The following is a 123,197-nucleotide window of genomic DNA, read 5'->3' on the forward strand; positions in this document are numbered from 1 at the left end:
CTTCCAGCTGAATTTATGCCCAGTCAGAGTGCAAGGTAGGAAACACGTAGTTCCAGTCCAGTGTACAAGGAGCCCGGGGCCAGGCGACCTCGACTCAACCCTTCCCGGCGCCCAGACAATCAACATGTTGCGGCCCAGTAATGCTCTGGGGCAAGTGGCCGGCACGTAATTGCAATTTAACCCGTTTTGAGCTACACTTAGCCAGCGTTTTATGGCACCGAGATACCATGACCTCGTCCGCGCCCTCGTCCTCCGCCCGCCAGCTACCCCGGCTCTGGCCAAGCTTATGAAATTTATACGCGCCAAGCTGGAACTGAAGCTGATGCTCCTAAGGCCCGAAAATTCATAAGCCCTGAGTTGTGGACTCCGGCGTATGGAGTGCGAACTTCAGCCGGCGGCGTGCAAATACGCAAGGACGAATCGGGAACAATGGCAGGACGCCACAATGCCGGTGAATATTTTAGCCAGTTGACAACGCCATGAATTCACTCTTGATGCAAAGTCGCAAAGTAGTGCGGTAAATATTTAAGAGTGTTTTCATGGGGAATGCGCTGGCCAAAGATGAATACTTCCGGCTGAGTTTACAGACTCGAAAAGCTCTCAAATAAGTTAATACATCATGAAATATTTACGACTGCGATATAGTCTTAGAAAATTAATTTTAAGTTCTGTAAATATTCAGTAGAAACATATAGTTTTAGGAAATTTTGGAAAGAAATATGCTGTTTGATTTTTCCTTATTGATTTAAGATAGTAATGTAAATAATTGCTCCAAATATTTTTAATAAAAAATTCATGTAAATGTTCTTTTTTATAGAGCTTAAACATTTGCCATGGAACTTGGCAAAGTGCTTTTTACTCTTTGATCGATGATTGCCAAAGATTTCAGTTGATTACCCAGAAACTAACCAAGAATCAATTTATCCATGTATGTAGTTTATTGTGTTTGGAATTTTCGTGTGCCCGACGAACCGAGTTCAATAAATAATTTATTTTTCCCCAGTTCACAGGCTCACGCAAGGCAAACGAGAGATATAGCATAGAGCATAGAGCATCAACCTGCTAACCGCAAACTGGATGGACGGAAAAGTCGAGGAAAAACTAGGAGACCACACACGCATGCAGTGCTACAAATGAGACAACACCTGTCCAGGAGATCCTGGATATGGAACGGGATGGTATGGGATTGGCAATGGAAACGGGAATGGAGGCGATGGCAAAGGTAAAGGCAAAGACAAGGCAACCAGAGACTCGGTTGGCAAGGCTCAAGTGGTTGGAGGAGCTTGGCAGGAACTTTGGCCCACATTGACGTGCCGACTGAGCCAACGAAGAACCGACTGGCTGACTGACTGACTGACATTTGAATTACAAGCGGTGAAAGCTGTGGAAATGGGTGGGGCTGAGGGGAAATGGGGATATACTTGCACAGCGGGTAGGGGTATGGGTATCTCAACGAACTCTCAACACAAACTCAACAAAATGACACGACTTGAATTGGCTGCCAAGCATGAACGCATACAAGTTAGTCGAGCATCCAGGACTCGTCCAAGAAATGGCAAAAATTACCGGCTCAGAAAAAGAAAAGAAACCGAAGATAGAGGCAGGTTGGGAAATGAGGGGTGGAAGTGTCCTAAAAGAAAACCATGCCGAAATAAAGACAGCAAAAGAACCCGAGAGGGCTGGCAAACTAGTCGTCAACTTCAAGTTTTCTTTTCAACTGTTTTGTTTATTTATTTTTCGGGCCGGCAAACTAACTGGGTAACTTTCCCGGAGGGGACCTCCAATCAAATTGCAGGCAAACAGACTCTAAGCATAATTTAGATGTCACATCGGTGCCGCTTTAAGTTGCGGATTTAATTCGAAAGCCATCGCGATGGCCACAGCCAACCGAACCGATTTTGCGATTCTGCGAGTTTTCGAATTTTCATATTTTCCAACTTGCCCGGCAAGTTGGCGGCGTCGTCCAGCGAAATGCAGGACAATGCTGGATGGGCATGACTGGTAATTGCAGATTTATGACCCCCAAAACATGTGGACAGCTCTAGTCTGCCTCTGCCCCAAAGAAATGATAGACAAACCCAAAAAAATAAAAAAAAAAACAAAAAAAAGCAAAAATCTAAACCGAAAGAGATGATTGCGTCCTTTTTGTTCTGGGGTGCAAAGTTTGGCGCGAAAATGTTTGAACGTTTCTGCATAATAAATTTTGAAAAGTGGATTAAAATGGCTGGGCTAAAAAGTATTTTTCAACATTTTCCTTCTCTCGCTTTTGTTGGCATACGAGCATATGTGTGCGCGTTTGGGGCACTTTTCCTTTTTGGCCAACAACAGGCGTTTATGGGATGGCATATTTTTGGCCGTTCAACCGAATCAGTCGTATGGGAATGTGTGAAATGCAAATAAAACAAATTGTTTGCCTACAATTTTTTGCCCACATATTTTTTTTTTTTTTACACATGTGAGTTTGTATATGCCCAGTGATTTGGCATTCTGACATTTGTCGCTGTCAGACATAACAATCGACCCGATCCCAATGCCAATAGCAACAGAATTGGCCCACATTCGAGTGTGACAATGAAATTAGCTTGCAAATTGTGGAGAATTTAAATAAATGACAAATGAATCAAATTCCCCAATTTGGCACTTGATTTTGTGTCTACAAATATGGCAACTTGTCACATTTATGGCCCCCAAATTGCCGGTTAAGACTGCTGCAGACAATTCCCCAGCGAATTGTGTAATTGGGCCAATCTCGCTCCAATCAAATTTCTTGCAGGTTAAGTCCTTGCCGAAGTTCGGCATCCTGCAAAAGGATCAAATTTCATCGAGCTTAAAGTCGTAACAAAAATAAAAACCATGTTACTTCCCCATGGGACACAAAACCAATTTCGTGAGTAAATATTCTATTAATTAAAGAGCTAGCAAACTATAAAATGGCCAAAAGCTGTAAAATGGTTTGTCATCTTAATCAGTCCGTAAGTTCACAGCTTATGTGGTTAGCAAATCTGCATTCAACTTTTTATTCACTTAGCAGCATCCTTTCAGCTCCAAACGCATTAATCTCAGTCCATATTTTGGGACTGGGTGTACATAGTTATCTTTCATTTCGCTTCCTATTGCGTATAACAAATTGCATTAATTTAGTTAATTTGCTGTACGTGTCGACCGGCCCAAAGGTTTGGGCCAACTTTGGTGCCACATTGTGGGAATATGCTGAACTTGGCCCGGGAGCCCAACTAATGTCCCATCTACAGCCAGTTATACCGTCTATTGATATACTATCTCCATTTGTCTTTGCATTAATTTAATCTGACAGCAATTAAAGGCGGGCGTGTCATGTCTGGGTTGCCTTTGACTTTGGGGATTCGTGTACAAATATATCAGCGGGCATATATCTGGCATAAATGTTGTTACAATTTGTGTGAGCCTAATTAGTTGAATTCCACTGTTAGCCGACCCGATCCAATTAGTTAGATTATTTAATTCAAATAATAGAACGCCAAACAAAGATTGAATGCCCGGGTCAAGTTTTATTTGTATTTTTTTTTCAACGCATTCGAGGCGCGGTTAACAAAAATGAAAGCTGCTTTTCACTAAAAAATACTCTTTAAATACTGTTACTTAACTATATATGCTTAATTCTGTTAATTAGAGGGTTTAAGGGTTTAGTGAGTATTTAAACTATCTATTTAAGTGTTAGAAAAACTGTTTATTTCCCTTACTTATTGTTTTACTCCCAGCATCTTCTAACTGACTTACAATTACCAGTTTATCAGTTTATCCGCCTTGGGGTACTGTAGGGTATCCAAGTTTCGCACAGCCGGAGGGCAGCATTTCCTTTGGCTTTTATTGCATTTTGTTTTTATTTTGGGCATTCGGGTTTTGTGCTTGTTAGCCAGATCTCCCTCATTTCTTTGGCTGCACCCTCTAGCCAAAAGCCAGGACCAACTAATTTACTGAACCACCAGCTTCACCAGCATCGCCAGCTCCACCAACTGCTCCGCCAGCCCCCTAACCCTCAGGGGCAGTGGGGTGGCGAGGAACCCTAGATTCCCAGCCGGATGCAGATGCAGCTGGAAAAGGCGATGGTGATGGGCGAGAACGGCACAAGTAACAAATCAAACGAGTGCTTTTGTAAATTACATTTGAATTATCCGCTCTCTGTGTGACCCCTTTGTAATCCCCATTTCAGTTCCAGCCCCCTCCCCCCGAATCCTGATCCTTCTCATGCATTCATTCATTTACTCGCTGGCTCTTTCATTTGGTGCGTTCGGTGCCGGACCATTTGGATGGCTGGGTCCTTTTTGTGTATGGCTGCCACCGCCACATGGACACCCTGGCATCCTTGGAGCAGACAACGGCCAACAGACGGCAGCGGCAACAGCAATAGCAACTGGCAGGCAAAGTGGATCAAACAGCCAAAGTTAATAAACACTTTGCCCCTTGATGGCCCCGAACTCTTTGTCCCTTTTTCAGTGTCCATGGCAATTTGGAGTGTGTGTTTGTTGCTAACTGAAATTGAATGCAAATAGAAAAACAAACACTGTTGCGAATGCGGCACGAGCACATAAGCATTTCACTTAAATTTACGCGTTTTCCATTTCAATTAAAACAATTCGCATACCGCAAACGGCGAACCATTTAACGAACATTTGGCGCCATTAAGTAGGCTACGTGTTTGCTCCTATATCCTGAGTGCCTGTGTGTGTGTGTGTGTGTGTTTCCCCCTTTTTTTTCGGTGCATGCAAATGGCCTGTTAAGTGTGCCACAGAGCCAAATGACTAATTATTTATGGCCAAAAGGTACATACGAGCCGCCAAATTAAGGGCGTCGCTGCCAGCGCCGTTGTCTCTCAGTCATTTGTCTGATTAACAACAAATTCCTCCCTTTTCCGATTCGGGTCGCTGAATTTGTTGAAATTTATTTCTGGTATCGTCACAGCAAAGTCATCATCACCGTCATCATCATTGTCTCGACTTGCATAACTAAGCAGCAATGCCTTATCACGACGAAATGTCTTTGGGCCAAAAGCACCACTGCAAGTGGTGCATCAGCTGAATGACTTGTGACCCAGTTTATGGCCAAACATATTTTAAGATTTTTTCTTTTTAGCTGCCCAAGGATATTCATGCATTTTACATTTTCATTGCATTATGCTGCTCATGTGTGGGTGTCACGAGGTTCATAGACCTAAAAATATTAAAGAAACTTTCGCGCGAACAAACAGTAGCATGGTTACAATATTAGGAATGTACAAAAAAATATTTTAAAATTTCAATTAAACATTATTGCTTTTTAGTAGTTTTAAAAGTTGAAAAATTCAATACTTTTCTACAGACATGTCTATATCAACTAGCCAGTCAAGCTGCTTTTGTACTTTATGAGGTCGTAAAAGTGACTGCATTATATATTTGTAACCATTTTCCTGCCAAATATATTCAAATAAAGCACTTTTTATGCCTAACTCGGCCACTAGGCATTTAATAATAAATTTAATATTTATTACAATCACTCAAACTCTGGCTCTTCGTACACAACTAAGCAAATATGCAGCACTATATGACTATTTTGCAGCTCTTGTGTGTCCTTTTTAAAAGCACACAAAAATCCCCACTAGGCTTTCAACAGAGTAATTTCATGAATCTGATTCAAATCCCAAAAAAAATATACAAATATTTACCTACTGCCATGGAAGGGGAAGTCATAACTAACTTTAAATCATAGTGCTGCTGCTGCTGCAGAAAAACAAACTTGTCACATGTCAATGGCGAAAGGAAATCACTCGACCGAGCCCAGAGTCGAAAACTTGACCCGGAAAGAGTCTTCAACCGAGAGTCGAATAAAATGTCGCACTCTAACCGGAAATATTGAACTTCACAGCACTGCGAGCGATGGGCGGGTGGACGGGGGGCGTGGCCGTGTGCTGTTATGCTTATAATGAAGTTGTGTTAAAAATCAGAGAACCAAAGAAAACCATACAGGATCGGCTTCAGGTCGTGTGACAAGTGAGCGACGTGAAAATGTGGCGGAAATGAATTTTATGCTCAGTCGGGAGCCAGAAAAACCAATAAAACCTATAGATATATATGTATATATATATGTATATAAACAAAAATGTAGCTTGGGAATACGGATGCAATCAAATGTGGGGGACAGCCCGAGGCTAGCGAAATGCTAGCTAAATGTTACGAAAACAACAAAATGTTTGTGCATTATTTACGCGTTGCTGGCATTTTATGCTAATAAATTACCAATATGCAGGGCAAAACTTTTGTTGCCACGCAGGTGGGATAAGGGACCCCTTGCACATGCACATATAAGGCAAAGAAGTTCCAGTAAAACTGACAAACTGCACACCACACACACAGACACGCTCACACACATATGGGGCAACGCATTTATTATTTTTGGATATTTTTTACCATCCCATAACACACTCACACACACACACACAAGGAACCTGAAAAATCGAACTATGAAAAAAAGTTAGAGACACAACGCGAAAAGTCAGAGCCACCAACTAAACCAACAATTTTCGGTTTTTTTTCGGAATCCTGCCTGCTATCAGTGTGTGGGTGTGGAAGGTCCTGTGCACTGGTTGACGCCAAAGAAATTTGGCGTCAGTTTTATGCGAAGAGCGGAGCAAAAAAGAAGGTGAACGCTGAGGTCGGTTTGGGTTAGATCGTTGAGGAAGGCAGGAAGGGGATCGGGGGGTCAGCAACAATGGCAAACAAAAGTCCGGAAAAAATAGCAAATCGTATAAAAATAGCTGAAACAGACACGCAGACAAACACTCAAAACTCCGAATGCTTTGGAAAAGTGCAGAGGGGGGCAAAAGTCAGGAAAAGTACACCACAAAATAAAAAGTTATTTAAACCAACATGGTTAAAACTCAAGAGATATGATACGTGGAAGTCTTACAACAATATCATTCTAAAAATATATAAATAGCTCAAGGCTGTTTGCTAATTTAAGGATCATCAACAGAAATCTCTAATATTTCTAACTAAATAAGTTATTAAAAGCGGTTTTCCCATGTTACTTAGTTCTATTCTATTTTAAATATATATTCCAAGGATCGCCAAATCTTTTCCCACAGTGCAGCCAAAATGGAGCAGCATCAGAGCAAGGATGCGAATCGCAACAACGAAGGAATCAGCTAATGTGGCATCTCGGCAGGAAGCGGCAAATGCAGCCAAACAGCCAACAGGCTCAACTAATGGACCACCAAGGAAAATGGGTAGCTATACGGAAAAAGGTGTCGCCTGTGGGTGGTTAAACAACACCAATCTGTAAGCAAAAGCCGATAATTGGAAGACCATTCAATTTGGCTTACAGACCAACAACAAAATGCAGAGAGAGATCAAAGATGGGTTAGTTACACTAGGTAAACTGATTTGAAAAGAAGTCCAGTTGTGGTGTTGTGGTCAAAGTCAATTAAAGCACTGTTTTTTTTTTCTTTGAAAGCATACAAGCTTGCTCGCCCAATTTTATTTAACTTTCTCCAGATGCCTTGCTTTGAATCTTTTGGCACATTAGGCATTAAGTTTCCTGCCAAAACGGTATAAATTGTTTTGGCACTTGAAATAGAGCTTGTCATACAAAATATTCTTTGTGGCTGGCTATGTGAAGTGCTTTGTGGTGTTTATTTAAATCGAAGATTTTATTTGAAAATTAAATTTTGGGCTTAATATCTTTATTAAAGCCAAACATGCATGGGGTATCTCTATTTACTCGAGCTCTAAGCCAGCATTTTCTTCAATTTTCTAACATATTAGAGCGTATTCCGTACGCTACCCTTTTTTCGATTACCCCGCACTTTTGAAGTGGCATACAGGTGAATTTCTGGCTGGAAAGCCCGCACACACGAGCACTCTAAACACAGACAAAATAAATGCAAGAAATTTTGCCGTTGAACTCAAGTAGCTATCATACCCACATATATACATATATAATTTTTTTTTTAGGTTGGCAGGTAAATATGGCTGTCGCTGCACAGATAACGCTAACACCGCTGAACTTTCACATCCGTGCCCCTCGAAGCCGCCCGCTTTTCCGCAGGGCCTCGCTTTTCTTTTCGTTTCTCTGGCTTGCCTTTTCCCTTTTCCGCTGCGTAACCACATTTATGCATTTGCTATTTTTGCAAAAGACATGTAGACTAGCAAACACACACACACACACTGCACACACACACACGAAAGCCGAAGCCAAATATTATTGAAAACCAAAATTTCAAGGTAAACACAGCTGCAGTTTGGCAACAGGAAAGAGGAATGCCCGGGGCGATTGAAGAGCTCCTTCTAAACAATGTATACCTGCGTTGCGAAAAAAAAGTTATCTACTTAAATTCGATTCAAATCGAGTTTTGTGGCTTAAAAAAATATGCCATAGTTTGTGATTAAAATAAAAATATTGATCAAATCAATCAATCGAAATGATTTGTGCTGCAGCGCAAAGGGTTTTCCTAACATGATGATTGATTCTTCAGCAGGAAATCAAATCACCTTAGTTTCTCTTCCTTTGGGAATAAGGTAAGTTTTGTAAATAGTGACCTGAAAGGCCATGCTCTTAGCCAACTTACTTGGCATCGATTTCTTCCGGGCAGCGTTTTTCCGGTCATTTTTGTGGCTTATCGGTATAATGGCATCGGCACGGCACGGCAATTAAGCGGCCATTGCATCTTGTGCCGCTTGCAGGATAATTTACAGAGTGTCGCAGAGTCCGTCTGTCGTCGCAACATAACTCAGGGCAGGAGCAACAATTGCCAGGAGTCGACTGCCTAAGCCATGGCGAAATTATTGCATACTTATGGGCGCTGGCAATGGGGTGCGATGCGTGCAAGCCCTTTAAAATGCATTCACAGCGGAAATGCCAGGGAAACTGTATAAAAACTGGGTGAAAAGACGATTCTCAGTGTGGGAAAATGAATTTATATGGCACTTAAATGGCAAGACGAGTCCACACGGCGGTGTGCTGTTGGTTTTGGTGACAGTTGAGCAAGGAGAAAAGTGTAAACAAGCCAGGTAACATGAATAAGAACAAACACATTGAGCGTTGGGTAAAGTAAGATAAATACTTCATAAAGTGTCAGTTGCTGCACAAATCGGCTGAATGAAGATACATAGTAAGCGGAATTAGAATTTCTTGGGAAATTCCATCTACTTTAAACTATGTCTTAAGCTAAGAATCAGGAAATTAAAGTCCTTGCCCCAAAATCATTGGGCATATTTGCTACTAATTTATATGGACTAGTGGCCGTTGTATTTTAAAAGACGGATTACAACACTATTGCCGTGGAAGAACACTTCGGGAGACATCGGAAGAGAGTCGTCGTGAATCAAATGCCGAAGCCAAGTTAAAAGGCTTACGAAGAAGCACTTCGTGCAGCGGTTAGTAGAAATTGAAGTTAATTAAATAAGTTAAGCAAATGCGTTCAAGGACGATAAATACTTCAATGAACAATACTTCCGAAAATGCAAATGCATACGTTCTTATAGACTTTCAAAATGCCAAGGCTATACATTTATTTTTCTTTTGAATTCAAACCACCTTACTCATAGCAACTGCCTTTAGTTTTGCTCGTAGGCATTGTTGGTCATATGAAAAGTTGGCCAGGACTTTTTATTGTCTAAGGCTACCTTTGCGAAACGCCTTTGGAAGCTGTGAATGGAAAATTGCTTCGTCAAGTGAATACATTTAATTGCTAACAAATGGCAAAGGGCGTAAAGGACGCATGCACCAGGCGCCACTTGGTCTCCGTTTACATGTGGGCAGAAGTGCACTCAATAATTTATTCATAAATAGTATAACCTATGATTATCCGGGGAGAAATGAGATAATACGATATATTTATAGAAAAGCAAAGTCTAGGGAACACACAAAGTGGTAAGAAGTTCTTACTAAGAACAAATAATCAGCCAATGTAAAAATGTTTGCTGTTATCCTTACTGTTCGTAACATATGTTACGCTTTAACACTAAATTCTCTTTTGCTGTTAGCTGGCGCTTAACAGAGCGGGCTAAAGCTCTGCGATTTCAAACTACTTTTGTTTGAAGGGGTAAATTTCCCGTTATTACAGCTCTATTATTTAACACTTTCATATTGGCCACTGCAAACGGTTTCAAAAGATCGGCTTACTCTCCATTAATCATAAGTGATTTATTTGCCATGGTATCTATGCAAATAATTAAAAATAATGTATGGTCAGGGCTGGTTCAACGAACCAGAAATGCTTATCAATTTATCTAGATTTTGTCTTCTTGTGATTTTATGCTATTCTTAGAGGATCTTAAAAGTGGACAAACTGCATAGATATGTGTGTACGTTCGTTCCACACATAAAAGCCTGCAGAAACTTTCATGTTAAAACAACAGAACGAATAAATGGCGAATAAAAGTATGTTAAAGGAACAGCAGATTTAACTCTCTTGTATCTATGTTAAGCTTTAACATTAACATAATATTAATTTATTACATTCAATTTAATGTGGGTCTGCAAGAAATCATATAAATTGGTATAAAATTGGAAAAAAAATTTGGAAATAAATAAAAACAAAAGTCAAAGTACCTGCGAATTGCATTTCTTAACTCGTTGAACTAAAACCGTCTCTAAATATGCAGAACTTTTGCATTAGCTTGTATCTTTTCAGCATTTATTTAAAACAAGCCACTTTCTCTACCATTTCTAATATAGTATTTCATTGGCATTTTCAAAATACACACAAGGGATTAAATTGAACAGTTATTTAATATTTTATTACGTAATGAACCACAATTACTTACAAGCATTTCCCCGAGTTCATTCAAAACAAAGTAAACTTTTGCCACGCCGCTCTTTTTAACTAATTGCGAAAACCGAACTTTTCTCAAAATGCGAGCAAGGATGGAAAGGGAGAAAGTGTTGTTGTTGTTTAGTTTTCTCATCCATGAATTATTAAGAAAAAACATTTAATAATGCACTTCAATCTCTGTGAGCATACTTTGCCGAAAGAGTTTGCCGCCCCACCCCGCACTCAGTTATAGCCCCGCCCCCTTGCCAACAACCCGCCCATTTGGTTACCGGCTTCATGCCAGCAATTTAATTAATCTGCACAAAATATGCAACACAGCAAAAGTTTGCCAGCCAACAAACGCAGACAGACACATAAACACACATAAAGCCAGACGTTCACACATGTGAAGAAATGGCCACACTTATAATGCTTGACACATAAAAAGTGTGGGCGTGTGTTAATGTTTTTGTCTGTGCACAGAAAGAAATTTATGTAAAGTGTTATCTGATTTTAATGCACAAGGCTTGCAATGAAAAACTAAAGCATGCCAAGCGTATCACATAAATCTTATACAATTTGAACTGATTTTTTAATTATTTATTTTATTTGATTAAAATTTAATTTTAATGCAATTTCCACACTTTAAAATAGCTAAATTATATACTTGCGAAATGCAATTTCTCTCGGTGCATGTTCGAGTGTTTTGTAGTGCCTAAAAGCAGGCAGCAGCGAAATGGCAAAGGGCAGAGAGCATCTTCAGCGGAGCAACACGAGAAGCTGCAGCAGTGGCAATAAGATTACTTAATTGATTTAAATTTGCTTGTCTAGTAAAGAGATAGTGGGGCTGGGGGGTGGTGGTGGGGTTGGGGGTTGATGTTGCACAGTGTCGCAAGCGATAATGAAGTTGTTGACAAGCTCGTGGGCCAAAGGCAAGAAAATGCAAGGCAACAGCAGCCGTGACAATGGGAATAGGAAATGCAAGTAATTGAAAAGCAGCCAAAAGGAAAATTGCACTGAAAGAAAAAAGTGGGTATAGTGTATAAAGGTATTCTGAAGAAATTAAAATCCTTTTCAACAATGATTAATAATACATACGTACCTTTAATCACTTTAAAAAATTCGTAAACATGTAAAAAACCATTAGCTTTGAGATTTCTTAATTTAATGCGATTAACTTGCAATCGTAACTTTTTTCCCCAGTGTAGTCACTCCCGCTCTTTTCCGCTCTTGTCTGAAGCTTTTCAGCGTGGGATGTCGTTGCGGATAATGATGAGACGGCTGACGATGATGGAGGCGAAGGAGACAACATGTCGGCTGCATTATATTCATAACGTGTATAATTAATCACATCACGCTGTAAGGGAAAGCCCAAGAATTATATTCAATTTGACCTAATGCTCTTGTAACTGTGTGTGCGAGATTTATCCCGGCCATGTCCACTGCGTCAATTTAGCCCAATGCACACGGCCAAAGTCCGTAGTCCGTAGTCCATGGTCCTTAAGCCGCCAAATCATGGCCTCAACAGCGTCAACTGACCCCCAAAGGCATCTTTTTGTTGCTTTTGTTTACTGGGCGTGTGTGTGTATGTGTTTTGTATCTGTGTGTGCCCCTTTGCGGTTGGCTGTTATTATGAGCCCAACGCGGTGCCACTTTTGCCACCCATTAAGACCCCATCCACAGAAAATAAATTTATAGATCAATTTTATTGATAATATTACTAACTTTCAGTTTGTACACCTATAAAAAGTTTGTTAAGTCGAAGCATAACAAGAGACATAAATGTCGAAATTCGGTATATAACAATCCGTAATGTTTAATTTGTTAAGTTAATGGGAAAATATAAATATTGTATAATGATTGTCAAACCACTTTGATACTAATATACTTTGATTTGATTTTACCGAAATGAAAAAAGTAGCTGAAAGCAACATTATTGCATTCCCAATGTCTAAGCAATCACTATTTCATACTGAGGCGTAAATAGCTTCGATTTCTCTCAGTGTAAGAGCTGGGCTCGTTAGCCTGACCATGGCCAACAGGAGCCGTAACAACAAGGACGCGAATATAGATGCAGACTTGGACAGGGGCTGGCAGCTTAGTCATGCCTGCCAGTGCTGCGTCGACATCATAGCTTTATCTTCACCCAAATGCCCTGCTGCAGCCCCATCCCCCAGCCACGCCCATTATCCAGCCAATCCAGACCACACCTCCCACCCCCCGCTGTTGTATGTGACTTGCATGCGGCGCTGAGCGCCAAAGTTTTGACTTCAATTTGCCCAGTTACAAATTTTGGTCTTCTCCGGCGGTTTTTCTCCGCTTTTTTCTTGTTGTTTTCCTTTTTTTTCGTGGCTTCGACCCGTCTTGCAAATAAAAACAAAAAAAAAAAAGCGAACGTAAACCACAGTCAAGACGGAAGCAGGAGCAGCAAAAATGTGGTGAAAGACTTGACCAGCATTGGACGACGACGTGTTTTGGCCACATCAGCCGCATGCCATCATCATCATCACCAGAGACAACACAGCCACAATGGATGGGGTTGGATGGTGAAAGTAGTTAAGGCCCATTCCTTGGAGCGATGACAAATCAGCCGCAACTAGAGAGTTGCAGATGGCAAATGTGACAGGAATTCGGAGGAGATTTTCCAATATTTCAGGTCAAATGATAATGCATAAGGCATCAGACTTGGCCTCAAACTCTGCAACTTAGAATTATTTATAAGTGCAGTTGTTGTTAGGTTTGTAAATGCTAAGCTGGGATTTTATAGAATTTACTTTTTTTATATAAACAAACTCAATTGCGAATGTGTAATTGCAAAAAAAGTAAATCTGTTTGAATAGTTGATGCCTAGGCTTAAGTTTACTTTTAGAATAACTAAGCACTTGCGACCTCCGACGACGAGTTCAATGTTCAACGACTCTGGGCGAGAGCGAAATAATGCGAAACGTCTTTGCACTTTTGCCTTTTCTAGGAAACGGAAATTGGAAAAATACTGGCGGCATTTTGTTGGACAGGTCGTCGTCGGCGGGCTGGGCAAATAAAAGCGGGGCAAAGTGAAGTGGAGTGCGGAAAAAAAAACACAAACTGTCAGTGACAGCATTAAAACTAACAGGAATGGAGAGCGGCATTCTCAGCATTTTGCACATTCCTGGGGCCATCGACAGGATGCAGGACGAGAACGAGGACCCCAAAGTGAGCGAACTAGCCTCCGACTCGTGTGGCATGCCACATGCAATTCAATAAGAATTTCCCACTTACCACGGCCATAAGGGGTGATTTGTGTGGGGATAGGGGGGAAAGTATTTCAAATGCATCCCAAACACTTGCTGCGGAATTCGTAATTGTGTCACATAAAGAGGCAACGAGGAGTCCTGGTCATAACTATAACCCTATGGCTACGTGATTCAAATCCGACGAAAAGCTAACAAACTCTGAAACGCCCGGACTGTCGGCACTTTTGGATGGGGAGTCTGGAAAAGATTTTTATTTACAACCGAGTCTCTATTTCCCCCCTTCCCAACAAGACACCACACAAACACCTCCTTGATCCCTCCCAGAATTGGGCCAGATCCCTTCCATTTCCTTCCCAGATCCCTTCTAGACCACTCCCAGTTGCCTCCCAATTCTATTGTAGATCATCCGTAATCCGTTAAAGTCCCCTCCGAGAATACGACCATATTTCCCTTCATATTCTTCCCAGATCTCTCAAAGACACTGCAGATTTTCATTTCTCTCTGTGTATATAGTAGTCGCCTTGGCACACACTCCTGGTGCGCTTCGTCACTACGTGGACTACAGTGCATGGTGGTGTAGTTTAAATCTGCCGCCATTTCGCTGTTACAAAAGCTGAAGACGTCAAAACTCAGTGCCACTTTGGCCGGAACCAGAACTAAAAATCTCAAATTAAATGAGTCTGTGTGAAAGGTGAAAAGCTGCAGGACATATCAAAAGCTGATGGCTGTAAAACTCAGTGACATTTTGAACGGAAACGGAAACTGAAAACGTCCAATTAAATGAGTCGGTGGATAAATTCCAGGACAAGCTTCCTTGAGCCGAAAAAAATCATTTTTGGAGTTACACAAACCCAATATAACGTTGACTGGCTTTTGTGACCAAAAAAAACAAAACAAATATGTATATATTTTTTTTAATTTTTATTAAAAATGTAAATTCTGAAAATGCGGAATACCATAGTTCTCTATACCATTGACAAACTTCTTAGGTGTTGTTTTCTTTATATGTCGTTTGCCGCGCTTCGACCAATTGCAATATTTATTGGGTATGCTGCGATGAACTTTTTCGACTGTTTTACATTTTCAATACCATCGATTTCTTCTGGGGATTACAATTACAATTATAATGCTGCATTATGCATGTGTAAGAGTTTGTGTCGTGTTTATAGGTATGTGTTATGCTTTTCTTTGGGGCCTTGGCAGCCACACAAATTGTGTCGATCACAAAAAAAAAAAAAGAAAAACCAAGCAGAAGGGCAATATACATAGATAATATATATATACGATGTCATATTTTATATATATATACTTTATTATATACTCGTACAACTAAAGTCCAAGCGTAATCGTCTGACTGACTGGCCGATCGGCGAAATGGGAGAGTGTTGGTCGAGTCTAGCACTTTTGCTCGAATTTGATTTAGTTGCCTAACACTCACTTAGTTATACATTTATATAGACGTACATATATACGCGACTGCATGTTGTATAATTTATGTTATATTGGTATATATATATATTTTCTAGGCATATCCAATATTGCGCGAAGCAAGCAATTCGTTTCACATCTAAAACTTCATCTCTCGATGGAAAGCATTTTCGTAATACAATTTCTGGATTTTCGGTTTTCTTTAGTTTTTTTGGGCTTTTATTTTGGGTTTTCTTATCTTGGGTATTTCTTTAAGGTTTGGCCACGACGCTGAGACGATCTACGATGTTTGTGGCTGATGTTGAGCTGTCCAAATGCACCATAACCAGATGAGGCCTTCATTCCCGTTTACTGCTCCTCGTCGCCCAACTCGTGCTTGATCTTGGAGAAGTCGAACGTCTCGCCAGTGCCCCGCTTGAATATGTTCAACACATCCAGGCAAGTAGTCTCAAAGTGCGTGGTCGCATCGTAAGACTCCGAAATGAAGATTTGAGACTCGGATCCATCATCGATCGGCTCCAAGTAGTCCGAAATGGTCACAAACTTTTGTGCGATCGGCTCCAGCAAGTCCAAGCCAGGCTTGATCTCCACCTCCGGGTTCTCGGTCTCAACGGTGGTCGAGACCATGCCGACGAACCAACCCTTGGCGGCCACCTGGTGAGTGGAGCTCACAAGCGACACATAGATGTCCGACTTGCGGCCGACCTGCTTTTGTGGAATGATAATCTGCGTGGAGAGACCATCCTTGGTGCTGGCCACCGGATGGTCTAGAATGCAAATGCAGCGAATCACCTTGCCACGCTTGCGCACCTGTCAGATAAAAGAAAAGTAATACATGGTTATTTCCACAAGACTAAAGGTTAGTTTACAAAAGTCTTTCGTGAATCTCACCTTCTCGGGCACGTAGCTGGGATCGCAGTAGACCTGCTTGCACTTGGCGACCTCGTCGCCGGAGCGCACTCCCACCACCTTGCCGCCCTCGCCGAGGACGATCTCGTCGATGGGCTTGTCCAGCATGTAGGTGCCGCCGTAGATGGCCGACAGGCGTGCGAATCCCTGGGGCAGCTCACCGAGGCCGTACATGGGATAAAGGTAGGGCGACTTGCCATACCGCGCCAGCGAATCGGAGTAGAGCTTGATCCGCCGGATGGTGTTCACGGCCGGCTCGTTCAGATACTCATCGTCGCGGAAAAGGGCCAGGGCGTGGCCGGTGAAGTCCTGCGTGTTCTTGTCCAGTCCGAACTTGTCGTACAGACCCTGCATGTTGGCCTTGGTGGGGTCAAAGTCCTTCCAGGTCTTGGGGTCATCCTCTCGGAAGTCCTGCACGTAGATGAGGAAGTTCCGGAAGCGACGCTTCTCGAACATACCTGCAAGTAAAGTCACATTTATATACATATATCCATAATGCCATATTGGTCAGTTTGGGGTTCAGGATCTGCATATAAGGGAGTGCACGAGCCCGAGGGTTTCAAGTTTCCCGTTTCCATTTCATTTGCATGCCACAAACACTCACATACAGACACTCACTGGAACACCAGCACGCAACTACAGTTGTAAACCTTCAATTTAGGGGGCGGAGGACACACCACCAACAATCAGAAACCACTTGGCCACCCCATGACGTCATTCCAACCATATGTGTAATGCGGACACAGTGAAGCATGGGCAAGGTGTTTAACTTTCAATTAGCAAATTGAGACATTTCATTGGTATTGTTACAAATGGAAGTAAAATCTACCTAATAGTAACATTTTCATTGAAATTATTGATAATTAAAGAAAAAAATTAAAAAATGTACTTCTCAAGTCATGATATGTTTTCTTTGATAGGCAATCTCCACTGTAAAGTGAAGGGGTTCAATGCGCCTGGCCAAAAACCTGGTTGCAAAAACTAAGTAAAATTGAAATGGAAAAATTCAAGAGCCAATCATAAATAAATAGAGCGTGTTTTAGCTAATTGCATTGCTGCCACGAAGAAGAGGGAAAAACTTAAATTTCAAACAAAGCGAAATTCAGGTGTAAAATGGAGGCGACCAATTAGCGGCAGGTCTATGAATCAGCGCAGAGCGATTAAAATTGAGACTCCAATTGGAATAGGGCGATAATAGTTGGGCAAACAAACATGGTGTGGAAATGGAAATGTGTGGGGGAAACTTTGGTAGAAATTCTTCGGCGAGCGAAGAAAACAACTGTTTTTCGGCACACACATACGTGTCACATTAAAAAAAGGGAATGACAACAACAAGAGCGTTGCCAGCGAGTGAAAAAGCAGACAAAGAAGAGAAGAGAAAGAGAGCGGTGCGGGCGAGAGAGGGGAAGCAGATAACAGTCGAGTACGAAAATACATACATATATACATACACGCACACACACAAGCACAGCTGGTAATTTGCACAATTTTTCGTGGGGGGCTCACCACCACGCAAAAAGGCAACGGTACTTAAAAGAGCATTATTAACGAACCCATGAGATCGGATGCCAGGGCCTCCTTCTGGTCCACCGGCACCTTGGCTATCTTGCCGCCCTTGTAAACGTAGCTGCCTTCGATGGACTTGAACTCCAGATAGCGGGTGACGCCCGTGTGGATCAGCAGCTTGACCAGCTGGCCATTGGCCATCAGGAACTTCGGGATCAGGTCCACGTTCCAGTCGCGGCCACGCCCAAACCGTTCGCCAGGCGGCTCCAGTCCGTAGCGCTGGAAGAGCTCCTCCAGCGGCGTTATCGAGGCGGACTCGCCGCCGTAGTACTTGTTCCGATCAATATGCAGCACCTTCTTGCCGGACACGGACAGCATCCCGCTGAGGATGCACTCCTTGAGGCCCGTTCCGAGCACAATCGCATCGTATTCCTCATTCATCTTTGATCGCACTTATTTATATATTGCAATCACAGTAATTTATATATTTTTTATCCGGTTTTCGCCCTTTTCACTTGCTGCGACGTTCGACTTGGTGGACTTTTCTCTGCGCTCAATAATTTTTCTCTACTCGTTCGCCTTTCGCTCGTCCGCTTTGCGCTGCCCGTTCGCCGTCACGCCGTTTGCTGGTCACGTTACGTTACGTTTTCGTACCTGCCCAGGGCTGCATAGCAAAGAGTTGCTATCGGCGGCTAATTGTGCATGGAAATAAGGAAATAAAACCAAACAAGCATACAAGATATTAAATTTGCTCTCAGAGTATTAATGTAAAAAAGAATGAGAGACGTTGTTTGCAAGATTTTTGAAATAATTATGATTTTGCGAACAAAAGTTTCTTTCCTAGGCTATTGGCATTTCAGGGCTGCATGTTGCGCGCGTAAGGTTATAATTGCCATTTGAATATTATAAATATATGTGTTGGTAAAATAAATAAAGCGCGACATTATTAAACAACAAAAGGGAGGATTCACATATCGATCATATAAAATATAAAAAGATTTTCCGCAAATTTTGTAAACAGTATTTGAACGATGCTTACCTATCGAGTTGTAAGTTACTCGATAGCTCCATTTATACCATATCTCACGCATTCGTGCATTACTTTTTGTTTTAAAAGAATACAATATGAGCAATTAGACTTTTAAAGGTATGTCATAATTTCAAGAATCCCAACATGTTCGTACATTTATTATCGGGAACACGATAGACATTTATTCCGAAACTAGGGGCATTCCTCTTACAGCTGTTAGCACAGTTATCGAGTCTGGCCACATCATCCCGAAGCCTCTGCAAAGTTTTACTGGTGATTTTGGTTGAAACGACGAGCCGATTCGGACGCGATTTTTGTATCGGGTTTATTTAGGTTGTTACGTTCTCTTCGCGTCGTTTCTTGTTTCTTTGTTTCGTCGGATTTTCGCGCGTGCAGCGAGCAAGGAAAACTAATCATACATAATCATACATTTTCGTGGAGCAAAAACACACGGCAATGTAAATGTTTGATTATATTTTCATTTAAAACGGATCCAAACAACTGTGTACTTGTGTGAGTGTGTGTGCGTGCGGTGGCTGCGTGCTTGTGTGGAAAAGTGAAAATGCTATTTGGGCCATAATTGTATTGAAATTCTTAGCAACAACAACAAACCAAACCTCGAGTTCGTGGCAAAAAATAAGTAAAAAAAAAAGAGGAAAAACCCAACAAAAGGTAGTGAAAAAGTAAGCGGCTCAGGGATTTTTTATGCTGTGCTCCAAGTGAAATGAAGTCTTTGGGAAATAATTATTTATTGTAATTCCTTGTCTGAGGAAACATACAAAATAGAAAACAAAAAGATAATCTCCTGTCCCGCTCACACTTTCCGCCTGACCTCGGTTATCATATGTTACCTCCCTGTTGTTCTTGTTGTTGCTTTGAATGTGCTGCAACATTTTTGTATTGTTGCCATGCTGAAAAGTTGTTTTCATCCCCGTGTAAAAATAGTTTCAAACAAAAAATATAAAACAAAACCCCCACGAAGGCAAGGATAAAATAACCGCAGGCAATTGAATTGATCGAAAAACAAGCATAAATCCACGTCTACGATTTTATTGGGTAAGTTTTTCGTTTAAATCAAGTTGCCATATTAAAAATTGCACAGGCATAAAATCGGAGGAAAAAAACATAATAAAGCACAGACGGCGGCAATCTACAGAAAAAACAAGTTGGTTGCCAAGAACCAGTTAAGCGTTGCAGACCAACTGCCCCGCCCACCTCCCTCGGCCCCCATCGTCCCAAAAAATACGACGGGTTTTTTACCTGCTCGCATCCATCTCTCTCACTCATTCACACACAGCCTCCGATCGTTCTGGCTTCTCCCACCTCTTTCCCCTTCTATCTCTCTCTCTCTTTGTCTTACCGGCATTTGATAAAAGGCAAACAGATTCAAACAGTCGCGGTTTTAACTTTGCTTTTTGTTTTTCTGCGGGTTTGGATTCGTTTGCACTGTATGCAGTAAAGATGCTTGGCCTCACTGTGCACAGTGGGACTAGAAACTGCATGTCAACTGCGAGGTCGGGGTGAAACCGACCCCCACATTGTAAAAATCTATTTTGAGCTAAAAATTAGTTTTCCTTGGCATTCAGATGGTTAAAAATATAATACATCTAAAATCATATATTAAGTGTTTTTTTTAGAGATATAACATTTGAATACTATCTTTCTTAAGACGGTAAAATTGAATTCAAATTTAACATCACGTTTTACAACTTTGTTAAATTGCAAAATTGCAGACACAATGTCTTTTTAACATAGAACGTAGAATCAATAAGAATAAATATCTGCCGCCATTATAAAACAAATACTGATGTTTTGCATGCTGATTTAAACTGAAATTTTGAGACTAAATTGGAAACATGGTTGCCGATCAGCAATTCGGTGGATGCTAGCAGCTGTTAAAAATTTCCGTTGCTTACCTGGCGGGAAAAATAATTTCTCTTACCTGTGACATGTTTAAAATTCCACCAAGCCGTTCTTTTTATTGCTTTGCATTTTATTCGTTGTAAGGGGCAAACGAGGGGTTACTCTAATTTCGTGTTGTAAATTTAATTTGTAAGACCTTTTCTGGTTTTATTTTTACCCACTGTGCGATGTCTTTGGGTATTTCTTCATCAACCTCCCTTCCCTTTCGTCTTCTATTCAATTGAGTTCAACGGTAGTTGACGTTACTCGTTTGCTAATTGCAGTTGAGAGACGGAGAGAGAAAGACAGAGAGCAAACAACAACTTTTAACTGTTTGTTGATGCGTTGTTTGCTCGTTTGTCTCTGCTTCATGCAATCTATTAGTCGCTCTCCCTCGCACGCCCCCACTCTCCTCCCTCCCTCCCGCCAAACAATGACGCTCCATCGCTCTCGTTTGCTCCAGGTACCGTTAAGACAGAGCTTGAGGCAATTGACTCCGATTCGCAGTCCACAATCCGCAATTCGCGATGCAGTCGAAGCGAAAACAGCAAAAAGACGAATCAGAGACAGAAACAAAGCGAAACAGCGGAAGCAGTCGACTTATCTCCTGTTTTTACAGTTTAACGCCGCCGATTATGGTTGGCTTAGTGCTCATTCGATGTTTATAGCCGAAATATACCCAGTGTTTGCCATGTGTCTCATACAGTTGTCACCTAACCGCCATTAAAATAGCACAAAATTAGTACCAAATCGTAGTTAGTCTTGATTTTCCAATAAGTAAAGTTGTAAATCTGAAATTTGTAGTTTGATTTAATCGCATAACGTACTATTGCATTGTTTATATGTTTAGTCTAAATAGTAGTCACACAACATGTGTGCATGCAATCATCAAAGTTATTAAGCCAAACACTTCGCTCTTGTTTGAGATTGTTTTATGAGATTAAAATATTATTACATTTGATTTAGAAATACTTATGTTCTTATTCAAACCATTTTGAAATTCCAGGGTAAATCATAGAAGAAATCATCATCATAAATCAAAGTAGAAAACTTCCATTTAGAGGAATGGCGCGTAGAAGAACGTAATAGTCGATTGCCTCAGCTCAATGAAGCTGGGTTCGGAAAAATCGAATTTTTGAAATTTAAAAGCTGGAATCGTTTGCCCATTTTTTGCCCATGTTTGCCCACCAATTAGTTTTTTTTGCCCACGTCCAGTTTTTGAGATATGAATTTTCGAACAAGTTCGAAAATTTTCGAAGATCAAAAATTTCACTTTTTTCAAAATTTTTTTTTTTTTATCGCAATAACTTCGTTTGCCCACGTTTGCCCACCCTTTAGAATTTTGAAATTTTCGAAAATTTTCAAAGATCAAAAATTTCACTTTTTTCAATTTTTTTTTTTTAAATCGCAATAACATCGTTTGCCCACGTTTGCCCACCCTTTAGAATTTTGAAAAAATTTATACTTTAGAAAATATAAGACATTCAAGTTTACCTAGGTGTCTTTGCCCATCCTTTGAAATTAATTTTTTTCGTTTGCCCACCCTTTAATATTACATTTTAACGTTTGCCCACCCTTCAAAATTATTTTTTTTCGTTTGCCCACTCTTAAAAATAAAAAATTTCGATTGCCCACCTCTTAAAACTAAATAATTTCGTTTGCCCATCCTTTAAAATTAATTTTTTTCGTTTGCCCACCCTTCGAAATTAGTTTTTTTCGTTTGCCCACTCTTAAAAATAAAAAATTTCGATTGCCCACCTCTTAAAACTAAATAATTTCGTTTGCCCATCCTTTAAAATTAGTTTATTTCGTTTGCCCACCCTTTAAAATTAGTTTTTTTCGTTTGCCCACCTTTCGAAATTAGTTTTTTTCGTTTGCCCACTCTTAAAAATAAAAAATTTCGATTGCCCACCTCTTAAAACTAAATAATTTCGTTTGCCCATCCTTTAAAATTAATTTTTTTCGTTTGCCCACCCTTTAAAATTAGTTTTTTTCGTTTGCCCACCTTTCGAAATTAGTTTTTTTCGTTTGCCCACTCTTAAAAATAAAAAATTTCGATTGCCCACCTCTTAAAACTAAATAATTTCGTTTGCCCATCCTTTAAAATTAATTTTTTTCGTTTGCCCACCCTTCGAAATTAATTTTTTTCGTTTGCCCACCCTTCGAAATTAGTTTTTTTCGTTTGCCCACTCTTAAAAATAAAAAATTTCGATTGCCCACCTCTTAAAACTAAATAATTTCGTTTGCCCATCCTTTAAAATTAGTTTATTTCGTTTGCCCACCCTTTAAAATTAGTTTTTTTCGTTTGCCCACCTTTCGAAATTAGTTTTTTTCGTTTGCCCACTCTTAAAAATAAAAAATTTCGATTGCCCACCTCTTAAAACTAAATAATTTCGTTTGCCCATCCTTTAAAATTAGTTTATTTCGTTTGCCCACCCTTTAAAATTAGTTTTTTTCGTTTGCCCACCTTTCGAAATTAGTTTTTTTCGTTTGCCCACTCTTAAAAATAAAAAATTTCGATTGCCCACCTCTTAAAACTAAATAATTTCGTTTGCCCATCCTTTAAAATTAATTTTTTTCGTTTGCCCACCCTTCGAAATTAATTTTTTTCGTTTGCCCACCCTTCGAAATTAGTTTTTTTCGTTTGCCCACTCTTAAAAATAAAAAATTTCGATTGCCCACCTCTTAAAACTAAATAATTTCGTTTGCCCATCGTTTAAACTTAGTTTTTTCGTTAGCCCACCTCTTTAAAATAAATATTTTCAGTTAAAAAGTTTTCCCACGTCTTAAAAATGTTTTTTTTTCGATTTTCTACTTATAAAACCAAATTTGTACATATGTATGTAATAACTGTAAGTTGTGCCGCCAATTCACATATGTATCTTAGGATCGGCGGACAGAATCACTAATATTATATGATTATGATGAACACACATATATATATATATATATATACAAAAAACTATATATATACATATGTATGTTCATCAACACTTGCATGAAATTTATCAATGATTAAGAAAAATTTATAAATTGTAAGCGAATGATTAACATTATATAAATATTAAAGAAAAAACTGTGTAACGGGTTGCGATCTCCTTATGTACGTTCATCATAATCATATAATATAAGTGATTCTGTCCGCCGATCCTAAGATACATATGTGAATTGGCGGCACAACTTACAGTTATTACATACATATGTACAAATTTGGTTTTATAAGTAGAAAATCGAAAAAAAAACATTTTTAAGACGTGGGAAAACTTTTTAACTGAAAATATTTATTTTAAAGAGGTGGGCTAACGAAAAAACTAAGTTTAAACGATGGGCAAACGAAATTATTTAGTTTTAAGAGGTGGGCAATCGAAATTTTTTATTTTTAAGAGTGGGCAAACGAAAAAAACTAATTTCGAAAGGTGGGCAAACGAAAAAAACTAATTTTAAAGGGTGGGCAAACGAAATAAACTAATTTTAAAGGATGGGCAAACGAAATTATTTAGTTTTAAGAGGTGGGCAATCGAAATTTTTTATTTTTAAGAGTGGGCAAACGAAAAAAACTAATTTCGAAAGGTGGGCAAACGAAAAAAACTAATTTTAAAGGGTGGGCAAACGAAATAAACTAATTTTAAAGGATGGGCAAACGAAATTATTTAGTTTTAAGAGGTGGGCAATCGAAATTTTTTATTTTTAAGAGTGGGCAAACGAAAAAAACTAATTTCGAAGGGTGGGCAAACGAAAAAAATTAATTTCGAAGGGTGGGCAAACGAAAAAAATTAATTTTAAAGGATGGGCAAACGAAATTATTTAGTTTTAAGAGGTGGGCAATCGAAATTTTTTATTTTTAAGAGTGGGCAAACGAAAAAAACTAATTTCGAAAGGTGGGCAAACGAAAAAAACTAATTTTAAAGGGTGGGCAAACGAAATAAACTAATTTTAAAGGATGGGCAAACGAAATTATTTAGTTTTAAGAGGTGGGCAATCGAAATTTTTTATTTTTAAGAGTGGGCAAACGAAAAAAACTAATTTCGAAAGGTGGGCAAACGAAAAAAACTAATTTTAAAGGGTGGGCAAACGAAATAAACTAATTTTAAAGGATGGGCAAACGAAATTATTTAGTTTTAAGAGGTGGGCAATCGAAATTTTTTATTTTTAAGAGTGGGCAAACGAAAAAAACTAATTTCGAAAGGTGGGCAAACGAAAAAAACTAATTTTAAAGGGTGGGCAAACGAAATAAACTAATTTTAAAGGATGGGCAAACGAAATTATTTAGTTTTAAGAGGTGGGCAATCGAAATTTTTTATTTTTAAGAGTGGGCAAACGAAAAAAACTAATTTCGAAGGGTGGGCAAACGAAAAAAATTAATTTTAAAGGATGGGCAAACGAAATTATTTAGTTTTAAGAGGTGGGCAATCGAAATTTTTTATTTTTAAGAGTGGGCAAACGAAAAAAAATAATTTTGAAGGGTGGGCAAACGTTAAAATGTAATATTAAAGGGTGGGCAAACGAAAAAAATTAATTTCAAAGGATGGGCAAAGACACCTAGGTAAACTTGAATGTCTTATATTTTCTAAAGTATAAATTTTTTCAAAATTCTAAAGGGTGGGCAAACGTGGGCAAACGATGTTATTGCGATTTAAAAAAAAAAAATTGAAAAAAGTGAAATTTTTGATCTTTGAAAATTTTCGAAAATTTCAAAATTCTAAAGGGTGGGCAAACGTGGGCAAACGAAGTTATTGCGATAAAAAAAAAAAAATTTTGAAAAAAGTGAAATTTTTGATCTTCGAAAATTTTCGAACTTGTTCGAAAATTCATATCTCAAAAACTGGACGTGGGCAAAAAAAACTAATTGGTGGGCAAACATGGGCAAAAAATGGGCAAACGATTCCAGCTTTTAAATTTCAAAAATTCGATTTTTCCGAACCCAGCTTCTTTGAGCTGATTGCCTCGACTATAGGATACCCTTTTACTGATCTTCTGACATGTTTATCTTACTCATAACCTTGAATTAAATTGAAAGAAGAATTTGGAATAGAACATATAAGATACTCTTTACCACGTAACCTATCCGCCCAACGATTAGGGGGTATATACCTACATATTACAGGAAGTTATCATTCCTGCAGATCGAATACGTGTAATTCAGAATTTGTTCGTATAACGCGTGAGTTTTGATAAACCAATTCCGGCGAAAATGCCACTTGTATCTGTGTGCACGAAGTACGTGGCTTGGCCACATCGCGTGGCTTTTTAGCTACGCTACCTTATCACTACGTCAGCTGTCAGAGTACTATATACTATATGAACTATATTCACATACTGAACATTCAAGTGGTGTTTGGTTTATTTGTAGCAATCGCTGGCACTACAGGCAGCATTTTTTTTCTATTTATTCCTGGCCTAACTTAATTGATTACACATTGCGTTCTCATGGTTTGACTGCGAATTGAGTTTTCGGCTATGGAATGGATAATAAAATATGCGTTTGGGTATAGACGATTCGCATGTATAGGGCTCGTAAAACTCCCTCCTGTCATTATGATTTGTGCCTTATCGGTTATCACTTAATTTATAAGGTATTTCTTATCTTTCGCAAGTTTCTTTGTTGCTTTGTTGTGACAAATAAAGCGAGTCTCCTCCACTTCCCTTTGAAAAACTTAAGTGTACAATTTTACAAATAAGTTGCCGTACTTTGTTATGTAAACATATAATAGGTTTGTTTATTGCCAAACACCAGACGTTGACAAATTCTAAAAATATTATAAAGGGAAATCACATGTGTGTTTACCAAACCAGATCAAAGAACAAGTAATGAGAACATCTGTGTGTATCTCTATAGAACTGTGCATTTATGCTGACCACATACAATGGATCTCCTTCAACTTCAATATGATCTCATTGTTGGCTAAGATAATGATGTTTACCTTATCGCATACTGTGCAATATATTTTGGTTGTTTTTACGATGCAATTTCCGATTTTCGCTAGTCATAAGTACTTATTTCTATACACTTGATTTATTACTTTAAACAATAATAATAAAATTATTGAAATTGTTATTTTGGGAGCACTCTTGTTTTGTCTCAGATCATTTGCTGTTTTTACTGCCTTGCACTTTCTGGTTCATAGAAAACGAAGTACTTTTGCTTGTTTTCTGTTATACCCAACTTCTCTATATACCCAACTTTTTGTCATTAACTTTAATGACTTGCGATTGAGCAGGTGTAAAAGGGGGAGGCAAGTGGCAAGAGGCAGGGGCCTATTGTTTTATTACTTACTTAGTTCGTATCGAAAGCCAATCGATCTCTGGCACCGTGGTAAATTAGGAGGGAATGCGAATAATTGAATACATTAGTATGTTAATTTGGACTCGGGCGCTTTGCTTAGGTCAAAGCTCCAATCAGACGTATATTAAGTGTAGGTGCACAGTTGTTGTCTAGTTAGTGATGAGTGCGTGAGTTCTGAGACGCGTGAATTCGATAGATTATAGTTAAGATATACATATATATCTTAAGATATAAGATATATAACATTTAAGTTTATATAAAAAGGATTCTTAGAAAAGATTTACTTTACAAAATGAAAAAAGAAACTTAAATTCTAAGAAGTATAAAAGGTTTTTACTAATGAATTAGCACATAGAGGTAATATACTATTTTTTAAGTTATTTGACTCTTAAATATCTTTTTGTTTAGAGTATATACACATATTTTTAATACCCAACTGCGATTCGACGTCACGACCTCTGTTCCATCTGAAAAAATTAACCCTGTCAGTCAACTGGTGACGATGTAATTGAATAGATAGCAATAGCAAGCTGTGGAGGCGCCCCCGTCAACAGTTTCTAATTAGTTGCGAAACTTGTTGCCCCTTTGTGGAGATGGGTGTTTCGTTTTTGCTAGCCTGAAAATTGCCCAGTTGGCGCGAATATTCTCAGAGTGTTTGAAAAGATTCCCATGCCAAATGCCGAAGCATCGTAAATATTAAACTCCATTGTTCAGTCTCACAAAGATGCCTTAATTAAGCAGCCCACTGAATTAGCATACGAACGATTTTATAGAGAGTATATGCAGCTGAAGATTTGTGGGCAATTTGTCGTGCTCGTTGACTTCATAACATTTATACCACAAGCCAGTTAAAAACTTACCAAATAATTTATTGAGATCCGATGCAGTTTTAAATTTAAGTCAGAAACTTAAACAAACGATTGCGCTGCGCAATTACTATAATTTGTTACTATAGGTGTATGTGTGTTCTTATCGTTCGAAATAATTATTCATCAGTCGGATTGCTATATCAATTATACGCCCCGTTGTACGAACATTAATATCTCGACTGGAAAAATGGCACAACAGCTGCCAGCGAAGTGCTTTTGAACCCGATAAATAATTAATTTAGCTTTTAACTTAATGACGAGAACGAACAATAAATATGCAAGTAGAGCAAAACACAAAAAAATATTTTATTCATAAAAAAACTTTAAACAAATAATAGTTCAATTTGAATGTTTTTTTTATGCCTCAAGTTCTTCAATGCATTATTCATTCTGAAAATAAATACATTTTTGAGATATCTGCGCATTGTATTTGTAAACAATTGGTACGAAATTCACCTTTTCGCCAAATGGTTGAGTTCAAGTTTTGATAGATTTGTATAATTGTACAATGTGAAACAATTGGTAAACAATTCCATATTGCGCATTGAGTTTTCAATAATGGTTTACCTTTGAACTCTTTCTTCTGAACTCTCGAACTTTAATTGTTTTGAATTAATATTGCAATCTTAAAATTTGAAAGGCTTAAGCTTAGCATTGCATCCAAAAAAGATATGAGCCTCGTATTTTAATGATTACTTAACATATTGTTCGCCTGCCCACTTTATATGTATATATAATTATTTTATAATTGGCCGGGCCATAAATGAGTTTTCAATGCAAGGTCGACCATTGAATGAACTAAAGTGAGCACTAAAATGAAAATGCGAAAATTTGAAATATTATTTGCTGGACGATTCTAAAGTGAGTTTTTCACCTCGTCAATTGGTTTTTCAATCGTTTTTCCCCCGAGTTCAATAACAATGACAAATGAGCATCTTGGACATCTGGCGTCTGTTTTGTTGCTATTGAAAATCCAATGAACTTTACAACAGAGTCGCATTTATTTTTATCTGTATCGTAATGCTACCGTTTCTCCTCGCTTTTTTTTTATTTTTTTTTTTTATTTTGATACCGATTGTGGTAATCGCACCCGGTTTTGGGCTTGGCCTGATGGAATTGTTTATCTCCTCGGTTTATTTCGCATGTGCGTGGCTAAAAATAATTTCAATTTTGTTATTGCTGCTGCCGATGGAAGTATCGACAGCCGCAAAAGCTAAAAGCCAGATACGGATACGTCCACATTCAGATACAAATGCACTTTGAAGTCGGCCACTGAAGATGGGGGCTTCCACTAATTAGCCGGGGCAGGAGTGAACTTATCAGTCTGGCCGCCTTCTTGAGGTCGTTTAACCCATCGGGGGCTAGTAAATAAATCAAGTTTTGGCACTCGAAAGTCTTTTCTTGTGGCTCGTAAAACGGAAAGAAAGGAAAATTAAAAGTCGCAGACAGACATGGTAAAAGTTTCGTTCTTTTTCTCTATTACACTTGTCTTCCTTTTTGTTTTCATATTCTTGTCTGGGGCGTTTTTTTATGCTTCTCAGCCATGACAAAGTCAAAAATTCAATGAAAGCTAAATGACTAATAAAACTACACCCAGAACTAAAAAAAAAAGTGAAGCAAATTTAATCCCAAAAAATTCAACAAAGAAAGTTTTACTTCACCATGTGATTTATGATTTGCCCGAAATGATGTTACTAATTTAAATTGTATAAAGAAAACGTATAGCTAAACTCGGTCGTGTGCCAAATTCATTTTTAGCTTTCTTGTGCCCACTGAATATTCTGTGGGTATTCACAAATATAACGAACATATATAGAAACCGCAATCGGATGTACATATATGCACATGTATATATTTGGTATTTGTATTACGCCATTGCCGCAAGTTTGCCATTCGGAATGGCTTCACAAATTAGTTCTTCGCTGATTGGATATTAAATTAAATGCCAATTGGGCGTTATTCTTTTGTTTTTCATTGATGAAAAAGACCAAGTGCTGGGGTTTCGTTAAAGAAGTAATGCTCGAAATGATAAGCCTTGGGAATTTAAAGCGATTAAACATTTGAATTTATTCAAGTATTTATATTATATTTGAATGTAGATAGGCAGTCTCCTTTCAAGAAGCTGAACGTTCTCGAAATCAAACAAATATTTAGTTTCAAGAGGAAGTCGGATTTAAAATTTGCAATAGTTATAGCATATAAAATGATTGCTTTAGAATCTATTTAAGGAACAGGAAATCGCACGCGCGGATATTTAGATACCAGTCACTCTGGGTTTTCAATCACTTGCGAATATGAATATGAAAGAAGGTTCCAATTATAGTTGACCTTGTTTCAGACACATTTGACAGCTCAGAAATCAAAGTTCAAGCCCAGTGTGATAAATGTTTTTGTTTTTTTTTAGCCTCGAACACCTTGAACTTTTTTCTGTCAATGCGGCTATCGATCGAGAACTTGAAATCTTGAAAAGCAGCTAGGCCATCCAAAGAAAACAACGACGCAGGGCCACCCACCTGCAGCTTTTGGAGTAGCAACGCCTCCATTTCCATGGCACCCGCGTTACGCTTGACCTTGTGGGCCTTTGTGCTCGCCACTGCTCATTTCGTGATGCTCTCAGTTCGGATTTTTGGCTTATCGGAAGCCCCAAGTCTTGAATCAAGGCCGAGCTTAAAATGCGCGTTTTTTTATACCCGTTAGTCGTAGAGTAAATGGGTATGCTAGATTCATTGAAAAGTATGTAACAGTTAGAAGGAAGCGTTTCCGATTTTTTTTTATTTCTTTTTAATTTTTATTTATTAATTTTTGCCAATTTCAATCGATATGCCAAGCAGATCGCTGAACTTTCTTGTTTGCACTCCCACTAGTTGAGTAACGGGTATCTGATAGTCGTTTTTATTTTTATTATTTTGGCTTACGTTTTCGTATTTTTGGTGCTTGAGTGCGTCGGATGGGTTCGATAAACTTTGTGGCATTAATTAGGCAGACTTTTTATGTTTTCATAGCTCCGATAAAATTTGTATCGGATTGCTCTGTTTTTACAATTGCATTCATATATCTCGTTTATCTTAGCATTTGAAAACAATATCTTATTTATTTATTTTAATTCATTTCAGAAAATCATGGCCTCTGCAAGTAAGGGGTCACCCCCAACATACGTGACCAGGTGCTAGGATCAACTTTTCGATCGCTTGGTAGATTGCAATTGGAATCGAATTGGAACTTTAACTGAGATAAACCGCAGAGAATCCACACATATCCGGCGTAGATCGTGGCCAGGCCGAAGAATTTAATCTGATGGTTGTGGCTCGCGAAGATGCCTTCAGCGAACACGGAAGACTTGCGGCGAAAGTTTCTAGTAGTGCAGCAGCAGCGCTCCGCACCGCCCAATCTGACCGGGGACACACTGTCATCGGGAATTCCGAATGCCAGTGTCAGCTCCGCCACCACCAGCCTGATGATGACGACGTCTACGGGTCTGGGCGGGGTGGCCATGGGTGCGGGAGAGCCGGAGCGTACGTATGTCTTTCCAGGCGGCAATCCGGTCGTAGGTAGCGCACCTGGCGGAGGACAAGGCATTCCCGGAGTGGCGATGGCAGCTCCATCGCGTGGTCATGCCCGCTCAATTAGCCATGGCGGAGGAGCCATTGTTGGAGCCAATGGGCGACCCATCAAGTCGGCCATGAAGGGCCACCAGCGAGCCTTTTCGCAGGGACAAATCACAGACTCACCACCCGGAAGTGCTGCGCCCGCGGGCAGAGGTCACAGTCGCGTGGGATCCAAGACCGATTTCATCCTGCCACCGGGTCACAAGGAGGAACCGGCGAGGGAACCCTCGGCGCCCACATCAGCGACCGGTGGGCGTGGCCATTCGCGGCAAGCATCGCGATCCGAATCCATATACACACTCCGGCGGACGGAAGCACCGCCCTGGTGGAAACGCCTTACCCTGTGCAATTACAACACCGCCGACAAGTTCGAGGAGCGAAGCTATCGGACGGTGGTTCCCAATCACACAGTGCCACCGAAGACCCCAAAGAGAGATCATCCCAACGGTCAGTTTGTGGGCAACAAGATACGGACGACGAAGTACACGCTGCTCTCGTTCATACCGAAGAATCTGCTGGAGCAATTCCATCGTGTGGCCAACCTGTACTTCATCTTCATTGTCCTGCTCAACTGGGTGCCGGAAATAAGTGCGTTTGGCAAGGAGGTGGCCATGATACCGGTCCTCTTCGTCCTGGGAGTAACTGCTGTAAAGGATCTCTTCGAGGATCGGAGAAGAAGGGCATCCGACAAGAGGATAAACAACACCACATGCCGCGTTTACGATGGGTGAGTAAATCATTGTGTTTAAATATCACTTTTAGGAATGAAATTAAATTATGCCAGACTGATTCATAATTATAAACAATAGAAAGCGCGAAGTTTTAGACTATGACACAGTATGACAAATTAATCCCTAAGTCACAAAGCTAATTTAAAATTGTTCTATTACTATACTATATACTATATACTATACTAAACTATATTAAAATACGGGAGAGAGATAAATTAGATAAACAAGTTTTTGTCTCATTAATAAATTTGATATAAGAAAATTAAATTGTACATATATTTTTAAATTGATTAATACTCGTAATCAACTAGGATACCATTGGCATGATAAAAGTGAACAGGCTTAACAATGCATTTTTATTGAAGACTTCGTTCTTAGAACTAGTTTTAACCAACGAAAATTTAAATAATTCAATCATTCGACTAACCAGTTTAAACCGACAAACAATTTTTGTCAATAATGCGACACTTGTCCATTATGCTCACAATTGCGCCGGTAATTTGTCAATTTCCCGTTGGGAAAACTTTTCAGATGTGGTTTGGGTGAAAAGTAAAGCAAACCCTCCGGCGCAGACAGATTTGAACCAACCAACAAGCCCAATTCCAGCCCATCGACCACTGGTTGCTGATGGAAATGGTTTGCCCCGCGTCCCGTCTGCGATTTGTTTGCCACACACATATATGTTTTAAAACGTGATCTAGAAATCGATAAAGTGCCAGGAGAGCAGAAGCAGCAGTGCCAACTGGCTGGCTAAACTTTCCCTCGCTGTTTGAACTAAACTTTTTCACCGTCCCCCCACTTTCTTCTCTCTCTCTCTCTCTGTCTCTGTCTCTGTTTGTTGGGGTTTGGGTTTGGGTTTGGGTTCGGGCTTTTGTCCCACATTTGCGCGTGGTTGACGCATACTTTTATCTGCCACCACCTTTCTTTGGCAGACTTTCCAACCAAGTGACAATTTACTTGCAGTGCACGTGTACTTACACTTGAAGAAATTTGAATTAATTTCTATAATGATAATAAACCCCTTTAAATCATATGTATATATATAACATATAAGGTTTTTATCTTTATTACTTTTAAATTTAAATTTATTTTTTGTGCTATAAACATGGAGTGCCTTTGTGCAAAGCCTCGAGCTCAATTGTTTTCATTCATAGTTTTTTCTTTTCGCTGACTTCAACTCTACTTGGTATTCAATTGTTTAGTTGGCTTCCCGTTTGAATGAGGCAAACATAAATCCGCCAAAAGACAAAAAGACAATGGCGCCAAGAAAACTGAAAATTTCGTATCCACGTAAATCTATGTAGGCCCCTGTTTTTTTTTTGCACCGTGTGCTGACCAATGAACTTACACATTGTTGTTGCTAATTATATTTGCATTTCCCTATTTTTCATGCCGCTCTTTGCACAATTGTCATAAACCACCGCGATTTTGTTGTTTGTCACTATTGTGTTCACATAACATGTCCAGCACAGTGGTAATAAAACAATTGCAAATTGATTTGGTTGGCACATTAATTCAATTCACATTGTTGAACTTTTGAAGGTTTTAGCAACTTTAAAGAAATACGTATATAAATAAACCTATTATATATATTTTTAAATCTATTTAGTTCCCAGAAAGATTTCATTTCAAAGATTTTCATTACCCCAAACAAAATGTTTATCTTTCGGAACCGGATATAACAAAGCTAGAACTGTTGTTATATCAATTTCTTTTTTAATATTTATTGTTGGTTTGTATATATACCATATACATATATACCAACTACCCAACATCAAACTTCAAATTTTCCGCTCACAAAATCGCCACAATACATACATGCAAATGGCACGCACACGGGCTAAGCCAAATATGGCAGTTGGAGTCAACCAACCAACTGGACAACTGACTCACAACAGCCGGTTGGGCCTGGAAGCCTCGGCACAGTGGGGCAGGCAGGCAGCGTGTCTGAGGAACAGGCCTACCGGATTGCATATTTACCTCTTCGATGGGGGCAGCATTTCCAGTTTAACGGCCCTGACCATCTCACGCCTGTCCGATTTTTGTCCACGAATCGAATTCAAGACCATGTGGAGTGAACGCCGAATGATTCATGAATCATGATTGTGTGAACTGCTCGAGGTTTCTTCGCTCCATCTTGTACTATCATTGCGATTGCGAATGAACTATTTAATGGATCAAGGTGAACTGAAAATATTTCACTTTTGCAAGTATCTAGATTTAGGTATTTTTTTTTTGCAACAATTTCTCTTTAAATGTTGTGTTAATTGCAAGCGTAACAAATCGTTTTTAAAAGTGCTAACTGGGTGATTAAACCCAAATTGAAGTGAGAAAAGTCTGAGAATTTAATTAAAACGATATTAAATGCACACAAAGAAATGAAATTAGTCACTCTTAAAAACAATTTTAGTCAACTTAAAAACAAATGACAACCACTATGCCACAGATGTGAATAATGTATTGGCATAAATATAAATAAATTATGTAAGAATCTAGAGTGATTCAAAAATATATTGAACTAATCAGAGACCGTTTGTGGGATGAATCAAAAGACTCCACTTTTTATTTGTTCTTGTTGACTTCCAGGGAATTTCCGTGGTGCAGTTATTATTGATATGACCGGCAAAAAGTCATCTCTGAAGTTTTGCAATAAATGTGCAATCAAGTGCATTCGTGGCAATCGAAAGACTGACAGCACAGCAACTTTGTGAACGTTGAAGACGAGGTCGCCCCATCGCATTTTCTGCTATATGGTCAAAGGGTTTCGCTTACAGAACAAAAAAAGAATGAAAAGATCTTCATTCGTAGCACTTTTACCTTATGTAATGCATTATGCAACACACTGGCGCATCTGGCAATCTGAATCATACGAGATTTTTTCTGGATTTAAGCGGAAACTGTAAACAGCAATTGCCACTCACTGCAACTCGCCATGCATGAAAGTTTACATTTTCTTTCTTATTTCTTATTTCTGCTTGATTGTTTATTGCATTTTGTAAATGCTAAAATCCTATATTTGCGAAATTACATTTCGAGCACTGGTACTTCAATGAAAATTTCAAAATTAATAATGAGAGAGAAACACGTACCATAAAATTTGAATTTTTATGATAGTAATAAAGTAAGTGCACTAAATGCCATACTGAGAAGTTGATTTAAGCCAAATGAAATGTTATAGATCTGCGTTCAAGAAATTTAAAGCCAAATGCGAAGCAACTTTTGTTTTACGATCTTGAACTTGACTTACCTTAAAAAACATGGGAATTCAATAAATATTTAATGGTCTAATTTTCCTGTTGCTGAACTTAATACAAGTGTGCTAGCTGAAATGCCGGAATAAGCTTATTCAACTGTCAGTTTGTGATGGGCGGCAATCAGCTGGCGATTCTCTCAGGTGTCAAGTGTGCACTTTCACCGAAACTCCATGCATATATTCCATCGTAGCCGGAGCTCTATGATTCTGGTTCTGGTTTTGAGGTCTCTGCATTAAATATAAATATAAAACACGGCCATCAAGGTTGTGGGAAGAATTTGTGTGGGGCACGTTGCGGGTTCGAACAAAACAAAAAAAAAAAAGTGAGAACGCTAACCTTGAAAAGCAATCGCGATATGACCGCAGAACCGTACAACCGAATGTATCTGTCGGATGTTGTTCTAAAGCCACTTAGTAGATGATGGTGGTGTTGATGATCGAAATGCGAATATCACATCCCCCTGATGGCTGATGGTTATGCTCTACTGGGGCGCATCTGTTCTTGTGCCATTACGTTGATCCCCTCCGTGTTTTTTTTTTTTCGGTTTTGGTTTTGGGCTTTCATTGGGTTATGGCTTATTGTTTGCTCGTTTGGTAAAAGGCTTAATTTTTGCCCGCCACACACGAGCACAACACAATGTAAGGCCCGAACTCATGACATTGAAAATGCTAAAATACAGCAACAGACAAACGGGTTTTCCATTCCCCATTCAAGCAAACCGGTTGGCAATCATCGTTTACTGTCTCAAACTCACTCGGACTCAATCTTGAATCTCAGTTCCAGCCTGGGAGACTCGCGCACAGCGGTGTTTGTCTAGCAAGAACCACAGACTCTGTATCTCTAGCTCCGACGGATTCCCAATCTCGATGGCGTTGGCTAAACCTGATGCCCCTGCAAAGCCGGCTCTCCGTCTAATGGCCATGTTAACAAACCCCAGAGACCATTAACACCGTGCTGCAATTGTCAGTTGAGCTTGCTGTTTGCTGTTGGTCAAGTTTTTCTATTCGTATTTGTTGTCTTCGGTGGTTTTCTTGCAGTGTCACTGATCCGGTGGCTTGTTTCCAACTCAGTTGGGTTCAAGTGAAGCCAAAGCTCAGGCTAGAGTTTTGCTCAGGGACAAGTTAAGGTGGAAAATATGGTCAGCCAGGTGATGGCTTTGGGTTCAGACATACATATGTAGTATATAGATGCAATTGACGACTTTGCCAAATGGAAAAGAAACTATTTAGTAATGATTTAGGCAAGGTTTGGTTTGGTTTTGCAACATGCTCAAGTTTTATTTTATCAGCAACCAGACGACAAACCGCCACTCGCAAAACAACAGTTGTTATCTTTTCAGAACATGTCAAACGAAAATTGATCATTAGTTTAGTGACTTAACTTTACTTAAAAATAAAAACCAACCAGATACACAAGTTTCTTCCAGCAACTAAATAAGTTTATCTTCTAGTTATTGCGTTTGTTTGCCATAGAGGGAGCATTTCAAACTAGTTATTTGCAAAGCTATCAAAACACTTGAGATAATATTTGATCAGTTTCAATGACATATATACCTAGATATAATATCATTAATTCTTCAGACTCTCATTAAATAAGAGCACGTACAAGAACTACGAGAAAATGATTAGTATTTTCCTCTTGAACAATTTGTAACTACACATCCCTTTGAATAGTTGGCTAATATTAGCGCTCTAAATTTCCGGACACGCCCTTAGCACACATTACCCAAAACTCCAATAGATCATTTGAATGGCGTTGGTTGTTAGCCGAAAGCAAGTAAACAGGGAATGTGATTGTTTGATTCCAATTTGACTGGGCCACGCGGAAGACTTTATTTGCCTTGTATCTATCTCTGTAACACAATTTGCAAACAGCGTGGGGATTGCCCATTACAATATTTGCACTCAGAACTGACTAGATACTTCCCCCCATTTGAGTTTCATATCCCAACATTTCCATCCGTAATTCCAGTTTCGCTTTTTGCCGCCAACAAGCGATTGCCAAGTGCAAAACGCTGTTCAGATACAAGAGGAATCTCAGAGATATGACAACTGCCCAGATATCAAATGACGATTTGAGTAGTCCACATGGAGGAAAACATCAGCGGAGGCAACTCGAATAGCTTCACCGACAAATGCCGATAGCTCGATGAAATATGAGAATGAGATACTGGGCATTCATTTGCGGTCAGTTTGTTTGTTTGGTTGGTTGGTTGGCTGAATGGACGGATGGCTGGACAAATAAACTGACTTTTGTTTGGCCTTTCCCAATAATTGACCTTACTTGCAGTGCTGGCCGATAATTGTCATATGAGTTTTGCCCGCCTGCGTCCACATTCCTTTGCCAGGGGAAAAGAGCTTTATTAATAATTAATTTAGGCGGGCAATTGAGCGATGGCCGCTGAAACCAGACTATACACACATATACACATGCCAGTTTGGTTGAGGTGTACTTCTCATTTCCAAGTCCTCTGTTGCGTGCAACGAGCTAATTACATGACCGAACTGTCTTTTCATTTCTTGGCGACGGAGTGGGCCAAAGGTGGGTTAAGTACACACCCGTCTAGCGGCATTGCGGGCTCCATTGAACCGCTTGCCGTACCGCCCATCGCCCACCGCCCACCACCCACCACCCACAACTTGTGCTTTAATAATGTTTACATGATTGATTCATGCGCGATGGCTCTTAGCCAAGTTAATGAGGCACTGCCACTGTTTCTGTTTGAGTGCCAGTGCGTGTGGGCGTTTCTTTTCCACCCACCGCCCTTTCTTCGCTTGAATGGGGACCAACTTTAAAAATGTATTATAAAAATCACTTGCGTGCTCTGTTTACTTGGCTTTTATTTTTCCATGCGGTGTCGAGGAAATGGGTACGTCGCTTCGCCTTTTGGGTGCGCCTTAAATGCATTAACTCAGACCAATACAGCTCGGGAAAACCAAACTCAGCATGACGGACATTGCAAGGACGACCTTCAGCGTGTTCCGACTTGATGGCATGGGCGGTGGGTGTGGAAATTGTGGGCAAACTTTTCATTAATGAAAACAATGTAGCGCGCAGTGGGTGTCATTTAAAGAGTAGCCACAAAAGTTGCCTTAAAAATCGGAAATGGTCTTCCTCTCATTTCATTATTCCCAAACATCATTAGCAGCCAATCAAATACAAAGGAAATCAGGTATAGAATATTAACATAATGATTTATGGTGCCTTTCGAAGTAATACAATAGTCAGCTATCTTTTCCCTAGCGAACAGAGAGTAATACAAACAATATCGAAATCTATCGCTCCAATTAAACGAACCTACGGCAATACTGTGCATATCAAAAGCGAGTAAATATGTGTTAATTTACGTAGACCCAAGTTCACCGTCATCAGTGGAGTACATAGTCCATAGTCTGATGTCGGACGAAGTTTATCTGCGTGGGCTCATCTGGATGGGGATGGGATTTCCGGGGGATATGGGCTTATTAAATGCTGAATTATTTATGACAGCACAGTGAGGGGTAGGATCCCGCCGGCGGAGTCCTTCTGGTTATGTTTACACAACCTGGCTAACGCTTCGTTGGCTTTTGCCTAATTTGCTCTATGTTCGGCCTGCTGCTAGTCGGTTTTTCGCTGCCTGGGCAAGTGTAAGTTGTCTAATCGCCGGCCCACATATGTTTACTTTGGGTCTACGGAAAGTGCCTTTTAAATAACAACCTTGTCGCTACATGAACTCACATATGAGCGGATGGCAGTCTGCCCATTCCCATTCCCAGTCCCAATCCCACTCCCTGTTCCTGTTTATGTTGCAGCACTTTGTTGACTACGCTAACGGAAGGGGGCATGCGCATTTGCCCACTTCTATTGCCCGGCCATGTTATGCGAACCTTAGGAAATTACCCTACCATTCCCAGGTCCATAACTACCTCAAACGAACATGCATGACCCACTTTGGCCACATAAATTTCCATGTATACGATGGCAAGGAGGAAGGCGGTTCGGCCAGATGAGAGCATTAAATAATCGAGTGCACGGTCCAATACACTGAGAATACGATTTCCCGGTGGCCACGATCTTCTTGACTAGGTAATATCGAACCCATGACGCAATTGGCCTACATAAATTGAGTGCACTGATTCTTTGGACATGCATGAAACCACCGGCATTGCACTTATCTTATCTGTAGTGGTAAAAACCAGTGCAAATATTTATGATAAAAATTTCTTGAGGAATTCTATGGATTTTCAAACGATGATTTGAGAGTATAAAACTTCATTAATTAAGTGCAACACAGAAGAGGTCGTAGATCAATAATGAATGATACGGGTTCGTATGTATCCCCATGACTCAACCTAATGTAGTTCCTGTCCCGTCATGAACATCATAAAATTCGATTTGAAGAGAGGCATGTAATTTCGCTCTTAAGTTAGATCGATACCATCACCATTTTAATTGACACACCGAAGGGAGAAAACACACCAACTTCACCCCATAAAGAGGGGCGTGTGAGAAGCGCGGAGAAAGGCGCGAGAATGAATAAATTGCCGCTAGAGGGCGTTACCAATGCGACCCACATTCTCTTCAATCCAAACCGAAATCGAAATCGAAAACACAACTTCAATTTGGGTTGCGAAGTTGCGTGAGTTTCACTTTTATTCCAAGTGGCTTCTTTTTTTTTTGTTGTTAGCTGGACGAATAATTCAGCAATCAACGTGCTCATCGTCGAGTTAAACTCGCATTAATTTTGCATTTCTGGAAAACGCCTAATAAATCGAGTCAGGCCCGGTAATTGCGCTCCGCCAAAACAGCATTAAAGATTCAACAGCCGAGACGCCCTCGGGGTAAATATGAATCCGCGACTAAAGTGGGGAGGGCCCAATTAGGTGACATGCAATAAAGCAGGGCTGGCACAAAAAACTTGTCTGACTGCGACCGCCATTCGCCCCGCTCCTCTGGTGTCTCCTGGCGTGGCTGGTGGGGCTGCATGTCCTCCCCGAGGGATACAAGCGGAATATCGCGCCTGGCGGTGGGTGCACTGCTTGGCTGCTTGGTGGCTTGTTAATGGACTTGACACTTGGCCAACAGTTGGTCACGCGCCGCAAGACAACGCCCATAATGATGATAATTACAAGACCAACAGCTGTCGCCTTCGCGCTACAACTTGCACTTGTTGTTCCGCCCGATCCGGCTATTGAAGGTTTTGTTTTGTATCCATAGGAATATGATTGATGACGCGGACTCCGCGGTCAGCGGGTGAGTAACACTTGACCTAAATAAAATATATCGCCGGAGAAAGTGTGCGCATAAAAATATGGCAAACTTGGAGTTGCAAGGAAAGTGAGAGGGAAAGCAAAATCAAAATATAAATCAAAACAAATGAATATGCTCATAAAAAGAACATCAAATAATTATAAACAGTTGATGAAGTTCCGGTTGTAAAATGGGGAGTTGATTTCAATTTTGATATACCAAAAAAGTATTAGTAGCTGAATAAATTATTTTTAACATATAAACCTGAATTCGATGTATAAAGTGAACATTTACAATAAATTAAATTTTACCATTAAGAAGTTTATTTCCGATTTAAAAATTAGCAATTGATAGATTAAATCTTATCACCCTTGATGGATTGGGACACGACCTCAATTCAATTAACTTTAAAACACGATTCTCAGAGAACTGAGCAATTTTAAAGAAATCGGAATTGGGTGATCTAATAAACCCCTCCACAGTAATAGTTTATAGCACGCTTTCGTCAAACAAAATAAATCACTCATAGTGATCGAATCAATATCTTATCGAAGGAAGTGCCTAATAAAATGCGATTACATTTGAAGAACCTGGCCAAAATGGCACGTACGTGATATATAAGGAAACGCAGTTCTGTCAACCGAACCGATGGCTTGCAGAACGTCAGCACCTGTCAATTAGGGAATTGCATTTGCCAGGCCAGAAACAAGAGTTGGTCGGCGAAAATGGTAACACAACACAGCACAATAAAAAAAAAACAAATATAATTATATGGCCACAAAGGGGCTAAAAGGGGACGTTGGCAATTGCGTTAGAATGTGCAATCTTGCTAATGACCCAATTAGAACGATGGCCAAAGCAAAAGCTTTCACCGCCGACCTGTTTTCCTTCCTATTTTATTTTTCCTGTAGCTGTGTTGCCGCAGCAGGCTGACAGGACATGCCACAGTCTGGATTCTAGCACTGCAAGGACACTGGACACACAATGACAGAAAGTTCAGGGCAGAGGGTCGGACACGCGACTTTTAAAAATTACATTTTCCAACCATAACAATTTCGCGTCGCACGGAGTGAACTTGAATGAAATGGAATTGGTCTGTTCCCGTCCTTGCACTTCCTCCTGCCCATTCCCATGGCAAACTCTCTTTGCGGACTCTTTCATAAATATCAAAGCAGGGCAAAGATGACGACACTACGTGATTCCCAAAACGAGCTGACATGCGACCCACGAAATTTTACAAAAAAAACCATGAACCACACAGAGAGGAATACTTTCTCGGTGATGCAGGGGGGGAAACTCCAGCAATCACTCGCCGCCTCCTCATCGTCATCTTCTTTTTGTCAAGGTCGAGGCCAAGTGGTGGCACATTATTTCGCAATTTACTAGTTACTTTAATAACCCACCCACATGCGAGCCCTGACCGCCAAGCCACAGCTGGTCTCCCCACTTGGCACACCTTCTCCATTAACAAAGCACTTATCCCAATCCCTGACCTTAGCCTACCCTAAACCACTAACCAAATAACCAGTCCAACTTAACTCGCATGTAAATTGTCTTGCGTGGCGGACCATCAATGTGTTCATTTGACAATAATTGAGTTTTTGTTATGACGAGCATTTCATGAATATTGCATTGAAATTTATATCTGTATAGGTATGACAGCCAGAGCGACATTTCGTGACCAGAAGTTGACATTTTGAAAGCCAACTGCAGCTCGATTCTTTGGCATTTTCAAATATTTACTTTAAACCATTTTTTTAAGAAATAATGTAAAAAAATATATATAGATTTATTGTAGATTTTTTCGGTAGTTATTGATATATAATTGAATTAATCTTTTCTTTTGAAGATTTAATCGACTTAAAACGATTCTACAACAATTTGTATTATTATTTTTTTTATTACAGAGAAACGGAGCGGTACAAGAAGGTGAAATGGCAGGAGCTGCGTGTTGGGGACATTGTCCACCTGTCCAACAACGAGACGGTGCCGGCGGACATCCTGCTATTGCGGACAAGCGACCCCCAAGGGGTGTGCTACATAGACACCTGCGATTTGGACGGTGAAACGAATCTGAAGCGGCGCGAGGTGAGTTCCCGGCAATTAGCTAACCCAGTAGCTAGCTCTACGTGATTCTACAGATATTTGTCATTTCTTCGCAGGTTGTACGTGGCTTCGAGGAGATGCAGAGCATTTTTGTGCCCAGCAAGTTTGTTAGTCGCGTGGAAGCGGATGCGCCGACCACGAAGCTATATAGATTCCATGGGGCCTTAATACATCCAACTGGTGAGCGTGTGCCCATATCGACCGAGTGCCTTTTGCTGAGAGAGAGCAGACTGAAGGTGGGTTAACTCTTGCCGGGTGCAATATACATTCTTTTATCTGAATTATCTTCACTTCAGAATACGGACTATATCGAGGGTATTGTAGTCTATGCGGGACATGAAACGAAGTCTATGCTAAATAATAGTGGTCCAAGGTACAAGCGATCCCAGGTGGAACAGCAAATGAATATTGATGTGATATGGTACGTAAAATATTTGGATTTATATCTTATTATATATTAATGGTGTGTTAACTTTCAGGTGTGTGATAATTTTGTTGATATTGTGCGTTGTTGGCGCTATTGGATGCAGAATGTGGTTGAGCTCGTTTACCCATTTCCCGGTGCCCTATTTGCCACCGAATAAACTGACTGCCAATATGGAGAGCATGTGGATTTTCTGGACGTACATCGTCATCCTGCAGGTGATGATTCCACTGTCGCTCTACGTGACCATCGAGCTGTGCAAGATCCTGCAGGTCTTTCACATCCACAACAATGTCGATTTATTCGATGCGGAGACTAACAAGCAAACGGAATGCCGGGCGATGAACATAACCGAGGAGTTGGGCCAGATCCAGCATATATTTACAGATAAAACAGGTACTCTCACGGAGAACAAGATGATCTTTCGACGATGCGTTGTCAATGGATCGGATTACAATCATCCGCCTTCGGAGCTTGAAAAGATATATTCTAAGCCGGGCGCACCGGCGCCACCACTGATTCCGAATGATAATCTGAATAGCGACATGGCACAACTCACACAAGGAACATATCTCACACCTCATGCGCAGCGCATTCAAGAGTTCCTCGTGGTACTGGCTATCTGCAACACGGTTATCGTGGGTGCCGCCCCTCATCGAGATATGATGAATGCCAGTGGGATTATCGAAGTGCAGCAAATAGGAAACAGCCCGGCGAACCTTAAGCACGGCAAGCAGCGACAGAAGCTGCTGGCCAGTAGCACAACTACGACCACAACGACGACTATAATAAATGGACCTGCGACACAGCCGCAAGTAGTGTCCATTCCAGCGGATCGTTATATCAGGCTGGCTGAATCACGATCGGTGACTCCCTCTCCACCTCCCAATCTCCTTTTTGCGTTGCCGGCTCAGAGCCATCAGCCAACTCTTTCGCCCATCAGCAGCTCGGCTGAATCGTCACCGAATTCCGAGTCTGAATCACCATCACCGCCGATGAAAAACAAGTCCCTTTCCAACAGTATTTCGCCCACCGGTAGGGCCAAGGCAGTCATTAACTCCAAGATTACGAGTATAGCGACCTTTCTGAATGCCAAAACTCAGGGAAAGCGAATGAAGTTGCCGTAAGTTTCATCATTTATTGATTTTATCAAAAGATAAACCCTAATTGCTTGCCATTATAATTTCCAGTTCATCCAAAACGGGAACGATTTACAGAACCGCCGATGGGCGACCGCTCTACGAAGCCGAGAGTCCTGATGAGTTGGCTCTCGTGAATGCTGCCTATAGCTATGATTGCTGCCTACTGAATCGCAGTCCCAACCAGATTTTGGTCAGCATGCCAATGGCGGGAGCCACAAGGGAGTACGAGATACTCAAGGTTCTGCCCTTTGATTCCAGTCGCAAGTGCATGTCAATTGTGGTTCGCCAGATTGGCAGTCAGGAGATTGTGCTGTACACCAAGGGCGCTGATAGCTCTATCATGCCCGTCTTGGTGCCTTGCTCGCATAACAGTCCCGAAGGTGAGTGGCATTACACATGACTGTTCCGATAATTAATGACCGATTTTATTGATTTTAGGCATATTGCGAGAACAGACCCAGCAACAGCTTGATCGCTATGCCCGCGAAGGTCTGCGCATCCTAGTAATGGCCAAACGGACTCTGAACTCTGCAGACTATACGGATTGGTGGGCGCGGCATCAGGAAATCGAGATGTCGTTGGAGAACCGCGAACGAAGATTACGTGACTCATTCGCGAAGCTGGAAAGCAATCTGACCCTGTTGGGGGCAACAGGCATCGAAGATCGCCTACAGGATGGAGTGCCGGAGACGATAGCCTCGCTTCTCTCCGCGGGGATCTCAGTTTGGGTTCTGACTGGAGACAAGCCCGAAACGGCCATAAATATTGCCTACTCTGCAAAGTTATTTACCCAGCAAATGGAGCTCATAAGGCAAGCAAAGTTATAAATTAAGAGTGCTTCCACAACGCCTTTCATTTAAACATTGACGTATCTAATTGTAATTCCTGCATCGTTTTAGGTTAACAGCACGATCCCGCGATGCTGCTGAAACAGCCATAAATTTCTATCTGACTGATATGGAGAATGACAAGACAACGTCCTCGTTGGGCTATGGCCAGTCGTTAAGAAAGAAACAACGCGCATTGGTAGTGGATGGAAAGACCTTAACATTTATTTTAGATCCCAAGTGAGTCAGGCACAAAGTGTATTTTTATCCTCTTATTTAATTGCATTACCAATTTGCAGGTCCAAACTAATCCTGCCTTTTCTGCGACTGTCTAAGCGGTGCGCTTCGGTGCTCTGCTGCCGATCCACTCCGCTGCAGAAGGCCTACCTAGTCAAAGTGGTTAAGGAGGAGCTCAACCTGCGAACCCTGGCCATCGGGGATGGCGCCAACGATGTGTCCATGATCCAGATGGCCGACGTGGGCGTTGGAATCTCTGGTCAAGAAGGCATGCAGGCCGTTATGGCCGCTGATTTCACTCTACCCCGTTTTCGTTACTTGGAGCGCCTGCTCTTGGCGCACGGATATTGGTGCTACGATCGATTGGCGCGCATGATTTTATACTTTTTCTATAAGAATGCTGTAAGTTTAAGATTTATTAAGATCTGAGTATATAAAACGGAAACTGTAAATCCTGCAATATACCTTTGTTCCAGGCCTTTGTCTTTCTGATATTCTGGTACCAGTTGTACTGTGGATTCTCTGGCCAAGTGATGATGGATCAGATGTACTTGATGCTGTATAATTTAATATTCACCTCGCTGCCGCCATTGGCCATTGGAGTGTACGACAAGCGTGTGCCCGAAGATCTCCTGCTAAAAAATCCATATCTCTACAAAAATGTGAGTTGGGAAGCAAGTTGTATTCATAATCTATATGATTAACTATTGGGAATCCATTCGATTTCAGGGTCGACTGGGCGTAGCTTATAGACCACACGACTTCTGGCTAATACTACTGGATGCCCTCTATCAGAGCCTGGTCATATTCTTCGTGGCGCTGTGCGCCTATGCGGAGAGTGATGTAGGGATCTGGGAGTTCGGTACGACGATAACGGCATCCTGTCTCTTTGCTAACCTCGTACACTGTGCCATTGAAATACGTTCCTGGGTGAGTTTATTCAACAAGGTTAACAAATTATCTGTATGCTTATTAGATTTTCGTATTTCCCTTTTCAGACTGTGCTGCATGTCTTATCCATAGTGCTTAGCCTAGGTTCCTTCTACCTCTTTGCGATCGTTTACGATTCTGTGTGCATGAATTGCTTCGGAGTCCGGTCCTCATACTGGGTCATCTTTGTGTGCTTTGCCTCCGTTGTTCACTGGCTAGTGATAATGCTCTCCACAGTGGTGGCAGTTCTGCCACGGTTAGTATGCAATTTAAATTCAATTTTAAACGTTTTATTAATTTTCTTATTTTTACAGCCTGCTCCTAACAACAGTGCGTATTTCGTTGTGTCCCGACGACAGCACCAAAGTTATCCTGCAAAGCAAACGGGAGCGCAGCAGAGGTGAGGGTTTGTTAGTTACTTGGTCGCGCTCCACGTCAGCCTCATCAATCTATAGGTAAAAAGGCACAAAATACTTGATCTGCAAGCAAGTTGCAATTTTTTCATTTGCACGATTTGAATACACCCTTTAGAGCATGTATTAGTTTTTTTTTGATTTTGTGTCTTTTTATTTCTACATTGTTGCGCAATTCTTTGATGCAATTCGTACCTAAAACAACAAAAAATTCATGCCGTTTTACAGAATCACCGATTATGGGTCTAAGAATCAGATTATAACAACGATTACCTGATTAAGCGCCAAAATGCAATTCTTCGGCTATCTCAGCGGCAACTAAAATAAGGAAGACGACTAGCAACCCCTAAAACTTGTACACATGTGCTTTCGCTCTAAATATGTGGCCTTCGACACCGATTATTGATAATATTGCGTTAGTTTAGTTAATCCACTTATCTTAAAAGTACTTAGTAAGCAATTCAAATAATTTGTTTAGCGAATGATTGAGCAAGCGCTTAGATTTCCGAGTTATCTATCTGAATATTAGTTAAACTGTTTGCCTTAACACTAGAATGAAAGCAATTGCACAATTGCATGTATGTCATAGTTTACATATTTATTTGTATAAAATTAGGGAGCCAGAAGTGCTCGAGAATTGAACCCAACCTAACCGACTATTGTTAAATAGAAGCGAAAATACAATGCTTATTTATGTGTACGATTATTTAAACTAGCGACTAATAGATGTATCACCCTAACAGAAATACTTGACAATTCAAACACAACAGAACTCCATTGCGAGTTCGATGATAAGGCTGTGATTCTACACTCATGAAGGATATACCTAAGCATAAGATATATATACATACACAAACCTATAGACCTTAGATGTTAGTTGCATTGATTCAAGTATTGACAGAATTGTTTCTCACCTTCTGTTTCTTAGTTTGTTGTGTGAACAAGAACATTTTTTACTTTTTTATTGAGACCATGCAATGACAAGTTGTAATAATCGATTGTTGTAATCTATTAGTTGTACTAAACCAATTAACCTACTTGTAGTCCTCTTCAAAAAGAATACAATAAGATAAACTTTAAATGCAATTCGAAATTAACTGGGTTTGTTAACAGAATGAATTCCAGAGAGCAAAAATTGTTAGCTGAATATTTACATTGTTGAAAAGCAAGAAATCATTAAATGAAATAAATGTATATTTACCTAAAAAAAACAGCTAAAGTGTGTTTATTTTATGAGTTAAATTTATCAACAATATGTTCGGTGATTTCAGACAATCATCTAAAAGTTATCTTTTCTACAAGCGTTTAAAAAAACATGCCAGGATGTGTGCCATTGGAATCTACATATGTACATATTTTACGGTGTCGAATTATGTGGGTTTGTGCACCCACTAAATGTCAAAAACAATGTTTGAGTATAGGCTAAGACCGGAACAGTGATGATAAATAGGAAAGCCACAACGATGCCTTTTATAAAATTCTTATGTTTCGCTCTATCGTTTTATATTCCAAATATCATTATAATTTTGGTCTTCCCTTTATATTGAATACATTATGAATTCCTCAAAACTTACAAAGAAGACTTGAAATACCGATATATCGACAGTTGTGCCATCCCTAGAACAATCGCTCTCTGTCTTTTCCCCATTCATTTTATCACCATTCGCCTTTTGAAATCCGAATTCGACGGATGGTAAAATTTTGAGCGGTTGAGATTGAACCGAACGAATTCGCGTCGAAGTGATTGAGCCAACTTTTTTGTTGCTTTCTCGTGGCAGCCAAACGAAGAAGTGTTGAATTGATTTTGTGATACTTTCGCGAGAGAATCGCTCCGGCGGGCAAGTGCATGTGTGGGTGTGATCAAACATAAATAACGTGCAATTACGGGTCAGTAACCCAAACAAAGAAGTGATAAGAGCGCAAGAGGTCCTTGATGAATACGAGTGTAAGGAGTGATAAAATAAAATCTCCTATTTGCCCTGCATGCGTGTGTGGGTGCCTCTCACCTGTTTGTATGTTTGTGTGTGTGCGGACATCTGTTCTGTCTCGTCTTCTTATGTTGCCGTCCGTCGCTCTGTCTCCCCATCTTCCTCCGTCCCTTTTCGACCAGACTCGTCTCGTCTCGCTCTACATAGCCACCAGGTAACGGTGTGTGTGTGGGGGATTACAGGGTTGCTCTCTCTCTCTTTCTCCATCTCTCTCTGCGTGGTAAACGATTTGTTGTTCTTTCATAATGCAACAATAAATTATTCAATCGTGCCGCAAAATAAAAAATTATTTTTTAAGATGGCGATGACATAAATATATTATCAAAATGATATTTACAACATATGTATGTATGTTTATCCTTTTCTGTAGTCCAAATGCAATTTTATAATTTTGCAAAAACACGAAACAAATTTTCAATGTTCGAACAGCAATTCAATGTCAGAAAAAATTAGTGTGAGAATGACAAAGACGATGGAATAGTTTTCTTTTCAGGGAGAGACCTGTTTTCCTTTTAAAGCACTTGTTACAGATTCCCTTTTCCCCCTCCCCCAATTTTTGACTCTCCTGCTCCCCCACTGAGTTTTCCTTTGTGGCGTTTTCTCGTGTTTTCTTCGTTGTTGCCTTTCAATTGATTTATTTTTGCATAATCGTTCATTGCCAGACCAAAGCAACTCATAAGCAAGAAAAAAAATAAAAACGCACGCTAAGTACAATTGACACATGTGTTCAAGTATAGATATAGGTACAAATGTAGGTATATATAGTACACACATAGTACGCACATTTTTACATTTATATGTACTATAGAAGCGCAGATAGATTGTGGCATTTTCGAGTAATTTACAGAGCCATGCTAATCGCAAAATCATATTCCAATTGGATGCCAATTCTTAGATTTTTGTATTTCTACTCTCCGAGAATGATGCAGTATCTTCGAAATTAACAGTTGAACACCCGAAAAAACTGGTTTTTCTATCCCAGCTCGCTGGATTTCTCACAGCTCTTCTAAAATTGAGTGTGACAAGTTCGTGTCAATATTCAATATTCAATCCAACCAAGAAATCAATGGAATTGGGTATTTGAAATGAGTTGCTTAAGTAAATGTCGCAAATGCTTTAAGCTAGCATCACAAACTTTGCACCAAAATTAAAACTTCCTAAATATATCGAAAAAACGATTCGTTTTATGATGTAGCTTATGTAGCTTAGCACTAAAATAGTAAGATTTTAAAGAATAAGTCATAATTCTGAAACACCGTGTTGCAAAATAATATAAATACATTCACTTGTCCGTTTTTAGTAACAATCAGACAGGTGTTCAGATTTGTTTTTATCCGATTTTTCCTGCACTTATACACCTTGATGTGTGATCCCAATATTCGTATGTGTGTCTCGTTTCGTTTCTTGCGCTTGGCTGGCGCTGACGTTTCATCTCTTTCTGCTGCCCTCGTCCCTCTCACGCTCCCTTTTGCTGTTGGTAGCCCCAATTAGCTGGGTTTTCTTGCCAAATCTTAGCACGTAACAAAAGCAGGCGGGTAAAACACCAACAACATTGGGGTATAAACATAATCGGGTGATCGCGTTACGCTCTCTATCTAACGGTGTTTGAGCTCGACTCTCTCAATCAAGCAAACGTAAACCGGTTAAAGCAACGTCTCATTTAAACTCTCGCTCTCTCTTGAGAGAGAGAGAGAGAAACAGACAAATCGCGCGATTGTTATTCTTCAATAAGTAAACGAAATTATCCAATAATTTTCAGCAAAACAAATATGTGCAATTTTAATGCGAAATAATTAGAGGAATCTCTTGTGTGTGTTTACAAATAAATCAGCAAACGAGTGTGCGAAATAATCTCAACGAACAGTCAAATTGAATGAAAAGTCGTCGGGAAATTTGAAGGCAAGGAGGAAACGCAAGGAAAGCAAGTTGAAGGTGAGTCCTCACGAAAGTATTTGTTTTGATTTTGCGATTGCTTCTTTCGCTCGTTTTGACAACTTGTCAACGGGTTTTGCCAACTTCCCACACACATGGCCTATGAAATCAAGTTGTTGGTTGGCATTGCAATAGGCCAAATGGGCCAGATGGCCAGATATTTATTACGTGACTTATTTTTCGCCCAAAACCCCTGAAACTTAACTGCCATGGTGACGAAAATTGAAATCGAATCGCCGAGTGTGTCACACAATATCAATCAAAGTCGCTGAAACAAAGCTTCAACAGCTGAAACTGCAGTTCGATGTAATGGTCGAAAAATCGACGGTGGGAAAATCGATTGCAAAGTCAGCGATTGGCAGGACTTAAGTGCTTCCTAACAGTAAAACTTTGCCCACGAGGGCATTCAACCTAAGCCGAAAATCAGGACCTCCGATCCCATTCCGATTCGATTTGTGACACGATTTGTGTTTTTTTTTTGTAAAAGGTTACTTGTTGGTACGTTGTTTGCCAAAAAGATAGTTAGCAGTTTATTGAATTTAATAAGAATTTATCAGATTCGCTTGACTATCTGCTGCTAATTGAATGTGGCTCCTTTTGTATTTCTTTTAGTACGATTTAAAGAATAATTTATATGATGCATTCAGCAGCTGCTTCCATAGCCGTTAAAACTTTTTATATTGTTTCCCAATTTCCCGACTATATCGTTTAATTCGTTTATACCAACATTCAATTCGCCATGCATTTGGTTTTATGTACATTTGGTTGCATGTATCTTTGTATCTTCGCCAGTGAAATGTTTTCGTCTTAAGCTCCGATTGCTTTGGCTTTTGTGCAAGCGCTGAATGAGTTTTCACATATCGTCTAATTACGGCTTTAAGCGAGCACTGAGTATAATTTCATTTAAAAGTCATCGTTGGAAAAGTTTTCATAATCTGAAAGCTACGCGAGACGTTGTTACATCATAAACGTACTTGAAAATTGATTAATTTTGTGTGAGACGGCGCAGATGAAGGGAATGGATAGTTCTGCAATTAAAAGGGAACGAAAATATCAATTAACTTTTTACACAACGTCGGCAGAAAACTTGAAGAAGTTGAGACGGAATGTTTACTTGGGCAGACTGTGAAAAGTGGAAATTGCCTCCCCCAATATGGTCGTTTTTGTTTACCGAAGGCACTTAAATGTTCTTTTCAAAGTAGCAATTAAAAAGTCGTAAAAAACGAACACACAAAGTGCCCCAGAAATATTGGCAAAATGTATACAGCTCAGCTATTTGTCCAGATGTTTACAGATTTGGTAAAGTACCTAAATAATATAATAGTTTTTTTGGGGAACTGCCCCATTTGTTGGAAGCAGTCACGGCAACTGAATCAAGTTTTTTTTTAGGGTAACTAGACAAAAAACGCACGAAATTTCTCAAATTCGTCATTGACTCTTGTTTTCATTTCTCATTCTCAGGCGGAGAAAGCTGTTTTTTTTTTAAACAATGCCAGCAAAAAACAACGGCGATCAGAAATTATACAAATTTCGGTTGTATGGCGTCGTCGAGCAGAATAACAACAATGATAACCATTTTAGTAAATTCACCAAAAGTCGGTAAGAGAAAAGGCCCAGCACAACGAAACTGGTGTTTTTTGTTTACGTTAGTTTTTTCTTCCTCGACTGCTCGCAAATTGCGTTGAACAGAGATTTAGGGCCACCCATCCATTCATTCGTTCATTCATTCATTCATTCGCCGACTCGTTTACTCGTTCACTCGCTCACTCGTTCACCTATTTGTTTAATTTTTCGTGTGTAGTTTTCAACTTTTCCTGTTGTAATTTTTTGATTGGTCTCACTGTGTCGCATGTTGGCGTTTTTAGGTCGGTTCCAATCTGTGTGTGTTTTTTTTTCGCCCTGCCTGCACACGCAAATTAAAGTTTAGCCCAAATATATATGTGCCTTTCCACTTTTCCCGATTTTTTATTTTCATTTCAAAACAATGGCAATTAAAGTTTCCATTTTGATTTAAGCATTTTTGGTGCTCCTACCTATGCGATTTGAATTTAAATGTTGGCCTGGGCTCTGTTTACTTTCTTTTTTATTTATAAATTCGAACCTGAATTTTTTTTCGGTAGCTTCTTAGCCGAATTTAATGAGCTGCTTTGGTGTAGTCATACATATTCACGAATCAAAAGCTATGCTTGTTCCCATTTCTCCGTTAGACTCTTCTAAAGACTTCTCTCATCCCATAGTTTCTGGGGTCCGATGTTTGCCTTTAGATAAACCCGCCCTTTAGATTAAGTCCCGACGAGAAGAAGTTAAACAAACTGGCAGAAAAAACAAACAAACAAGCGAATGTAAAGCTCTTTTCGGGAATGTGATGATGCTGCCCAATATAATCCGATCTATTCCAGCTGAAAACATTTTTGATCTGAGGAGAGGTGGCACATACGTACATATCTATCTTATGTATGCACATTCATATGTGCTCTGTTGATTTGTCTTCATTATCAGCTCGTTGACTATTTGCTTCTGATTCTCGGGTAAACATAGAGCAGACGACGTGGCCGTGATTGTTTGTAGTGTTTGCTTTTTTGTGGTAAAACTTATTTTTAATCTTTGAGCATACAGCGCGTTGCCAAGTCGCTCCTCCAACGGCATTTTCTGCCCACCACTCTGTTACACCCCCCGGAAACCAACATGGCGTATGAGTTATTTTCGTTTGTTCGATGGGCGCAAGTCGATCGGACGCTTTGCACATTTTATGAACGCCTTTGACATTCAATAAACTAAGATAGATACAGCACACTTTTATCATATTTTGACAGTGAAGGCAGTGGTTACTCATTCCTTGACAGAAAATCAATATAATAAGCTCTTGTTTAGCACATTTGTATTATCTTCGAGACCGAAATGTGTAAGCTGTCTCTGTGGAGATGTTTCTAAAAATAGAATACATGCAGTTTATTCCAACAAAAGTAGTCTACTTTATATATATATGGTCATATAAAGATGGGCATATTTTATTCAGGCACTGCAGCGTGTTTATCTCAGATATATTGACGCATGGCTCCTGTTGCGGCTTCCATTGTTTCTATTTTAATTATTCCGCATCTTTATAATTCCCAAACATGCGTCAAATGCCCCCGAGATGCAAACACAGGCAGATATATACGTATATAATGACTATAAAGGAATATGGCCAAGCTTTGGGAACTGGTACGTGAAATGATTTCAGCCAAATGTTGGCTTAATAACTGTTTTTGTTTGCTTCTGGCTTCCCAGAGCCATATATTCATTTCCTTTATCCAAAACCCCCTATCCCCATCGCACTTTTCTCGTTTCCCAGGCAAGTGTCTTTTGTTTTATCAGCTGCAGAAAGTTTAGTTGAATAAACAAGCGAACGCCTTTTTTTTTTTGCTTTGAATATTGAGTTTTGTTGCGAGTTTGAATTATTGTAAGGGAGCCTGTGACGTCAAACTGCAGCGGGAAATTAGCAAATGTATGTACAACTGGTATTCAATTTAAGATTCCCAGATTGATCAACAACTTTCAATGATGCTTACTCAGCAACAAGGTTAAGGCATTTTGGCTAATGTAATGTCAGCAAACGATTGAATAACATTCTTATCTGGCTTAGTTGATTCTCAGGATTTATCTGTGTCACTCCGCTTGAGTTGGTGGCACTTTTCTTGAAACGGCCTTCATAGCCGGTCTAACGAGTACCAATGACCAATGCGATACAGCCGATGCAGATCTATATGTAGCCAAAGATACAGATACCGGTTTGCAGAAACACACCCACTTGAAAAGCTGCCATTCAGTGCAGAAATGTCCAATGTTCATGAGCACACGGAAAGATATTATAGATGGAACTTAATGTATTTCCTCTATTGTATTATACAGATATAATACTGCTGATTTATTTACTTTAAACTGAAGAAATTGGATTAAAGCTTTCTTGTTTTATATTTTCTAGCATGATTAAAAATATCTTATGATTGCAAGTTACTATGTAAGTCCCATTTCAACCGCGAATAAAAAATATGTAAAAGTAATGTCTTTCATAATTTCAAATTAAAACTGATTGACATTGTTCCCTGACATTTCTCTCAATGTGATTAATGGCCGGAACGTAATTATGACAAAGAATCGGTCTTTCTTGGAGCCTGAGTCTGAGTCTTGACCAGATCGTGAATCGATCAATTACCGTGAGAGAGGCCAAAGCTGTACCCTGGCCAATAATCGAGGTCAGCACTGTGTGAGTGGAGACAAAGGGGCAAGATCAGCGAACTTTCCAGTGGTGGGAGATGCGATGATTCAAATGGGGGCCACCTTATGAGGCACTCGCGATGGGATGAGATCTTGGGCAATAAATTAATGCACAGTTTCCCGCCACTCTTGGCACATCTCGCATCTCATTCGGTGACATGTGACTTTTGGCGACTTGTGCAATTAAGAGCAGCAACAACAATGGCAAATGTGTCGCAGTCGCAGCCCCAGTTACAGATATTGTAGCTCCGTTCCATTGAAACTCACTCTTCGTGCCAAAACTCAACTCAACTCGACTCGACGCGACTGAACTGAACTGAGCTGAGCTGACTAAGAGGCTTATGTGGCACTCCGTTGCTGTTGAATCTCTGTGCTGGCCTGTAATCCGATCCACTCCATCTAACTCACACCGATTTGGGTGCTTTGTTGTGCTTGGCAAGACATCTGGGTGGGTGGCTCGAACACTTCGCGGAAGCCCCTTTCATTTGGGGCCAAACCGAGCCAAACACCAGCAAACCGATCCGAGCCAACGCCATGCGAAGTAATTTAAAACAAAAAGCTTAAAACGAGTTTGTCGAATTCCAAAAGCCAAATAATTACACGAAACGCATTCGAGTTGCACCAACCACGAAGCTAAGCCTTTGGGGCTTTGGAAACTTGAGGTTGCATTCGAGTGGCCCAAAAGAACCCGTTGAGTACTCACAAAACCATTTGGCAGTATCGGGAACGAAGAAACATTTCAAAGAAACGATACACCCAATGAAGCCTTTTTGTACGAAATCGAAGAATATTAACATTTAACAGAATGGCGTTTATTACAAACATAGAATATATATATGCTTAGAATTCGTTTGAGGTAAATTATTTCAAATTTATATAAGTTTTTAAAATTTGCCATGTGACATTTCAAACTGTAGCAATTATCTTTTAATTATGCTCGGAATGCAAAGTTAATGGTATTATTCCACTTGATGCGGCATATAAAGCCATGATAAATCGCAATCCGAATCAGTCGTAATTAAGACGCGTGGTATTATGGGTTTAGAACCGATTCCTACAGTTCCCCCTTCGTTTACCGGATACCTTAGGACTCCGACTTGTCCATCGAACTTACAGTGGGACCCTTTGGTTAAGATTTGTCTTCCAAACTTGGATGTTAAAAAATATGTGCCTAAGGGAGTTCTGAACCAACCGAATCCTCCGGGCTTACCTGGGTCACCGTGGAACACGCCTGTGGGAATACCGGGAAGAAAACCTGGAGTAAGTTCTGGCGGTGGCACCAAAGAAAGTCTTGGAGGAATGCCTGTGCAACGTCCTGTTGCGAAACCTGGCGGTAGTTTTGGCGGAGGATCTGGGAGAAGACCTGAAGACAAACCAGGAGGTAGTGCTGGCGGGGGCTCTGGTGGAAGTCCTAAGGATAAGCCTGTAGAAAGTTCTGGAGGAAATCCTGCAGCAAAACCAGGAGCAGGTATTCCGGAGAGCAAACCAGAAGGTAGTTCTGGTGGAGCTGCTGAAGGTGGAGCTACTGGAGAAAATCCTGTTGAAATTCCACCAGGAAAACCAGAAGATAGTTCTGGCGGAGGCTCTGGGGGAAGTCCTCAGAATAAGCCTGTAGAAAGTTCTAAAGGAAATCCTGAAGTAAAACCGGCAGGAATTCCCGAGAGCAAGCCAGGAGGTAGTTCTGTCGTAGCTGCTGCAGGAAGTCCGGATAAGAAACCAATAGAAAGTCCAGAGGGAAAACCTGGAGGTGATAGCGATGGCTCGAAAGGACGTCCCGGAGAGAACCCGATTGGAAGTCCTGTAGGAAAACCAGCTGGCGGAAACGCTAAAGAAAATGCAGGAAAACCTATAGGCTCCGCTGGAGGAACCACCAACAAAAATATCAACAATATTAAAATAAAACACAAACGCTAACTTTACAAAATGACGTTAAAGTGTAACTTCAATGAATGAAAAATATTAAAACAATGTTTATGTAATGCTTTTAAAATTTGTTTTTTAGTTGAAAAATTAGTAAATTGAAATAGGAGCATTAAATAATTTAAATAAGATTTAAAATCATGTTGAATAAAGACTTTATAATGGTACTATATATGGTTGTATTAATCAGTAACATATTACGTAGTCTATGAATGTAGGTCAGAGGTTCAAGCAAATAAACAAACTCGTATCAACAATTTCCAAGTTTTATATTTCAATACGAAGAATCCTTATCTCTATGTATTATTGAACTATAAAGAGTATTTGAAATAATTTTCAATACTGTTTCAAATATAACTAAATTGAAATTTATCAAGCTATATTTATATTTATCTGTTTAGTTTAAGGTCTAATTGTTGTTCTAATTCCGCAGTAAGTTGCCTTGAAAGTAATCGGCATTAAATTTGACAACAAACAGCTGCGTAAATAACCCGGAGCCTTATAAGATCGCTGTGCCATACTTATCAACCTTAAGAAATGTTCGTAACTGTGCGCATGGGAAATCTAATTGTTTGTTTCGAGATACACGTCCGCAGTTTTATCGCACTGTTGTTATAGTGTTTCGCCATAATTACTCCGGACTAAAAAAGTCAAAATGCCCATTTGTATCTTTTTCGCCACTTGTTTTTCTCTCTCCACTTTTGTGAAGGAAATCTTGCGCAGTGTAGAGACTCTTATCAGGAAAAATATATAACAACTTTGAACAACACATCTCTCCTCAGCACTTGTATCAGCAAAGAAATAATTTTTCCGTAATTAGTTGCTAACGATCGAAACATTTCTGTGGCTTCGGTTCTATGGGGAAATTTACACTCCAGCGCAAAAAGTATCTTTGCAGCTTTTTATCTACTAGCACAGAAATCGGTTGGGCAAAAAAAAAAAACAGCAGAAAATCGTAAAAACAAAGCTAAACAAAAACAAGAAAAGAAACCGCGCTCGAAAAAAACTTGTTTTGTAAACTTAACTTCCTGTATGCGAATCGCATAAGATCGCTTATGTATCTGTATACCTGGTTTATGCATACAAATTCACAGATATGCAGTTTGGGAATCGAGTATGGTAATGCACTTGTATTCACTTTCCATTTACTTTTGATTGTTCTTCGAAAAATGTCATTAAGATTCTAAAAATGAATTTGACGGCCCGCTTGATGATTGAATGAACAAGTGAACAGCAGAAAAAAGAGGAGAGAGGGGCAGTAAATGACTCAGCCCGAGTCCAAATCTCCCCAGTTTAAACAAGTTTCTTTATTTGGCTATGACAGGCTTTCTGGCTCCAACTCGGACCGACTGACCTTTACCATTTTGGCCAAGGAACGCATGAGATAAATCTTGCTTTCAGCTTTGCACTTGCTGTATCTTCCTCTTTCTCGAATGTGTCGTCTAGATTACTTATTGTCTTTTTATTTTAATTACGTTAGTCATTCACTCTCCGCCGTCTTCGGAAGTTCAACGTCCTGTTCCAGACACAGAAATATATAGAAATAATTCTGGGCTTACTTAGAGAAAGAATGACAGAAGCGTACTGGGGAAACCGTGCGTGATCTGCATCTTCATGGTCTGTGGAATATCCCGCAAAAAGGGCGTGAGCACGGAACTAATGCCAATTGATCAAGATCAGGCCACAATGTGCACTATAAAAAACAGTGATATTAAATCAGCTACGCTCTCTGAATAAAAATTAACTTGTTTGCGGAAATGAGTATTTCAAGTGCTGTAAAATTCAATTAGGTAACTTTTCCATTAAATTGTTAAGGGCTTCTTGTTTCAAAAGCTGTTTCCATAATCCATGTCACTTTATAATTATGCAATGTCCACCTGTCACTGGCTGTCCTGCATTATGTTTAATATTCGAAAAATGCGAACTCAACTCATTTTGATGGGTTTTTACTGACCGCTTTCACCGCTCGGACCCTAGAAATCCTGTCCTCTCTTGCCGATGAAAAATTTCATAAATGATGTCAATTTTCGGGACAACTTCCATTTATGTAATGCCCTTTAATACCCAAAGAGTTGATTCACCTTCCATGTCGCTCCTTAATTAACTCACGTTGTGCAATTCATGCGAGAGTTGTTTGCGACAATCATACATTCGATAAATTATAGCTCGAAGGGGAAATATTTTGCACGATGTTTTTTATTTCCCGAGATAGATCCGATTAATGAAAACATTTCCGATTGTGCTCCAATTATTGAGGTAATGCAGCAGTGGCATCATTAAAGCTTGTTCGTTCAGTTAGCTGATCTCTGGGGTAAACATTTCCTGCTACAATCGCGACTACCTCAACGGGAACAGGGTAAAATTTATATTTGGCAATTGGCCAGAAGAGTGGCAAAGTAAGTAAACCAAAAAAGTTGGCTCTTTCGTCATTCTTTTTATCCTGGGACAGATGCTGCATCTGTGACACCAAAAGCCTCTAGAAAAATGGAAAACCTAAAAGGAGGCAAAATGAACAAATGTGGAACATGGAAGCAATAAGCGGCAGCATTTGTGGGTCAACGGGGGAGAACGGATTCGATACTGGGATGAGGATAATTGATTAACTGGCCAGTGGGTAAATTGGTGCACACCAGCCAGAATGCAGTGCCTCCTACAAATGGAAGCCTCTAAATCACACTTAAGCGGTCATCCATCCAACCATAAGGGTGAGCCACCAAGTAAATCCTCAATTAGTCGCCATTTGCATGGGTTCCCAGCTTCGTTAGGAGGAGGAGGAGGAGCTGGAGGAGGAGGGACTGTCTTATAGAGAGGTGCCACAAAGCAGCAGAAGTAGCTGTGTATAGCACAATCACCGGCATTAGCTTTTTGCTGATTTTCATTTTCATATTTCTACGGAGCTGCAAGGCTTAGTAAATCGATAAATTTCTTCCCTTTCAACGAATGCGTGCGAGGAGGCGTGTTCAAGTGGCGTCGCCCCCCATTGTTGATGTAGCCATAGCTGCTGGTCCTTGGCAGTATCGCATATTAATGAAAGGAAAATCGCCCGACAAAGTGAGCAACTGTTACTGCTCTCACCCGGATGGTTATTGCGATGACAATGGCGACGCCATCGGAATCTTTTTTGCATCTTGACGAGGGCATTGCAGTTTCATTAGCCCTTCCATGAGCGGTTCGGTTGTGCGGTCTTGTCACGCATTTATCGGAGATGGGAATGGGGCATAAATTTGCAAAGGATTGGGAAGGCTTCACTCCTTTTCGTCGTGTCACGGAGCAAATGAAGCATAACATCTTTAACATACAACTTTTCAGGGTTTTTATGAACAAGTTCCTATAAGTCAGACATCTCGCTCAATATTCTACCTTTAAATGTTGGTATCGATTTTAGAATGTCTTCTACTTTTAATATTCATTGTATGGAATGGAATGCGTTCTCACTGATCCCTTGAATCAGTTTTCTGCAGCTTTAAAACAATCAGTATGGCGTCACGATTGCATCTCGAATAAGGACATCCTCCGCCAACCCAAGGATGGGCATACATCGCCATCATGCTCACATGGACAAGTGGCTGAGTGTAGAGCTTGCTTTTAATAGAAGACGGCGTCAGCGAGCATCCTTCTCGTCCTGCGGAAGTCTGGGCCAGTGAAATGGGTGGAAATGTGGGAGGAGAAATGGCGGTACTAGGTGGGTGGTGGCTGGGTCACCGCCTTCCGTAATTATCTTTCTCCCCTACTTTTTTCACTCCATCTTGGTCGCATGTTGCAGCGACTCTTCTGTTTGGGCTCAATTAGTGTGGCAATGGGGCGAGCATTTCAGGAAGTAATTGTCGGCGTCATCAACTGTGGACTTGTACTCCATGGGGGATTGTGTGTGGGTGTAGGCATCCGTGTGTTTGTGTGAAAGTCCCTAATGACAGTTTCGTGGAACAAACTCTGAACCCTGAAAGTCAACTCCCATGGTAAGCCATTTATCCCGCTTCTCTCTGTTCCAGGATATGCCTCAAAGCTGATCGATTGACCGAGTGAATGATTGCGCTGCCAGTTGGTTAAATGCTACACAATGTCGGCCAAGCACATCGAGCAGTATACGAATCCCTCCTTCGAACAGGAATCCGACCCACCGCCTCCACCCTTGGGGGGCGTGGCAGATGTGGGAGCAGGCACCGCCAGCAGCAGCAGCAATGGCCACATTGCCAACGATGCCGGCACGGCAAATCGCAAAGGTCACAGGTGAGGAAATCGTTGCAGTTGCCAGCTGACATTTTCTAGCTTCCTTCTTTGTATTCGTTATGATTATTTTGTATTTTTTGAGACATTAGGCCAAGCTTTGTGGAAATACTATTTACCATTGACACTTGCCTTGGGCAAACAAACACAAATATTGTTTGCCATATCAATAATTAGCTTCAGAATGTGGGCGGGGGAAACAGAACTTCTGAGGGCACGTTTAGTAGCACGTGGATGGGCGGGTTTGGTGGGTTAATAATTCATAAGACTGCAGCGCCTTTGTGCCGTCAAAACCAATCGATAACAGTCGATTACGTTGAGTCGGTCAAGTTTGAAATATTCAAAGGCCCCCAAGCAGGAAGGAAAAGGCAAGCGTGACAAACAAGTCCAGGGTGAGCACGTGAGCTTGCAGGCTCGACTAGCGACTCGCCGCAGTCATCCGCGCGCTCTGCCAGTCGATGGAACTCCGGAAAAGCCGTCGAACGGAGAACGAGAACGGGAAGTCCTGAACTCCCGAAGTACCAGGAAATAGCCAGAGGAAGAGTCCGCAGCGCTGTGTGGTTGCAGCTGCCAAGCCAAGAAATCAGAGTGGGTAGGAGCCATGGGATGGGCCAGTTCAGTGTGTTGGCCAACAGCCCAAAGAGCTTGACATTGAGTGGGCCATGCGTCCTCGCCCTCGGGCGTCCTTGGACCGTCCATCGCCAAGTTCTAGGCCGGCTGGCAAAAAAGACACACGATACAACAGCAAGGTTGAAACTTTAAATACCCTGGGCCAAGGCGGGCCAAATCAAATTTTTATATAACATCGAAAGGACGTAACCGCATGATTAAATCACAAGTTGCAAGAAAGTTAATAGACTTGTTTTAGGGTTACAAAATTTGTTCACATTAATTTTACAAACCTAGTTTAATTCATTAGTATATATTCGTATTATGTAGAAATAAATGAAGTCCTCATAAGAAACTCATCATTTGGATTTAAACACAAAACCTTTACACAACTATAGATAGTTTCATATAGTACACATCCATTAAAGATTAACCTATTAGACCGACCATATCCAACAATATCCCAATAGGCAGGCGGCTTGTCATAAAATGTTTGGAAATTAGGTTAAAATTGAACGTTTTCGACGACTTTTGGGGTGGGGTATGGCAAAAACCCACTAAAAAATGCAAAAAATAAGCGCCTATTGTCAAATCCCTCTTGTTGATCTGACCACAGAAACAATCTCACTTGCAGGCGGCAGGAATCCATGTACCAGATGACCGGCCTCTACTCGGAGACGAATAGCGGCGACGACAGCAGTATAGATGCGGCCCTAGATCAGGACAACCAGCCCCATGCCACGTCCTACCTGGCGGGGGATCAGTTGCCGTCGGCAGTTGGCGGCCCAGGAGGTGGACCCCCAGTGGTGGCCGACAGCGTGACGGTGAAGTGTCACAGTCGACAGGCATCGGCGGGCAAATGTCCGGCTGATCCGGAGGAGGACTTTGACGAGGAGCAGTTCCAATCAGGCGATTGCGGCATTCTCAACTGCAGACCTTATGGAATCCAGCGATTCGCCCGCATCAAGATCTTTGTGGTGCTGCTCTCGCTGCTGGTGATGATGCAGCAGGCACTTAGTTCCGGTTACATTAACTCCGTGATCACCACAATCGAGAAGCGCTTCGAAATCCCCTCCAGCTACTCGGGGCTAATAGCCTCTAGCTATGAGATCGGCAATGTGATCACCGTGATCTTCGTTAGCTACCTGGGCAGCCGACGACACATTCCCGTGTGGATTGGAATAGGAGCTGTAATCATGGGCATCGGCTCGCTGGTGTTTATGGTGCCGCATTTTACGGGCGAACCCAATCCGGGAATAGCGATCGTCAATAAAACCAGCGACAACATTTGCAAGAGTGCCTTGGTTAGAGATCAGGACATGGACCTGGGTCGCCTGTCCAGCGGACTATCCAACCAACCTCTGGCGCCGCACACGCTGCGCGAGGACAACTGCCTGGAGGGCAAGGCCTCCACCACGGGGCCGGTGTTACTCTTCGTGCTCGCCCAGTTGCTCCTCGGATGCGGAGGCAGCCCGCTCTTTACGCTAGGCACCACCTACGTGGACGATCACGTGCGGACGGAGAGCTCCTCGATGTATATCGGATTCATGTACAGCATGGGCGCCTTTGGACCAGTAGTGGGATTCCTGCTTGGTGCCTATCTGCTTTCTTTCCACATGGACTCGCTATCCTCCACCACCATATCAATCAGTGAGTACGATCCCTCCTAGGATCCATTTGCAATAAGACTGCAAAGGAAGTCAAACTTTATGAAACTTGATCTCTTGCAGCTCCCGGCGACAGACGATGGGTGGGAATGTGGTGGGGCGGTTTTCTGCTATGCGGAGTCATTCTGCTGGTGGTGGCCGTGCCCTTCTTCTCCTTCCCCAAAGTGCTTGCCCGCGAAAAGAAGAAGATACGGAAGAGCAGCGTAGTGCAACCAGTTTTGCCTAACAACTCTAGAGCCACTGTGGCGACGGATGAGATGGGCAAGGTGAAGAAGCTGGAAATTGTGGCCGTGACCAGCAAAGAGGACCAGTCGCAGGCGCCACCCAAGGTGGACACGGGCTACGGAAAGGACATCAAAGATATTCCACAGTCGATGCTGCGTCTGGTGAAGAATCCCGTATACATCGTGACCTGCCTTGGAGCCTGCATGGAGCTGATGATCGTCTCTGGTTTCGTGGTCTTTCTGCCCAAGTACCTAGAGACGCAGTTCAGCCTGGGCAAGAGTCAGGCGAACATCTTTACTGGCTCGATCGCCGTGCCTGGAGCTTGTATTGGAATCTTCCTCGGTGGCTGTATCTTGAAACGATTCCAACTCAAGCCCAAGGGTGCCGTCCAATTTGTCCTGATCACAAACGTCATCTGCTTGGCCTGTTACGCGATGCTATTCTTCCTCGGTTGCGACAATCTTAAGATGGCTGGCACCACGATTCCATACTACACCAGCAACAAGCATGGATCTACTTTGGAGCAGCCTTTCCAGGTCAACCTCACAGCCGCCTGCAACTTTGGCTGTGAGTGTCTAACCAGTGAGGTGGAACCCGTGTGCGGTAACAATGGACTTACCTATTTTAGTCCTTGCCACGCCGGCTGCACGGCCTTTTCATCCACATCCAACACCAACTACACCAATTGCGCCTGTAAGTTTGATGTGACTTCTATAAAGTATACCAATTATATTTATATAATTTTTATTTTATAGGTGTTCGCGCCAACATCTCGAGCAGCATTTATCGTGGCGCTGGTGGCAGCCAAGCCCAGGCTCTCAGTGCTAACGAGAACTTCGCCGAGGTGACGGTGGTTCCGGTGGCTACTGCCGGTCCATGTGCCACGCCTTGCCGCACCATCTACCCGTTCCTCATTCTGCTATTCTTCATGACCTTTTTGGTGGCGTCTACGCAGATGCCGCTGCTTATGATCGTGTTGAGATCGGTATCCGAGGAGGAACGTTCCTTTGCCCTTGGCATGCAGTTTGTAATCTTTCGACTGTTTGGATACATACCGGCTCCCATATTGTTCGGAAACCTAATCGACTCTACTTGCATTCTCTGGAAGTCGTCCTGCGGCGAGAAGGGCGGTCGGTGTCTCATCTACGATATTGAAAAGTTCCGATACAAGTATGGATATATCATAAAATATATGAATATATAAGTTTTATTTACATCTATTTTTTTTCAGATATGTTGGACTGTGTGCATCTGTAAAGCTGATTGCCTTGTTTATCTTTATGGTGGATTGGTGGCTGGTGCGAAGGCGCAAGCAGCTTGAGAAAACGAAGCCGCTTAACGCCAGCGATCCAATAATCGGATCCATCATTAGCCTAGACAAATGTAAGTTTAGTGCCGAAATGACTAATTATCTATATCTATATAAATTTATATATCTTTCATTTTCAGTATTTGAAGAAAAGCTGTCGGGTGCCGAGCCGTCTACTGCATTTGTTGGTGGTGGAGGAGAGCTGATCATACCCACAGATATACTTCGTCATTCCCGCAATGATTCACGCACCATGCAAATGGATTATTGGTAAGTCCTATCACACATTTATATTCAAGGACTATGGTCTTAACTAATTTCCTTTCCTAATTGCAGCTACGATAAATGCGGTCATGTGGTGACACCGGCAAACACCTGCAACCAGCCACAGACCAAGTCTAAGAAACACTTCCGAAGTGCCTCTTGTGACGTGAAGATGATCAAGAGCTTTGCCCGGGATCACAACTCATCTAGCGGACCTGCTGATGCGGCTGGTCAGGATGCTGGTGGTGCCAGCACAAAATACAAGAATCTCAAAAAGTTCCAGGCGCACACGCGCAATCACTCGACAGACCTACACGACCCCAGTCAACCCATCCGATACATTCAGAACCAACTCCGGCCGCAGGACTGCCCCGAAGAGGATGATGACGAAGAGCTGACCACCGGATGCGGACACTTCGTTAAAAAGCACTCCCGAAACCACAGCTACGACCAAATCTACATGCCCAATAACATACGCTTCGATGCGGACTTCCTACGACACCCCCATTCACATCACAATCCCAAGAAGAATGTGAATGTTTTAAAGAATGTAGTTTCGGATATGGGCAAGCTAAAGAATTCAAATGAAATAGAAGCTGGTGGAGCTGGATCACGTGGACATTCCCGCAACAACTCGAAGGATTTGAACACCAAAATTTCTAGTGCAACTCCTGCTTCGGGTCAGGTAGTAACGGATGCCAGCACTACAGGCCTAAGTGTGCTGCGACATCGGCGAACCAATTCCAAGGACTTAAATTATCAAGTGCTGCCGGAGTCTGCTCCCTCCAGCTCAGTGTCAGGGCACGCACATCCTCAGCACGCGCGAAACACGTCGCACCACAAGATCCAGATCGATGACGATCGAAACGAGCTCATCAACGACAATGACGACGAAGAGGAGGAGCGTTCCGCGTGTGCTTAGTGCTAGGCCATGTAGCTATAAGCTAGGATTTTCGATTTGTGGCAACATCAGCAATGTCTCCATTCCTGGCGGCAATCGCCTCATCGTACTTTGAGTGTGTGTGGTTCATGCCCGTTTCCTGATGAAGTGACTCATCCCTCAGCTGCTCATTGTACTTACGACCGAGTGTTCAAATCTACTAATAGAAGGCATCTGAAAAATAGAAATCTTTTGATATATGCAACATTCAACCAGAATTCGAATCCGAGTCAGATACGATTACGAATCCTTGCAGATAATATTTATGTAACCAGGCGTTAGAATAGAAATCCTAGAAAGCAACTAGCATATTTTAGGGTAGGAGTAGATCGTTGTGATAGGAATATTTTGTATTGTATTTTAGTGGAGTGTAGATCCGTAAAAAGTCGATTAAGTGTTTGAACTGCTGCATACGTTTCGCTTTATTTCGACTTTGTGCAATCTCGGTTTCGAAGTTTAACGATTGACTGAGAATCAGTTGGCGAAAGAAAAGAAAAACGAATAGCGAATTACAATGTCTTAATAATCCGAACATTTAACCATTGTCAATGGAAATTGTGCTGTGAAACAATTTGTGAGTATAGAAAACAAAAATTAACGAAAACGTTGAATAGAAAGTGAAAATACGCTGAATGTAATTCTTATGCAATACATCATTTAGAGAATCTTTGTGGACAAACAAGCGATGGGTTCGAATGAAGAATAGGTCTGGAATAGTTTTACGAAAAATCCTAAATTCCCTGTTTTAATGGTAGCGAGAAAATCAAGTCTAGCCTAGATTTTAAAACCGAATGATGTACTTTAAATGCGATAATGCCTTAAAAATATCAATTAAATATACACGAGGATAATATCAGTATCTCAACTGAAATGGGAATCCAACCGCTCCATCCGGTTGTTTTCCTACGCACTGCCCGAGTGCAAGACCCCAGTAGTCCTAAGTGATGCAATCTTGGTTAATTAGTAGCAACTATTTCTATGTTTACACCAACCAGCCACATACAGTAGGAAAGGAGGCAGAGAGCTCCTCGAGCACTATATAGATACATCCATATAAATAAATATATGTATACAACTGTACGTTAATAAGTACCTACGCGTAGCTAATAATTCGTATCGGGATATGTGTTTGTACAACATAACTTATACATTATTGAAGAGCGATTTTAAAACAGACTACAGAAAGTGAGTCTTAGGTGCAAAAAATCATATATATATCATATATATGTTTACTCAAAAAGTGTGTTTAAGGAATACATATTTTTACTTAGAGAAATATTGCAAATAAACTAATAAGGACATGTATGAAATGAAAACAATGAGACTCCTAAAATGAAAAACAAAATAAACCAAAACTGCAATAAACAAATCAATTTGTTTTTTCTTAAAATTATATTATTTTAAATAGCGAATTATTTAGTTATTTGAAATTTTGGCTCAGTGGCGCCCCTACCAGGTAGTGCTCGATTTAGGAACCTACGTTAATGGTGTGACCATACCATAATGCTTTCAATTATCTTATAGCCAAGACTCAAACCTAACGTACTTTAAATATAGATAACATTTTTATTACAAATTATTTTATAAATTTTATTCACCGTATAATATTTAAATTATCATTGTTATTTAAGCAACAAGATGAGCAAGAATAAATGATTTTTATCGAGCCTATCTTTTGATGACCATTTCTGATGTATTAATACAAAAATACTTTTTAATCTATTTGGGTTTAAATTAGTTGAAAAAAGAAAAGCTTCTTAGGGGTAATTAATTTCTTAAGACTTAAAATTTCATCGATTTAGTAAGTTCGCAAGCAATCGAATAACTTAACAAAGTAACTCTGCCAGCGATATCCACGCAATTCAACTCGCTGATAGCTTATCTTTACTGTTTTCAGCAACAAAAGATTTTTCAGTAGCTGAGTAATTTTTACCATTACGGATTGAAGTAAAACAAATCGATCGAATGGAGAAGCGTGCTACATCTACCATGCAGGTTCTCTATGCAGAACTGGCAGCCGGTGCGTATGAGCAATGCCGTTGCGTATACGCCATGTATTGAAACTCCTTTGCAGCAAAGTCCAGAAGTGCTGAGCTGGAGGAGGAGAACATTTTGCTGCGCCATCGACTAAATCGCGCGTCTGCCAGCCACAGCACCAATGCGGCCATAAATGTGGAGGCCAAGATCATGGTCTTCCAGTTGGAGGAGGAACGAGATCGTCTGGTGGAAACACTGCAGAAGCACAAGAAGAAGTACAACAAGCTGCACGACGCTTATCTGGAGAAGGTGAAACGTTGTCGTGCTTTGGAGGAGATGTTTAAACGGCAGAAGACGCTTACAGGCTTGGTGATGAAGTCCTCTTTGGATCAAAGAAATGCAGGTGTGCTTTTAAATGGGATTTATGCTTAGAATTAGATCAATACTCTTAAATCCTGCTAGAACAACGAATGGCGTTGGAGAAAAGACAGTCGGCCCAAAGCGATGTCAATGAATTGAACGAGCTGAAGGCCAAAGTAGAAAAACTTCAAAGAGCCCTTGATGAGTCATACGACATTATTGACGAAATGGATTTTGAACTTGAGAGCGTAAGACCCTTTAAAACTTATTAGTTAACTTAAGTAAAAATGATTCGTTTAAAGGTGGAATTACTGGAAATGCAAAACCAAACCCTACGGGACGAACTAGCCGCTTTTAAGGCAAAATCAGAAGCAGGAGCGACCAGTCTTGCTGCCTCACTACCCAACGATGACGACCCACCGCCCAAATATGAGGAAGACTATCCCGGGCAGCATCATAAAGCTATGCAGGCCCGGCGCTGCTCCTCTAGCAGTGAATCAGATCCCAAGGATGATGATGCCGACGCAGAAACCATGGAAAGAGCGGCTTTAACCCATAGTGTAAGCTTAAATCATAAATCTCATTAATTATGATGGTTCTGATTCTACATATTTCCAGCTCATACAAACTGTGGAAACGGAGAGCAATGCCCTAAGACGGGAACTGTTGAGATCCCGCTGCCAAAGAACAATACGAGCCAAGTTGGAGAAAGAAAGCGAGGCTGCTGATTAGGATAAGTGGCGGGATTAACCTTATTTAATAGCTCCCAGCCCAAAAATAAACAACCAACCAATAGATCATAATGAGTAGTAGCCATACTAAAGCTGATGAAACTGATCACTAAGTTTACGCACAGAGAGCAATTACTAGACGGCTGGACTAACCCAGATTCCGAGCCAACTACGCCTAACAAGTGCACATACCAGAGTTTGCTTTTAAGGTTCGACAAACACGCTCGGCGGCTGCGTTAAATCAAAACTTTTGCGATAGAGTAACCCGGTTTCTTGGAGTGCGCGCAGAGGAAACTCGTCTAATGGCGATTAATTAAAATATTTGCTAATGCCATCAAACGAGTTGCGGACAGATCAACTGCCAAAGGATCTGGCCTCCGAGCTGTGAAGGTTCCAGCCCCCGACTTCTGCCCCCATCCCATCTCCAATCGACGTGGTGCGCTATCCATCCATTAAAACATGACAATTATTTTTATGACTTAATGCAGTCGGAGGCCTTGTTGCCCAATGCCTAATGTTGCAAATTATTGACAAAGTAAATTAATCTCCACATTTGTTGGTTGGACCAGACAAACTAGCGCGACACCTCTAAGATCACCGAGCTCTCCCACTTGCGGCATATTCATTTGGGTGCTTATCGAATGTGCGTCGCTAAAGGAAAAAATCATATGCTCCATGGGTAAAAAAAACTCTAAGATTTTATAAACTTAACACATTAGTTATGAGTATAATTTTTAATAAAAAAATATAATTCTTTTAAAAATATTAAAAACGATTTATGTAGTTCTTATTATAGGGATAATAAACTTTACAGTTGGTTACTATTTCGTTCGACTTAAAGCCTAACTTAGTTCTAATTTTTTGCAGTGCATAGTGCATGGCTAGTGCGAACCACATTTTGCATATTTCTTGTTTAATTATAATTTTTCGGGGCTCACTTAATGAGCGCGCTCCACTTGGTCGGCGATCTTGTTTGGGAGGCGCGTGCCGCAAAGCGACACGACACTTTGGGTGGATTGCCACATCCAAGTCGGATCGAAGCGTAGCTCTGGCCTGGTAATCAGTTGGCCAGCTCGTATATAAGCAGCCTAGGACTACCCAGATTAATTACTTCGATTTCGATCTTTGTCGAGTGCATTTCAATACCCAAAGAGTTCTGAAAGGACCAAATACCACAAAATGATGGGAAAAGTGAGTGGAGAGAAAAAAGAGTGCGATACAAAGGATTCTAATGCATAGAGTGGTGTCTTCCTTTTAGGCTACCTATTTGTTGTGCCTGTGCCTGGCCAGCGCCGTTTGTGCCATTGAATTGCAGGCGGAGCCTGACTACGGACCAGTGGCCTACGAGTTCCATTGGTCGGTGAACGATCCCCACACCGGCGACATCAAGAGCCAAAAGGAGTCCCGCAAGGACGACAAGGTCGAGGGCGTCTACGAGCTGATCGATTCCGATGGCTATCGCCGCATAGTGCAGTACAAGGCGGATGATCACAACGGTTTTGAGGCGATTGTCCAGCGTGAGCCCACGGACATCAAGATACCGCTGCCTGAGCCACCCAAGAAGCTCCTGGCCGCCAAGATCCTGACTCCCGTGCTGCCGGTGGCGCCGCTCGTCCACTACGCCGCTCCCAAGGCCATCATCAAGCAGGAGCTGTCCGCCGGGAACTATGTCTCCGTATCCGGACCAACAGCACAGTACAAGTACTGAAAGGATCTAGTGACTGACTTCAGCTGCATAAACCCATTAGGATCCCCGTCTCGACCCGGGAAAACTCACTGCCATACATCATAATTTAGTTACAATTAAGACAATTGAGTGTACATACAGACAGCTTACATTAACCTACTATAAAGATGCATCCCATTCAATCTGTTCGCAGAGGAACACAAAAATCTTGGATTTTTAATATGGGAAATATACTTAAAAGCTGAGTGACGGTATTCCATTATTATAAAAAACAAATGAGTAGTTGATATAAGTGAAGATCAGTTAAGAGAAATATAAGCCAAGTGAGCAAACACCACATTATGCCAGTTCACAAGTGTGACACAAAAAAGTGGAAGATTATTAAAACCAAAAAAAAAGTGTTGAATGAAATGCTTGACTTAGTTCAACTCGATTGTGAGTTTGGCTTCTTCAGTGAATTCGTATCATTATATTTGCGAATTGATGTCTCATAAAATGATGCGTCATGATACAGGTGGCTTCGATACTGTGATAAGCATAAACTAATGCTATCGCCGCCAGACGCGACATGGCCCATAGATGCCTCTAATCTCACGTAGCTGCTGTCACTTTGGGGGCGTCCAATTACCGGCGCAGTCGACGTCGTCGATGGTGATTCTATTGGATTTGGCTAACGCTCTGACCAATGGATTCATGGAGCATCAGTGCGAAAATGGTCGGCTGCCCGGAGACACGACAACTACTGGTCACATTGCTATTGGCCCTTGGCTTCTGCCTGGGAGGCTCAAAGGATGCAGTTCCGGACGCGGATGCCAAGTGGATGGCTCCACTCAAGCAGTATGGTTATACGGCCCAGCATCTGAAGAACAAAGTGGAGCATGGTGAATTCACCACATTCGAACTGGGCACCCCCAACTACCAGATCCTCAATCCCGAAGACGAGCCGGAATACATAACTGCGGATCAACCGCATTACCAGGAGATGCTGAGGCGACTTACCAGTGGTCGAAGTAAAGCTGACACCATTGATGTGGAAATGGCAAGTCGCACAGATACGGTTCGCGAGACTTCCGATCAGGGTGAATCCAAAAAACCATCTAAAATTCAAGTGCCAGTTAAACCAAAGTCACAACTAAGACAAAATCGCTGGGAGAAACTAAGAAAGCGCAGCTCCATCGAAAAAAGACGTGACCACAAGGAAACCATGGAAGCTGATGTGCGGGATGAGCAAAGTTTCTTCCCGGAGATTCAGGTTTACCCAGGTTTACCCTTCCAAAGTCGTGTAGCCAATCTTAATTAATCATGAATAAGTCACCTCATCCATTTAAGTGATCTCTTGTGATTCGGACAATGAATAAATACTACTCGGTAATTTGAACAATCGTAAATATTTTGTTTTTAAAGTACTTTTTTTTTTAAAACTACTTTAAATAAATCAGAGTTCTTTGCTATTCTTCTTTGTAAGGCTTAAATTTTAATTTGAATGCCTTGTACTTACAATAATGAAAATAGTGAAGTTGTTTATTTTTGTTAAAACAAAAAAGATTAAGAGCTGGTGCCCCATTTTTTTAGCACGTTTTCCGCAATATGTTTAAAAAAAAATGACCTAGACATGTAATTACATATGTTAATACTATTGACCACAAAATGTTAAAGATACTATTATTCAAATCAGTGAAGATTCTGTACTCAAGTTGTAAGAAGATAATTTAGGTATTGAGCAATATCGCTTACAATAATAGCATTATCCATAGTGTACGTGTAGAACTTGAGTTCCACGAAATTACAACCAAAAATTGATAAGTCAATCGACCCCAGACGTTAATATCAGATCTAGGCCGAGACCCAGAAATTATAAATCCCCAAACCGCTGGTAATTTTGTGCAGAACCGAAAAAAAGCTCATTGCGATCGGAATGGTTTTGGTTATTTATAAAATTAAAGATTTCAAGAGGATTGTTAATTCGGGCTTATGAGAAATTGAACAGACCAAAAAAATGCATTTTGAAGTTCGTCTTTCTCTTAAAGGTTATTGTCATGCCAAAGGTCATACATAAATATGTTTGCTATATGTTTTTGATTAAACAACTCTTGTCGCGAGCACTCCATGCTATCGACGAGTGCGGGCAGAAATGCTTGAATGTGTATTACGGAAGCGGCGGCATCTGGCGATTGTCTTTACCCCCGGGCCCATTCCGGACCGCCACGCCCCATTCCGAGCCGTTTGGGGCGTTTGGAACGTGACGCGGTCAACGCTTCCGCGACCCATTTGCTCGGCGTTGTAAGAACGAGAAGAAGAAGCTCTCGGCCAGCGCAGCGTATTTAAGAGCTATTCAGCAAAATGCATGAAAGAGTTTCGCACGCGACCGACCAACAGCCAACAAGTGCCATCCATCGGCGATCCGGGACAGAAATTCCAGCAATTGTGGGGAAAGTGATCGAGCGAGCGAGGGAGAAATTCAGTTGAAAGGTAGGGTAACGGGGTCAATCGATTGGGAACGATTCCGGCGCAATTCTCTGACCCATTCTAAATCCAATATTCTCCCCCCTTCAGATGTTCGAACGCTGCAATTTATTGTTTATGGCCGTGCTGATGGCATCGGCACTATTGACCCAAGCCCATTTCCCGGAATACTGTGCGGAGTGTGAGCAGGAGGTGTGGGAACAAGTGCCGTGCAGCGAGGTGCCCACAACAGTGGCGCCAACCACAGCCGGAGGCACTACGTTGAGGCCACCGACCACCACCAGCAGCCCGGGACCTGTTTACCCAACTACAACCAGTGCCCCGCCCACGCCCACGGATTACACCACCCAGCCATCGGCGTACAAGAAGTGCTACTGCGAGTGCAAGCTGGGCTGCAAGGAGTTCTGCCGCAAGGTGATCTCTTCCGAGCCCAAGCAGCCGCTCACCCAGATCTCCTCCATCGGGGAGTATGCCCCAGGTGGCCAGGTGGAGTACACGCATGTCCATCAGCGCAAATACTTTCCCAAGTACGGAGGCGAATCCTATGGGGGATTGGTAGGCCCAGTGGGCGGACCCAAGGCCTATAAGCCATATCCATTGGTCTACGAACAGGCGGCATCTGCTGCTTCACCGGCTTCCATTCCCTCGGTGGCTTCCTCTCCAGCGGTGGCCAACATAGCTGCTCCTAATTACACGCTGGAGGAGTTGGCCCAATTGCTAAGCACTGCCTATGGCAGCAATAAGGGCTACCCAGCTAGTGTGCCATCTCCACCACGTCTTCAGCTTCAGCCAGCTCCCTCCGTTTTCTACTCCCCGGTTCCGAGCTACGGAAAGCAAGTGGTTCCACTCGTGAGCAAAGTGGCGCCGGCACCCAAAATCTCCTCCAGCATTAAGTATGCCGCCTCAGCGGTTTCATCATCATCGGGTGTGTCGGTGGCCAAGATAAAGACTCCCTACGAGGAGAAGATTGTGGTGGCCACCCCGTCGCCCATTTATGAGAGGTCCACATCGTACCCTATTGTTGAAGCACCCAAGGAATACTCGGCGCCCCAGACAGAAATCTATCCCGTTGTGCAGAGCCAAACGGAGTCGTATCCCAGCCACACACCCATATATCCAAGTCCCACGGAATCCTATCCCAGCCAAAAGGACTCCTACCCCAGCATCACAGAATCATATCCCAGCCAAACTGAGTCCTACCAGCCTCGTACGGAAGCCTATCCCGTACCCCAACCGGAGGTCAAGCCATATGGTGGTCCCGATTCTGGACCCGATAAGCCATCGTCCACCTTCGACCTGGCCATCGATAATTATCTGAAGGACTTCGGATATGGCAACCAAGGAAGAGGATATGCGGACTACTGAAGTTCCATACGTTGTTTTTAGGCTTAGTCTAGGCTAGAATGTTTTCTAGGTATCCCATTATTTATTAATGCACTCCCCGTTTCCTGTTGACTACATGATGATTAAATAAATTATTAACAACAAATTCTAAATATTATGGCAATACTACTAAAGTTGAAATAACTAAATTTCGAAAATATTGCATACTTTTGGGCTATAAAGAATCTGTATGCTGCACCTCTTTTAGTTCCTGAGATCTCGACAATCATACGGGCACAACCAGATCGACTTGGCTATTGATCCTGATCAAGAATATATATACTTTATGCCTGTTACACACTTTTCAACAAATCTAATATACCCTTTAACTCTTTGAGTAACGGGTATAACCAGCGAGTTTGCTACCTTTGAAAAAACGATCATTTATAATTCGGCTTGACGCATTTTATTATTTGTATTTAAAAAGTTTTCTTCATTTGCATTCATTTTCGATATACTTTCTTGTTGTCGATAACATTGAATAAGATTCTATCTTACGCTTTTCGCCAGCTTAATTCTGGGTTATGCTTGCCAATCTGATAAGCATAGATATATACACAAATTAGATTCATTAATTTCCGTATGCAAATATATATGGTTTATGCAATATGAATGTTTTCAAACAACGCTTATCCAAATTGTTTTTGTATTTCCAATTTGTATTTTCACAAATTTTACGCACCAGCTCAAGTCTTTCATTTCGTAAGGTTCTACATTTGTGGAGCTTATCATTTCAATCATTTCTGCATGACACGATCTAGAAAGAATGTCGGATTGGGAAAATGCTATAGGCACACACAAAAATAGCCATGGAAAGCAGAAAGTTATATAAGTAGCTCACTATAATTGCACTTGATAGGATATATTCAACAAACGGAGTAATAAGAACAATTTGCAGAGTACACTTGCAAAGATGCGAATGTGCGGTTTTATTTCTTTTCAATAATGTTTGCATATAAAATAACAAATAAAAAATGAAATCATAATATTTAGAACATATTCGTACATTGTAAATGAAGTGAAACTAAAAACGATAAATTGCAACACTTTGAAATAATGACGTCGTCCCAGCTATGAATTTAAACGTAAATTATCGAGAAGAAAATATAGTTATAGTTATACGATATTTTAAAATGTATATATACAGCTTCATTCATTAACAATCTCGATCCGTTGCTTTAAAGAATATAACTTTCGGATTCCGTAAATCTCCTTTGACCTTCCCGAATTCAATTTCGTTTCGAAAATGTTCAACTGGTAAACCAAAAACAGAGCCCAAGATACGCGATATCTTGTAGATACATTGCTGTTGCTCCTTTAGTTGTTGGTGCTGTTTTCGGTCCCACAAAATTTTGCTAATTATACAAATATATGTGTCACATCGTTACACTTTAAATATATAAATATGAGTACTTGTATTATTCGGTTGCCTTTTGTTTTGATTAATTTGCTGACTAATGCATTTTCAATTGCAAATAGGAAAAGTTTCTTGGTTTTTGGATGCCTTGCATTTGCCTAGTTTTGCTTTCGTATTATGTATTACATTAAGTAGCCGTAGATTAAATATATTACGCGTTTATTTATCATGATTAAACATTGATTAGGTTAAGTTGTTGTTTGTTTCTCTTTTTGTTTCTTTTTGCCTTTATCTTTACATTAAATGTGTAGAAAAATTCGTTAAATTGATTTGCATATAGTTATTCGATCTCCCCTCCTCCAGCTCTCCTGGTTAGCCACAAATACAAAGTTTAATTGGCTCGACAAATTAAATGATTGGCTGCACAGCCACGCGGTTTAAGTATGTATTTATTTTGCTACGATTTGTGCATTGCAGTTCTGCGCTATTTAGTTAATTTAATTATCCATTATTTGGCTGCAGTCTAGACTTGTAATTCGATTTCCTTTTCCCATCTCTAGCGTGTTTCCTCATGTTAAACATATGATATACATTTATGGTACTTTAGATACTTATATAAGTTCTGCTTCATATCAACTCATCACTGCAAATGCTAAAAACTTATTAGCCCTCAGCCCGACGCTGGTTGTGGGCCACCCAATATGACCACCAAATTCCCAGGTCCAACGGCGAATCCCGAACTATCGGTGGCTGTCAAACCCACTGTGGCTCAAAGCCAGTCGCTGCCCCGAGTCACCCAACCCGAATCCGCCCCTGTCCCGCGTCGTCCTGTGCATCCTCCGGCGCTAGGTGAGCATGTAGACAAATAGAAGCGCCAACGCCACGTTGAAAATCAGGACGAGCAGCATCAGCTGCTGGCGCACAAACCAGTCCTGAATAAAAAACAACATTGAATTATATTAAAAATATGGTGTTAATAGTTCAAAAGTAATTAAATTTCAATTTTACTCCAAATGTTTTCCGTATAAAGTCCAAATTCGTTTAGAATTTATAGTGATAATATTCATAGTTATTCATACTAAATTGATATCCTAAATTAAATTTGAACTATAAGATAATAAGTTTGCTTTAATCTTCTTCTGTTTTCGATTCAAAAGATATTTATTTTCAACACAATAAACTTAATGCTTTTAATTCATAAAATATACTAGTTTTTCTTTATTCGTGTAATAAAATATTTCACACTAATTGCATTTAGAATTATTAGGAACCTCTTTAATTGGTGAAGAGTGAAAACCTCTTAGATGCACCATTGGCGTCAAAATACTGAGCGATGCCTTGTGTTTACAGAAAATGGTACAAGTTAAGTGCACCAATTGTAAATCAATTTCAACCACAGAGACATCAAAGGCATTTGGCCAAACAACCAAAACTAAACTACACTCGTATCCGTGTCGGTGTTCTGTCACTCACCTTAACCTGTGGACTGACCAAATACAGCAAGGGATTTGCCTTGAGCCGCTCGTTGACCTCGATCTGGCGACGCACTGCCTCCCGGCGGGCGGAACCCAAGGCGGACACCTCCTCCCGGCTCATGGCCTCCGTGGCCCGCGGCAGTTCCTGGAAATCGGGCATGGACTTCTTTCGCTGCAGCGTCACATTGATGGGCACCGACTGCAAAATGTGGGATAGAAGTATTCCAGGAATTAGTTCAGCATGGCAAGGTGATGGGCGGCGGGGTTCTCCACCTCAACGGGGGGCTCAACGATCCAGCTTTCGCTGGCTCTCCTGGCCAACAAGGCCGGCGAGAACATGAGGTCCTCCTCATCCTCCTCCGGATACCAGTCCATTCTCTCTGGCTTTCTACTTTTGTTACTTTCAGGGGGAAAAGTGCTATGACTGAAACTACAGCTAATTAGCTGCTTGCATAACGTTGGACAATTTGTGTAATCTTTCCTCTACAGGCGGTTCCAACTTGTAAACGAGTTGGACATGGCGTTCCGCCTTTACTGAACACCGAGCGTCGATATACGGACACGGAGAGTCACTGCGTCCGTTGTGGAGCCAAAAATAGTCCCACAACCCGCCACGACGGCACTGGGCCAAAACAACAACGGATATTGTCGCTGACTCTTCGCACAAATTTGCTTTCAGAATTCCTATGTGTTTTTTCTTGTTTTGAATGCCGCACACATATATGTATATATATATATATAATTATATTGCCACTCGACGTCGGCTAGCGTTTTCTCTACAAATTGAATTGGTAATCCGTTGGGGCCGACGCGTCGTTTGCTACTAGCCATCACATTTCGGAAAATCGTCGCCACTGGGGCCACAAAAAACCAACAACCAGCAGGCGAGCGACACTTCCCGAGAGGATTTATTTATTGCCATGTCGCCGGCCTTCCAATGGCCACTTGTGGAGCGTTTAGTGTTCATTCCGCCGGAGAGTCAGCGGGAGAAATTCAGAGATTTCGAGCTGCCCGAGATCTGAGATCTGAGAGATTCAGCGGCACGCATGCATTCCAACCTGGCTGATCCGGCTGGCGTGCATTCGTGCCCGCAGCTATAAATAGTCCAGAATGGGCACATGTTCGCCCCGACATGGCCGAGAAATGTTTCAAAATGAACACCAAGTCTCCGGCCGTATCGCCCATCCGGCTCTCACCATCACTTTCTCCCCCGCACACAATGCCCATGGCGTACGAATTAAGTTAATTGCTCGGATTAACTGTGTTATGAAATATATTTCAGGCGGGCGGCCCGGGAATTCTGCGATTCTCACTTACTCTAGTGTCTCTCTAGAGATTAGAGATAATGAGAAAATAAAAGGAGGAGGGTCTGTCCTATTACTTTAACAAATTTATTGGTTTTTGTCCTAACTGATGCTAGTATATGAAACTATCACGAATAATTTAGTGCAAATACTTTGGCAGGGAATATCGAAATCAGCTTGGAGTTTAAACAAAATTTCTTATCACTCACCTTCATTTTCTTGCCGCCTCCACCGCCGCCTCCTTTTCCGCCCATGGCCATGCCCACCGGCGTGGCTGGCTTGGCCGGCAGATAGAGGCTCTCCGTGCGCTTGGGCTGCGAGGGCGAGGGAATGATGTCCTGGCCGAGCGTCCGCTGGCGCAGCAGCACGTCCTCGAACGGCTGGTTGGGCGACGAGAAGAGCGGCTCCGTCTTGCCCTGACTGGGCGCCCGTCCTCCGGCTCCCAGGCTGGGTGTTCCGGCTCGCGACAGTCGTCCGCCGCCGGTGCCCGAGGGCAGCGATCCGTTGCCAGTCATGGTCGATGTTCCGGCTCCAGGTTGCGGGGTGGATCCGCGGAATACTGAGCCCGCCCGGGGGCGTCCATCGGGTGTGCTGGTGCCGCCATTGGTCACCGGATCGGCGAGTCCCGATCGGTCCAGGGATGTTTGCCGCGATCCGGCAAAGGCACCGCTCAAGCGACTGGCCGCCCGGGCGTACCGATCGATGGAGGAGTCGCGGCTGGGCGGCCGCTTGTAGTGATCGAAGTGATCGATGGACGACTGCTGGCCCATTTGGCCCAACATGGGCGGTCTGCCGCTGCGCTGTTGCTGCTGGGCAGCGGCCATGGCAGCGGCATTGGCAGCCATTGCTGCGGCGGTGGCCGTCTCCTGGATCTGCTGCTGTTGCATCTGGGAGGCGCGACGCAGCAGATTCGAGGCATTGTGGGTGGGCGAGGTGTGGAGCGAGGGCTGCTGCTGGAGACCCTGATGTTGCTGCTGCAGTTGCTGTTGCTGTTGCAGCTGCTGTTGCTGCAGGAGTTGCTGCTGCTGCTGTTGTTGCTGCAGGAGCTGTTGCTGCTGCTGCTGCTGTTGCTGCTGCAGCAGTTGCTGTTGCTGTGGGGAGACGGTCACTTGATTGGTGCCAGAGCCAAAAGGTAGCTGTGTCTGGTTCTGATTCGGTGCCTGGTTCTGCTTGAGGTTCGAGTTGAGATTGGGATTGATCTTGGCCTGGCCGGGCGGCTGCTGCTGCTGGAACTGATATGCAGGATTCATTTGCGGGTTGCTCTGTTGCTGGTTCAACTGTTGCTGCTGCTGGTGCTGCTGCTGGTGGTACATCTGATTGATGGCGCTGATCACCTGGGCGTGGCTGGGCTGGGCCTGGCTCACCATCCCGGAGAGATCCGTCTGCGGCGAGACGGGCAGCTGTTGCGAGTACATCGAAGGTGGCACCGGGCATTCCGACTCATGTTTCTGCTGCGACATGCGACGCTGCTGCTGCTGTTGCTGCTGCATGTTAAGATATTGCTGCTGGCGCTGGGCCTGCGTGGCATAGGCATCCGAGCCGCTGCTGCTCGTAGGAGAGAATTGACCCTGCTGCTGTTGCTGTTGCGTCTGCATGCCCACGCCCATTTTCACGGATGCATCGGACGCGGCCGCTGGTCCCGGACGGAATCGCTCCCGCTCCCGGAAGCGCAGCTTCTCGAATCGCTCCAGCACCGAGGGCTTGAAGTCGGGCGCGAATTCCCTTGCCATTCGCACCGCATTCTCGCAATCCATACGGGCCTGCTCGGCCGCGGCGTCCGCATTCTGGGCCTTCGCCGCCGCGGTGGCCATGCGGGAAATGGCCATGTCGGAGCGCTGCATCGCCATCTTAAGGGCACGTTGCGCCGAACTCAAAGCCGCCGCGATTCGGTCGCGGAGTTTGCGCGAACGCGCCAGGAACAAATGCTTCTTCTTCTGGCTGGTGATCAGGATGTTGTTCTTGTACTTGCCCTCCTCGACGGTACCGTCGCGAAAAGTAGTCACTCCGTAGCCGTGCTTCCGGTTGTTGTACCACTCGCCCTCGTATCTGATAAAGATTCACCTTGTTAATAACGCAGTAAAGTATCAGGAAATAGTTCGGTACTCACTTGAGTCCATCGCTGCGCTCCGCCACGCCGTGACCACAGCGCTTGTCCTTCTTCCACTCACCCATGTACGTCTCCACCACCGTGGGATCCAGCTGCTCGTCCTCCATGGTGAAGCTAGCATTGGACTCGGTGTGGTTGGATCTGCAAAGAAATAAACGAGATTTAGTTTCGCAATGCGTTTTTACTAGAGGGTCTTTTCACTTAGCGACACTTACTTCGTGGTCAGGTTGGACTGCTCGGATCCAGTGCTGATCCAGGAGGCCGAGGACATGGTGGAGCGTATGCTGCCGGATGCAATGGTACCCCGCTTTTCCAGATCACCCGTGCTGCGCTGCTTGCGCATCTTGAGGTTCTGTTAAGGAGTATGGATAAATTATAATAGTTGTGCCACCATAGGAGGTAATACTCTACAAAACGCACCATCAGGAATCCCTTTTTGCCCGTCTTGTCCGTCAAACTGTTGCGCCGGACCGGCAGCTTATCGGACTTGGCCGTCAGGACGAATCCACCGCGGATCTCCTCCGCCTTCTCCACCATCTTGGCCGCGTTTCCGTTCTCCCCACTCCGAAGTGAACTGAGGGAGGCGTGGAGGTTCTTGCGCCGGTGATGCGAGGCCAATCCGAAGGGCGCCGAGGTGCGAATTCCGTATCCGTGTCGCTTGCCCTCCTGCCACTGACCCTGGTATTTTCCTGGAATACGACAGAGTGCATCAAAAGACTGCAGTCCATTTGGAACAATTGTTATGCTAATGGAACTCCCATCCGCAGACCGCAGTGCCAACTTTCCCCTTTCATTCTTCGCACAGGACAGGAGTTGGCCTAAGTGAAATGCTATCCATTTCCCAACGGTTTCTATTAATGGCTCCACGTGCCTCTCCTTTCAGCTCAACGGCAATTGGGTCTTAAGTAATACTGCACATTTAAATGCAAACAAAAAAAATGCATGTGGATTCCTATATAAGCTGGAATAAGCTAAACATTCAGTCGTTGGTTGGAATTTTACCAAAAATAAGTTAATAATGGAAGTTAAATTGTTATTATTTAGTAATAATAATATAAAATATTTATTGGTTAATGTTTTCCCATTCCATTTCTCTCAGTGTTTCTTCTGACCAGGTTAATTGTGGAATTAGAAGTTACGTTAGTTGATTAGGAAATGCTTCTTAGCCATCGGTTAATGCTAATTGATAGTTATGGGCCAATTTGTTTGGCTAAAGGTCGACATTTCCATTTGCACTTTGGCCACAGCTATAACAATTCCATAATGGCGGCAATGTTAGAACTTGGCCAGCTCTGCAGGCGGCACTTGGACATATGTCCATGTGTTTGCCCCGAACTGCGAATTTCCCCAGAAAAAGCCGCACTCATGCAGAAAAAATTTACAAAAGCGAAAACCGAAGCGCCAAAGCCAAATATCATTGAACTGCGCGGGCAATTGAAATATGACGTCAGGCTGGGTCGTCGTCGGTGGCTATGGATGTGTAAGGATGTGTGCGGGACACACGGGTATGTGTGCGCTCCCAGAAATGATTACAAAAGCGTCAAAAAGTAAAGCAACGGCGAGGGAACGAACTCATATTCGCCCATTTTGAAAGTGAGCCAAAAACCGAACGCAAAATGATCTCATGCACATTACGTATACGCCGCGTATGGCGCCCCAGGGCCCACGCCATCATCCCATCATCCTATCACGTCCATCACTTACCGCCGTCCGCGTAGGTCTCGCATCCGGACCCGTCCTGGTAGCCCTCGTTCCAGGTGCCCTCGTACTTGGCCGTCGACACAGTGCTCTCCCGCACTCCGTAGCGCCCCTTGTGCCCGTCCTTCGACCACTCGCCACGGTAGATCTGCCGGCCGATCTGCTCCACGCCCAGTCCATGGCGGCGTCCATTCTGCCACTGACCCTCGTAGTGTGATCCGCTGCAAGAGAGAGAGGGAAAGGTTTAAAGCTTAAAGGTTACAGTCAGCAGTCGTAATACTTTCAACAACCCTTTCAAGAACCACCAAGTTAAGCACAGATCTGTGAAAATGCCCCTCTATCCTTATGACCCTGGTTATACACAAGTGTGTCACACTCACCTGGGCCAGATGTACGATCCGGACACCTCGAAGCCATAGTTCCAGGCTCCGGCGTAGGCGCCCTGGTGTTTGGGACCCGTGCAGACGCCATGTCCATGGGCCTTGCCTTCATCCCAACCCCCGCAGTAGGTGCCGCCGTCCTCGAAGTCGAAACGACCACCGTTTATGGGGCCACGCCTACCGCCGGCCGCCTGGGAGGCGGCGTAGGCGGCAAGGTCGCCGCCATTCTGCTGCTGCTGCTGCAGTAGCTGTTGCTGCTGTTGCTGTTGCTGCTGCGGCGTCAGTTGGCCAGCCTGTTGCATGCTCGAGACTTGGGGTTTCTAAAGTTCGGGGCGTTTCAAAATTGTGGATACTGTTGATGTTGCCTTGGGCTTTTTGTGCCGCCGCCTGCTGCTCATTGATTTTCCGCTCGACTGCTGCACCGGCTGTTGCCTCATCTGATCCTGGTTGTGATCTAGTGTCTAATAGTTCGTTTCGCTTGGTTTCGTTTGCTCTGCTTAACCTAGTAGTACTTTAGGGCTATTAAAATGTGTGTGTATGTCTGTGTGTGCTGTGTGGTTAAATTGTTGGATTTTTCACTGAAACGCGAAAGTTGCAATTTGTTGTTGCCCTCCTTTGAGTTTCCCGACTCGATTTCAAAGTTGCATAAACCGTTCGTCCGATGTCAATGTCCTCTGACAGTTGCGGTTATGATTCTCTATGCTAATGTCGTAGGCCATTCTTGGTCATTTACCAAAAATAAGTCGGCGAGTGATCTGCAATTGGGAATGCGATATAGTTTATAAATTAGATTTGAATGGTTTGGATAAAGTAAGCAGGTTTTCCAGGAAACTAATCGCATTATGCAATTGACTATATTGCGGGGCCATAAAAGTCGATCTAATCGTAAGTCGTATTCATAAACATTTACTGGATTTTACTGAATAAATCAGAGAAGTGGAACTATTCGACTGGGGGAATTGTGCATATTCCGTTTGATTTATAAGGCGCTTTTAATTGATTTCTATCTGCCGAAAGTCTCCCCATCATTCTGTATCTTTGCCACGCGCGAAACGCGATTTTTACGATCCGAAATGAGTGGGATGAGTGCAGGGGGCTTTTCCGGGGGGCGTGAAGGGTTGGAAAATACCTTGGAGAAAAACGAGGGCGAGAGGATGACGACGATGTGAGGTGACGATGCATTATGGATTCGATGTAATTGCATTCGATTGCGGTTTATTCAGCCGCTCTCTCAGCGAGTTTCGTTTTTATTTCGCCTGGCACTGGCAGCAACCGATTCTATCATCGCATATAGACCGTATAATATGGGGATTTTGGTGTGTGCACGAGCCACGTCAAAGGCCGAAATTCTCAATGGCAGGCCACCTCTCGAGTGGGTGGGTGGTGGTTTGCTCTGCTCCACTCAGCTGTTTCGCTGGCATATATATTTAAATGTATATACACGAAGATGTACTTATATGTTTAGAGGTACGCCCGATAGCAATAGTAGAAAATTACGAAAAGTGCATAGTAGCAGGCGAATGCCACGAAAAGCACTTTCAGTGTCTTCATGGTTTTGCCTCTGTCTTTGGTTTTTGTTGTCACTTTGATTATGATTTCTGGGTTTTTCCCATTTTCAAGCAGGGGCCATGTGTTTTCCAACTGGAGCCGGTGGAATTTTGCGATGAGTAATCTCAGTCTATGCACAGCACAGATTTAATAAATATTTTTGGTAGTTTTCCTCTGCTTTAACGAGCGATTACTGAACGAGTAGAAATACCCATTTGGATTTGGTTCTCTTAAATGGAAAACACAATTATTTAACAAATATTTCCTATGACTACAAGCACTATAAGGGAATCAACAGACTGGCTAACTTAAGTAGCGTATACGCAATGTTGCAGCATTTCTCAATTTGAATCAAGAGTCGCGGTAAATCGCGTATACGCCATGTAGCAGCATTCCTCATTCGAGAGTTAAAAACATGAAAATTCCTTCCTCTCAATTGGGAATTCAGATGAATTGCAATTCACTGGAATGAATAGTGCTACATCGCTGCCGTTTGAAATATGGGACTTTACGGTCTTGTTTACTTTAATCATCTTGCAACACGACGTATTCAGCAAACATTCAGATTCATTTTTGGCTTTAGTCTATGTGTGTTGGCATTAGCTTCTGACTGCTTCTCGGTTTTATTGTTCTTTTGCGGTCGACGCCAAAACGATTTGGGTTTTTCGAAACGAGATGGGTCGAGACAAGACGCCAGGAGAGTCGAATTCTTCTGAAGCTTTGTTATTAATAGACAACGTACACACACTGAGCGGAATCGAGAAAAGGAAAGATACACGCGGGGGAATGGGGCCGAACAAAGAAGGGTGTCTCTATATCTCTCTCCTTCTCGGAGTCTGGCAATGTTTTGTTTAAACATTTATGATGATGAAAACACACGCAACCAGGAGCCAGTTCTCCCCTCCGTCTTGGCCAACATTCTTACTCATCCCGGGGATTGTTCTAAACAAAACCGATACCGAGCTGGAGAGATTTGGCCAGGGGATTGCAGCAACAGGCGGAGTGTGTTTATGGCCAAGTGACTTATGTTTGCACACCTGCTGATATGTGGCAGTGATGGAGAAGCTATTTTCTTGTCTACCATGTACGACAATTTAACCACTTTCGGAGAAATCTGTTGGCTCCAACTTTATAAAGTTTACAATATGTTTTGTGAAAGTAACTAGTCCAAAAAACCGCATAAAAGAAAAATATAAAATATTTTTTGGATGCTATTTTCAGCGCAAAATGTTTGCTTGGCTTTACTGTGCAAGAATTAGAATTTAAACACTACATGAAAACCAAACGAAAGTTTTAATAATAAATAAATACATTTCCAGGTGAAACTATCCTCATTTTCCCCACCTCAGCCACAAAGTCAGGTGCAAGATGTTTGCACACCAGATGGAAATGGAAAATCAAAGAGGTGGGCTGCTTGCTAAACCATAAATCTCAGCTTTATTGCTTAGAGAACAAATAGAGCAATCGATCCCGAGGAGCATCAGTAAATATTTCCCAGGCCACATTATCACTCTTTGATAAAGAACATTTACGTATGAGCATTTATTTATACCCAGGCCAGCGGCCAAAAAACAGATTTGTAGAAGACGGTGCGGCATGTATCATTGTTATTTTAAAAGATTTTCGAACAAAGCCAAAGCCAAAACGAAAGCAAAACCAAAAGGCAGCGCCGAGAACAACTGAACTGAACTGAAATGAACTGAAATACTGAAATGCTCGCCGAATTCGAGCAACGAAAATATTCGTAATATTGTTCAACCGTATTTTAGTGCTCGCCAAAGTCTATTTCATTTTCACTCTGCCTGCTGCCTGATTTTTTTCTTTTTTTTTTGCCTTTTCATTTCATTTTCGGTTGGCAAAACTGTCCCCGCCCGCGTTTTCATTCCGAATCTGTTCTTTTCTTTTTCTATTTTCCTTATATCTGCCTTGGGCTAGATGGATAGAAAATTAAATAATAGTCCACTGACTGACGTCGATGTTGTTGATGATGATGTTTGTTGGATGCGTTTAGCATCTTGCATTGTGCGCTTTATTTCGGCATTTTTCGTCTCAGTTTAGTTTAGACAGCCTGCACTTTAATCAATTCGCACTGCACTCTCTCACACAGACACTTGCAGGCCTACACACACACGCACACACACACACAGTGGCACACTCACACACACGTCAGCGAACACGCAGCGTTCAGTTTTCGGTATTTTTAGCATATTTTTCGTACAACTCGCACTATATTATATAGAAGATGGCCGAGCCAGTCAACAGCAGCACATTCTCTAAATTGAAATTATTTATAGGTTCACATAAATTAAGTATTAACACCCAACAGGCCCGACTACTGTAGTTAGTCCACCCCTTGCACTTTGTGGGTTTTCTCTTGACACGATTTTATTTTACTTTATTTTTATTTTTTTTGGGTCTGACTGCATTTCCTCCAAAATGGCAAGTGGCAGCCGAAAAATGGCCAGTGACATCCTGGAAACTCTTTGACCTATTGATCGTAATGGATTTTTACATTCGATTGCTTGGGTGGAAGTTTTTTTTCTCAAATTTAAACACATTAAATGACACGATTTGTTCAAAGAAAATGATTTGAACCGATTGCGAGTTTAAGACATAACTGCTGCAATTAGTTTATATTTTTAATTGACTTCTGCAACCAGCTCGTGACGTTCGTTAATCCATATTGTTTTATAACTTATTTAACGCAACGAAATTTTCCACTCACACACGCACAAAAGCAGAGAAACTCGGGCAATTTTTTTGGGTAAAAAAATATGTGAAATGGGAAAAACGTGTGTATGTGTGTGTGTGTGTGTTTTAGCCGCACACGCACACACACGTTAAAAATAGCAGAAAGTTGAAAATACTGAGGTTCGTTGAGTTCGGTTTGATTTTGAGTTAAAAACAGTTCCGTGCCTCGAAAACGCAGCCAATTCCAAAAGAACGCTCATCCGGTCAGCTGTTTTTTTGAAGAAGCGGATTCCGCTCCGGATGCGGATTTGCGGATATCTAGAGCGAGCGGAACGAAACGCACGAGCGGCGGGCAGCGACTGGCAGCCGTTCGAGATCGGTATCGGTATGGGGATCGCGTAGTAACGACAACCACACGACGGCGACGACGGGAGAAGCGAGTACCCCACAATGCCTCCTCGCACCACAGGGCGTATGCGAAACCTCTGCGGATGGGATGGCTCCCCGTTGCGTATACGCCCAGTTAAACTAACTTTCTTGTGCGGTTCCGACGCGACATTCGAGCGACACGTCCAAACGCCAAACGCTTGCAAAGCGAAAAGAAATGCCCGCCACTGTCCACGGCATATTCAAGCCAATTTACTCGCTCTTTCGCACTCTCTCCGCGTTTCATCGGGAATTCATTTCAGGGATCCCTCGCTGAATTCATCCGAGCGACTGGAAAGCGACAAGCAGCGAAGAGAGCGGACCACAGCAACTGAATTAGAATCTGTCGCTTCTGCATCTTTTCTCTCTCTCTCGTCCCGAAACAGCTGTTACATACCGGATACTTATAGACCAGCATGAGCAATATTTGGGCATAAAGAAATATGAATGAACGCGCAAATCGTGATCGTTGCCATGCATCCATCCATCCATCCATGTATCGCAGCTATAGATCGCAATGGTGTATACTCTATTCGCGCTGCTTTGTTTGCCTTGGGTCAGGTAATTGGCTGAATGACAGGCGTTTAATGTGCGGCTGACTCACGACCTCCGTCACAAAGATCTCTCCGGGGGGCGGGACCTGGTATTAATAGGTGATAATTGAAAATGGTTTGCGGATAATATCGGTCATGGTTGTTCCCGAACAGAGCTAATAGCAGGGCATGCACTTTATGGCCCGACTGAAGTGCCCTGGCCAGTGGCCACTTAATATGCAGTCGACCGTCACATGTGCCCCACTTTCCTGTAAATGCAATTACCCCACATCTGGCCATGTTCCCCCTTGGCAAGGAGCTTAGGAAAATCCTCCCCTGGCTCGGGCATGTGGGAAACGCAGTCGCAAAGTAGCTCCTTTTGCGGGGCCACCACCCACTCCACTCGCCTGTTTGCTGTACACGTCACAAGCCATTAACTGGAGTATACAGACACGCACCCGCCTTCGAGGGGAGTGGATGATGGTTCTGCTCCAAAGTAAACAGGTTATACAATTTCTAAATTAAAAGACAAACAAGAGAATGGAACATCATGTCACCCGCAAACAGAAGTTAGCATACTCTAAACAACATAGAAAACATCCTACAAATTTTAATTAGAAAATAACCCTTTAGGAAAAAACAGGTAAATTTTTTTAAAGAGGCAATTGGAAATCTGCTTATAGTGTCTTAAACGGTTGCCATTGAACCTTAGTGAAATTTCCAACTAAAAGCAAATCAATTCCATAGCCCCAAACAACAGCTGTCTGATGCAAAGAAATCTCAATTTCCCGGCTGGCAGATTATGAATTTAAAATGTTCTTTTTAATTTGTTTTTGATTGCCAAGCATATTTGTGCTTCTTGTTTTTGAATTCCATTATTTACGATATCTGTTCAATTTCGTAGACATTTAATTTGTTTTTATCTTTCGTGTTTTACGGCCAGGCATTGCTCCTCCGTTCTGGTCAGAGATCGGAGATGGAATATTGGCGGAAATCAGCATCAGAAATACTTGTCTGAGTCACCCACTTTCCTTGACCTCCGCTGGAAGTTTGACGAATGACGGAAATCGAAACATGAAAACATTTTTCCGTGCCGAAAACAATCCACAGGCAGTCCAAATCCGAGATGGAATCTTGTGGTCGGAGGAGATGGTGGCAAATTGCTGGGGAACTTGGGACACTGATAGGCAAATGATGCACATCACGAGCGGATTTGATTGATGATATTTCCCCCATCAAAGAAGCCGGATACTGGCATGCTAATGGGAAACTTAAGCACAATACATTGATGGGAAGGCAAATGAAAATCGCATTAGAGATTTTCCCAAAGCTTGACCTTTTGACATATTCCTTAAGGACAGGAACGAATGTCCCAAATATATTCACTATTTATTTCCTTTCATGGAAATAGGAATTTAATGGGATTTTAAGGTATTTCATAATTTTTCAAAATCTTATTATTTGCTGAAAACTCTTGGGCATGTTTAAATCGGATTATCTCTTCTTAGCTTGTATTACATTTTAATTCCACTTGAATAATTAGAGAAAAAGAACTGATGTGTTTCAGAAGCAGTTCCACTTCAAATCAGGCCGAACGACAGGCACTTGGGAAGGACTTGACGGGTTCTCACAGCTGGGTGATGGCGAAATTGGATCGAAAGAGGCATGGGGCTCCTAGAAATCCGATATATATAATGAAATATTCATACACATGTGGCGAGTCTGCCATACTCACATTGCCATTGCCCCACCCAATGTGTGTGTGTGTTCAACTTTCATTGTTGTGGCAAATACAAAAGGATTGAGAAGCAACACACATGCACCTTACACACTCATACACCACTATGCACTTACACTTACGCAAATGGCAGTTATGAGGGGGAGGGGGAGTGGTTGGGTGGTTGACATAATAAGAATAACGAGAACAACGAGCGACAGCAACTTGAGGCTGCTTGAAGTCAACCAACACTCTTACGCAGGGAAATTGCCCGACGCACTCACACTGAGAGACATCTACACCATCGGTTGAAACAATAGTGCCCACCACTATTGCCTTGGAAAATTTAAATATGAATTATAGTAAGATGAATCCGATCGGCGGTAAAAGCTATCATTAGTTCACACCTTGTTATGATTGTTATACTTAATTGATTCCGAGTTCTTTAGAGCTAGTTACGAAAAGTTTGAATAGCACCGTTCCTATTTTATTATCCTCAAGTGCGGATAGGGCTGTGGCCATCCAAAACCCCGGTGCTTCTGGACGTTCGCGATAAGCCAGAAAGTCGGGGCAGACAACAGCAATCGACATCAGCATCGACGTTAGGTGTTTATGGGATGTAGCAGCCCCTAATACCGGCATGTATTTATGCCTGTGGGTGGGAGTGAAGGCCGAAGGATTACAACAGCAACTAGGCATAACAATAACACTAAAACTCGAAGGCAAGGACCGCACTCGTGGATGCTGCCAGTTAGGCTAGCAATTTGGCACAGATACGCGCGCTCACAGTTTTTTCCTCTAGTCGAGAATCTGGAATTTAAAATCCAAAATCCGGGTAGCTTCGGCGTCCTGCTGCGTGGCGACACCGATTGGTAAGTTCACAAGGGGCCACAGGATGTGCAATGAGAGGCTGAAACTTGTTTAACCAGCAGCGGCAACGGAAATTAGGTTGCTCCTGGGAGCTGTTACATAAGGTCCGTGTGTGTGGCTGACAGCAGACATAAATCTTGGCAAATATGCAAGTTGTGTCGCCCAGAATGAGCAACTAGGCCCAGCGGGGGAGGACACACGAGCCAACGAGTGGCAAGTCGAGTCCAGGAGACAGGATATGCAACAGAAGCAGTCCAGCCACCGGAGAAACAATTCCCCCAATCCGCCCCATTGCTACATTGGGGGTCTGTTCCCCCGACAGGCTATTTGCATTGGCTTCTTTCTGCTGCCGTGTAGAAGATACATTTCGAACCAACGCGGCACACTTCAAAAAATATCATGTATTAAAAATGCGGAAAAATTATATTATTACAAAATTTTTGAAAAATCTTTAAAGCTTTCAGTTTCAGTTCCATCTCAATGTGCCTTTAAAATTTCCTTTTATTGCGTCTGTCGTGAACTCTGTGAACTAACAAATCTGACCCAGTGGCCAACAGGATGGGAAATCTGAGAAAAAAGCAGGACTCACCCAGAAAGCAGAGCAAACAAGAAAGCCGCAGAAACTGCAAAATGCAATCAGACAACCCGTGGGCACACACTCGATTTAAACTTTCCTGCGCAGCAAATGTGCAAGGACATCAGAAGGAGGAGCTGCTAGGAGCCAGAAGAAGGTTGATGAAATGACAAACAGGAGACGCGCTTGGCGGCGATGGCGAACTAGGCAAAGAGCACACGGGATATCCGTTTCCGCCCGACAAGTGCCCCGCCCACTGCCCACACATTCCGAAACCAAAAGGTCGCACACAAAGTTGCAATGAAGCGCAGTTCTAGTTAGCTTCCGGTATCCCCAAACCGACCCCCCATCCATCTCCACCTCCTTTTCCTTCCCATACAGTACAGGACGCGAGCAACAACACCAACACAAAGGACACATTCAAGTTTGGTGGCCGCATGCAAAATTCAAATTGACATAAACACCGAGACGAGCGCTTGATTGTGCGGCTTGTGTGACTGTTGCTGGCTATAAAAAGTGTGCACCACTCATCCAACCGCTGGCCCGCTCGCCATCACCCATACGCCGTGTGGTACCAGTACCAGCAGTAACAACACGGCAAATGGCAAATACAGTGGAGCTTCGCACTGAGTCTACACTTAAAAGCTCTTTATGTCAAATAATAACCCATTAAAGAAGTGCTACGACCTAGAAAATTCAATGACCTATAAAAATGTGTATTAATATATAATATTTAACCAGGAATATCGAAATACAAATAGTTGAAGTCATTGAAGCTCTACTGTAACTGCGAGGATGGAGAAGTCAAAACACCCATGCCACACGACTCCCATTCCGCGCCGCCCCAAAGTATCCATCCGAGTGTGTGACGCAGACCGCAAGGTGACTGAAGTTTGTTATTTCGATTCCGCAGCCAGGCGATCGGGATGCGGCGGTTGGGGGATATTATTCTATCTACTCACAGATCCTCGGGGTTCCGCCCGGCGGCGCTCAGCCAGATTCACTTTGCACCAGTGCCCTGCAATTGTCTCCGCGATTATTGGGTGGCTATTTATAGAGCCCAGTACCGAGTACCAGCAATTATCTGTGCAGTTATTTATCTATCCGTGGGCCAGCTACTTGTGGATTCTTTGTTGCTCGCACGGCTTCTGGTTAATAAATCGCTCAGGTATTACTCATTCGCTGTTCATTTAAATTTCGTTGGTTCGATTATTGTTTACAGTTAGCATTGGGTTAGGGCCCCCGACCTCAGCGTTTCGTGTGTTATTTTATATGTTTTTTCGGGGGTTTTCCCTTTTCGAGGGAGAGGTTAATTTCTTCTATTCTATTCTAGTTTGTTTTTCTCGCGCGCGCGTTCGCGTTCGTTTCGTTTGAGTTGTTGGTTCGTTTCACACTGAGCTAGGGAAATCATTGAAATTTCTGCTCAGGCGAGAAATGAAAATGTTTTTCGGCGGAGCAGCCAAAAAACAAAAAAAAACGGCAAGAAACCGCTCTCTGCTGCATTTCTCGGGGAGGTGAGAGAGCATGATGGCACCGCCGGCGGTCAGCGGGAAAGAGCTTTTCCGGCGCCCCCTCTACTTTTCTACAGCCCGCGGAGGTCGCACCTCAAAGTTGCCAGACTGCCGACGTGGCGTATGCGTAATGCGGGTTTTCCACTCTAGAACGTTAATTGTTTTTTTCCTTTTGGGTTTTCGCCCAGTGGCTTATTGTTTGGCCAGCCTTAATTGCCGACGAGTCTCTGGGGCCCTGGCAGCCAAATAAAATTACGACTTGTGTGCGCTTAACTACTAGATGATCCCTGGTTAAGTTTCCGCTTTATCGCATTACACGACTTTCGAGTTACGTCGCGGCAAAAACTTGACTCCTGCCGATTCTTGGTAAAAGTTTAGTGCAGCTTCCGCGGAAATCGCTCAATTACAGCTCCAGCGGGCTGTTTAAAAGTTTTATACGAAAAACCCCCACCGAAAATCGCTAGGTCGTCTTGTTTAACCTTCAGTGGCAGCGTATTGGACCTTGAATTATAAGTTAATTAGAGTCGGAAGCGGGCAGTGAAGGGCAGCCATGGACATGGATACGGATACGGATGTAGCATGTGGGTGGGCAACCGAAAGCCTCGTTCAAGGACTCGCACACACTCGCATCCTTGCCCTCGTATCTGTGTGTGTTTATGTGGCATCTACAGGTAGCCGCAGCAACGACACCCACAATTCCTCGAGAGCCTGGCCCGCTTTTGTTTCGATTTTCTAACGAAATCGAAACTCTACACTCTGAGAAAAACAATAGGGAGCGAGCGGGAGAGAGAGAGAGTGACAGAGCGTGGAAATGGAGGGGGTTTTTTCACTGAAAAGAGAAAGAGTCACATACTGCGCTTCGGAAAATGCATTCTTCATCCCAGTGAAGAGGACACTGCATCCTTGATGCCGCTGTAAATTGTCAGACAAAGTGTTCTTCGAGTCAAAACTTTCCGCTTACTCAACTTCGTCGCTCTCCGCACTTTTCAAAACTTTCCAGCACTCGTTTTGGGTAAATAATTCATGGCGAATATATTTTAAAGCGCACACAGATGGTCACCAACACTAGCGGGGCAGTCGCGTAACCAAAACAATCCAGACACTCGAGAGCCGATGGACCGCTTTCCGGGAGCCCGTTGCGACCAAGGACGAGCACTCGCCTCGAATGTCCTGTGGCAACTGAGCTCCGCTGCACTTGGAAGCTCTCTCCTTGCTTCGCCACCCGCTCCCGATTTCGGCCCTTTTCCATTTCCCATTTCCCACCCGGTGACCAAGTTTTCCTCGGCCGCGTTCGGCCCGCGAACCGATTGCTCGTCCTTGCTGTGGCATGTAGGCCACAACAGAAACGAGCCTCCTTTTTATTGAATTTTTGAGCACACGCAGGACAAGACATCCTGCCCGCCGAGAAAAGCTTTTCCAGGCGGACGGAAAGGGGTGAAAAGCTGGGCTGGCTGACAGGTCCGTGTGCTAGCGGTAAATTGCAGGGCAACAAAGTTGTAAACAAATCGTTAAAGTGATGGAAATAACTGGGTTGGTGGTCTGCTGTCAGGCGGAACACATAAACCCTGCACGACCAACTTTGAGCTTTGTCGAGCTTTTCGCGTGTGAATCACAATATGAGTATTTGAAAAATGACAATGACCGTTGGAGGGAAACGTAAGAGGTGTGTATAAACAAAAGTCAAGTAATCATTTTTTATTTTCTATTAACAATATGTTTAAGTATAAATGTTTTGCTTGTTCAGAAGTCACTTAGTCAAGAGTAGATTGTGCATTCTAACAAACCTGAAACAGGTCTGAAAATTTATTTATATATTAATATGGATATATGCATATTTTATTGTTTAGTAAACTGAAAAATATATCTTTAAATGTGTACCGGAAGTAGCATGCGCCACCTAGCGAGTAGCCCACGAAGCTTGTTCAAATGTCCGAAAAGCTCGCCTAATAAATTTGAAATGTAAACAAATGTTGTTGGAAAGCTTGTTGGCAACTCGGGCAGCAGCAACAACTACACAAAAGCAGCGATGTTAGCAGCGGCAGAGAAATCGCAAAGCTTTGTGAGAAACAACAAAATAATTTTTGTTTGCTCGCTTTGTTGTTGGTTCTGAGAGCGACAGCTGTTGTAGTGTCCGTGAGAGCGCAGCAGTGTATGTTTGTGTGCGGTGCTGAGTAAGCAACTGTTGTTGTTTCAATGTTTCCTGAGCGTTAGAGCAAAGAAGAAGAAGAAGCGCACACTGGAATTATGATCACTGGAAATTCGCAGGTAAATTTTCAGGTAAACTATTTGGGTTCATGTGTTATATTTTTTTGTCAGAGTTACAGCGTGCAAAATGTGTATTTACTTTTGCGACTGTCACCTGTTCACAAATATATTTTTGGGGAAATAAATAAATAATAATAAGCCTGAAGTTATATTCAACAATCAACATAAATAAATGTAATGTTTTGTAAAAATTGTATTGCGGAACAAAAACAATTAAATACATAGAAAAAGATCTTGAACATGATATTTCTTTTGAAAATCCATTTGAATCAAGGGTTACGATCAGGATTACCTAGCAGTACGCTGATCCTTTGAGAGATCCTTTCGGGGTGGGTAACTTAGCCTCTAACGTCAGGCAACACTCGTGATGCAGTGCAACAATTTTTGTTGGCCTGTGTCGTATCCCTCCCCTACCCGCCTCTTCCGTCAACCAACCCATTGTATCTGTATCTTTGCATTTCGTACCGCGCAGTTGCCGTTTCTCCGACTCGAAAACACTCGTCATTCGTGTGCGTGTGCATTGTTTGTCTTATTTGTTGTTCGTTGCCAGCAACAACAATAAAAAGTTGCCTGCTGTTGAGCAGCCAGCTGTGTGTGTTTGTATTGGCGCACTGGTGTGCGTCCGTGTTAGTATCTGTGTGTGTGCGGCGGAGAGTGTGCGTTGTTCTCTGTTTGCTCGCCGTCCACTCGTGTCATGTTGTTGCTGTTGCTTCAGTGTTCTACGTAGCCGATAGATACTGGTTGATACACTGAGAGAATACGTATTTGATTGGTACTTATTTGAACCGTATAACTATTAAATTAAGTTAATGCCGCTTACATTGATCATTAAAAAGTCTGAAAATAGTTTTATATTTTCCCTTTAATCAAGTTTTGGGGCTAACAAAACATACTGGAAAGAAGCTTGAAATATGTTGACTTAACCATTTTAAGACATTTTATATTAGATTTTATTTTTGCCACTCACTCAGACTATTTCTCTCAGTGCATCGCTCGCTCTCGCAGGGCAGCAGTCGCTTTTGTGACTGTGTCTGTGCATTTTTCTCTGTGTGCTTAGTCGCCTTGGTCGCTTGGAACGCGAAACATACGACATTGCCAACAATCCAACAGTCCGCCGCCGATTCCCGAGCGCCGTGCACCGTCGACTCGACCGCGAGTTTTCGAATTCAACATTTTTGAACGTTACGTCAGTCGTCGTCGGTCGCTGCAGCAGCAGCAACAAAAATATTTTTGGCGCCGTTTTATTTGTGTGCCGTGTATCGTGTCGTTTTGAAATCGCTGCGAGCAAGGAGTTGTCGCGTTTTGAAATCGCCTCTGCAACAGGAGTTTATTTGTGATCCAACGAACTGCCAATTTCAACGAATACCAACCAAAAGGTAATGAATTCTTTGCTTCGAAACATCACAAGTTAGGAACAACAACAACAACAACAACAGCCTGATAAGCAGCAGAAAGAAAAATTCTATATGCCATATTGTTTCCTTGTGTGCGATTGCCTGTGAGTGTGTGTGTGTATTGTGTGCATTGTTGTTGTTGTTGGTCTATCTAACAAAGTTATTGCGATTGTTGTTGTTGCTGTCATTGGGCCACGGAATATACAATATACTGTATGTATTTTTGTTGGTGGAGGCAAACAAAGAGCGGGCCGGGGATTTCTGCAAGTTTTCTGTGTTTTGTTAGCTTTAGAAATAAATTCTTTTTTTCTTTATTTTGTTGTTTTTGTTTTCCGTTGGGTTTTGTGTTTGGCTGTTGCTGATTCTGTGTTTTTCGATTTGTACGTTGCTGTACTTTTTGCTGTGCCCCGTTGTTAATAGATAAACATGAACATTTCTCAAGGAATTAGTACGCGCTCATGCTGATATGTTTATGTTAAATAGACGTAATACAATAAATATTGCCATATAGCCCAGGTTAGTTGTTTTTCTGCCCCTTCCAGTCGCCATTCCCATTCCATTCTATTTCCCCTACCGCCCACACCGCCCACAGCAATCCAACAATAACATTAACAAAAACAACAACGGGCAGAACCAAAACACGCGAGCAACGTTCGCCTTGATAATGATGTTCGCTGATAATAATGATGACTGGCCAAAGAACACAACAATGCTGCCAGCGCACAGTGGGGCCAAAGTGTTACGAAAATGGAAAGCAATATTAATTTTTTGCTTGGCTCACCTTAATGCGCTAGAGTTTTCTCTTGCATCTTTTTTAAGTGCGAAAAATAGAAAAGTTATTAGACTCTGAACCTGATATTAAAATTAATAGTTAAAGGGAATTATTACCTACAATTTTCCAGAGTTTTACTTACAGATGTCCAAACAGCTAGAAAAAAATATATGTATATACATATAATATACCATGGAAAATTTTATAACATTTTTCTTGTAGTTTTGGGCAATTCCCATTTTCGATTACTTCTATCCCACTGTGCGCACGTTTTTCGCTTTGCAAAACTGGTGGGCCCAAAGGTGCTGAAAGTGGCGGGAAAACTGTCGGAGATTTAAGAGCGGCCCAAGTGTCGCCGCGATAGAAAGGGGCTGGCGGCCAAAAGGGTAGGCAGTCGAGTGAGTGGACAGGTGGAGTGGGCTGATTAGAATCGAAACAGGTAGTCGCAGGTGCGAGAGCGAATCGTTTGCGAGTAGCGAGCAGTGAGTGCGGTGGGTACTCGCACACATATTCGTGACTATTCAGCGGATTTGGTTTTGGCCAACATGTTTTCGGATATTGCAACACAACATTGCTTACTGCACTGAATTGCTGCTGCTGCAGCTGAGTGTTGCTGTTGTTGCTGAAGCAGTGTGTTGCTGTTGTTACTGTTGTTGCTGCTGCTTAAGTTGTGCTGTTGTTGCTGTTATCAGTGAAGCAGGCAAAAGCTCTCAGCTTGCGACGCCAGCAGCAACAGCAACAGAAACAAACGGCAACAAAAACACAAACAAGCAGCACAAACAGCCAGATTGCCTGTTATTTTTATGGCCGCTGCCATTGTCGCTGCTGTGGCTATAATAATATGAAAAGTAAACAAAGTTGCTGGCTGTCGTCGTTTCGCCGCCGAGTTGTCAACATCAACGCAACGCAATGCTTTCCTATCCTATCCAGCTAGCCAAACTGTACTGAAAATAATGGCAACTACAGCTACAACTACAACGGCAACAACGGCTACGGCTACAACAATGTTTTATTAAGTTTCACGAAATATATATGAGCGAAAAGCTCTATACCTCGTTTGCTGAGACAGCAGCAACAGACAGCGGAACAGAACTGAACAGAACAGAACTGAAACGAACTGAACAGAAACCAACACAAACAAATAGCGCGGACAAAACGAAAAGAAACCGAACACAAAACCCCAGCAGAAAAGGCAAAAAAGCTGAAAAAGAGTCGTTGAGAATGTGCTGTTTGTTTGCCAGCTCAAAAATAAATAGGATTGTATACAAATATGTACGCACATAGATAGGAAAGTCTAAAAATCAAATATTGGAGTGGCTAACGTAACTTCAAGTTGCCATTTCTTGCAACATGACAGTAATCCGTTCAAAACACTGGTATATTAACATTTCTCTAAATAAACTTCAAATTGAAAACGTATCTTTTAGTGGCTCTGTGAGGTACGATACCGCCAACGAATATGACCACCTCAACGCGCAGCAGCAGCAACACAAATAGCAGCAACAACCACAGCAGCGAGCACGAGGAGCGAACCGCCAACGGCACCAACGCCTACAACCACCACAGTCCGACGGGTTCGGGATCGGGATCCGGAACAGCAGGCGCCTCCATTGGATCCACCAACCGAGTGATGCAGGCGGACGAGGACTTCAACATCCGATTCGTCAACCTGGTGCGCACCCACAAGTGTCTCTACGACAAGAAGGTGCCCGAGTACCGCAACAGGTGAGTGGCGAGTCCATCGGCTCCCAGAAGATACGATCCAGATCGTTCCGTTCAAAGGGGTCTTAACTGATTTGAATCACTTTTTACAGGGATAACCAGGAAAAGGCTTGGGTGCTTATATCAAAGGAGACAAGAGAAAGCGGTAAGCAATAATGGTAATAACATTAATCCCTTAAACTTATCAAAACTTTCATTATTTTCAGTGATCCATTGCAAGGAGCGATGGCGAAATCTTCGCGCCTGCCTCTCCCGCTACATAAAGCAGCAATCCGGTTCGGAGCCGCAGCACAAGCCATACTACCTGACCGAGCACATGGCGTTCCTGCTGCCCTTCCTGAAGTCCAGCCGTAACTCCTTGGAGGGGAACAACAGTCTGGCCACTCTGTACCAGATGTCCCAGCAGCACCTGCAGCATCAACCATTTCTCCTGCACCCAGCACTCCATGAGACCGAGGAGCACAAGTACTGCGCCAACACTAGCATCAATAATAATAATAATAACAACATCTCCAATAATGGCGAGAATATGGAGGTCTTGGAGATGAAGTACTCGATTTCGGAGAAGGACGATGAGGAGACTATCGACGCCTTTGATCCCGCGGTCACCAACACCCTGGGTATGAATCGTACTTCGTCCACGCCCACACGCCTTTCCGCCCTTCAAGGAGGCGGGGGCAACTCACCGGCCAGAAGCGATACCGCTAGTGCGGATAGCATGAAGAACTTCATTCCGGATGTGCAGCTGGCCGAGACGGGTTCGCAACTCATCTACAGCGATGGTGGACATGGGACACCACCGCCCCTGCACTATCATCCGCACTCGCATTCACATCCTTTGACGTTGTCCATGGAACACCACCCAGCATCATATGAACCGGGCAGCACGAAAAGAATCAAGACGGAATGCGAGGCCACCAGCACGATGACGAATGCAGGAAGTATTTACGGCGGACTGAGTTCGTCGGAAGTAGCGGACATGGAGTTCTTCCGCAGCATTCTCCCAGATCTGGCGAATCTCACTCCACAGCAGCGTCGCAAGTTCAAGATTGGCATTCTGGAGCTGATTGACGACGTTGTAACCAGATATCCCGCCCAGGATCACAGCAACGGAGGAGGAGTATCTGGCGTACTCAACGGAAGTGGCGGTAGCAGCAATGGGGGATCTGTAAAGCATCAAAGGCGCAGCTCTGGACGCGATTGGAGGAAACAATAAAGGAATAGAAAATGTAGCGGAGAGTCACTAATCCTTAACTAGGGATAGGATAAGTTTAGTTAGAAGTTTAAGGGGGATCTGAAGCTGGAATGGGTACTAATTCGAACCAGAGCTACTTCAGTCCGCTCACTGTTAACGTGTTGTGTCTACTCGATAAGATGGGTATGTTTTCAAAGGCCTTAAATTCTTTCATGTCCACGAATTGTTTCGATTTTGGCCAAACTTTAAGAATGGTCCATTTACAAAGAGCTACAAGAACTTTCATGACAATTTAAAAAAATATATGTATATTTGAGCAACTAATAGATACATTTTAAGCTATTCCAAACAAAAAATTCTACGGGCTATTCCAAAATCGAACACAATTCAATGAACAAGAAGTAATGAGGCCTCCTCTCCTTATAAGCCATTTAGTTCTGATGAAGCAGTTAAGGAATTGTGAAAATAGATTTCAAGATTTTAGAAAATGGCCGCTTCGAAAATATGTTAGTTTAAGGACGGTGTATATATGTATGTTTGCTGCTATTGAAGCCTAAACTATAGAATCTGTGTACAAATGAATTTCCGCTAAGGTAAACCAAGAGGGATAAAGAGATAGATCGATATCAAACTGCTGTGTGTAATAATAAACAATTGAAAGTATGGAAAATTACACGGTAAACTTTAATTTAAATGTCGACAACTTCAACAGAGGGCTTTTTATTCGGCCTTGCTCCATTTTGTAGGCAGCGATGGACCACAAAAGGTTTCCTTTCTGAGAGAAATGCACAAGGACACGCCTTGTCCCTGTCTTCGCACTAAAAGCTAAATTTCGTTGGCGGCTTTACGGAGGCTGGGATCGGATTGGATCGGATCTACAACTTCGAGGAGCCAGTCTTGGGGTAGAACTTCTTCGCCGGGTCCTTAGCCATGTCGAGCAGGGTCTGTGCGGGCTTGAAGGGAGCTCCGTACAGCTCAGCATAGGATTGCATCTTGCTGACCAGTTTGCCTGCTCCATACTGATCGACCCAGCGGAAGGGACCGCCGGAGAATGGTGGGAAGCCCAAGCCAAAAACGGCTCCGACATCGCCCTCCAGCGGACTGTCCAGAATCTTCTCCTCCAGACAGAGCACGGCTTCGTTGATGAAGCGGGACACCATACGCAGCGTCAGATCCTCGGGGGCATTGGCTCCCTTTGAGACTAAAGCGTACTTCTGTTTCACGATTTCGAGAGCATCGTTGTTCACTGGACGAGTGCCCCTCTTCTGGCCATCGTACAGGAAGATACCCTTGCCGGACTTGCGTCCGAGGAAACCAGCCAGGACCAGATCGTTCATCACTTCCAAGTTTCCACCGCTGAAGCGTTCGCCGAAAGCCTTTGCCAAGTCGACGGCAATGTGGGAACCCACGTCAATGCCAACCTCATCCGCAAGGGTCGCAGCACCCACGGGGAAACCAAACTTCTTCGTGTATTGGTCCAGATCCTTGGGGTCCACGCCTTCCTGCAGCAGTCTGATGTAAAAGATGGGAGTAGAATAAACAATTTCACTTTAATTTTCTTCAAATGCAAACCTACCTGATGGCTTCCGACAGCATGGTGGAGAGGATGCGGGTGGTATAGAAGCCAGGTCCGTCACCAACAGTGATAACGACCTTGCCTTGCTTGAGTCCGACGGCCACGGCCTGGGCGATGGTGTCCTTGGAGGTGCCTGGGTGGGTGATGATTTCCAGCAGCTGCATCTTGTCCACGGGCGAGAAGTAGTGCATGCCAACAACCTTCTCGGGACGCGAGCTTCCTGCAGCGATCTTGGTGATGGGAATGGCGCTGGTGTTGGTGGCAATGACGCAGTGCTCTGGAACCACTGCTTCCAGCTCCTTGATCACACGGTGCTTAACCTTGATGTCCTCGAACACAGCTTCGATGATGATGTCCGCGTTCTTGAAGTCGCTGTAATCAAGAGTGGGCCGCAGACTGGCAAGAGTCTGGTCGCGCTCCAGTCCAGAGATTCGCTTGCGCTTTACAGCCGTCTCCAAACCCTTCTGCACTTGTCCAATACCACGAGCCAGGCCGGCTTCGGTGGCATCCTTCATCACCACCTGATATCCCTTATCGACGGAGACCTGTACGATTCCGGCGCCCATCAGACCAGCTCCCAGCACACCCACAGTCTTAACCGGACGCTCTGGCTTGCCAAATCGGTTCTTCTTGCACTCCGTTTGTCCACGGAACAGGGCAATCAAACCCTTGGACTCGGGCGTGGCCGACAGCTCACCGAAGCCCTTGCGCTCCGCCTCGTAACCGGCATCGGTTCCCTTATCCACGCCAGCACGGATCACATCGAGAATCTGTTTAAAATTATTGGTTAGTTACAAATATGGGAATAGATTGTCCAATATTTCACCTTCAGAGGAGCGGGATAGAGACCGTTCGAGGCCTTGAGCACCTGCTTCCTGGCAGTGTCGAAGATTTTGTTCTTCACAAAGTCGGTGTCCATGACGAAGGACTGGATCTTGCTGACCAGACCGCTTTTCTCGCGATTAACCTGTGTGAATACGGTGGAGACAAGTTAAGGATAAAGACTTTAAGGGATTAAGTAGTATTTCTTACACGAAGTTTGCCACTGGCCAGATCGTTGGCGACCTGCACGGCGGTCTTCTCCAGGTACTCGATGGTGTTCTGCTCAGCAGGCTGGAGTCCAGGACCTAGGGGATCCACCAACAGATCCACGATGCCCAGTCGCTTGGCGCGATCGGCGCGCACCTGTTTGCCAGTCAGCTCCATATCCAAAGCAGTGGGCACGGAGGTAAGCTTGGGCAGGCGGACTGTGCCACCGCCGCCGGGCAGCAGACCCAGCATGACCTCGGGCAGACCCAGTTTGGTCTTGCTGTCTTTGGTGGCAATGCGGTAATGGCAGGCAAGGGCGAGTTCCAGACCACCGCCCAGACAGACTCCGCTGATGGCGGCCACAATGGGCTTCTTGCTGCGCTCCATGCGATCGAACATCACCTGGGCGCCGTGGGAGATCAGCGTGGCCTCCTCCGCTGTCTGGCACGATTCCAGCATCCCGATGTCGGCACCGGCCACAAAGCAGCCCGGTTTGCCCGAGATCAGAACGGCGGAATTAACGGCAGGATTCGTCTCCAGGTCCTTGATCACTCGCTCGAACTCATCGCTAACCTCGGAGCCCAGGGAATTCACCTTGGCATTGGGTGAGTCGATCTTGATCACAAGCACTCCATTGACCACCTTGGTGTGGAGATGCTTGTTGGCAACCGGTGCGGGATTCGTGGACATTAGGCGGCGGCTCTGGAGGAGCTGGGCCGAAATGGGCAGGGCTGCGTGGGGTTAAGAGATCGTTGTTTGCGATTAGTGCACATTATCTCACGGCACTTGAAATCGGAAATCAGAAAGCGAGAGACAGAAGCTATACGTCAAGAGAGAGTACAAAGTGCAAAGTCCAGTTATGCGGCATCGGGGGAGACTCAGCGAACACGGGAACGGGAGAGAGACAGAGATACCGCTAGAGTATTTCCAAGGGGCCAAATTCCAATGTGGAATTATGGCTTGCAATTTGCACTTTCCCTTTTCATAGCAGAACTTCCAATTAACCCACCTCTTGTGCACTTATTCTGCAGCAATTGCTGTCGCGAAATTTGGCCAACAGCACTCAGAAACCTCGTTGCCGACATTGCTCTTAGTTCGATCTTATAAGTTAGTCACTTTTTGCTTACGATAACTATTTGTTTTAATTTTTAACGAACTTTGATCCTGCACCGTTAGTTATGTGTTCGCGTTTCGCTATAAAAAACTATGCGGCAATTTCTACTTGTTGCACATCCCCAGTGTGACCGCGCTCATACCAATAAAATATACCATCATAAGTATTTTCTAAATTTCAGCTCTAGCCTAAATACCGCACACAGCACAAACTCATTCACCAGGTGTCGCTAGTGGCGTGTTTTTTAAAACTAGGTGGCGCAGGTGATCATAACTAGCATTACTATTGTAGTAACTATTAATTTTAAAATTACAAAATAATTAAAAAAAACAAATTTCGTACTTTTTTTAAACTGCAATTAGTTTTGAGTTTTTAGCGATTTCTGTAGATCACCTTTTTATTGTTACCTTTCACTTTTTTATGAGAAAACAAAATTTTAAAACGAATAAAATACCAGAGTTTTACAATAACTCGAACCTGATGTGTACAATATTTCACCGACATTGTTTTTGGGAATCTGTCACGCTGACCCACCCCACGTCTCGAGGTCGAACCATTAACAGGCCGCACAATTTGCGGGACACGCATGTCACTCGCATTTTTCAGGTCGCTTCATCGGATCTCCGAGTTCGAGTCCAGGAGCCATTGAAGCCGCATTAAGCGCGCCTCATTTGCTGCGATGCCATTGTCCTTTCAAGTGGCCACTCCTAAATAGGTTCGGATGAGATTTCGCCACATCGCCAGGCGCTTTATTGTGGCAACACGCCTTTGTGGCCTTTGACGCAGGCGTTTCATGTGGCGTGTACTATAAAGTAAATAGTTAATCGTTTTTCCCCGAAGCTGCAGCTGCGGTCTTGATTTCTCCACTGATCCGTCTATCATGTGTGAAGAGTCAAAAAAGTCACACTCGAGTTCGTCGGTTTATGTCAACTGCAAATATCCGTCAGTCAAATGCTGGTAGATGGCTGAATAAGTGACCTGACCTTTTCCAACCAGCGGGCTTATCAAATGGATAACAATTGACAGAAGAAACATTATCACAAAGCTACAACAATGTATATATACAAACTTATTTTAAATAAATTAATGTTATACTATATTATATTTAGGATATAACCCTAATTTAACCCCAAATTGAGACCTCTATTTGAGCTTCATTAGTTTGCGAAAATCTGCATTAACAAATTGCCACCGAATCGCATTTGCATCCGAAATTAGTCTCTGGAATTGCAAATGTGAATTTGCGAAACCTCAGATTAGATATCCCATATTCGCGCACTTATTCACGCGAATATTGAATTACACCGGCAACAATGGGATCAGCTCAGCATCAGTAAATTTGCATAATACCTTTGCGATCTCGGATTCCTCCCCTCGGCACCCAAGGATAACACCAAATGAGCAGCAAAGTCAGCGACTCCAGAGTGTTCTCATTTGCATGTGAGAGGGTTCGGGCTAAGGGCTAATCAAACAGCAAGGACAAATATTGTTGCAGGATGCGACAGGAAGCACACGGTCGGTTGTGATTTATGGCTGGAAATTAACATAAATGAAATCAAAACATTTTAAATGTTTTCATTTGGGCAAGGGTTCGGCGCAGCCGCACTCGAATTATGTATGCAAATATCCTTTGAAACAAAGTCATTCCTCATTTCTCATTTCTCCTGCAGCTCGGCGAGTGTGCGAATATCCTTGAAGGTCGCACGCGTCAGCGGCACACTTTCCATCCAACATGACAACTAATGGGCGTTTTGTTTATGGTCGATATCAAACCCCCATTAGGGTCGAGCACTCCTTGCCCGTAACTACTTGCAACCCCTTCCCTCGGGCAGCCGTTTTTTTTTATACTTTTAATTATTTATAATCGGTTTAAAAAAGATCAGAAACAATAACCAAATTTTTGAGTGGCCTCTGACAGGGGGTAAGCCGTTTAATCGAACCCGGATTTAATTGACGTTGAAAATGGAATTTACAATTTTATTTACCTCTTTTGGTAATGAAAATATTGTATATATGTGTAGGAAGAATTTCCTTACTTTACATTTACTTGATACTATGTGAGTAAGTATCCTATTCTTCGTTATTATCTTGATTCTGATCATAGGCATTCACTTGATCCTCCTGATTTGCTTTTGTCATCTGGAACCTCCGGATTATTGTCATCAGCAGCCTGAGCTGCCGGATCATTGCCATCTTGGACCTGTTGGTTCTGACCATTCCCAATGGTATTTTGAACGATATAGCTCTCATTTTGCGGATTTCCACTTAAGCTTAAATAATCTAATAAAAGTGTATTAAGTATGTGTTAGCAATAAGTACAGCTCAACTTACACCGCCCATTGGTATATTGCACCATTACTAACAATGAATTTGGTTCGCTGTTCCCTGCAGCCAGTCCATTTAAAGCTTCCAACGCTCCCTGTGTGGTTATAATGTCCGCTTGTCCCCAAAATGAATTATTTCGCTGTAGCCGTGGTCCTTGGCGGAATGGGTTCTGACCGTGATGCCTCACTGAGCGCATTGTAATATCACTTTGTGTACGGACTCTAAATTGCGCTCTCCTTCTACGATTACGACGCCGCGAATTTATCCTAGGACGTCGAGTATCCAGATTCATAATTCCAAGTGCCTGTCCAATCAAATGACGGCGCAAAAATTGCATGTTAACTAGAGCTCTACGCCGACGCTTCTCAATACAAAATTTGGTTTTATTCATTGTTATGTGTTAACCTCTATTTAGTACTCACAATTGACATAATTCGGTTAATGATATCACTTTTTCTAGGGCGGCAAGCACGCATTGTTAAACGATTTTGATTGACTAACGAATTTAAACTTGTTGTTGAGGAAAACCCCTAGTTGTGTATCCTGCCGCTGCTAATGTTATTCTGACAATGGTTACGGTCTCCCATGTTTGACACGTGTCACTTCTCAAGAAAGGCTGCTGCGATTGGGATTTTCTTTCAAAAATGTTTATTACTACAAAAAAGTTCATAAATAGGTGGGAAATGTGACTTAAAACTCTATGTTCTTAAGGCTACTATTACTCTTACGTGCTCTAAAACTTTGGAATAGCTGGGAAACAAGTACAAAGGTACAAACTAGAAACGTTCAATACAATATATCATATATAATAATACGACCAACAAGCAATGGGAACATGAATGGAAATCAATCAACTAGGGACTAGAACAACGCTTGAGTAGCTCAGTAATAGTAGTTGCGATTGGAGATCTTATCCCGATCCCCTAGCAGTAGATGGGATCCGTGCTGTTGACTGGGTGATATGTTGCGTCCATTTGGATGTTCCACGAGTTGTCCACTCCCGTGTTGCTGTAGTAGTAGTCGCCGGATTGCATCTGATCCTGCGGCTCCTGTTGATAATTGGTGAGGTGCGGAAAAGTGCCCTGTTGCTGATGTTGCTGGTAGGCGGTTGCTTCGTCGTAGATGAGATCCACGCCACTCGACCCTCCGCCATTCAGAGTTGACTCAAACACACTAAAGATCTCCGAGCTGGTTGTGTAGAAACTTGCGTCCTGGCTGGGATTCTGGCTTTGGCTTCCGTTGCTCATGTCCAGCGAGTTGGGTAGATATCCATTGTAGTAGCCATAATCCTCGGAACAGTAGCCCGAGCTGCTGGTCAAGCTGGACGTATCGTCGCATATTTCGTACGAAGGCATTCCGCACTGGAGGCTGGAGGAGATTGGCTGGCTGGGATCATAGCTGACTGGTACATGTTGCTGCGGAGAGAGTTGCTGCTGGTATTGCGAGTGCTGCAGTTGCTGCGGTTTGTTCTCCTGGTAATAACTGCCCGTGGAGCTGTGCGCTGAGAGTGGTGAGTGGAGCATATCGTAGGAGTACATTCCATTGGCATATGATGGATCCTCCGTTTCGTAGTGAATCTCTCCGTTCCACTGACTGGTCATTGATCCTAGTCCTGCTGGGACATATGATCCCTGAGATTGATTAAAGTTGGTGCTGTGTGTGGGTGTCGATGTGGGCAGATAGGTGGTGGGTGGCACCACTAACTCCGGCGTGGTTTGGAGCACATCGGAAGCACCCATCCTTCTGCGCTTGCTCTCCTGAATGGACTGAGTCTTGGCCTGCCGTTTTGTGGGTCTCAGGCTACTCAGCTTGTCGCTCAGCGCAGATTCCCTGGCCAACATTACGGCCAAACTGCGCACACGTCTTCCTCCGGCCAAAAGCCGCCTGGCTTCCGTGGAACCCTTGGCTTCGGGTCTGGGGTGATCGTGGGTGCCCTTGGCCTGGAAGTAGATTCCATTACCGTCCCTGCGCCAGAAGTGGGTCACTGGATAGCCGCAGTGGCCGCGGCAGGCCTGGATTTCCAAGCGACCATTGCAATTTCTGTCAAGAAAAATTAAATACCGAGTTAGTTTCGACAATTCTGGGATTTCGTGTTTAGTCAAAAACCCACCTATTGGGACACTGTTTGCCCTGCTGCTTCCTCCTGGCCTTGTCGCAAATGGCGGGTCTCAGATGCACGCTGGCTCCATTGGGCAACTTGCACTTGGCACTGCAGAGGAGTACTCCCAGGCAGCTCTTCTTCAGGATATTCACGTTGTGATTGTTGGTGTTTCGCATGGCCCAACCGCTGGCATGTTTCCTGGCCTCATCACTCTGCACGGAGTAGATGAGCCGGCAGTGTCCGTTGGACCAGTCGTTGAAATCGTCGAACTCCCCCACCGACGGCATCTTGGAGTCGTTGATGTCCCAGTCGACCGCCACCCGGGACTTGGTGGCCGGAGGACTGGGCACTGGCATGGGCACTGGCATCGGTACTGGCATTGTGATAGGCATGCCGTTCAAGACCATTTTGGATGTGTCTATGTAATCGTTAAGTTTCGAGTTCACACGCGGTCACTATAGTTTTCCTTCTCAATAGTCTATTACTATGTGTACGTCTTCTCAACTTTTCTCTGGAGCGACGCGTCCGTTCGCATCGACTGCGCAAGGCTGACTAACTGGGCCCGCTCTGCGCAGCACAGTTAAGTTGCCAGCGGTCGAATCGCACGAGGGTTGCTCGGTCGCAATGCGGCACGCCCATTGGTCCGCTGGCTTCCAGTTTGGGTGCGCTTGTGTGCGGCTTATCCGCCTTATCCGGCACTCCAGTTTGGGAAGCGAGGAGAGTTCCCGAGCAGGTTTGATTGGTAGTAGTGGTAGCAGCATCTGGATATGGAGAACGAAATGGGGAACTGGGAGCTGCGAGAGCTGAGCACAGGGAGCTGGGAACTGGCAACTGGCAACTGGGCAGGGAGACGAGTGCTGTGCTGCTCTAGCACCTGCGGTTGCAGCACGCGCTCCACTGGGTAATTGTACGATATGGAAACCAGGGGTTTGAGGCACTTGATGGCAAAGAACACGGCCCCAACCCCAGTCAAAGCTAATTAAGTTCAGAAAAAAAGTTTACAACATCAGTGATGGAGATGGAGATGGGGATGGGGCTGTGGATGTGGATGGATGGGGATCTGCTGTATGGCATGGGTTCTGATGGGTACACCTGGCGACAGTCACTGGCAGATGCCAGTGGTCGGGCCTATTTACTTTCGAACTGGAGTTGGATGTCCAAATGGGGAACAAAGTAAAATGGTTGGAGGGCAAGCAGAGTGCCGAACAAAATGGAGATGGTTCCAACGAAGCATGGAACGTAAATTAGTTAAAGGCTTTAAGACCTTTTTAATGCAGACATTAAAGCTGCTGAATCTAAAATTTTGTAAGGCAACGGAACTACTTCTCACGATCTCAAACTCGATAAAGAAATAAACGTTTGCAAAAAAAGAAACCGAAATGTCGAGCTGCTGCCAATATCTCCAAGATGAAATCAGGAATCTCATAATCGTAAAACACAATTTAGCACGCAAAAAACGGAAATCAAAAAGAAGAAATCCCATATTGGAAAACCTACCCCTAGAAACCCAAAGGCAAATACCATAACTCACGCATATGAATGAAGCAAAGTTGCCAAACAAATTCCTTGGGCCCCTTGGCGATCTCAAGTCAGAGATAAACGAAACAAACATAATCATTAAGATGACGAAAGGGTGAGGAAACTCCATAATTTTCACACTTCCAGGACGGACCAAATGCCATGCAATTATGACACGAACTGAGCGAGCAACCCGCGGCGCCTTTCTGCCAAGGAGTCGCCCAAAGATCGTAGGATCGTAGCACGCGATAGGATCTCAAAGGATTACGGCGGACAATGGGAAAGGGTGCTCCGGCCGGGTATCGAGGGGCGTTGACACGGAAGAAAGTCATGACGTGGCATATTATGAGGCTGTGCTGGGGAAGCACATCCTTCCTACCTGGTCCCAGATTCCCGCACTCGAGGTGGGTGTGTCGCCTTAATGATGCCCGGAATTAACTGTTCCGTTTCAATTACGAGACATCACTTGGCAATCAAATTTATTTGACACTTTCTCTGCGGGGGCCAGTGGAAAACAGAACTCTTTTCTTTTCCAACGCAACTCAGTCCAATTGCGGCTATAAAATTCGACCAAAAATTACGCATAAATGTCATCGTAAATTCGGCATCTACCCCATCCGTTTGCGGTGTCGTGGGAAGTTACGCCCCTGGGCAGATAGATAGTCTGTTCTGGTCGGAAGGGATTTGGCCAGGGATTATAACGATTGCCAAACATATGGCCATGGATATTCACAATATGTGAGTGCTCAAAAGATTTGTTGACCGAGTGTAGGATAATGTGTTCGTTAAATGCCAAGACTTTATGACTACTCAATAATAAAAAAGATTCCATTTAGGGATTTTACATATATTGTACAAACTCTTACATACAATACTATTCATTTCTCATTTTCTATAAATATATTATGTTCATAAGTTATGTTACTTTCGAATATCCATTATAAAGACTGGTAGTCATCGATCGGGCAGATCATTACGCCGTTTTTCTCCGTACAATCCCCTCGCGCCGGAAGCAGGGAAAGTTTTCCGCTTTCCTTTCGCCCGGAAGCTTATCAACCAGCGGAGATCTCGGCCGTGCAGCTAATTAAGTGGAACTTCCCTTGGAAAGTTGGATAGGATAGCGCGAAGTCAAGTCGGAACTGCCGCAATTAAAACCGCACATAGGAAACCATTCAATTGGCAACTAACGACGAGAAAATCCTAATGCCAGATCCCGGCAATCCGATAAGATGGCCAATGAGCAACTTAGACCAACCCTGTGGGATCATGGCAATGTTAAATGGTAAATGATTTAAAGCAAGTCTCATAATTTCTCATTGTTCAACTGGCATTTCCACAAACTGATAAATGGAACTGAAAACATAAACGACAACAACATTTTCGATGGGAGATCGAGTCAAACCGATAATACCTTTCACACTCCGCATGGGGCAAAAAAAAAAAAAACAAGAAACAGGGGAGATCGCAGGCCCTCGATAGCGGACATTGGACATCGGAAAATGGAAAATTGAAATGTAAGCCTGGCTGAAAACACCGAAAATTCGGCACTAAATAGATTGACCGATCGCTCGGACAAGTGATCCTAACCCGATTCCCATTGCTGGCTAAGTAGCTTGGCTCTCTAATCTGTCCAAACAAACCGAGGTCGGGTCAACATGATTTGAGATTTGAGTTTAGTTTTGAGTTGAGGTCAGTGATGTGTGTGTTTTGCTGTGCTGTTAATGGGCTTACACACCTGGTGTATATTTATTTTCACTCCGATCCATTGTCTCCGCCTCATTGTCCACTAATTCAATGCTTATGAGAAGGATTACAAGCAAAAAAATATATTTTCATATTTTCCCACGTTTAATTTGTTTTTGGGGATCTATGCTCGAAATTTTGTCCAAATACTTTCTCGTGCATATTATTTGCATTTTCTTTTTGTGTTTTTTGGAAATTAAGGCGTTGGATTACATCAAATTTACAAATATTCTCCCACAATCCATGGAGAGATACCCGCATTGCATGTCCTTAGAAAACATTCCAATGGCCCCAGGATTGCTTCGATTGTTCGAAAGCGCGTGGCATTTTGCGGTGCTAGACTAAACCAATTTCCCAGAACTCAGACCAGATATTTTTCTAATACGCAATCAAAGTGCCGATAAATTGTGGCCAAGAAAAGAGATCGACGGCTTCTGAAAAAAAGGCAAAATTTAAACCGTAAAAAGGAGAAGATTTTTCACACTTGCCAGCGGCGACAAAACGATTTGCGCCACGCAATAAAATGTAATTAGTAAACTTCTCTCTCTGTGGAATTAAAAAAAAACCGAAGCCGAAACTGTAAAATTTCAGGTACTTCAGTTAAAAAACACGATAATTCGACATGGCGACGACACTTCAGGCCAAACAAAGATGCCCAGACAAAGGACACACGTACAGGGATATATCGACAGGGACGAGGGGCATGGGACAAGGACACCCCTCTTCACAGGAAACAAAACCACCCGATCCTTTCGGCCAGGGTAGCCTCGAAGATCTAACGCTGTTTACTCAAGCGCAAAAGCGAAACTTGGGAAAACAATCGAGGAGCAGTTGAATTGAAAATTTTTACAATTTTAAAAAATCAAATGGCAAATAAAGTGGCAAGTTCCTTTCGCAGGATGCCCGGCTGGTCGTGCGCCGCGTGTCGAATGCTGTCAATATTTCCGGTGTGTCTAATGACAAACGCATGTTTACACGAGTGCGAACACATCCGGACCGTGGAGTAACTGCATCCTTTCGCTATTCGCATTCGCTGATTGCGGAGGCCGGGCAGCCAGACAGCCAGGCAGCCAGGAGTATTTCACGGACATCAAGGACCCGTGATTCGCGCAGGCAGACGGCAATTAAGTGGATTAACTCAAGCGTTTGCCTTTATTTGATGCGGCAATTTATAAATGATGGGCGCGATCTGTCGATGGGGTTGATGATGAACGATGGATGATCCTGCGGTCCTGTAAATAACTAAATGAAAATTTTACACAATTTACAGTGGAGAAGCCAACGACCTGGCCATCTATTACAATCGTTTAGCAGTGCAGTTGTCATTGCCCAAAAAGTTTATTCAACTGCATTTGAATGTCAATTAGCTTAAATTGCTAGTTGTGACTTACAACAAACGCTATGGCTATTAACACGCAAGCCGCATCCAGAGCAATCCACCAATTATGGGGCTTTCTAGAAATCCGGAACACTACACTTATACATAAATATTATTACTTATTATATAGATATATGCATATTGCATTCAAATGTTTACATTTAATAACATACAAGAATTGAATATGTTTTATATAAAAATCATAAATAAACATATATATTTCAAAATGAAAATAGTCCAATTAAAAATTAAATATTCTAAATCTTTTTTACTTTATTTTTGTCAGTGCAGAATCGCCATCAAGATGCGCACTATTAGAATGCGAGTGAGTGCATTCACCTCGGAGTCGCCAAAGACCTTTAAATTTCGGGGGTAGAGCGTAGACCAACTGGCTGGCTCAATAGCATTTGATTTGCATCTGTATCTGAAAGATACACACATGCATCCGCTGCTCCATAAACTCCGTCGCACTCAATTTAATTTAATCAAATTTTCGTCTGCCGAGGGTTCGACTCTATAACTATTTTCGGGGTGCCATTGCCGCGCTCTTGTAATTATTAATAATATTTTTGGACCGATGCGTTGTGTGCACATAAAACGCAGCCATAAACAAAATGGCTGCAAAGTTGTTTATTCATATCGGGCACATAACTTCAATTAATCTCAATTAAGTGGCAAATACTACGATCTCATGTTCGTTGAGACTTTCGTTTTAGGGTTCCATATAGCCCTTTTTGAAGTTTTGTTTATTGAGATTGGGGGTAGAGCCACTGCCTCCGAATCCAATTGAGGGTTTGCCCTAGGCCTTGGGCACATCAATTCCTATTGTAAAACCTCTAAAGTTTAAGTAGGAGGAGGGCTTTTTTGTTTTGCAGTTACCAGTTTATTAGCGTGTTAGGGCTATAAAAAACATTGTTAATTTTTTTGGAGTATGAGGCTTAAATTCGAAGGGAATAATTGCCAAAAAATTATTAAGGGGGAGTGTGTATAAAATATCAGAAAAAACTCGTGCAGCATAAATAACTTATCAACATTATTTCATTTACTATAAATAATTTATTAGTTTATTATTAAAATGTTAACATTAAATGACTAAATTATTAAATTTCTATTGGCATAAAAAGATGATTGGATCACTTCAATAATTAGAAATTAGGTCCTATTTACCAAACAATCGCTGAGCAATGGTGTGAAAAACATTTGCAGGGCTGGTTGGAAGGTAGGAAACCCTTTCCTGAGGATCCTTGCCCGTTTCTTAACCCTCTTGGTGGCGCAAATAAGACGTCACACTCATTACAATACCACAAAGGTCTGGAGAGGAGAGCAACCCTACAAGTATAACTCCACTCGTATCCTGCGAGTCCTTCAGGGCTTTTTGTTATTTTTGTTTCGCATTCGGGACATTTGCTCACTTGAGCGAGTACGGCGATGTCTCAGAACTTTTCCCTTATCCTTTTCATATTGATTACGGGAATATGTGGCCGATTAGGAGCAAGCAAGATGTTAATAACCAAACTGAACCCTTGGCCGGCACTTTTGTGCCCAAATTATCGCATTATGCTCGAATCGCGTACGCGCTTATGCTCGAGAGTGCTGAATGCAAAGCATACTTTGATATTGGTCTATTGTTTCGCTATCAGTTATGCAAAATGCCGGAGACCTCGCCCCTTTGTCCTGCCCCTCGCCTTTGTCGGATTGCGATAATTTCCATCTTTAAATATTCATTACAAGACGTCGACGTCTGGGTTTGCCTATCGCTTTGATTGATTACTCAAGTGGTTATCGTGTGCGGCAATTGTTGCTTTCCTTGGATTTCCATCGTCTTTGTTCAGCGGATTCTGAATGGGATTGGGATATGGATTGAACTCAGCGAGGGGCGTGGCATTTCTTTCATTCTCCTGAAGGAAGTAAACCCACAAGGAGGCCTGCATGTTGGTCACTTGAGAGTTGCGACTGTTTCCATTCAGGTTGTCATCTAATAGTTATAGTTATTGAAATATCTGCAAATTTGCATGGCTGAGCTGGCTGGTTTTTCTAGTGCTCTCTCAGGCAGCTGCAAGAAAATTTCGCAATTGTGGAATTAATGAAATCGATCCTTTAATTTTCCTTTTGGGGGTGCGACTCTAGACCTCCAAGGGCGTGACCTCGACTAAGTAGCTCGAAAGGTTAATGAAGAAAATGTGCAAGAAAAGTAATGAGTATTACAATATTACCATAGAAACCTACACATTGAGAATTTTATTTTGATAAAAGTATATATTAGATTATGACATGCTAATACTATGGATTCTCCCACTTAACCCCACAACAATAACATCTGCTAGCGATGCGTGAGAAATTTTTGCATGTCTGAGCTTCGTGGCGACGTCATCAAGCCACAGGAAGCTGCAGCAGCCTGCCACAAAGGGTACACAAAGAGCGCTCAAGTGGCACAGTTTGGGCTTCCACGACTACGGCGGCATGGTGATGATGATGATGATGACGACGATGGCGATGTCTGTCAAGAGGCCACTCATATATTTGCTACAACTCGAGTGGCTCCGTCCAGATCGAGCTTGGACAGGCAGGGTGGTTTCCTCCGACCGCCGATCCAATCCTCCCGTGGTGCTGCGGTGTGCACATGCGCACTCAAGTGTCCGGAATATTGAGTCGAGCTCCTCAGGAGCAGCGGCAGATTGTCGCAAATTCGTTTTGGGGAGCGCAAATTGTTTCATTTTCGAGTTTTGCTACTCGGCGATGTGTGAAAATTGTTATTTTTTTGTTGATGGGAGTTGTGATCTGTGAGGGAATATTAATATTCATTGTTGATTGAATTTGAAGATCATCTACTTCCTGGCACAATTAAAAGCTGTCGCAATTAAGGGAATTCATTTCAAAAAGGTCATTGTGGGATTTCCTTCGCCGCCATCATATTCAGTTTTCAATCTGGCTGAAAAGGAGAACTCCGACTGTCGCAGAGCTCGAGTAATTACCACTCGGCTTGTGTCAATCAAGGGAGCTGCTATATCGTGGGTAGTTTTAATTGAATATTACAAGAGGGATGTGCATTAATAAGGAAATCAATTTAAATCTCAGTCGGCTGGCATGAGAAAAACTAAACTCGAAACTCTAAAAAATCTGCGGGCGTAGGATCCGATCCACGACCCATGGAAACCAACGGACCCACAACCCATCGGTGGTGCAAATCAGGGTGATGTGTCTAACGTCTGCCAATGGCGAACCCAAATCCGTAACATAACTCGAAATCTCTCAATGAAGCAATAAGTCTCAATTGAATTGGATTTCGGTCATTAAAGTGCAAGGTAATGAGTTTGAGTTACCAGAACGAGAGAGCATAGAATTGTTGGCCTAATCTTGTGTTTACTTTGATTCCTGTTGGTCAACACGAAGGCTAATCGTTGGCAACTAATCGATTAAGTTATCTTGAAGTTGTTTTCGAGATAGTACCACCCGAGGAAATAGAAACCGTGCGAAACCTGCAGTCACGGTTCCGCTGAAGTACTCGTAACATGCGGGTGCGCACCACCAAAAGGGGGAAAAACTAATAAAACTATTGCGAAAACTCTGAGAACCGCACAAGATCTCGAACAATTCCCACAGAGAATTTTCATTTGGTAAGAACAAACATCACTACTCACTCATCATTACATATATTATTTTTTTTAGAACACTCAGAATGCCTCGATTTTTTCAGTTGACGTGGGCTCTTCTTTTGATTTTAATAGGTTTTACCACTGCTGTTACGTTTATCGGAGATGATCCTGTGGTGGAGCTCTCCTTGGGCAGAATCCAAGGAGATACTATGCAGAGCTTTAGGAACAAGACCATCTACGCATTCCGAGGAATACGATACGCGCAATCTCCAGTGGGACAGCTCAGGTTCGCCAATCCAGTTCAGGAAACTAGTTGGGGCGACGAGGTGTTCAAGGCCACATCCGACTCCCTCGTTTGTCCACAACCAGGTGTAGTTTCTTTTATGAGTGAAGATTGCCTAAAAATCAACGTTTTCACGAAGAGCTTCGAGGAGAAATTTCCAGTGATGGTGTATATTCATGGCGGAGCCAATGTCCTGGGAAGTGGACACAGCAGCTATGAAGCAGGACCTCAATATCTGCTAGATCAGGACGTAGTTTTTGTGGCTTTTAACTATCGCCTTGGAGCTCTGGGATTTCTGAGCACAAATAGCAGTGAGACGAAGGGAAACTTTGGTTTCCTCGATCAGGTGATGGCTCTGGAATGGGTAAGGGATCACATATCACACTTTGGTGGTGATCCAGAGTTGGTGACTATTTTCGGAATGAGTGCTGGCTCGATGGCAGTCAGTCTACACTTGGCCTCGCCCCTTTCCGCAGGTCTCTTCCATCGGGCAATCCTCATGAGTGGATCGGCCACCAATCATTTTGATATAGATAACCTTTTTTGGACACGAAAACTGGCTCGTGAGCTGGGTTGTCCGTTGTATGATCCCACGGATGTGGTGGAGTGTCTCCGAAACGAAACTTGGGCACGCATTGTGGAAGTCTGCAAGGCATGGGAAACCTATCAGCTTATTAATATGAAGTGGAACTACGAGATCGATGGGCACTTTCTACCCAACCATCCTACGGAGCTGATCAAGGAGGGAAATTTCAACAAGGTTCCCCTGCTAATCAGTTACACGGCCAATGAATTTGACTACAACGCAAATGGTGAGGTTCGGATGCTACTATTTAAATATTTAGTATATCATTTGCTATTTTATATTTGTAGTCCACTTGGGAAACCAGCACTTATTACACGATTTTGGCTCAAACTTCGTGGATTACGCGCCAGAGTTGTTTCTCTATCGCCAGGATGCACAAATTGGAGAGAAACTGAAGGATTTCTATCTGGGTGACAATACTACGGAAATCAATTCGGAAAACATAGGGAACTTTGGACAGATCTTCTCTGATGCATATATTGGACACGGTGTCCATCGTCTGGTCCAACTAGCCAGTCACTTTACCCCAGTTTATTATATGCGAATGGATTACGTGGGTGATCAAAGTCTCTCAGCTCCTTTGAATGGCGAAAACAAGCCCGTGGGAGTGGGTCACGCGGATGATCTGCACTATGTGATGCCGGGTTATTGGTATGGTGCTTTGATGTCGGCAAATGATTCGGATGTTTTTATGATGGAGCGTTTAACCAGCTGGTTTAGGCACTTCGCCAAAACAGGGTAAGTACACTAAAGAACAAGAGACTTTAAAAGAAACTTTGTTAACCATGAAATTGAAGAACATATGGCTTTTGATGGTGAACAATAAAACCGATTGAATTCTTCTTCCGTTCCAGGACACCCCTGAACAGCACGGATATTTGGCCACCCTGCAACTCTACGGTCTTAAAGATGCTCTACAACGGGGTGGTGACCCAGGTGGGTTCGCCCGGCTATTCGAATCGATACGCCGTCTGGGAAGAACTGTTTCCCACGCACGCCCGGGGCGGAGGCGCTGCCTGGAAACTGAGTTTCGTCGTGGCCATCGCCACTGGTGTGGCCTCCCGGCTCATCGGGAAATTAATGTAGCAATTAGGTGTGGAAAAAGCTTATCAATAGGCCGTTTAGATTACGCTAATGACCTTCGACCTTTGTTCTTGGCCTGCTCTTCGCTGGAGCAATGCAGCTATTTACTTTGATTAATTAATCAAGAAAGGCGTGAGATTTTCCCTGTTTCCACTGCGAGCTTAGCTTTTCTTTGGTGCAATTAGTTATTGGCCTACAGCGGATTGGCTCAGCTTAAATACACATTAATTTGTCTTTAAATGTTTTCGGCTTTACACTTTGCTTTTGGGGGCGGAACCTTCAAACTCTGACCTCTTTGAGCTTTGAATAATTGTATTTGTCAGGTTGGCATGTGTAAAAACAAAACTGCTGTGATACCACACTGCCCCTGCGTGAAAATCCGAGGGGTTATATCCCATTACACAGATGCGCTGCTATTGACATTTACGATTTGCTCTTGCGTGAAAATGCCAAACAATGCGATGGGCTACAAAAGGATTATCGCCTGCCCAGCCCCCTTTTTGGGGTGGCTGGATGTGAAATGGCAGACTTTTCGTGATGGGGAGTCAATAATTATTTCCAAAGTTGAAAATAAACAAGAGATAGGTCTTTAAAATATCGAAATTTTAAGCCAAGTCTTTTTTACGCTTTACACTCATTAGCACGCACTTTCATTGGGGTCAGGTTCCACGTTTAACCCTCGGCCAACCACAAAGGACGCACACAAGGACCTGTGACAAAGTTGGGCCAAAGAAAATATGGAAAATTAACTTGTTAACTTGGCCCATAGAAATATGAGGGGCAAAGGCAAACACAGTCGACTAAGTATACGCATTGTGCCTTATTCCCTTTTGGGACAGATATATGTATATCCCACAAAAAGGTGGGCAAGTCAACTTGACAAGGACCACGACATGACCTGGCATTTGGTGACATGACGGGAATGACAATGAAAATGGGCAAAACATTTGCAAATTTTAATTAAATTTCCCTCAACATTAACACATAAAGTTGCGCTTCTCAGCCGAGATTGATGGAGATTAAAGGGTAACACCTTTTCCATCTGGCAGCTGGAAAATACGGAAAGAGTTATGTGTAGTGGCTTTTGTGGCTCAATTACAATAAGTCTATTAAACTTATGTCTGCGGCCTGTCTAGACAACAAACCGATACGACCCCGATCAGTCACAATGTCTCCTGTCTAGGAACAAAATCAAGAACTGAGCGCGTGCCCCTTTTGACTTTGGCCCTTTGTGGGCCTCTAACAAAACAGAAACATCCTCGATGCTCTCGAAGGTGAGGGTATGATCATGACGATGGGATGGATGATGATGCGAAGGTGTTCCAGCTGCCGATTCGATTGTGGCTGCGTCTCGATTTCACTTTCGCTACGCCTGCGCCATGGTTTTTCGATGGAAAACCTGGCCAGATCCCGATCCCGATCCCGAGCCCTTGCTCTTTTTGTGACGCATCATCATCATCATCCCCCTCAACCAGCTCGCGTTGTGGGTTTGATTACGTTTTTATTGAGCTCACAAAAGGAGTAAACAGTTTTGAAGTAGCGCCAAGGATCGAATGCTTTATAGGCTTGTCAGCGGTCCTGTCTGGTCTGGTCCTGGTCCTGGTCCCGGTCCTGGTCTCCTGTCTGAAAATACTCGATCCCCGTTTATGCGTTTTGTCAACATATCGGATTACGCCCCCCGACCCATAATCGCTAATGACAATACAAATTGAGAGAGTGGTGGCAGAGAAGTGGGAAAGGATTCGATTCCATCGGCTTGGGAATCGGCATATAGGGAGATTTCGGCCAGAGCAGCGCTTTGTTATGCGTAATTTCTGGGAAGACCCGGGCCACTTGGTTGTTGGACAACACGCACGAAAGTATTTTATTTTGGCTGTCCTTTTCAAGTGAGTTCGGTTTTATTCCATTGGGATGGGTTGCAATCGAAGAAAGGCAGCCCAATTGATTGATATTCGTGGAAGGATCTGCTCGGACAGAGCTTTGATCACAAAAGGACGATCTCTTGGAAATCGGTTTTCACTTTCCCAACAACTCCATTAATTTCCATCCCCACCTCGCTGGCGCCTCCAATCTTTCCATTTGAAATACAATTTCCCTGCTCTGCGGTTAATTACATATTTATACAAATCCAAATCGCTGTGATTAATGATTGGATCCTTCCCGCACTTGCCGTAAATGCCAGGCTCGAACAACCGACATCAAAGCGACTGGGAAAAAAGGACACTCGTATCTGTTCTGTTTGTTTTGGGTGAAAGTGTTCACATCAAACGACCTTTAAATTAATTGTCTTCCCCTTTTCCACGTTTTAGTTTCGTTTGTGGGGTCCGTGATTCACAACTTGATTATTCGATAACCAAAGTGCCGGGGTCACATATGAACCGGCTATACAACGAGTGCCCCATTGTCCCGCTGTCTATCTCAGGCTACTCCAAGTTCCAAGCTGCCTTGTGTGTGGTCGCCGGTTGAGTGTCTTTTGTTGTTCGCTCGGATATATCGTTGTCGCTTTTGTTTGAAGGCCCGGCGACCAAAACGACATCGGCTAAAAGGAGCGAGCTATCATAATTATGCATGTTTTGGACCTTTGTGGTTAATAGACATGTTTACGGACGGCTCGGAGGACCACCGAGCTCGATTAATGATAATCAAAGTCAATAATCGCGCCCTTCGCTCTTTGATATGTGTAGCGCATAAATACCCGCAAATCAATCGACTGCAACACACCCACTTTCGATTGAGATTGCAATCTTTTGCACCCAATTCGAGGGCCATAAAAAGCGCAACCACCCACAAGTGGGCGAAACCACCCAAATAGTCGCAATACTCATTACAAGCGCGTTAAGTGCCATTTTCCCCAGACTCTCGCCCTTTGCAAATATTTGTTTGCAGTTTTCCGATACGCGACTCCTGTCGTTCCTGCCCCTAATCCTATTCCTATTTCCCGTGCCTTCGTTGTCAGATGTGATTATTAATGTGCTTTAAATAATGAAAACGAAACAACATCCGAGTGGCACCCTCAACAACCGAACGAAATCAGTGCGCCCTCCAACGTATGCTAGTTGTCACAAGGGTGCGACGCTTTCCAGGACTCTAAGCGCAGGACACGAGTGCCAGAAGGACCAACTAATGAGTGTAAACAACGGATGGATGCCGGAAAAAATACAGCAAACAAACTGCCACAAACTGTTTGATTTGTCGCTCAGGACTAATGAAACCAAACATTAGCGAGCCCAGGACAAACGCCCCTTACTCTAATCTACCCCTCCCCACCCCTCCCGTTCACCAGTGAAAGATAGCTCGGAGGACTTGGTCCTGAACTCGGGGGTTGCCTCTGCGGATTGTTGCAATTTTTTTTTGCTGTCCATGAAAGGGATGTTGCGAGAGTGTGCACTGAAGAAAAATATATATCATAATTCACTAAATTCACTAAATCATTTTCGTATTTTAATTACAAATAATAACAAAAAGCTAATATTATAGAAATTTACTACATAGTTGTTTTGTTGCCTAAAACTCATATGATGCATGCATGTAAATAAACATCCTTAGATGCCATCAGTTTTGCTCTCAGTGTAGAGTACCGACTGTTTGTCCTGGCAATGGGTTCCTGTAAGTTGATTACGTGGTTGACGTTGACACTGAACTACAATATGAGGGCACGGAATGCGGCTGCATCCTACTCCTCCTCTGGCTGCTTCTGCAGCAGCTGTCTTCACGTGAACTGCAGTCGAGGCGATGGGACACTCAACTCTTCATCACCTTGCGGCACCTAAAACTAGTGGAATATAAAACAAAGAGCTACGTGATCGCACTGGCTAATGCTCCACATCGGTAGCCACCTGGGGGTGTGGACTACTAAATATACATTTATAAACAGAGCGCCAGTCTCAGGGGTCAAGTAGAGCAACTGTATCCGAACTGGGAGCTGGAGTCGAAGTAACCGGTACCGAACTCGTGGGAAACTCTCTCGAGTGGCATGCGGGTGTGGTTTTCCTTCTGCGAGTGTGTTTTGGCCACAATTAATGAAATTGTATTCTATGCCACAATTTCGTGTGATTAATAGTCCGGCGTTTGAGCTTGGAGTCTGGGAAATGGAAATGGAAATGCCCCAATGGGCCCCCGGCGCATCTTGATGCACTTGTTCTAATGAGCTCCACTGGACAGGTATGTTATTGAGCAATTAGTTAAACGATCCACTAAATCGTTGACAGTCAGCTGGGATTCTTTAACATCAATCAGAGCTGCAACTTTTACAATTTGTCATCGATTTGTTGGTTTTAGCCACCAGTAGAATTTCTGACATGCTCATTAAAGTTTATCGGAGTGTTTTCAGGAAAAGCAGCCGAGTAGAGGAGAATAAAACAAATAACTCGAGGGCCGAGGAATGCGAGGGCTTCCAAGGCTCATAAAACTTCAGATCTCCCCGTAAAGGTACTTGAGGCAGGGTCTGGCTGCTGACCTTCCATTAAGCAATCCACCCCTCTCTGTCAGTTAGTCAATAAGCGAGACACCGTGCAACACGATCCATCATCGCAAGTCGAAAGCTGCACAAAACTATTATTGAAACCCGATG

At 42.8% G+C, this 123,197-nt stretch overlaps 14 protein-coding genes across 26 annotated transcripts; 9 read left to right on the forward strand and 5 right to left on the reverse strand.

Moving 5' to 3' along the window:
- Positions 1-14,998: 14,998 nt before the first annotated feature.
- On the reverse strand, positions 14,999-18,413 carry LOC117144172 (rab GDP dissociation inhibitor alpha). The gene is made up of 3 exons (XM_033309218.1): positions 17,889-18,413; positions 16,318-16,793; positions 14,999-16,236 (listed from the first exon to the last, which is right to left on the reverse strand). The coding sequence occupies exons 1-3, from the start codon at positions 18,280-18,282 to the stop codon at positions 15,775-15,777; spliced, it is 1,332 nt and encodes a 443-aa protein (XP_033165109.1). The 5' UTR covers positions 18,283-18,413; the 3' UTR covers positions 14,999-15,774.
- A 718-nt stretch (positions 18,414-19,131) lies between these two features.
- LOC117150986 (probable phospholipid-transporting ATPase VA) lies at positions 19,132-47,669 on the forward strand. 4 transcript variants are annotated; one of them, XM_033318188.1, is made up of 16 exons: positions 19,132-19,384; positions 19,817-19,927; positions 31,039-32,257; positions 42,652-42,832; positions 42,907-43,086; positions 43,147-43,271; positions 43,330-44,397; positions 44,465-44,796; positions 44,855-45,227; positions 45,316-45,483; positions 45,543-45,882; positions 45,957-46,142; positions 46,210-46,410; positions 46,479-46,666; positions 46,725-46,865; positions 47,052-47,669. In XM_033318188.1, the coding sequence occupies exons 3-16, from the start codon at positions 31,239-31,241 to the stop codon at positions 47,098-47,100; spliced, it is 4,551 nt and encodes a 1,516-aa protein (XP_033174079.1). In that variant the 5' UTR covers positions 19,132-19,384; positions 19,817-19,927; positions 31,039-31,238; the 3' UTR covers positions 47,101-47,669. The 4 variants fall into 4 exon arrangements, with proteins under 4 accessions (XP_033174079.1, XP_033174103.1, XP_033174088.1 ...); XM_033318212.1 differs by having other exon boundaries at positions 46,725-46,810; XM_033318197.1 differs by having other exon boundaries at positions 19,132-19,329.
- Positions 47,670-48,479: 810 nt separating this feature from the next.
- On the forward strand, positions 48,480-67,497 carry LOC117145137 (solute carrier organic anion transporter family member 5A1). Of its 4 annotated transcripts, none has more exons than XM_033310700.1 (9): positions 48,480-48,768; positions 50,571-50,743; positions 60,910-61,147; positions 62,388-63,403; positions 63,484-64,338; positions 64,401-64,815; positions 64,877-65,028; positions 65,095-65,224; positions 65,291-67,497. In XM_033310700.1, exons 3-9 carry the CDS (start codon positions 60,978-60,980, stop codon positions 66,138-66,140), a joined length of 3,588 nt encoding a protein of 1,195 aa, XP_033166591.1. In that variant the 5' UTR covers positions 48,480-48,768; positions 50,571-50,743; positions 60,910-60,977; the 3' UTR covers positions 66,141-67,497. The 4 variants fall into 4 exon arrangements, with proteins under 4 accessions (XP_033166591.1, XP_033166668.1, XP_033166748.1 ...); XM_033310777.1 differs by having other exon boundaries at positions 48,480-48,710; XM_033310857.1 differs by lacking the exon at positions 50,571-50,743.
- On the forward strand, positions 55,945-56,979 carry LOC117145382 (collagen alpha-1(I) chain). Its single transcript, XM_033311053.1, has one exon. The coding sequence runs from the start codon at positions 56,036-56,038 to the stop codon at positions 56,912-56,914; it is 879 nt and encodes a 292-aa protein (XP_033166944.1). The 5' UTR covers positions 55,945-56,035; the 3' UTR covers positions 56,915-56,979.
- A 538-nt stretch (positions 67,498-68,035) lies between the features above and the next one.
- LOC117150789 (daple-like protein) lies at positions 68,036-69,298 on the forward strand. The gene is made up of 5 exons (XM_033317834.1): positions 68,036-68,178; positions 68,233-68,538; positions 68,598-68,743; positions 68,798-69,055; positions 69,114-69,298. The coding sequence occupies exons 1-5, from the start codon at positions 68,124-68,126 to the stop codon at positions 69,225-69,227; spliced, it is 879 nt and encodes a 292-aa protein (XP_033173725.1). The 5' UTR covers positions 68,036-68,123; the 3' UTR covers positions 69,228-69,298.
- A 1,044-nt stretch (positions 69,299-70,342) lies between these two features.
- Positions 70,343-71,080, forward strand: LOC117150463 (pupal cuticle protein Edg-84A). Its single transcript, XM_033317358.1, has 2 exons — positions 70,343-70,417; positions 70,485-71,080. Exons 1-2 carry the CDS (start codon positions 70,406-70,408, stop codon positions 70,932-70,934), a joined length of 462 nt encoding a protein of 153 aa, XP_033173249.1. The 5' UTR covers positions 70,343-70,405; the 3' UTR covers positions 70,935-71,080.
- A 518-nt stretch (positions 71,081-71,598) lies between these two features.
- LOC117149113 lies at positions 71,599-72,291 on the forward strand. Its single transcript, XM_033316746.1, has one exon. It carries the CDS (start codon positions 71,599-71,601, stop codon positions 72,211-72,213), a length of 615 nt encoding a protein of 204 aa, XP_033172637.1. The 3' UTR covers positions 72,214-72,291.
- Positions 72,292-73,249: 958 nt separating this feature from the next.
- Positions 73,250-74,851, forward strand: LOC117142242 (adhesive plaque matrix protein). The gene is made up of 2 exons (XM_033306098.1): positions 73,250-73,382; positions 73,467-74,851. Exon 2 carries the CDS (start codon positions 73,467-73,469, stop codon positions 74,739-74,741), a length of 1,275 nt encoding a protein of 424 aa, XP_033161989.1. The 5' UTR covers positions 73,250-73,382; the 3' UTR covers positions 74,742-74,851.
- An 808-nt stretch (positions 74,852-75,659) lies between these two features.
- LOC117144011 (junctophilin-1) lies at positions 75,660-92,836 on the reverse strand. 3 transcript variants are annotated; one of them, XM_033308969.1, is made up of 9 exons: positions 92,402-92,836; positions 83,081-83,835; positions 82,707-82,921; positions 81,423-81,691; positions 81,218-81,354; positions 81,003-81,143; positions 79,105-80,941; positions 77,590-77,790; positions 75,660-77,048 (listed from the first exon to the last, which is right to left on the reverse strand). In XM_033308969.1, exons 2-9 carry the CDS (start codon positions 83,380-83,382, stop codon positions 76,962-76,964), a joined length of 3,189 nt encoding a protein of 1,062 aa, XP_033164860.1. In that variant the 5' UTR covers positions 83,383-83,835; positions 92,402-92,836; the 3' UTR covers positions 75,660-76,961. The 3 variants fall into 3 exon arrangements, with proteins under 3 accessions (XP_033164860.1, XP_033164868.1, XP_033164876.1); XM_033308977.1 differs by lacking the exon at positions 92,402-92,836 and adding an exon at positions 87,853-87,909; XM_033308985.1 differs by lacking the exons at positions 79,105-80,941; positions 81,003-81,143; positions 81,218-81,354; ... (2 more) ...; positions 83,081-83,835; positions 92,402-92,836 and adding an exon at positions 77,865-78,409.
- A 3,486-nt stretch (positions 92,837-96,322) lies between these two features.
- Positions 96,323-100,335, forward strand: LOC117136664 (myb-like protein H). 5 transcript variants are annotated; one of them, XM_033297668.1, is made up of 4 exons: positions 96,323-96,591; positions 98,809-99,106; positions 99,196-99,248; positions 99,310-100,335. In XM_033297668.1, the coding sequence occupies exons 2-4, from the start codon at positions 98,841-98,843 to the stop codon at positions 100,317-100,319; spliced, it is 1,329 nt and encodes a 442-aa protein (XP_033153559.1). In that variant the 5' UTR covers positions 96,323-96,591; positions 98,809-98,840; the 3' UTR covers positions 100,320-100,335. The 5 variants fall into 5 exon arrangements, with proteins under 5 accessions (XP_033153559.1, XP_033153592.1, XP_033153584.1 ...); XM_033297701.1 differs by lacking the exon at positions 96,323-96,591 and adding an exon at positions 97,700-97,767; XM_033297693.1 differs by lacking the exon at positions 96,323-96,591 and adding an exon at positions 97,706-97,779.
- Positions 100,336-100,959: 624 nt separating this feature from the next.
- LOC117136654 (trifunctional enzyme subunit alpha, mitochondrial) lies at positions 100,960-104,149 on the reverse strand. Its single transcript, XM_033297657.1, has 5 exons — positions 103,913-104,149; positions 102,907-103,634; positions 102,701-102,841; positions 101,875-102,644; positions 100,960-101,810 (listed from the first exon to the last, which is right to left on the reverse strand). Exons 1-5 carry the CDS (start codon positions 103,986-103,988, stop codon positions 101,174-101,176), a joined length of 2,352 nt encoding a protein of 783 aa, XP_033153548.1. The 5' UTR covers positions 103,989-104,149; the 3' UTR covers positions 100,960-101,173.
- Positions 104,150-105,980: 1,831 nt separating this feature from the next.
- LOC117150476 lies at positions 105,981-106,913 on the reverse strand. Its single transcript, XM_033317375.1, has 3 exons — positions 106,765-106,913; positions 106,349-106,703; positions 105,981-106,297 (listed from the first exon to the last, which is right to left on the reverse strand). The coding sequence occupies exons 1-3, from the start codon at positions 106,816-106,818 to the stop codon at positions 106,116-106,118; spliced, it is 591 nt and encodes a 196-aa protein (XP_033173266.1). The 5' UTR covers positions 106,819-106,913; the 3' UTR covers positions 105,981-106,115.
- Positions 106,914-106,998: 85 nt separating this feature from the next.
- LOC117150475 (transcription factor glial cells missing) lies at positions 106,999-108,982 on the reverse strand. Its single transcript, XM_033317374.1, has 2 exons — positions 108,453-108,982; positions 106,999-108,382 (listed from the first exon to the last, which is right to left on the reverse strand). Exons 1-2 carry the CDS (start codon positions 108,848-108,850, stop codon positions 107,266-107,268), a joined length of 1,515 nt encoding a protein of 504 aa, XP_033173265.1. The 5' UTR covers positions 108,851-108,982; the 3' UTR covers positions 106,999-107,265.
- A 7,776-nt stretch (positions 108,983-116,758) lies between these two features.
- On the forward strand, positions 116,759-118,833 carry LOC117150800 (esterase E4). Its single transcript, XM_033317858.1, has 3 exons — positions 116,759-117,770; positions 117,832-118,282; positions 118,399-118,833. Exons 1-3 carry the CDS (start codon positions 116,759-116,761, stop codon positions 118,628-118,630), a joined length of 1,695 nt encoding a protein of 564 aa, XP_033173749.1. The 3' UTR covers positions 118,631-118,833.
- Positions 118,834-123,197: the final 4,364 nt, after the last annotated feature.

This window comes from Drosophila mauritiana, chromosome 2L (assembly GCF_004382145.1).
Source record: "Drosophila mauritiana strain mau12 chromosome 2L, ASM438214v1, whole genome shotgun sequence".
NCBI lineage: Eukaryota > Metazoa > Arthropoda > Insecta > Diptera > Drosophilidae > Drosophila > Drosophila mauritiana.

Coding starts and splice junctions, on each gene's coding strand:
- LOC117144172 (XM_033309218.1), bottom strand. CDS start 18,282: ATGAATGAGGAATACGATGCGATTGTGCTCGGAACGGGCCTCAAGGAG. Junction 16,794..17,888: donor CCTGGCATCCGATCTCATGG/GTTCGTTAATAA, acceptor CTTTACTTGCAG/GTATGTTCGAGAAGCGTCGC. Junction 16,237..16,317: donor CCAGCTACGTGCCCGAGAAG/GTGAGATTCACG, acceptor TTTATCTGACAG/GTGCGCAAGCGTGGCAAGGT.
- LOC117150986 (XM_033318188.1), top strand. CDS start 31,239: ATGCCTTCAGCGAACACGGAAGACTTGCGGCGAAAGTTTCTAGTAGTG. Junction 43,087..43,146: donor TGAGAGAGAGCAGACTGAAG/GTGGGTTAACTC, acceptor TCTTCACTTCAG/AATACGGACTATATCGAGGG. Junction 45,484..45,542: donor ACATTTATTTTAGATCCCAA/GTGAGTCAGGCA, acceptor ACCAATTTGCAG/GTCCAAACTAATCCTGCCTT.
- LOC117145382 (XM_033311053.1), top strand. CDS start 56,036: ATGGGTTTAGAACCGATTCCTACAGTTCCCCCTTCGTTTACCGGATAC.
- LOC117145137 (XM_033310700.1), top strand. CDS start 60,978: ATGTCGGCCAAGCACATCGAGCAGTATACGAATCCCTCCTTCGAACAG. Junction 61,148..62,387: donor GCAAATCGCAAAGGTCACAG/GTGAGGAAATCG, acceptor TCTCACTTGCAG/GCGGCAGGAATCCATGTACC. Junction 64,339..64,400: donor CAACTACACCAATTGCGCCT/GTAAGTTTGATG, acceptor TTTATTTTATAG/GTGTTCGCGCCAACATCTCG.
- LOC117150789 (XM_033317834.1), top strand. CDS start 68,124: ATGGAGAAGCGTGCTACATCTACCATGCAGGTTCTCTATGCAGAACTG. Junction 68,539..68,597: donor TTTGGATCAAAGAAATGCAG/GTGTGCTTTTAA, acceptor AAATCCTGCTAG/AACAACGAATGGCGTTGGAG. Junction 69,056..69,113: donor GAGCGGCTTTAACCCATAGT/GTAAGCTTAAAT, acceptor ACATATTTCCAG/CTCATACAAACTGTGGAAAC.
- LOC117149113 (XM_033316746.1), top strand. CDS start 71,599: ATGGATTCATGGAGCATCAGTGCGAAAATGGTCGGCTGCCCGGAGACA.
- LOC117142242 (XM_033306098.1), top strand. CDS start 73,467: ATGTTCGAACGCTGCAATTTATTGTTTATGGCCGTGCTGATGGCATCG.
- LOC117144011 (XM_033308969.1), bottom strand. CDS start 83,382: ATGCAACAGGCTGGCCAACTGACGCCGCAGCAGCAACAGCAACAGCAG. Junction 80,942..81,002: donor GAGCGCAGCGATGGACTCAA/GTGAGTACCGAA, acceptor AATCTTTATCAG/ATACGAGGGCGAGTGGTACA. Junction 77,049..77,589: donor TGGTCAGTCCACAGGTTAAG/GTGAGTGACAGA, acceptor TTTTTTATTCAG/GACTGGTTTGTGCGCCAGCA.
- LOC117136664 (XM_033297668.1), top strand. CDS start 98,841: ATGACCACCTCAACGCGCAGCAGCAGCAACACAAATAGCAGCAACAAC. Junction 99,107..99,195: donor GTGCCCGAGTACCGCAACAG/GTGAGTGGCGAG, acceptor CACTTTTTACAG/GGATAACCAGGAAAAGGCTT. Junction 99,249..99,309: donor AAAGGAGACAAGAGAAAGCG/GTAAGCAATAAT, acceptor CATTATTTTCAG/TGATCCATTGCAAGGAGCGA.
- LOC117136654 (XM_033297657.1), bottom strand. CDS start 103,988: ATGTCGGCAACGAGGTTTCTGAGTGCTGTTGGCCAAATTTCGCGACAG. Junction 103,635..103,912: donor GCAGAATAAGTGCACAAGAG/GTGGGTTAATTG, acceptor AACCCCACGCAG/CCCTGCCCATTTCGGCCCAG. Junction 101,811..101,874: donor ATGCTGTCGGAAGCCATCAG/GTAGGTTTGCAT, acceptor CTTTTACATCAG/ACTGCTGCAGGAAGGCGTGG.
- LOC117150476 (XM_033317375.1), bottom strand. CDS start 106,818: ATGCGTGCTTGCCGCCCTAGAAAAAGTGATATCATTAACCGAATTATG. Junction 106,704..106,764: donor TTAACCGAATTATGTCAATT/GTGAGTACTAAA, acceptor TGTATTGAGAAG/CGTCGGCGTAGAGCTCTAGT. Junction 106,298..106,348: donor GCAATATACCAATGGGCGGT/GTAAGTTGAGCT, acceptor CACTTTTATTAG/ATTATTTAAGCTTAAGTGGA.
- LOC117150475 (XM_033317374.1), bottom strand. CDS start 108,850: ATGGTCTTGAACGGCATGCCTATCACAATGCCAGTACCGATGCCAGTG. Junction 108,383..108,452: donor GGCAAACAGTGTCCCAATAG/GTGGGTTTTTGA, acceptor TTTTCTTGACAG/AAATTGCAATGGTCGCTTGG.
- LOC117150800 (XM_033317858.1), top strand. CDS start 116,759: ATGCCTCGATTTTTTCAGTTGACGTGGGCTCTTCTTTTGATTTTAATA. Junction 117,771..117,831: donor ATTTGACTACAACGCAAATG/GTGAGGTTCGGA, acceptor TTATATTTGTAG/TCCACTTGGGAAACCAGCAC. Junction 118,283..118,398: donor AGGCACTTCGCCAAAACAGG/GTAAGTACACTA, acceptor CTTCCGTTCCAG/GACACCCCTGAACAGCACGG.